This window comes from Vigna unguiculata, chromosome 5 (genome assembly GCF_037176805.1).
Source record: "Vigna unguiculata cultivar grain cowpea cultivar isolate G323 ecotype 2 chromosome 5, ASM3717680v1, whole genome shotgun sequence".
Taxonomy (NCBI): domain Eukaryota; kingdom Viridiplantae; phylum Streptophyta; class Magnoliopsida; order Fabales; family Fabaceae; genus Vigna; species Vigna unguiculata.
The window spans coordinates 47073453-47182144 of record NC_140796.1 but is presented as its reverse complement, the minus strand read 5'-3'; the positions used below and the strand labels follow the sequence as shown (position 1 = coordinate 47182144).

General features: G+C 30.9%; 5 protein-coding genes, 2 long non-coding RNA genes and 2 pseudogenes across 11 annotated transcripts; 6 read left to right on the top strand and 3 right to left on the bottom strand.

Moving 5' to 3' along the window:
- The first annotated feature begins 10782 nt into the window (after nucleotides 1-10782).
- Nucleotides 10783-82423, top strand: LOC114183652 (basic leucine zipper 34-like). Of its 2 annotated transcripts, XM_028070741.2 has the most exons (5): nucleotides 10783-10994; nucleotides 11088-11795; nucleotides 12391-12481; nucleotides 12796-12922; nucleotides 13724-14476. In XM_028070741.2, the coding sequence occupies exons 2-5, from the start codon at nucleotides 11179-11181 to the stop codon at nucleotides 13876-13878; spliced, it is 990 nt and encodes a 329-aa protein (XP_027926542.2). In that variant the 5' UTR covers nucleotides 10783-10994; nucleotides 11088-11178; the 3' UTR covers nucleotides 13879-14476. The 2 variants fall into 2 exon arrangements, with proteins under 2 accessions (XP_027926542.2, XP_085529058.1); XM_085672932.1 differs by lacking the exons at nucleotides 10783-10994; nucleotides 13724-14476 and adding an exon at nucleotides 82329-82423 and having other exon boundaries at nucleotides 11001-11795.
- Nucleotides 31253-32415, top strand: LOC146886495 (uncharacterized; annotated as a pseudogene).
- Nucleotides 36948-37999, top strand: LOC114185561 (PLASMODESMATA CALLOSE-BINDING PROTEIN 5-like). Its single transcript, XM_028073374.2, has 3 exons — nucleotides 36948-37431; nucleotides 37535-37562; nucleotides 37664-37999. Exons 1-3 carry the CDS (start codon nucleotides 37104-37106, stop codon nucleotides 37827-37829), a joined length of 522 nt encoding a protein of 173 aa, XP_027929175.1. The 5' UTR covers nucleotides 36948-37103; the 3' UTR covers nucleotides 37830-37999.
- LOC114185808 (RING-H2 finger protein ATL40-like) lies at nucleotides 41495-42538 on the bottom strand. Its single transcript, XM_028073730.2, has one exon. The coding sequence runs from the start codon at nucleotides 42380-42382 to the stop codon at nucleotides 41699-41701; it is 684 nt and encodes a 227-aa protein (XP_027929531.1). The 5' UTR covers nucleotides 42383-42538; the 3' UTR covers nucleotides 41495-41698.
- Nucleotides 58571-61430, bottom strand: LOC114185560 (transcription factor TCP4 pseudogene; annotated as a pseudogene). Of its 3 annotated transcripts, XR_014995383.1 has the most exons (3): nucleotides 60966-61430; nucleotides 59171-60559; nucleotides 58571-58918 (listed from the first exon to the last, which is right to left on the bottom strand). The product of XR_014995383.1 is annotated as a transcription factor TCP4 pseudogene, transcript variant X3 (transcript). The 3 variants fall into 3 exon arrangements; XR_014995381.1 differs by having other exon boundaries at nucleotides 58571-60559; nucleotides 60966-61418; XR_014995382.1 differs by lacking the exon at nucleotides 60966-61430 and adding an exon at nucleotides 60679-60942 and having other exon boundaries at nucleotides 58571-60559.
- Nucleotides 65619-66981, top strand: LOC146886494 (uncharacterized). Its single transcript, XR_014994837.1, has 2 exons — nucleotides 65619-66741; nucleotides 66930-66981. It is a non-coding gene; the product is annotated as an uncharacterized LOC146886494 (long non-coding RNA).
- Nucleotides 82424-83718: 1295 nt separating the features above from the next.
- On the top strand, nucleotides 83719-85312 carry LOC114185954 (shikimate O-hydroxycinnamoyltransferase-like). The gene is made up of 2 exons (XM_028073944.2): nucleotides 83719-84138; nucleotides 84214-85312. The coding sequence occupies exons 1-2, from the start codon at nucleotides 83719-83721 to the stop codon at nucleotides 85096-85098; spliced, it is 1305 nt and encodes a 434-aa protein (XP_027929745.2). The 3' UTR covers nucleotides 85099-85312.
- Nucleotides 85313-96431: 11119 nt separating this feature from the next.
- LOC114183690 (large ribosomal subunit protein eL37x) lies at nucleotides 96432-97256 on the bottom strand. The gene is made up of 4 exons (XM_028070802.2): nucleotides 97122-97256; nucleotides 96908-97043; nucleotides 96737-96838; nucleotides 96432-96657 (listed from the first exon to the last, which is right to left on the bottom strand). Exons 1-4 carry the CDS (start codon nucleotides 97122-97124, stop codon nucleotides 96611-96613), a joined length of 288 nt encoding a protein of 95 aa, XP_027926603.1. The 5' UTR covers nucleotides 97125-97256; the 3' UTR covers nucleotides 96432-96610.
- Nucleotides 97257-106151: 8895 nt separating this feature from the next.
- On the top strand, nucleotides 106152-107242 carry LOC146886493 (uncharacterized). The gene is made up of 2 exons (XR_014994884.1): nucleotides 106152-106432; nucleotides 106623-107242. It is a non-coding gene; the product is annotated as an uncharacterized LOC146886493 (long non-coding RNA).
- Nucleotides 107243-108692: the final 1450 nt, after the last annotated feature.

The following is a 108692-nucleotide window of genomic DNA, read 5'->3' as shown; positions in this document are numbered from 1 at the left end:
TAAAAATAATGAGAGATTGAGGGTGAAAATTAAGATAGAAAGAAGAGGTAAGAAAGAGAAGTATGGAAAAGGAAAAAACCAAATAAAGGAAACAAAAAAATAAGAGAAGAGGAAGAAAACGTAGTTTTCAAATTCTAAAAGACTTTTCTAAATTAAATTAATATAAATAATAAAATAAATTAAAAATGTATTTTTAAAATATATATAAATAAAAAAATAAAAAATAAAACATGGGGAGCCGTGGCTCTCTTCGATCCTTTAAAAGGATCGCCCTTGATAAAAAGCCAAACAATCAAAAGAAAAGAAAAAAAAAAGTGTGTATTATATCTATCCATCTATCTATATATATATATATAAAATATTCAAATGACAACAAGAATTGACAATGGATAATGAGGTGGCGTAGTGAAATAAAATGCAGGGCAGTTTTGCAATTAAAGCGAACTTTATAACAACAATTTCTATTCTTTTGTTATATACCATAAATTGCCAAATAATGCAGACTGGTCTAAGCTTTGTCATTGAAAATGTGAAAATTGATGATGGTTTGATGTTAAACCGTCATTATAAAGTTTTTGACAATTAAATAACGATATTTACGGTAAAAACCTATCAAAAAATACATGCCAAGGCTAAAGAAGGATTCACTTTTCACTTGTCTGTGCATGAATAGTTTTGTCTTCTTCGCTCACCGTTGTCGGTGCAACTCTCCTAGCACAACCAATTTAATTTTGGATGTCGTTGTTCTTCATCGAACCATCATCAATTTTGTCTCATGCTGGCTGTTCATTTTCATCCTTGGTAGGCCTTTGATGCCGATGTTCGCCGCGCCACTACTACCATTTTTCTGGCGCACCACCGCTTTTCGTGGCTGCTCTTTGTCGTTGTTTTTGCTCCTTGCATCACCGCTTTTCCTTGTTGTTCTTGGTCGTTGTTTTTGCTTCCTACGCCACTTTTCGAGGCTGTTCTTGGTCGGTTTTAGACGTCACCTTTAGGCTTCATGTTTCATTCATTTACGCCCCTTCTTTCTGCCGCCGACGTCGCCTCTCCAAGCCCTCTTTGCTTGCCATTTCGTGATGCAAAAGAACACTCCATAGAGTCGTGAATCTCACTTTCTTCTCTATGGTATTCTCCTTCTAGGTTACTTTTTGATTTTTTAATTTTTATTTGATTTAATTTTTTTTATAAAATGTAGTAGTATTAAATTAGGTTAAATATGTTTTTAGTCCCTAAACATTGACCCAAAATTGAAATTTGACCATGTTCGAAACTTCAATACATTTTGGTCCCTAAACTTTAAAAATGAATTAATATATTCTTTTTAACCTAATTACACTAACTTTTTTTTGAGGTTTCAAGCCCATTTCCCAGCTGCTATTGAACTAAGAATGTGTCAAACGAAGTAAACAACTCCAATACTATTATGAAATGCGTTTAACATGTCAAAAAAATTAACGTAACTAGGTTAAAAGGACTATATTCATTCATTTTTAAAGTTTAGGACCAAAATGTAGTGAAGTTTCAGACAAAGATGAATTCCAATTTTGGATTAAAGCTTAGAGACTAAAAACATATTTAATCTTATTAAATTAGATAAAATAAGTTTATTGAGTTGTTTTTATAAATGCTTTATTTCTTAATCTTGTGGCATTTTGTATGAATACTTAGTTTATTTAATTTAATTAGTATTTATTATTTATCCATTTTATTTTGTAATTTGAATTGTTAAACGTGTTTGGATTGAGTCCGAAGGTGTCTGACTGTTGGTAAACATTGAGCGATTTGAGTTGTCTAGTACTCTTCAAATTTTAGACAATGTAAACTTTATTTAAACGTAATGGAGGTTGTATTGACAATAATTGTGTTGAGTCTTCAATGGGATATGACCATACCTTTTATGAGAAAAAGTGAGATTTTCATGCATGGATAGCAAACTAATTTCGATCACTATCTACAGAACATAGATGAATCAAAGTTGGATTAATTTATCGCGTTTAAGTCATGATTACGAGAGCGGGGTTGAAGAGTTTTTACAGTTCGCTCAAAGTAATACTGGTAGTGTACAAAACAAAGTAAGGATGAGGTGTTCCTGTGTGAATTGCTTGAATGATGAAGATTAGTTTCTGCCGAAATTAGAGAACATCTTTTGTGGGATGAATTTTTGAAGAATTATACAATATGGATGTGACATGGTGAATTCGTAAACATTCAAGTGTGACTGAAACACATGAATATGTTGATTGGACAATGAACGATACATTAGTGGACATGATTTGTGATGTTGGAGTACAAACCTTTGCTGAAGCTGTGTATGAAATTATGATTACCGATGTAAAGACCTCGTTATATCTTGGTTCAACTAATTTTACACGATTATCAATCGTGTTAAGGTTGAAAAAATTTGAAGACATTGAATGGGTGGACTAATAAAAGCTTCATAGAATTGCTTTAATTGTTGAAGGAAATGCTTCCTAAAAGTAATATACTATCTGATCAAATGTATGAAGCAAAGAAGATACTTTGTCCAATAGGTATGGAATATCAAATATTCATGTATGTCCTAACAAATGTATTTTATATAAAAAAGAGTTTGCAGACTTAAGAAGTTGTCTTAAGTGTGGTTTGTCACGTTGTAAGGTTAAAAATGGTGATAATAAGTTATGAGTGTGGCTATGAGTGTAGTGTAATAAACAAACAGGGAGTATGTGTGGCTATTACATAAACAATGGATGGAAACAATTGTGCAAGGCGGTTATCAAAGTGGTAAGCATGAGGTAATATGCTAACTTTCATATGTACTAATTTTAACTTCAAATAAATTTCGTATGTACTAATATTAACTTCAACTAACTTTTGTAGAATTAATAACCCGAGTCTAATGGATTCAAAAGTACTAGCTTATGTTCAACAAGCGTGGACAAAATATTTTTTTGTCTAGATGTCAATTATAGTTAGAGTTAGTTTATAATAACTTTAATATATTAGTTAGTTATTTATAACAATTTGGGATCATTTAATATTTTGAATTGTATTTGCATGTTCTATGTGCAAATTGATGACAGGTTTTGGGTTAATTCGAACACACATGAGTTCAATTAATACAAATTTATTTGTTATCTCTTTAGTTAATATTTAGGAAGATATTTATTTGTCATCCCTAACACTAACTTATTTATTTTAATTATCATTTGATACATCAACACTAATTTAAATAAATATAAATATTAAAAATAAATAAAATTAGCGTTTATTAAATCAATATTAATCTTATTTAATTTTAATATTTATTTGAGTTAGTAGATGTTAAACTCATGGTAACACAAATGTTTATTTAATACAAAAATTTAAAAATGATTTTACATTTTCTTGACTTTTTATTGTAAAAAGTTAACGTAATAACTTAACGGATTTTAATATAACGTTACACTTTAGTTGACACTAATATTTGAAATTTATATTTTATTGTAATGATTAAAGTGGAGTATGGAAGGAATATAACTATCGCAGTTAAATTTCATACAATACAATTGCAAGTGTTGATACATAGGGTAGATACATGAAAACATATGGTTTAATTTCAATGAAAGTCTACCTTAAAAAATTGTTTACGTATATGTAAAATATATTATTATATTCACAAACATTATATATGTACATTAACATTTTGGTGTAAAATAATGTAATGACATAATTTTACGTTAGTTGACCAAAATAATTCCATATAAAAATATACAGTAATAAAATCTTGAATAATTAAAACTTTTCTGGGTTGATGATTTGTAAAACACAAAATATGGAAACAGAATTCACCCAGATATCCAAACACAGTGTTAGGTTCTCTTGTACATAAATAGGTATTTTTATTTGCATGCTATCACCTAAATATTAAATTTTTATTAAATACTAAACTGACCAAATTAAAATCATAATTTAACAGAATTTGATCAGCTATAGAAGAAAAAATAGAGAAGTAATAATTTAACTAAATAGAGAATTAAACTTGTACTACTATTATTATTATTATTTTTAAATGCAAATTTTAACTTCTAATAAAACTTAAATTTTAACTCAATTTTGAACGATCTATTTTTATTTTTTAATCTTGCACTACTTAAAAAAATATATATTTCCTGTCAATTTTGTTTTAAGTTTTTTTTTTTTAAGAAATACTTATAAATTTTGTTATGAAAAAAATTTACAAAAAATTATTGCCAATTATTTTTTTTGCAAAATATTTTGTATAAAATACTTCTCACAAAAAATTTTGTAGGAAATATTTACAAATTTTATAATTTTATAGGAAATAATTATTTACGAAAAAATTACCTACTAATTAAGATTTTTAAAAAAAATAACAAAAAAAAATATTTTCTTGTAAATATTTTTAACAAATTTGCAAAAACAATCTCATGTAATACGAGAATTTTTAGTAGCCTTGCTTGCAATATTATTAATCCTTACAAATTTAATTGTTGCTTGCAATATTATTAATCCTTACAAATTTAATTGTTTTGATAAAATAAAGATGAACTAACTATATCAATACAGAGAAAGTTATTCGATGGAACAACGTTAGATGTTAGGATTACTTGTATCACTGTAGTTTTATCTAATATATAATCAAATTTTTAATATGAATATTATGTTAGAAATATTTTAATATAATTTAAAAATAAATAATTAAAATAAAAAATTTACTGTTACATATGTTTTTATAGACCTTTAATTTATGGGTTAATGTTTTTGATGGTTAACGACTATATTATTATTACAATTTACTTATTTGTCTCCCTTCTCTACCTATAAATACCACCTAGGTGTATGGGGAAAGACACAACAACAACCGAAACAATAAATACTAGAGTTTTTTCTTAAAAGTGTTATTCTTTTCTTCTCTATATTATCTTTAAGACAGTGGTGTCCATAAGGTTCGGAGATCCTTCGCTGCACTCGATCGATTGTGTATTTGTATTGCCCTACGTAGTATAGGGGCGTTTTCTCTCTAAGGATAGCGCTATGCGTGCCTCAACCCAGGATATTTCTACTTCTTTCCTCAACTATTTTTTATCTCTTATTGTTATTATAATTGTTGATCTCTGATTAATATTCATTGTTTTATATATATGTCTTAGTATTATTATTGATTTAATAATTATTATTAAATCATTTTATATTTTTATTATTACTAGTATTATTTGAGTAATCATTTTCTAACATTCTTAGAGAGAAAATTTTTTGTTAGTTCTATTTTTGATTACTCGTTTGTATTCATTTCTAAAATTAAAAATAATATAGATCTGAAGACTGAAAACACATTTTATTAACTAAAGTGTTTGTTATGGTTATAATTAAATCAATTTCAACTAAACCTAAAAATTTATGTGTACAATTGGGGTTACTTCTATTGGTAACAATAAATGAAATTATGGATAAATGAATTTCTTGCTTGTTGAATAATTTTTTGTGATGTCTAAAGCTAATGTTTTTGCTGTTATATTAATTTATGCTTTAATATTATCTACTCTTACCATTGATAAAGATGTTCCATATCATGAATATATTTTAACTGTTTTGTATGAAAACAATTATCAAATAATTTGTCATACTAAAACTATTGTATTATGGAAAACACTTGAACTAAACTTTGCATTTGCAAAGGAAAAAAAATTAGCTTGATATTTATATGAAAAAAAATGACTAATAAATTATCAGATTTATGAATAAAAAGGGGTTTTTCATGTTTCTGAATTTAGAAACTTCCTTGCTACTCAACAATGTTATGAAGTAGTTTTTTATTACAATAAATTATTAATTCAAGACATGTGTTTTGGTATGTAAATGATATACTTGTGATGGCTTGTTTGAGTTAAGTGCTTTTTTTTTCTTGTAATAAAATATTTAGTAACTTTTTCTTTGATTATTACAAATGTTGAAAGCTATGCTATATAAAATGCTATTATTATAATTGTTGAGAAATTCTGGTTAGAGATCATTCAAATTATAAAATTTTGAGGTACAAAATTAATTAAATAGAGAAGTGATGATACATGTCTTTATAAATGACTGTTCTGTGTGAAACTCATGGTATTATTCATTATGTAACATCTTCATATAGTGTATGGTGTTAATATGACAGTGCAGCGAAAGAAAGAAAGAAAAAAAAATGCTTTTGTTTGATATGGTAAATGTTATGCTTCAAGTTCTAGCTTACCTAACATTATATTAATGAAATTTTATATCCTACTTATCATATTTTGAACACAAAATATTGTGATAAAACTTGTTATGAGTTATGAAAGAAAAAAGAACCACATTTAAAATATTTCAAAATGTGGGGGTGTCTTGTAAAGGTTAATATACCTTTTAATGAGAAAAGAAAATCTTTGGTTATTTATATCGATAAGTATCTAGAGGTGTTTCTTTTAAATGATAAATTATCTAAATTTGTTTGTGATACCTCTAGTACTGTTTTGCCATCTAGTGATAATATTATTTGTGTTTTTCCGAGTTATGACAATATGTCAAATTTCTTGAGATGATTGAAGGATAATGTAAATTGGATATTGATTATGGTGACACAAAACCAACAACTGGTTACACTAGTGCAGTAAAGGCTTTTTGCCCCGGTTATTTTCCTCATTTTGCCTCGGGTCTGGAATCGAGGCATATTGGGATGAGGCCAAAAGGCACCCCTTTTGGCCTCAGTTGTTACCCGAAATCATAGAGTTCCTTTTATGCCTCGGTTCTAAATGAACCAGAGCCATAGTGTTCCATTTTTGCCTCGGGTCAAAATAGAACCGAAGCCATATGGTAAAACTGCACCACGAACTAGAGCGCCGGAAAACGCACCAGGAAGCCATTGCAGTAGTGTAACCATTGGATCTGGAACAGCCGCAGCTGCACCTCCATCAACTGTGCGACGCGCGCCTGCACCTGCAACGCATCCAACCAGCTTCACATTAACGCAGCAAAGCCATCGCACCTGCAACTAAAACGTACCAACGCCACCATCTTCCTCGCACACGAACGCAACTGCAGCGTCGTCACCCATCACCACCGTGAGTTTCAGCAGCGGAAACGCAAAGCTTCCTCGCCCACCAACTATCCTCGCCGGCGAAACGCAGCAGCCACAACCATCTTCTTCCATGCATATGCACCATGCTCGAGCAAGTGCCATGAGCGAACCAGATCTGCATATGTTCGTTGTTAGCCACCGCGCCACCTACAACGAACCATAACCATGGCCAACCTCCATGGAAGCCACCGCGTCACGCTCAACAGCACCACCGTGACCGCGAGTTCCGGCACCGCAACAACAACCTGCGTTCCGTAACAACAGCAACGCCGTTTGGACCTATAACCACCAAGGCAGCACCTGCAACATTCACCATCAACACAGATCCATTGCTTGCACGCGAGCCAGATTCGAACCATCATCAACGCTGCGCAGATCTGCAACTGCGACCAACACCTCCATTGCAACAGCGAGAGCAAGACGCGTTCTCCGCAACGCTCCAACACTTATCTGCACCATTAACGCTCACGCAAAGGTTCATTGCACCGCGACACACAACCTGTAACAACAACGTCAACGAGCCATGGAACCTGCACTAGCCACTACAACTCCACCATCTCCGTCGCACAGCCACATCACAGGAGAAGAAGAAGTACCGGCAGCAGCGCATCCAACCATCACCACTACGCCTGGAACAGCCATGCCGGAGGGAGAAGAGAAAAGGTATTATTGCAGAGAGGGGCGCAGGGAAGAAGAAGAGAAAGGGGGCTCAGGAATTTGGTGCCCTAATTAAACCATATGGCCTCGATTATTAATTGAACCGAGGCATATAGCCCTATTTGGCACCGTTCAGACCCACCCGAGGCCAAAGAGGTAACGGCTAGTGGGTTTTTGACTTCGGGTCTGTGTAACCGAAGCATATGAGCCTCCTTTGGCACCAGTTTTTGGCGAACCGAAACATATACCTCTCTTTTGCTTCGGGTTAAGCTGAACCGAGACATAAAAGTTGTCTGAAATTGCAAAAATGCCACCGTGCCATTATATGCTTCGGTTCCTGGGCAACCGAGGCATATAAGGCGAGGTAAAAATCAATTTCTGCACTAGTGTTATGGTTATGTTTTAACCTTGGATGAAGGTGTCCTATCATGGAAATATGTTAAAAAGTTGTTCTTTATGTCTCATTCCTATGACGAGGTATACTATAAATTGTGGCAATAATTAGGTTGAGGTATGTGCATTATTATGCTTATTTTATAAAATACCTCTTAATAAATCCAATGGTTGAGGTATGTGCATTATTTTATAAAATACCTCTTAATAAATCCAATGACAATTATTGTAGGGGTGTGAGTCACAAACCACCCTTTGAGGGTTTACCTAGTGAGTGTGATGGTGGGGCCGCCATTGTGAGACATGGGCAAGTCTCTAAGTGACACTCATGAAACAAGATATATGCACAAGGTTGTAACGTGCACCCACTGATTAGAATCTATAATGAACATTGATATTGTATGTGTTATTTACTAAAACCCGGTCACAGGGGATGTAGCTCAAGGCAATTAAGTCTTTGCATTTTATCGGGTGGAAGTTCATAAGCATTAGGTGTAAGGGTCAGACCCGGAAGGTTCCTTACGCTGAACTACAATATTTTGTTTTAAAAGATAATACATTTTTTGTTTTATTTTATTTTTTTAAATTATGTGGGGGATTGTTAGAAATATTTTAATATAATTTAAAAAATAAATAATAAAAATAAAAAACTTACTGTTACTCATGTTTTTATTGACCTTTAATTTATGGATTAATGTTTTTTATGTTTAACAGCTATATTCTTATTACAATTTACTTCTTTGTCTTCCTTTTCTACCTATAAATACCACCTAGGTGCATGGGGAAAGATACAATAACAACAAAACAACAGAAACAACAAACACTAGAGTTTTTCTTAAAAGTGTTATTCTTTCCTTCTCTATATTATCTTTAAGACAGTGGTGTTCATAAGGTTTGGAGATCCTTCGCTGCACTCGATCGATCTAACGGGTGTTGTATCTTGGGAGAGAGACGCATATGATTTAAAACACATATGATTGTGTATTGTGTATTTATTGCCCTGTACAATAGGGATGTTTCTCTCTAAGGATAACACTATACGTCCTGCCTCAACCCAGGATATTTCTACTCTTTTTCTCATCTATTTTTTATCTCTTATTGTTATTATAATTATTGATATCTGATTAATATTTATTGTTTTATATATATGTCTTAGTATTATTATTTATTTAATAATTATTATTAAATCATTTCATATTTTTATTATTAATAGTATTATTTAGTAATCATAATCTAACGTATTACATTAACAATGGATACATTTATAGTACATATCAATTTTTAATATATGCCAACAAAATCTTAGTAATATCTATATAATTGTGTCATACTATATATTATAGACTTTAATTTAATTAACAAAACATACTAACATAAGGTAATTTAATACCAAACCTGTTACGATGCAATAAATTTGTTAGTGTACATCTTTGTTATCTTTATCATTTAGCTTGAATTGCAATGCTATGAAGTGGTTAAGGGCATAAATGCATGTGTGAAGCCTATTATTATAAGTTGTAGGTATATAGTATTAATTTGTAGGGTGGGGTATGAACAAGAACAAAATAATAGTATAGGATTGGGATAATGATTAAAGTAGTAGGAGGGGAAGGCAAGGCCTAATAAAGAAGTGTATAGATTGTATTAATTATATAAAGTTCATCCATATTAAGATGGTCCTAATCATGTTTGAGCTTTGTGAAATACTTTGTAATTAATTAAAAACTAGATTAATTAATTCCGATGGGAGAAGGTACCTAGAAAGAAATAGACACCGAGAGATAAGAGGCATATACCCTACATGTGGGAATGGTTTGGGGACAAAGCAAAGAAAGCATATATAGTGCGTGCAAAGAATTCACATGGGAGCATAACATAACATGATCCTTCTCTCTCTCTCTCCAAACAATTTTTCTTATCTTAATTACTGTGCTATCTCTACCTTTTAACGAAATGATTAATGAGACACGTTGCACCCCATGCATAACCACTACACCATTATACAATAATCCCATGCACATGGCCTTTCTTTCTTCTTCTATCAGATAAAGATATCACAATGTCTTACCTTTTGTCTTAGACAATATCTTTTCAAATTTATCACCATTCAAACAATCAAATCCTATATCTCTTCTCATTTTCCATTTTAACCTGCACAAAACTCTAATTTCAGATAATTTTTTTTCTCTTTTCAAAATGCACCTAAATATGGTCAACTATGTTTTTGACCATTGTTGGACTCTTTCTTTTTCCATTCCTTAATATTTACGATGTTGCTAATTGCAGTGTCATCACGATGATGGAATGGTTAAAATTAGTGTGCTGGAATGTTCTAAAGCCCAAATTTGAAAGAAAGAAACTATATTATTATAAGAACATCATCCTCCACCATTGTATTTCTTAAACACATGCAATCAGAAGTTTGATATTGATGAAGTGAAAGAAATAAAAATTTGGTTGTGAAAGATAAAGAAAAATAAGGGCATCCACTAAAAAGACGGACACAAGGGCACGTGGTGGCTGATTCCCACTACTTATTAATCCAGTGGCGACTTTCCAGTAACACCGTTGAAACCCAACCCCTCTTCCCAGCTGTTCATAGCTGTCCAATCCCTTCCCATCCCCATGTGACCCCACTGCACAAACACATAGATACAGATACCCCAGAGATTTTTTTCCGATTTTTAAACCCCAGAACAAAATACAACTATTCAAAATTATACCTTTTTTTTTTCTTTTTCTTTTTTCTCAAAAGGAGAAGATATTAAGAAAGTTCATGATTGTGTTGTTTTTTGTTCGTGTGCCTTTCTCACCTCTAACAACATTCCCCTGTGCTTGCTGGGAACATGCATATATATTTATAAAAGGGGTGTGTTAAAGCTTCTCATTTCTTTCATCTCTTCTCTCTCTGCATGCCATATGCAATATTACAGATACAATAATGTGCGTATTTTTCACACAGGGACATGTACAACTGCAACAACATTAACATCCGAGGTTAATCTGCACTAACACTTTCTGATTCGGTGTCTCTGTGTGTGTGTGTGTTTCAAATGGCGCAATTACCTCCAAAGATCCCAAACCTCTCACCAAGTTGGCCGGACTTCTCTTCTCAGCACCAGAAGATGCCATTGCCACCTCTTAACAACGACACCACCACCGCCAACACAGGCCATTATCAGCATCATCAAAATCAAAACCCTTCTTGGGTGGACGAGTTCCTCGACTTCTCCTCCGCCCGGCGCGGCGCTCACAGGCGGTCGGTGAGCGACTCCATCACCTACTTGGACGCGCCAATGAGGTGTGGCGAGAACAACAACCACAACAATAATAACGGCAATGGGAATGAGTTTGACAGGTTCGATGATGAACAATTCATGTCCATGTTCACCGATGAAGTAGTGCTCTCTGGGGTCCCCTTGCCACCACCAACTACCTTGTCCTCTTCCAACCCTTCTAGCCCTTCCGATCAGAACTTCTTCCACGATGAGAAAGAGAGCTGCCGGAAGGAGAGGAAGGTGCAGAAGGAGGAAGAGGAGCACCGCCACCAATTCAAAAATGAAGCAGATGAGGTTGAAAGCCAGTGCATGCAGGAAATTGCGCAGCCTCCAAATGACACCAACACTTCTTCTTCCAATGAGAAAATTACTGACCCCAAGAGAGTCAAAAGGTACGTCTACTACTGATTTTAAGCATTCATATTTTTTTCTTGCTCCAGTTTCAAACCATTACATAGAATTTCAGTGTTTTTCTTAGAGAAATTTAGTGAACTTCATGTTACCAGAATCATTCTCAGAGTAATTAGTCCTTCACCACCCAGATAGGAATCAAAGAATCAAACTTGTTATCATCTCTCGTATTATTTTCCTCCTTTAGATGTATTGTACAACCAATCATATCAATTATTTATTTCTTTTTTATTATTTTCTTCTGGAGTATATATCTAAAGAGATGTCAACCAGTTTTTTCTTGAAAGAAGATGATGAATGTCTATTCTAATTTTGAGGTGGATGGGTGAAGGAAGAAGAAAAAAAAAATATATGATGAAAAAATAAAAGAAAGAGATAGGAGAAACGTAAAAGAAAAAGTGGATAAATGAGACTTACACTTGAGAATTGATTCTCAAAACTAAGCGGTGTTTTTTTTTTTTCTATTGGCTTCTGCAAATTGTTTCATTCTTTTTCGGAAACTGAAACTGAAAATGAACCATGAATAAGAATTTTTGTATTTTTTGAGTTCTGTCTCTAATTGTCGTCTTGCATCAGAATCTTGGCTAATAGACAATCTGCACAAAGATCGCGAGTGAGGAAGCTGCAATACATATCAGAGCTTGAGAGAAGTGCAACTTCATTACAGGTTTGGGTCGTAACGTGACGTGACTACAATAAATCTTTGCTTTGTGCTGATAAAAAAAAATCTTTGTTTTTTTCCTTAGTAGCCACAATAAATAATTATTTTTTCAAGTTAATTTTTATATGCCATAATAATATATAACATATTTTTTCTTCAATATTTAAAATTCACTTTTTTCTTAATTGTTTTCATAACCTACCACTTATTTTATTTCATATTTTTCTATTGTTATGAATAGTATTTCTGAATACATGTGGTTGAAATAGCATTCTTGAAGATAAAATATTGACCTTTTCCCAATCCGTTGACAAATGAAGGCTGAAGTTTCAGTGCTGTCTCCAAGGGTTGCATTTTTGGATCACCAACGTTTGCTTCTAAATGTGGACAATAGTGCTCTCAAGCAAAGAATCGCAGCCCTTGCTCAAGACAAGATCTTTAAAGATGGTAATTTTCTTTAATTAAAAGATCATTTAATTTTAAGTCTAATTTTTATTAATTTTGTAAAATGGATGACATAATTAATAACCCTGTTAAGATGAGGTTGATGGAGTCATTAATTAGCACTTTATGGCATTTAGAATCCATGCTATTTGTCTGATCCAATGTACCCTCCATTTACTTTTTCCATGTAAGTGAAATAAAAATTCCTCATACTTTGGAAAAGTGTATTTGTCCACAAAGAAGCTCATTTTGCCAACTGAACCTAACCTCATGTGCTCTTATTTTCTCTCTCTCTTTTCTCTGAAAAGTTTGGTAATCACTAAACTGTATTTAATACCAAGAGAGAGAAACAAAGAAAAATGTAAAACAGTGTGGTTTAAATAGAAAGATATAAAGAGAAACACTACCTCTATATATCATCATCACTAGTAAACTGCAGTTCTGGTTTCTGAAAATATATGTCATCAATTTGGTTCGAGAAAGATACACATAAATAGGGATATTTAGTTTCTAAAAGATGGAAATCAATATCAACTTATCGTATAACTTTGTGTTGGTTGATTTGTTATGTTCTAAAACCACAAATAGGAAAAAAAGAACATTTGTTTTCAGAATGTAACTGTGAGAGAGAAGTAATTATTTTAATGTAGTTGCCAGAAAAAGACCAATTATGAAAGTGCAGAGTTATATTGATTTTAGCGAAAACTTTTTGTGTGCACGCGTATTTAAGTCTGTGTGTGATCATGTGTGAGGTCTGGAAGTAGTTAAAATTGTTTATGATTGAAAGTAATGATACAAATGCAGCTCATCAAGAGGCACTCAAGAGGGAGATAGAGAGACTGAGGCAAGTTTATGAGCAACAGAGGCTGAAGAAGATGGAAAATGCAGCAGAGTCACCTCCATTGCCATTGCCATTGCCATTACCAACAGAAAAGGAAATACAAGTTCTGAACGTTTGAAGAAGATGGTAACTGTGTAGTTAATGAGATGAGAGTGGATGAGAGATGCATGGGAGAAAGGAAAGGTTAAAAAATTTTGTTGTTGTGGTTGTAACGTGCATTGAGTTGAATGGTGAGAATTTTTATTAGTGAGTTGATGAAGTGGAGTGAGTGGTGGTAGGGTTGTGGTGTGAAACAGCGCAGGCACGTGATGTGTTTACTTTAAAAGAAGGGGACCACTGAAAGCTTGCATGATTAGAATGCAGGGGAACCACATGTGCAGCAGTGGCATCAAAACAAAGGGTCCAAGAAACAGTTGTGTCTGTCTGCTTTAACTTGATAGATAGGAGTGTGGTATATCTTCACATTCTTTCACTTCTTTATTTCTTCTCTATCATTCTTTTCTATTTTGCTTCATGTTTTTCAATGCATGTTGGAAAACAAACACCACTGCCCATGGATGCATCAAATTAATGAAGGTGTATCTGTGAAAAAGTCAAGTCTTTCGATGGTTTTTTCTGGTTTGGCTCTGTACTTTCTATATTTTGTAATCATTTTTATTATTTCACATAATTAATTTCAGAAACCCAAAATGTAAATAAATAGTCATTTCACACAATTTGCCCTGTATATATAATAATAGTGTAGTTTTTTCTGTTTTCACTGTTTCACAACTTTGTGTTATGAAATTGAATGACGTTCAATTGCATTGGAGAAAGTGCATGTATGATATCTCAATCTCACAATGTTTTTTATCCGTTTCCTATTCTCTTGTTTCTTACCTCTTTTTCTATATTTGCAAAGATATACCTTTTCTCCTTTTTCTTTTGTACTTTCTTTGTTTTATTACTGTGATGTGTGGACTCTAACGAGAAAATAAAGGGAAAGTCTTAATTTGCAATGGGTGAGTGATTAACTCAAAATCTTAATATAAGAGATTTATCGGTATTCTTTATTTATATACTACTCAATGTACTTGTGTAAAACCCCTGTGCATATCAAATCCATGAATAGCTAAAGTGTACTTGATGTTATTTTGCTCAAATATTAAAAATCGTACCATACATTTTGATAGAGAAAGAATCCAAAGTTGCTCTTGCTAATATATCTTGCAAAGGATATTGAAAATAAATATTCTACGTCTCTCACCAACACATTTGATATCATTTACCGGTCTTGAATGATTGATTAAGAAGAATTTTTATATAAATATGATCTTAAATATGATCTAAGTTTAAATTATAAGAGATTGATATTATTTTTAATCTAAAAGTCTAAGATAATAAATTTACTCATAAAAAGTATTTTAATCCGTGAGTCTTTTTTATTTACCACATGTTTGAATTAGATCGGATAGAATAAATTTAATTTAAGTATTGATGAAATAAGACCAATTTACATAACTCTTAGTTAAACAAATTTAAATTGAATTGAATGTGAGTTAATCTACAACCTACCAACAACAATTCTTTACTATTTTTTTTACCATTATTTTACAAGTTCTTTTATTATAATCATTCACTACATTTAATTGTGTAAGTCGATAATTTGATCTTTTTAAATACTATAATAATAATGTTCAATATTATTTTAATAGTTTGAATATTTAATTTATTTATTGTCAAGTCATGTACGTTACTATAATTTTCAACAACTATATAATAATGTTTGATAAAATAGATGAATACTTCGATTATACTGCTATAAAATAATGGGTCAACTCAATATGTTTTTATTCGTTTGACTCATTAATCCACTAACCCGTGGTAAATCGAAAAGTGGATCTGATTGAACTAGTTCATTTTTAATTTAAACTAGTGTAAGTTATGTGTGAGTTGAATTGACTCATTTTGTCAAAAAGAGACCTAACTGAGTAAGAAATTGGAAGAAATTAGATTTGTAGAATAAATTTGTATGATGTCACATTAATGGAGGCTATTTTAAGCTAATCCAACAAGAGGAATCTAGTTGAAGCAGGATATTTTTTCCAGGAATAGGAAAGCAATAAGATGCATATAGGGGGGAGTTGATGCAGAGTCCAAATGCAAAATGTACAAAGTGTCTTCCCTAGAAGTAGATTGAATGCATATTTATAAGGAATTGACATGGACTATTTTCTTTTTGGCTTGTATGTTATGACATTTGTAATGGCATGAGTGTGACCTTTTGGCTGTCATGAAATTACAAATGGTCCACTCAGTGAATTCAAGTCCATGTGCCATAACTTTTAAAATTAAACCAATTAGGTGTCTGTGAACATGCTTAACCACTGTTGGTGTTTGATCTCTACATCTCATCATTTACTATTCTACCATCTACTTTACTGTTCTACCAAAGGATCCTACTCAAGTGCCACAACCACAAGACAAACCCATATGCATGCCTCAAACTTCATCAAACAACTACAACATCACCCTCTACTTCTAGTATTCATTATTACATCTACCATATCTATATTTTTCTTTTCTAATCTCTCTCTCTCTCTCTCTCTCTCTACCATTTCAGTGTTCAAATATAAATTTGTTTCCAGCAGTAGAAAGATTGAGTGATCAATTTCACTCGCTCAACCTCAACCCCCAACTGTTAGTCTTGTCCTGAAAGTTTTAAAACCATCCACACTTGCAGTTTTTATGAATAGTAGTAGTTTTACTAGTATATGGGGGTGGTGGCCAACTAAAGGGTGGTCCTTGTTTGTGAGTTTGACTGTTTTCTGATCAATTTATAGCGTGCTGAATCGAAAACATTTATATCCAATAAAAAGGATTGAAGCCATACCAGAAACTTAATGTCACTTCAAACTCAATACTTGAAATGAGTTTATAAATCTTATTCTTGATACTTGAAAATTTTGCAATGTGTTGAGACTCACACTTAATGAAGAAATTATGAAAAAAGTATGATCGAAAAATTCACATTAGATGGATATGAATGGGTGAGTAATATGTAAGGAAAAGAATCTATAAACTTATTGATTTAAAGTTGAGTTAGAATTAATGTCAAAGTCTTTGTAAGATGTGGAAACTCATATTTGAAGAGAATTTTGAAAAAAAATAAGTATATAGATTTTTCTTATAAATGGATTAGTTCATAGATCGAGATTCATTAGGTCCACAACTCCCAAATTATAGTATTCAAAACCATTTTACAATTCTGATTTTGTAATTGAGAAAAATGATTTAGAAATCGTTATCATACATTTTTAGAACACATTTACCATACCCTATTATTAAGTTTATAAAGTAAGTTTAAGGTTTAGTGTTTGAATTTTTTTCATGTATTATAATTTTTTTATTCTATTCAATACGAAACTTTTAAATATTTATATTATCCTAACAGAAAGAATCGATTATAGTGACCTGTGTCTTGTAGTGATTAAGTAACTGTTTTATATTCACCCGTGTCTTAAACTAGAGATGATTTTGAAAAGAATATTTGTGAGAAAGTTTTTTATCTTTGACTCAGTCATTTTGTCATACACTTAGTAATCAATATCAATGAGCAAGATCCATGTTGAATTGCTTAGAGAGTCTTAGGCACTGTACAGTTTTCGTCTGATACAGAAAATGGGCCTCAACTGTGTTCTTTTCTCGTTGAAGCTATCAGAAAAGCAAAATAGACTCTTTTTTTACATGTTCTGAAGTCCACGATTTTGAAGAATGGTGGTTGTATTCCCAGATAGCGAAATTCCGTGTTTCTTTAACTGTAGTAAGAAAATGACACAAATAATATGTTGTATTACATGCTTAAGATTTCATGGTGAAAAAGTTAGATATACAGCATTTGCTTTTTCTTTATGTAGCTACCATGCAGCTACAGCAAAAACATGAGCATGTGTTAATTTAACATGATCCCAAAATCATCCACTCGTTTGGCATAGTCTAATTCTATGTACATTGACGAAAACGCGATCCAAGTACTGTAATTTTATTTCTTTAATTGCTAAAATTATTCAAACAGTAGAAAATCTGTTATTTATACAATTTCTTTCCACATTTCCGTTGAACGCTATTTTCCATTCTATATCAAGAGAAGAAGAAGAAGAAACACACACGTTTCAACATAATACATTTTTAAATTATAAATTATTTGATGTTTTTCAACTTTTTTTTTTAATTCTAATGAAATTTAATAGAAGAAAATCATTGTGAACTTCAAGTTTAGTAACAAATTTTAAATAGATTGTTAAATAATATAATACTTCATAAATATTGCACTGGTATAAGTTTTTTTTCTCTCTCATGTAGAAGGAGTTATTTTTGTTGTAAATTTTTTAGTAATACTGAAGGTATAAATTCTCACTTTGGCTATATCACACTCTTTTAAAAGGTTTATATATCAAAACATTCTTTAAAATTTCAAAATTGATGACTAGAGATGGCAAATGAACCCGTACCCGTGGGTATTGTCCGAACGCGTCCCCGTTTTGACGAAAAATCTCCGTATTGACTGGGTATGGGTATGAGTATGGGGAATCTCCTACTTTTTAAATTGGGTATGGGGATGGTTATGAGTATGTACATATCCCCGCCATAATACTCGTCCCCGCCTATATATATATATATATATATATATATATATATATATATATATATATATATATATATATATATATATATATATATATATATATATATATATATATATATATTCAATTTTTTATTTCTTCTAATTATTTGGTTTGTCATGAAACTCATTCGCATCTCCAATATATTTTTCATCTTATCATAATATTTATGTAATTATGTTAAAATGATGTATGTCAATTAAATTTTATTTATGTCTCGTATTTGAATATTTCTATTATTTTTTAATATTTTTATTTATTGTATATTCTCCTTTCACATGAGTATGTTTAATACTCTCAATTTAAGTGTTAAGTGTTTAACAGAATAAATATTTCATTTACTAGGTAATATAAAAAAAAAAACTCTTTACTTATTTTTATTAATTTTTGTTTTATTCGAAGAACTCTTTTGTTTCGCTAAAACAATTATTTTTCAACCATTGAGTATATATGTTGATATTTGAAAAGTGTTCTTAGATGTCTAAGGTATTTTTCATCTTATCATACCCTTAATTATAAATTCTTTTTCCTTTGTGTAATTTCTTTCAATAGTTTCTCAAATTGTTTTTAAGACATACATTTGTTAATTTTTTAATATTTTTATTTGTTGTTTATTTTCATCATGTAGAATATTATTTCAGTATATTTTATCTAATTATTTTTTATTTTCTAACTCATTATATCAATCATACTGTAATTTTTCACTATAATTGTATAAATAACTTTTATTTACTACAATATCAAAATTTAATGTAATTGTCATGAATATTTTTTTATCACCATCCAACATATATTGGAGTTCAAAAGATACAATAATCATGTTAAATTTATTTTATTATGTTTATTATTTATTATTTGTGTTATTTTGATTAAGTGATGTATTATCATTTTTATTAGTGTATAAAAAAATAGATTCATTAGAATTTAAAAAAATTGAAGTAAACAAACATTTAAAATATATTTTAATTTCAATATTTGTTTTCCTTTAAATTTTTAATTTTTTTTTTTAAATTTTATCAACTAGGTTTCATTAATGTTTGCAGTTTGCAAATTTAATAAATGTTTTAGTTCTCATAAAATTTTATTTGGTATTCCAATCTAAAATATAAACAATTATAATTTATTTCAAAGTATTTGATATCGAAGAAACAATCATCCTCCTCCTAATATTGAATATTTGATAATATTATGTTTCTTTTACCGTAATTTTTTATTATTTTATAAAAATTAATTAAAATTTATATTGAAGTAGTAAGGAAACGGGTACGGGTACGATATCATACCCATTACCCGGTGGGAATGGGATGAGATAAAACTTTGATACCCGGGCCTCGTTGTCATCCTTATTGGAGACAAAGGAGATGAATTTCAACGGAGAAGAATGACATATGCAAATTTTGTAGAATTAAAATAAAATATTTTAGATTTTTTTTTCACCTATCTTTCCATTATTTTAATCTTGAATCTCTTTTATGGAGGAGCGGAAAAAGCAGTGGGCTCTCGAAATCGTTCTTTCATTTCTCACCAAATAAATGAAATGAAACAATCCAAATAAGCTCCAATCCGAATTTGGTACTTGAACAAACAAAACTTAATTTTGTGTTTGAGTAAAGAATGTTATCATTTTTAAAATATTAAATTTGAATTAATCTCATTCTAAACCATTTTTTATAAATATGTTAATTAAATAATATAATTTAAATTTATGAGTTTTATTTTTTTATTTAGATAAAATATTTTCATTAGATTTAAATACATTAATTATTTAAATATTAAATAACTTTTAATAATTCAATATATCAATATTGATGAAAATTATTTCTTAGTTTATCTTGATTAATGTTATTTTTCAATGAAGTTAGTAAAAAATTGTTAATTACCACTGACAAAGTTTTTTTTTTCGGTTAGTATCGATTGATATTGCTTTTAGTTGATGTCAATCATAATTAATTATGTAGATTATCAACTAGAGTTATTTTTATAACATGTTTAGGCTTTTTTTTTATTATTAATCTTTTGATCGATGTCTGTCGAAGGATTCCCCCACTAAAACTCAATCTTAGTGTTAACCGAAAATTTTCTCAAAAAGAATTCAAGAACTCGACTATGATAGACATTAATTAAGAAAAAGCCTAACAAACTATTAAAAAAATAACATTGATATAGTTGATAAAAAATGTTGAAGAAATTGACCAAAGAATTATGATAGACATTAATAATAAAAAAATCTAGTTGCATGTGTAACAGCCTCGAAACCATTACAATACTATTAATTACCACATGATAAATAAGCATGTATGTGAGCATACACACAAATATACACTTATGCACATACATACAAATACTTGTGTGTGTTTCACATTATCCTTTAAAGTCTTCATAAAGCAAATTACCACAAGATAAATAAAAATGCAGGTTCGAACACACACAAATATACACATGTGCACATACATACATAAATACAAACATATATTTGTATGTGTATTTCACATTGTCCTTTAAAATCTTCATAAAATAATTTTTCTTAGAGAAATTACAATTTATAAATAGCTCCAGAAAAAAATTAAATAAATACAAAAAAAAAATAATGTTTTTCCCTTTTGTTAGGTATTTCTACTAAGATTTTTCTCCTAAAATATCCTCTAGAAAAAAAAAAAAACATAGGTACCCAAATAGGATAACATGCATGCATATATCTAAGTCATATAAATATATTTTCACAATTCATTCCTATCTCATCCATACAATTTTATGAATATATAATCAATTCATTCATTCAAGATATATCAGAATCAAATGTTTGACTTTCATCCAATTAGTTACGTTACATCTCATATCATCAACATTGACATCAATATTATATGCATTGAAAAATATTGTCGGCAACTATGTTGAATTAGATGAGTATGCATCTGTCATACTACATTTTCTAAGTTTCACCGCAAAAAAGTTATATACATGATAAGAACACATCCACTCATGTGATAGGGTGAATCTATATGACCTATCAAACATAATTCTTTTTCACACCATAAACTAGGTCATAGAACCTCATTTTAACTAGGCTTGTCAAAATGAGTCAGCCTGGTCCATTTTGGCCCGACCCGTTATTTGCCCCTCAATTGGCAAGCTAGCAGATTGAACAGTTTCACCCGTCCCGCCAATGGGCAGGCTATTAGACTGGGGGATTGGCCCGCCACCTCCCTCTTTTTTTTTTCTTTCATGCGGTTCCAGTTCTAGCAAGGAATTCAATATATTTTCACAATTCATTCATATCTCATCCATACAATTTTATGAATATATAATCAATTCATTCATTCAAGATATATTAGAATCAAATGTTTGACTTTCATCCAACTAGTTACATCTCATATCATCAACATTGACATCAATATTATATGCATTGAAAAATATTGTCGACAACTATGTTGAATTAGATGAGTATGCATCTGTCATACTACATTTTCTAAGTTTCACCACAAAAAAGTTATATACATGATAAGAACACATCCACTCATGTGATAGGGTTGATGGGGAAAACAACAACAAATAATATACCAGAGAATGCAGCGGATATAATTTTCCCTAACTTGCAAGAATCTATGAGGAGCAATAATCAAAGAGCAACAATAATAAATCACCAAAAGCACAAATAAAGGCACCAAGATTTTTAACGTGGAAAACCCCTCAAATCAAGGGTAAAAACCACGAGTCGTCCAGACCAAAGAAATAGTTCCACTATGATCAACAAGAGTACAAAAGAGTCTCAATCAATAGCACAAATTAGTGCCAACACCCAACCAAATAACAAAGCAACAAAGCTTTCAAATAGAGAAGAACAAGAGGGGAAAACCTCTACAAATTACTGCTGCAGTGCGAAATTAATATCTCCCAACTCAGACCTCGTATCAAAGATCCGACCGGTCAGAATGAAGAGCAATGAGTTCCGAACCTACTGTAAAAATTTCAGCCCGATCCAACGGTGAACGAATCCGCAGCGCCAAATTTACTGCGACAGCTCTATGAAAAACGTGAACAGAATTTTCCCTCTCCCTCTCCCTCTATGTGTTAGGGCTTTCAGTGTGTTCTGACTCTATTGTTCTGCCTCTCTCTTTTTTATAGTCTCCTCTCCACTAGGTTAAGTGAGACATGGGCTTCTCAAATTTTGGGCATTTTCTCCACATAGGAAGGGAGCCCAATACCCAACAAATCTCCCCCTCACAACTATGTGGAGATAACCGCCAAACCAGCGATCTCACAACAAACTTCAAACTTTCCTCTTGGCAATGCTTTAGTCATCATATCAGCACCATTATCATCTGTATGAACCTTTTCTAACTCCAACAACTTAGCATCCAAAGCATCACGTATCCAATGATACCTCACATCAATATGTTTGGATCTAGAATGAAAAGTTGGATTCTTACCAAGATGGATAGCACTTTGGCTATCAACGAACAATGAATAGTTATCTTGCCTAAAACCAAGCTCCTGCAAGAATTTCTTCAACCATAATAACTCCTTGCATGCTTCAGTAATAGCAATGAACTTTGCCTCTGTAGTAGACAACGCTACACACCTCTGTAGTCTTGATTGCCAAGCCACAGCTCCCCCTGCAAACTTTATCAAATAGCCCGAAGTGGACTTTCTGGAATCAATATCTCCAGCCATATCTGAGTCTGAGTAACCCATCAAAGTAGGTTTATCACCTCCAAAACAAAGCTTCATATCAACATTACCATGAAGATACCTCAAAATCCATTTCACAACATTCCAATGCTCTCTACCTAGGTTTGACAAAAATCGACTAACTGTACCAACAGCATGTGCAATATCTGGTCTTGTACACACCATCGCATACATCAAACTGCCCACTGCAGATGCATAAGGAACTCTACTCATATTGGTCTTCTCAACTTCATTTGAAGGACTCTGTTTAACACTCAATTTAAAATGAGTAGCAAGAGGAGTACTCACAACTGTAGCATTTTCCATCTGGAATCTCTACAACACCTTCCTAATGTATTGCTCTTGTGATAGATAAATCTTCTTTTCTCTCCTATCACGTGAGATATGTATGCCAAGAATCCTTTTAGCAGCTCCCAAGTCTTTCATGGCAAAAGACTCGCCAAGTGTCTTCTTTAACCTGTCAATTTTGGAAATATCTTTTCCAACAATAAGCATGTCATCAACATATAATAACAGGATAATAAAGTCATCATTAGAAAAACTTTTAACAAAGACACAATGATCAGAAGTAGTCTTCTTGTAACCCTGCTCACACATAAAAGACTCAAACTTCTTATACCACTGCCTTGGAGCCTGCTTCAAACCATATAGACTCTTCCTTAGCCTACACACATAATCTTCCTTGCCTTCAACAAGAAAACCATCAGGTTGCTTCATGTATATCTCTTCCTCCAAATTACCATGAAGGAAAGCTGTTTTCACATCCATCTGCTCAACCTCCAAATCAAGAGTAGCAGCTAAACTTAGCACAGTTCTGATGGATGACATTTTCACCACAGGTGAGAAAATCTCATTGAAATCAACACCCTTTTTCTGTCTGAAACCTTTCACCACTAATTTGGCCTTGTACCTTGGAAGCGTAGAATTTGAATCTTGTTTCACTCTGAAAATCCACCTAGTTTCCAATGTCCTTTTGCCCTTAGGCAATTTCACCAAGTCGTAAGTGTGATTATCATGCAAAGATTTCATCTCATCTTGCATTGCATCCAGCCACTGTTTCTTCTCTTCACTATCCAAAGCCTCTTCAAAACACTCAGGTTCTCCACTGTCAGTCAAGGTTATGTACTCATCACAGGAATACCTTGTAGAAGGTTGTTTCTGTCTATTTGACCTCCTGAGTTGAACTTGAGGTGATTCAGATATATCACCAAGATCGTCATCATCATCATGTTCCTCTTGAGCATCATCAATTGGAACCTCTACTCCACTTCCAAACTGTTGATCATCAACATCACCATGTTGCTCATTGTCTTGGGCTTCCGTTTCAACATTCTCCAAATTGTGAGCGGGCAACCTCATCGGATTACCATCAGTGAGATTACTATCTTTCTCGGGTGTGGTCTTCTCCACCTTATCAATGTCTTCAATGGTCTGGTCTTCCATGAATTGTACATCACGGCTTCTAACAAGCTTCTTCTCAACAGGATCATAAAACCTGTAGCCAAATTCATCCTCACCATAGCCAATAAAGATACATTGCCTTGTCTTTTTATCTAACTTGGATCTTTCATCCTTAGGAACATGAACAAATGCCCTGCAACCAAAGACACGCAAATGATCATAGTTAACATTCTTACCAAACCAAATTTTGTCTGGCACCTCAGTATTCAAAGCAACTGCGGGACTGAGATTAATAACATGCACAGCTGCATGCAATGCCTCTCCCCAAAAGTGCTTAGGCAACTTTGCTTCCGAAAGCATACATGTAACCCTTTCAACCAAGGTCTTGTTCATCCTCTCCGCTAGACCATTCAACTGAGGAGTTTTAGGAGGAGTCTTATCGTGTCTAATACCATGCTGCCTGCAATAAACATCAAAAGGTCCACGGTACTCACCACCATTATCACTACGGATGCATTTCAGCTTCTTGCCTGATTGCCTCTCAACCATAGCATGAAATTCCTTGAACTTTTCAAGTACTTGACCTTTCCGCTGAAGAGCATAGACCCATAGCTTCCTGGAACAATCATCAATAAAAGTAACAAAGTAAAGTGCACCACTAAATGACTTTACCTTTAATGGGCCACAAACGTCAGAATGCACCAATTCAAGCAATTCTGACTTCCTTGAGGGTGGATGCTTCTTAAAAGATACTCTGGTTTGTTTACCAGCCATGCAATGAGAACATTTCTCCAATTCTGCATTTCTCAATCCCATAAGCACATCCTTTTTAGCTAAGCAGTTAAGCCCTTTCTCACTTATATGACCAAGCCTCTGGTGCCACAAAGATGCCTCCATATACATAGCATTCACACTGTCTTTAGCAACCAAAGTTTTAGTCCAGTACAATTTAGATTGTTTCTCCCCTCTGGCCATAACCAAGTTACCTTTAGTGAGCTTCCATTTACTAGAACCAAAGTGATTGTCATAACCACAATCATCAAGCAACTGCACAGAGATTAAATTAAAACGGACATTCGGAGCATGTTTGACTCCTTTAAGCAACAACTGCACTCCCATGTTGGTTTGCAGGCAAACATCACCAACACCAATCACTTTAGACTCACCATCATTACCCATCTTCAACACTCCAAAATCACCAGAAGTGTAAGATGTGAAGAACTCCTTCCTAGGTGTAACATGCAGTGTAGCACCACTATCAATAATCTACATGCTCTCATCAGATACAAGATTAACGGACTCAAAGTCACGAAGAAGAACACGATCATCATCATCATGATCATTCTCTCTCTGTTTGCCCTTCTTGTCTTTGTTCTCCTTTTTCCACTTAAAACAGTATTTTTGAATGTGTCCAGTTTTATGACAAAAATGACACTCTAAATTCTTGTATCTTGACTTGGACTTGCTCCTACTCTTCTCTCTACCACCTTTATGTTCCTTTTTTCTGACTTCTCTCCCTAGCTTCTGTAACAAGCATCTCAGACTGAGATGAAGAACCATGTGCCTTCCTTCTCATCTCTTCATTAAGAGCACCGCTCTTTGCCATCTGAAAAGAAACAACACCATTCGAGGCAGAGTTCGTAATTGAAACCCGAAATACCTCCAAAGACTCTGATAGAGTATTAAGCAACCATAATCCCATAACTTCGTCATCAAACTTTATGCTCATTCCTGACAATTGATCTAGGAGCCCTTGAAACTCATTTAAGTGATCAGAAATAGAAGAATTCTCCTTGTACCTCAAATTCATCAAGCAATTTAACAAATACAATTTATTATTGCCCGACTTAGAAGCATACAAAGACTCAATCTTCTCCCACAAAGCTCTAGCATGTGTCTCATTAGCAATATGATTATAAACATTATCTTCAACATATTGCCGAATAAAACCACATACCTGTTGGTGCTCAAAGTCCCATTCTTCTTCAGACATAGAATCTGGCTTCTGTGTAGTAAAGACCGGAAGATGCAATTTCTTGACAAATAATAAATCTTTCATCTTGCCCTTCCACAAATGATAATTTGTACCATTCAAAGCAACCATCTTTGCATTTGCCTCCATCATTCAAGCAAGTAAATATAGTCCAATCAAGAGCTCTGATGCCACTCTGATGGGGAAAACAACAACAAACAATATACCAGAGAATGCAGCGGATATAATTTCCCCTAACTTGCAAGAATCTATGAGGAGCAATAATCAAAGAGCAACAATAATAAATCACCAAAAGCACAAATAAAGGCACCAAGATTTTTAACGTGGAAAACCCCTCAAATCAAGGGTAAAAACCACGAGTCGTCCAGACCAAAGAAATAGTTCCACTATGATCAATAAGAGTACAAAAGATTCTCAATCAATAGCACAAATTAGTGCCAACACCCAACCAAATAACAAAGCAACAAAGCTTTCAAATAGAGAAGAACAAGAGGGGAAAACCTCTACAAATCACTGCTGCAGTGCGAAACTAATATCTCACAACTCAGACCTCGTATCAAAGATCCGACCGGTCAGAATGAAGATCAATGAGTTCCGAACCTGCTGTAAAAATTTCAGCCCGATCCAACGGTGAACGAATCCGCAGCGCCGAATTTACTGTGACAGCTCTATGAAAAACGTGAACAGAATTTTCCCTCTACCTCTCCCTCTATGTGTTAGGGCTTTCAGTGTGTTCTGACTCTATTGTTCTGCCTCTCTCTTTTTTATAGCCTCCTCTCCACTAGGTTAAGTGAGATATGGGCTTCTCAAATTTTGGGCCTTTTCTCCACATGATAAGAACACATCCACTCATGTGATAGGGTGAATCTATATGACCTATCAAACATAATTCTTTTTCACATCATAAACTAGGTCATAGAACCTCATTTTAACTAGGCTTGTCAAAATGAGTCAGCCTGGTCCATTTTGGCCCGACCCGTTATTTGCCCCTCAATTGGCAAGCTAGCAGATTGAACAGTTTCACCCGTCCCGCCAATGGGCAGGCTATTAGACTAGGGGATTGGCCCGCCACCTCCCTCTTTTTTTTTTCTTTCATGCGGTTCCAGTTCTAGCAAGGAATTCAATGAAAACAATCACAACCCACCCATCCACGAAAACATCACAACACATAATCCCCAATTCCCTAATTCAAAAAATCATCACAATATTGCAAGTAACCTCAATTGTCCCGTGGCAGAGGCCAAGTTGGTCAGGTCACAGTCGAATCATGGCACTTGGACTTGTGTTACACTCTTAAGTAAAAAGAGTTGTGCCCTGACTAATGGCTATAGCTTTTGGCCTAGTGGTATGCACTCGATCCTAACAATGGGATCAAAGCCAAGGTCATGGGTTTGATTGCTTGTGGGCAATTGTTTTTTTTAAGGGAAAAAAAAATTGTGTCATCATAAATGGAAAAAATAATTTTTTGGTTTTAACATTTCTTCTATGGACGCCACGTTGCTACAAAAAAAAAATTCATGTCATCATAAATGGAAAAAATATATTTGACAACTGTGGGATTTGAACCCACGCCCTTTCAGACCAAAGCCTAAATCTGGCGCCTTAGACCACTCAACCAAACTATCACATGTGATACCTTAAATCGAAAATAATGTTTTGTAGTGCATTCCAGTCACTAGTGAATGCAATCCGGTACAATTTTGTAGTATTTGTAATCATTTCAAATTTAATTTTAGTAAGTTCACATATACGTCTTTTAAAGTAAATGGTGCAATTTCAATCTTTTATTACTAAGTGTCGCAACCGAGATCGCGGCGGGACGGCGAAAATGATTTAAAAAGGTACAGAGGAGTCGCCACCATAGTTTGTTATGGAAAACTATAGAAGAACCTTAAAAAAGAATGGTCTTCGAAACCAAATTTGGATTCGGGTGTCAGTTATGTGTGGGGAAGGTATTAGCACCCCACAACGCCCGTCTTAAGACGGTTAGAATTCGATGTTTAAAATATTTTTTATTCCCAAAAAATCAAACAAAATAAAAACACCTACAAAAATATTAAATATTAAAACAAAATTATTTTTTTATATTTTTGGCCCGACGAGGATTGTACCTCGCTCCTACGTATTTCCATTTGGAAAATCAGGTATAACGTAGTTCTTTGTAAAAAAATTTGTTGTTAGATATTACTATTTTATTTTATTTTTATTTTCTAGATTTGTATGTATATGTATATTTTATTAATATCAAGAGAACCTGAGATTCTACGTGATAAAGATTTAGTTATCAAGCAAATCCGAGATTTAACATGATATTCAAAATGATTTTATAATTTTTATTTTTTATTATAACTAATTTTAAAAAAAAAGAATTAAAAGCCTACGCAAGGGTGTTTTGATTATCAAGCAAGTTCGAGACTTGACATGATATTCAATACTTATATAAAAGAAATAATATAATTTTTTATTTATTTATTTATTATTATTATTTTTAGAGAATTAAAGCCTACAAAAAAAAACATTTTTAATTACCAAGATAAAAATAGAGGGAAAAAGAAAGGCTGAGCACATCGATGACAAACCCAAAATCATCTAACATGAGAACCCCGAACACATTTGATCATACAACAATTCAAACGATCATATATTTGATGTTATAATGTTATAAGAGAATCATGAATAACAGACTAGGAGCAAGAGAAAATTTACCTTAAGGTGACCCCCTTGTGTGTGTGCTATGTAATAAAAAGTAGAGGGGGTTTTCGAATTTTTTCTCTGTCTTGCATTAGAGAAATTTTGTACTTATATAAGCCTTTGGGGTATCTTCTTGAGATCCTAGTATTTAATTATAATAAAATATATGGGGTATTGTCTGTAATTACTAGAATCATATTCTGTCACATAAAGATCGTGATCAAATCATAACATATTATTCATATAACCAAGAATATTTTCTTCTAAAGATTAAAATCGTACCATTCTCTAAAAGCATTATATCGGAAATATTTGTTTCTAATTAAAATAATATCTTCTCAGTCTGACAACGCAAAGAGACACATAAGTGTAAATGCACGATATTTATTCAACTTATTATAAAAAAGATATTGCTCTTAATATTATACGCTCCTCTGAAAATAGAAATTATGAAACGTCCTTTTTTGACATTTCATGTGAAGAATGTAAATAGCAAACAGTGGAGTAAAAATATGTAAAACATTTGGGCTCATGAAAAGACTGTGATAATTAACAATAAATTAGATTCTCCTTCTCTTGTTTTTTTTTCCTTTTTTATTCTTTTTTCCCATGGTAGAATTAAAGTTTAAAAACCTACCATCAATAAAAAAATATTTTTTATTTTATTTTATTATTTATTATTATTATTATATTATATATTATTTTTATTATTATTTTTTTTAACCAAAGAAATACATTTATTCGGACGAAATTGGGTGTTGACACTAAGATAGAAGAGTTTATAAAAAAATTACAAATTTGAGAAACCCATATCAAAGTTAGTATGTGAAAAAAAAAATTATCAGTTGAAGAAAAGATTACTTAATTAGAATGATGTTGTGATAATAGAACACAACTTTGTACCTTCTAATGATATAATTTCTTCTCAAAAATTTTAAAATCCTTAAAATTTACCGTGTGAAGTAACAATTGAGTGTAAACTTTGATAAGGATCCAATGATGATGTAATCTTCATCTTCAACTTGGAGGCTTGAGAAATTTCCTAATAAAAATGAAATGTATGAATAATCACTTAATAATAAATAGTCACTCAAATAAAGAAATAGTCACACATAAATAGTCATTTAAAGTAGTTTTTGTAATCATATAGAAAACATAAAACAGAGGGACACAACAAGAACTAACAAACCAACAAAAGAAATAGTCATTTAAAGTAGTTTATGTAATCACATAAAAAACATAAAATAGAGGGACACAACAAGAACTAACGAACCAACAAGAGAAATAGTCATTTAAAGTAGTTTCTATAATCACATAGAAAACATAAAAAAGGGACACAACAAGAACTAATGAAATAGCAGGAACCAAACTTTTTGATTACCATATTATCATGGGAACTAGCAAGAACCACCGTTCCAAGAACAAACAAATTTACTATTAGAAAATATCTCAAGAATCATCATCACATATTCAAAACTAAAAAAACTTTAAATATTCTCAAGCAAAACATATTCCTTGAACAAAACTTAACATTGTGGTCCAATCACATTCATAATACTCAAATCGTCTACTCTAAGGTGATATCAAAGTTATAAATATTTCCTAACTTGCTTAATAAAACTTAAGTTTCCAACTTCAATACTTTCACAAGAAGGCTAAATATGTATATAAACTACTTTGATCAACAATCCAAGTATATCACTACTAAGGATGGCAAAGTGGGTTAGGCCCGACAAGCTAACCCGCCAACCATTTCAACCTGCCAGCTTGGAATAGCCTGACCCACGAAACTCGTTAGCCCGTGTTAGGATATTTGTTTTTTGGTTTATGCACGTTTTTGTACATTAGTTTCTTTTAAATTATTTAATTTCATCTATCCTTAATTTTAGGAGTTGGTTATCATATGTAGAACATGGGTTTGTTATGATTTAGTGGCCTAGAGTTTAAGAAGTGATTTGTTCTGTATAAAGCTTATAAAAAGGCTTTTATCTTTCAATTATAAACAAGCAATAGCTTCTCTTTTACATATCTTTTGTTCCCCGCCATCTCATTTAATAATGATATCAAGAGCAAGTTATGATCTTGTGAGTGAGACATGTGAGCCTGTGACTGAGACACGTGAGGTTTGAGGTTTACTTCTTTCCCATAATCATGGCTACAAATTCCAACTTTGTGTAAGCAAAAATTCCACGATTTGATGGTCACTATGACCATTGGAGCATGCTAATGGAGAACTTTTTTCGGTCAAAGGAGCATTGGTCAATCATTGAATTTGGAATTAAAGAGCCATCAGAAGGCACAATTTTGACAGAACCTCAAAAAACAGACTTGCAGGCTAGAAGGCTGAAAGATCTTAAGGCAAAAAGTTATCTCTTTTAAGTTATCGATCGTTCCATCTTGGGAACCATTCTTTGCAAAGAAACTTCCAAGGATATTTAGGATTCTTTGAAGAAAAAGTATCAAGGGTCTACTAGAGTGAAGCGTGCACAACTTCAAGCCTTAAGAAGACATTTTGAGACATTAGTAATGAAGAATGGTGAATATGTTTCTAGCTATTTTGCGAGAACAATGGAGATAAGCAATAGGATGTGATTCCATGACGAGAAGATGAAAGTTGTCACCATTGTTGAAAAGATTTTGCGATCCCTAACACCAATGTTTGATTATGTTATGTGTACAATTGAAGAATCCAAAGATATTGATGCACTCTCCCTTAATGAATTGCAAAGTTATTTGTTAATACATGAGAAAAATGTGAACCGAAACTCTAATTCGGCAGCAAAAGAGCAAGTTTTGGGGGCTTCTACCAACACTCGTTCCACATGTAGAGGAAGGGGTAGAGGTAGAGGAAGGGTTCAAGGTCGTGGCAGAGGCAACTATAGAGAAAATCAGCAGCAACAGGAAAAAGAATGGGGAAGATGGAGCCATCACACAACATTGAATGTTATAAATGTCACCGGTATGGGCATTACAAGTCACAATGCAGGACCAAGCTGCCCAAGGACAATGGGGAAAAATCTAATTTTGCTGAAGAAGAAGAAGTGTGTCTTCTAACATCTTTTCCAGAAGAGCAGAATCAAGTAAAAGTTTGTGGTACTTAGACACTACTTGCAGCAATCATATGAGTGGGGAAGAGTCAATATTCATTAACTTGGATGTGACTTATCGTGATAAAGTAAAGCTTGGTGACGAATCCAGAATTTCAATTATGGGAAAATGAGAGGTAACAATCCTAAACAAAGATAACACTAATAAGACTGTTTCAATGTTTTCTTTATTCCAGATTTGAAAACAAATTTTCTAAGTGTGGGCCAACTACTAGAAAATGGATATGCGTTGTCTTTCAAAGATAGAGCATGCAAAATTCAAGATTCAAAGGCAATTCTAATTATTGAAGCCACAAGGACCCACAAGGACAGGAAATCGAATGTTTCCTCTTTTTTCTTCATGTCACTAACCACACATGTTTTTCAGCAAGATTGAAGGATATTGCTTGGTTATGGCATTATCATTATGGACATCTAATTTTTGGTTGATTGAGAACACTTCAACAAAAAATATCGTCACTGGTCTTCCAAAAATTACACATCCCTCTAAAATTTATGAAGAATCTGTTGTAGGCAAACAACGTCGCAATCAGTTTTCAAAAAGGAAATCATGGAGAGCAAAAGATGTTTTAGAGTTGGTGCATTCAGATTTATGTGGTCCGATAAAACTATCTTCCAATGGAGGTAAAAACTATTTAATTACCTTCACTGATGATTTTTCTAGGAAAACTTGGGTTTATTTTCTACAGAACAAATCAGAAGCTTTCTCATTTTTAAAAGCTTCAAGACTCGTGTAGAAAATGAAGCAAGAAAGACCATTCAGACCCTTCGAACTGATTATGGTGTTGAATATTGCTTAAAAAAATTTGAAGCATATTGTGAACATCATGGCATCTGAAGAGAACTTACAACAACATATACACCACAACAAAATTGTGTATCAGAGAGGAAAAACAAAACTATCCTTAACATGGAGAGAAGTTTGTTAACAAGAGGAAGAGTACCAAAAACCTTTTGGCTAGAAGCAGTTAATTGGAGCATTCATGTGCTTAAAAGAAGTCCAACTTTTTCTGTTAAAAACTAACACCGCAAGAGACTTGGAGTGGGAGATAACCATAAGTGGATCATTTCAAGATTTTTGCGTGCATCACCTATGCCATGTCTCGAATGAGAAAAGGAAGAAGCATGATGACAAAGCTAAGAATTATGTCTTTGTTGGTGTAAGCGAAACATGAAAAACATATAAGTTATTAAATCCACTAACAAAAAGATTGTGACCAACATATATGTTATTTTTTATAAAGACAACACATGGGAATGGAATGAGCAATAACCTAATTCAATTATTATTTACAATGAAGATGTCAAAGAACTACAATAGCGCATAAGCATTATACTAACAGCCTTAGCATCTCCAAATGCAGTTAGAGCAAGTCCTCTTGAGGCAGAGACCTCAACACCAACAAATGCTGGAATTACAAATTCTGCAGCTCAATCTAAACATCTTCGAAGAAGGTTAGCATGAATGTCAGATTATAAGGTAACTGGGATTGACCAAACTGAAGATCTTACTACTCACTTTGCTTTATTTTCAGATTCTGACCCTACAACATTTGAGAGTGTTGTCAAAGAAGAAAAGTGGCGAAAAGAAATGGATGATGAAATTGATGTCATTGAAAGAAATGACACTTGGGAGTTGATTAATCTTCCTAAAGAACAGAAAACCATTGGTGTAAAGTAGGTCTTCAAAACAAAAGCTTAAAGAAAACGGTGAAGTTGACAAGTATAAGGCATGCTTGGTGGCCAAGGGGTACAAGTAGGAATATGGGGTCGATTATACATAATTTTTTTCTCCAGTATCAAGACATGACACAATCAGATTGGTTGTTGCATTGGCAACTCAAAACTCTTGGCCTATTTTTCAACTAGACATCAAATTTGCATTTTTGCATGGATACTTGGAGGAATAAGTATTTATTGAACAACCCCTTAGCTATATTAAGATTGGACATGAACATAAGGTGTACAAATTGAAAAAGGCACTCTATGGGAGAAAACAAGCACCAAGAACTTGGTATAGTCGCATTGAGGCTTATTTTCTGAAAGTTGGTTTTTCAAATGTCCTTATGAGCACACATTGTTTGTTAAGTTTGAAAATGAAGGGGAAATGCTTATTGTATGTGTGTATATTGATGACCTTATATTTACTAGAAACTGTGAAATCATGTTTCTACGAGTTCAAGACATATATGATAGATGAGTTTGAAATGTCTGATCTTGGTGTTATGCATTACTTTCTTGGCATAGAGGTGGTGAATGGAGGTGATGGAATCTTTCTTTCTATGCAAAAACTCCTACTGAGTTTGACTTAAAGTTAAATAAATATCATGAAGGGAAGAAGGTGGACAACATTCTCTATAAATAGATTGTGGACAGTTTGATGTATCTAACTGCAATAAGGCCAAATATAATGTACTTTGTAAGTCTAATTAGTAGATATATGGAGAATCCTACTGAAATGCATATGCTAGCTGCCAAGAGAATCCTTCGTTATTTACAAGAAACAAGGGATTTTGGGATATTCTATAGGAAAGGTGGAAAGTCAATTATGCTTGGATTTACTGATAGTGATTATGCAAGATATCAAAATGATAGAAAGAGTACTTTAGGGTATGTCTTTATGCTTGGCATAAGAGTTGTTTCATGGTCATCTAAAAAGCAATCCATTGTCACTTGGTCAAGTACAAAAGCTGGATTTGTTGCTGCAACAACTTGTGCATGTCAAGCTATTTGGCTAAGGAGAATACTTGAGGAGCTGAAATTCAAACAGCCAAAAGCCATTACAGTTTTCTGTGACAATAGTTCAACAATTAAGCTTTCCAAGAACCCAGTACTACATGGAAGAAGCAAGCACATTGATGTGAGGTTTTCTAAGGGATCTTACTAATGATGGAGTAAGTTACTTGAATTTTTGCAGAAGTGATGAGCATTTGGCTGATACATTTACAAAATCTCTCAAGGTTTTTGTTTTTTCAAAACTTAAGGAGGTTAATTGGAGTATGTACTTTGGAGGATCCAATTTGAAGAATCCAATGCGTAAATAAATTGAATGAATCAGTTTAAGGGAGAGAATGTTAGGATATTTGTTTTATGGTTCATGAACGTTTCTGTACGTTAGTTTATTTTAAATTATTTAAGTTCATTTATCCTTAATTTTAGGAGTTGGTTATCATATGTAGAACATGGGTTTGTTATGATTTAGTGGCCTAGAGTTTAGAAGTGGATCTATTATGTATAAAGCAGGCTTTTATCTTTCATGAATAAACAAGCAGTAGCTTCTCTTATACATATCTTTTGTTCTCTGCCATCTCATTTAACAGCCCGTAAGGCCAGCCTGCAGATCAAGTCGGGCCAGCTCGCAGCTCGTTATTAGACCGAAAAAAAGGCATGTGTTGTTCATTTGACTACTCATGTGACTGGGTGGTAGGGTTTGTTAACTAAAATCAAAAGAAAAACCCTTGCACACACAACCACAACAAAGCACCATGCACGAGCCACCACCATTTAGAAACTGCGAGCAACAACCACCATCGCACAGAAACTGTGAGCAGTGACCACCACCACAAGCAACAACCATCAACGAGATCAGGAGAGGAGGTGCATAGTGCATAACGCTGACATCCACCATGAGCAGGATCATTTATATATGCTTAATTTTGCCTTGATTTGATTTCCCACACCCTGATTTTGTTATGTGATTGTCCTGATTGATTTGCGTTCCACTTATTAGGGTTTTGTGATTTTGTTTGTGTGATTTTGTTATGTGATTCCAGTGATTTTGTTCCTAGGTATTCTTCCTACCTTATCTTCTTAAATGCAAGCTTCATGTGATTTGACTAATAGTGTGACAAACAAAACAAAAATTAAAATTGGTGAGCCAGCTTGTCAACCCACTTTGTTGCGGGACATGTTCCACTTTCAACCCATTTTCAAGTTGTGACGCAACCTATTTTAGATGAGTCAATGACGAGTCGAGCTAAAACAAGTTGGACTGAACCATTTTGTCATCCCTCATCACTATCCTCTGAAACTAACAAAGATTCACCTTTGTTCTTGCCTCACATGCAAAGCCTTACCTCATGCATGTAACTTCTCCATAAAATGAACTCAAGAAAAAAAAAAAACATTAATAAAGAGAAAATTACTCAAAAATACCTATGGTCGGACAAAAAAAATTTACTCTTCATCAAGATATCTAAAGTAGTTTTTTCAAAATTCTAGAACGAAGACGAAAGAAAATATTATTTTACAAAGAATGATTCTTTATAAATAAGTTTGAATGATTAATTTTTTATATATATAAACTTTTTAATTTAAATAATAGAGTATTCATATTTTCATCTCATTTAAACCACTTCCACCAATTTCTTGACATTAGTAGAAAAAACTATTATTGGTTTTTTTGAAAGAAATAACAATGATTTATAATAACAAAAAATATTATCAATGTAAATAAAAAATAGCTCATGTGTATATCAATAAACAATAATCGACACCAACTAAAATGTAATCATCTAACATTGAGTGGAAAAACCTTAATTAATATTAATCAATAAACAACTCTATCTATCCTATGTTATGCAAAAATAACTCTAATTCATACAAAGAATCTTGACTAACATAAGTTGAAAATAATCTCAATTGACGAAATTAAATCCAGCAAAAGTCCAGAACTAGCAGATACTTTTTTTAAGCAAATGCAAGTTGCAACGATTGACGTTTGATCCTGTGACATCAAATCCGACAAGGTATCACACCCAGATTCACTTTAATTGAATTCACTGTTCATTACGACAATAATATGCCCAAGAGAGAACCTTTCTCTCCGTGTCACTTCTTTCTCCTTCTCCTTCTATGTGGCTTTGTCGGCGGCGACACGCCGTCGCGGGAGGTGTGGTGCGTGGCCAAGAACAACGCGGAGGACGCGGCGCTGCAGTCAGCGGTCGAGTGGGCCTGCGGCGCCGGCGGAGCCGATTGCGGAGCGATCCAGGGAGGAGGACCCTGCTTCGACCCTTCCAGCGTGCAGAATACGGCGTCGTACGCTTTCAATGATTATTTCCGAAAACACGCCATCGCCGAGGAGAATTGTAACTTCGGCAATAATGCCGCCATCACCTCCTTGAACCCCAGTCAGTTCTCACATCCACCCCTTTTTTTCCTTTTTCTCCATCACTACTTCAATTTCAAATCCCCTCCATAAATTTCTCATCTTTTTCTGTCTTAACTTTTCAGGTTTCGGCAATTGCAAGTTCCCTTCTAGGTAGGTAGCAGAAGCAGTGATCAATTGGGCTCGGTTTGATCTTTTCTGCTTTTTAAATTTTGGGTTCTGAAAGTTTAAGACTTGTTTTGAATGTGATGCAGTTCGATAGTGAACAACGGGAGCCTCTCGGGATCCGCGTCATCGATGGGATCGATGTCCGGCGAAGACACAAGTGGGTGCGGTGGAGTTGTTAGGAGGTGGTGGTTTTGGCCAATTGTTATCGCCGCTCATTTATTCTCCATAGTTTCATCTTCACCCATTGTTTGAAAATAGAGATCTATCTATTTTTGGATTCGTAGATTTACTAGCACAGTTCAAAATCATCATTTTGTGTTATATGGTTCTTCTGTTCTTGAAATGCAATATGCAGAGGTTAGTTTTACTCGTACTGATACAATCAATAGAAGTGAGTTATTGATAGCTATTTTAAGTGGTTATGCTGAATCTTCCATTTTTTTTCTCTCTGGGAATTAGTTTGTTTGTTTGTTGAAGATGTTACATGTTCTTCTAATAAGTGCTGTTTGGATAAATTTATCAGTAAGCAATAAGCATTAGCAGGAGAGAATGAAACCTGAAAATTCGTAACAGGGTTTTGTGGTATGAGTAAGTGAGTCACTAGAAATAGAACAAATGGAAATCTCAGTTGCACTTTAAAACAATCGAGTATTTCATGGATTCTCTTCCAATTTTTCTTTTATTTTTATATGGGAAAAAAGATGTTATTCAGGAAATTATATAATTATTTTAATATTGAGAGAATATAAAGAATTAACAAGCTGGTGATAGAATATAACATCTTTTTTTTTTCTTAAACAATCACGATTACATTTGTTTTTGGGTCTTGGCAATTGGCCGTGGCTTTCAAAATTTATTATAGATTTTTTTTATATGTTTAAATAAGTTCCTGATTTCAAATATCACCGATTTCTTTTTTTTTTTTTAAATTCGATAAATTTTCTTAAAATTAAGGTATTTAATGAAATTAAAAATTTTAACTTAAATTTTTTATATTAATTTAACTTAAGTTCTTTATATTATTTATAGTTATTTTGACTGTTCATGTCTGTATAAAAGTTGAAGTACATCTGACGATTTGGGGGTGTTAAAAGTATTTGCTAAGTTCATTCTATTGTGTACTCAAATAATATTTAATAAAATAAATAAATAAATTGTTATGATTAACAAAATAAATTTACGAATTAAAAGGAAATTTTAAAATAATTTAAATAATAATAAATATTTTTACCTCATACTTAAATAATAATTTAATAATCTATTAGGTAATATTGTGCACTAAAAAATAATAGGAGACATGGATCTTATTAAGGTTATTTTTTATCTACCATAATGACTTATAGTTGTGATTTTCTTTTAATTTTCGAATCTAGTATATTGCGCTCAATACTTTGGCACTTGTTCTAAGCAATTTAAATTTCAATAATTATATTTTAATTTTAATAGTTTGATTCATAAATATGTGATGATGCGAAGGTTTTAAGGTTAAGGGATGAGGTGAGGAAAATGACAAAGAGGTTTCTTTTAGTATGAGAAAATAAGTATCTTCTACAAAAGATAACTATTTTTAAAATTAATATAATTGCTTGTTTAGGATTAGAATTTTAATTTTCAAAACATATTATGGTTTTTACTTTCTTTATTTTATAAATTTTAATGTCATGAGTTTGTTTATTAAACATCTTAATGATTAACAAAACAAAAGATAAATTATACGTTATGCCCTGCTGCCCGCTTTAAAACTTGAGTTCAGTGAATATATATATATATATATATATATATATATATATATATATATATATATATATATATATATATATATATATATATATATATATATATATATATATGTATATTCACAAATTTTCTTAAGGTAATTGTTATGAAAATTGATAAACTTATAGTGGTTTTTTGATCATATGACAATCTTTTATGGGTGTCAAACCAGGTCAGTCTGGTCCGTTCTACCTTTGGCCTGTTAAAAATAGGTCGGGTCGGACTGACCTGCTACAACAAAACGGATTGAATATTGTAACTCGTTGTGAGGTGGACTGGCGGACAACTTTTTTTTTTAATTTTTTTTAATTTCCTTTAACTTTTTTTAAATTTTTTTTAAATTTTTTTTAATATATGTAAATTTTTTTATAATATAAAAAATTTATTTATTTTAATTATTTTTAATTTAAAAATATAAAAAAAAAGTAAAAAAAAAATGGGTGACCCAAGGCGGGCTGACCCACTGGTCCGCTTTGACATCTCTACAATCTTCATGCATAGTTTTCTTCTCTTAAAACTTTATCCAACTTGTTTATTTCATATATTACAATTTTAGATTTGATAATATAGTTTCAAACTAATAAATTTATTTGTTGACATTAAGTATAATGGTATATTACAAGAAAATCTTCAATTAAAAATTAATTTTAGAAATAAAAAATAGTTAGTCACTATAGTGACCGATTTAAATACCTATTTATAAAATTAAAAATTATTAGTTACTAAAATAGTTACTATTATAAATAAAAAATTATAATTGATCACTAGATTGGTCACTAATTAGATAGAGACTAATTTAAAATTAAGTCATTTTAATAATCAAAATATAGATAACTAATTTTTAGTGATTAATTTCTTTTGGTAACTAACTTTAAAGACTAATTTAATGACTAATTATAATTTTTTATTCATAATAATAATTATTTTAATAATTAAGAGTTTTTAGTTTTATAAAATAATATCCAAATTTGTTTATTATAGTTACTAATAATTATTAATTATTAATTATTAAAGTTTGTCGCTATTTAAATATTTTTGTGTAGTGATTTCCGAAAGGTTTCGTCGTATTAAATTAACATCCGTTGAATTTAATAGACAAAAATCGATATATAGAATAGAAGTATTAACATTGTCCAACAACTAAAAGTTATGATGTGCACTTTTGAAATAATTATTATAAAAGTTAAGAAATAAATTGAGATCGTCAACCTTCTTACATAAAGGATCTTTTACTGTTTAAAGATATAGCCAACAAGTTTTTGAAGAGTTGTTGGGTTTATAAGTGATACCCTACTTACTGCAGATCTTGAAATCAGGAATGGAACACAGATAAATGGCTAAGGGCCAAAAAACACACACGCATATATATATATATATATATATATATATATATATATATATATATATATATATATATATATATATATATATAATTATTTTCGCCACACACACATTTTCACATTAACTATTTTCCTTTTCATTTTTCTTTTTTGCAAAGTATTCGATGAACATTTTTATTCTTGAAATCTTAAATTTTTTTATCATAAAATTATAAAATCAAAAGAATTATTAATCTTTGTTTCATATATGTTTTTAATTAAAATGATGGGATTCTGATAATCATAAGTATAAGCTTTCATATTCATACCAATAAACTAAATATTGAAATCGATTATGTTACTACAAATATATAAAATTTTGAAAAAAACTCATAATCTAAATTGAAAATCATATGAAAAAAATAACTTACAATCGTATTTCAGTTTTAATTAAAGATATTTAAAAAAAAAATACACATGTATGAATTGTTATTCCATTACGACAACAATGGAAGCCACATTGTCGACTAGGTTTGTCTCCTTACATTTATAGGAACAAGTCAACAAGAATCCCAAATATGAGGATCTCGATTTTTGACTTCCCACCGAAACATATGACTATGGTAGTAATAAGGCGCTAGTAGAAACAAAACAAACACAAAAAATCACTAATAAATTAATTAATCTTAATTTTATAATTAGCTCACATGGACTACACCTAATCTACCAATATTATATCTCCCACGCTAATTCGGCTTACCAAACACCAAATCCTTTTTACAAAGTTTAATTATGAATTTAATATATATAATAAGAACAATAAACAACCAAATCACTCGTATTTGATTCTCATCTGCAAAATTATTCAATAAAAAAATCACTCATATTTCAAAACCTTGGCAAATTTTTGCAAGCTGTATTATGATGAGAAAATGAAAGGAAAAAAAAAAACAGTATCAAAAAAGAAAAAATAAACAGATACATACATATATGTACGTACATGATAGTACCTCAATAATGAATCTGTCACTGTCTCTCTAAGTCTTGTTCAACATCATCATGCGTAGAAGGTTGGATTCTCCTCAACGATCTCTCTCTACTGAGAATTCTTCGAAACGAACTCAACCGGGAATTGGAGCCGTTGATTTTAGGTGACCCATTACCACCGTCGGATGTTCCTTCCACGTTTTCAAACAATACCGGGGCGGTGGGAAGAGCCAACCGGGTGGGGTCCTCGCGCTGGACCGGTTCAAGTCGGAGAGGTTCGGCTTTGGTCCGACAAAGGGGACACGTGGAGTGCGAGGCGAGCCACGCGTCGATGCAGCCAACGTGGAAGCTATGCTTGCAATTAGGAAGAAGTCTGACGTGTTCTCCGTCTTCGAGAACGCTCAAGCAGACGGCGCACTCAACGGCGTCGTTCTGGTGTTTGAAGGGGAAGGTGGGGAGAGCGGTGATGAGGGCAGGGTCGAGGCCGGTGTTTGGTGGTTGGGCTTGCGCGTGAGCCACGTTGAGACTGAGTTGGTATATGGCGCTCCGGCGCCGAGTTTGACGCCTCAGAAAAAACCTTGCGTAGATGTGAAGAACAAACACTAAAACCAGAACCACTGATAGGGAAACTATGGCGGTGATTAGTATCCTCCGGTTGAAGTCATTGTGGTTCTGGAATGTTGGGAACGGAGAGTGGTCGTGATCGTTGTCGAAGTAACTCATGGCTGTGTGAGAAAGAGAGAGAGAGGGTGTTGGTGATGAACATTGAAGAGAAGAATGTGTTTTGGGTTGGGTATTTATGTATGGGGTTTATGACAACATTGTAAGAACAACGAGTTGGTGCTGTTGTGTTGCGGTTGGAAAAAAAATGGTGTTTTTCTATTGGATATTTTAGTTTCTTCTTCTGTTGTGTGCCTACAAAGTCCAAGGTTTTAACTAACAAGAAACTCCCGTTTTGTCAAGGCTTTTGACTGTTGAACGTTGACATTTTGCTAATCTTATAGGTTAAAAGTAAAATAATGTGATAACGGGAGTGTAGAGAACGTTAGGTGAATATAACTGTAACTGTAAGTACAAGAAAAACTACTGTGTATTAAATTTATTAACATTTATTTATTGATTTATAAATATAAATATATACTGTTTCAATAGAAAAGAATGAGGGAAAATGGGAGGGGTTTGGTTTCTTGTGAAAGTTGACTGCCGCAAATTTAGAAAAAGAAAAAAAAAAGATAAAAGATAAAGCTAGCATAAAATCGTGTACACGCTAAACATGATTCACACTCTGTTAATAATACGTGTGAATACATAAAAAAGAAAAAAAAAACTTTTTCAATTTTTCAATGAAAGAATCCAAATGAGAAATGATACTTTAATAAAGTTTTGTTTAACAAATTTTGACAAATAATTATTTTTAGTAAAAAAACCCTAAAACTTTAATACTTTATCTTTGTAATTTCCATAAAAAAATACAAAATTATCTTATTTAATAACTTTGCCAATTTTATAAAAAATTTATTTGTCAAAAAATATTTTTGAATCCAAATTTGTTTTCAAAAAGTTATAATGCTGAGAAAATTTTACAATTTCAACAAATTTTAAAACGATTGAATTTGAGAATTTTAAATTATTTAATTCTTATTAAATGTAAAGTACGTAATAATTTTTATAATTGTATATCCCAAACCTACCCAATTAAGATTTTTAATTTTATTTTTCTGATTTAATTACGCTACGGTGGTGGGTACGGTACCAAAAGATTCTGTGTGTGGAAATATGGCTACGTAGACATTATTCCACGTGTTAGAACATTTGTGATTTTCTTAGAAATGAGTACTACAATTTAAGAATATTTGAATATTAATAATACTATCGACTTAAAGTCAAACCCAGGACACATAACATAAACTACCTTTGCACTGAGTCATCTTTTATGAATATTTAGTCTTTGAAAGTGAGACAAAAGCAAACATTTTTTTTTATAAAATACTTTTAGTTCTGCAAATTTAACTTTAATTTTCTTCTTACCTTTTGATTTATTAGTTATTATTTTTTTCACCTTCATTCAAAAATTCAATTTTAGTCTTTAAAAGAGGTCAAAATTATTACAAAAGTAACTTTAAGAATGAACAAGAAGTAAAATATTTTAAAATTTAAAGACAAAGTAATCATTTTGAAATTTGAAAAAAAAAACTTAAAATCAAATTTTCTTTGTACAAGTTAATGCAATTTATTGGGCCATTGATTATTTTTGGATAAATTTTAAGTTGCTGAATGCAATGTGTTTCATCCTAATTCATAGTATAATTAAACAAAAAATAGACTTTTAAAATGCATATTGCAATAGAAGATCATGCATGGAAATACAATGGGAACTTCCAAGCTTTACGTTGTCACTCAAACAACTTAAACAATGGAAAATGTTAACCTACATTAAAGGAGTCATTTAATTAAAATTAATTTGTTTCTTCATCAGAATATAATAAAAATTTCTTTAATTAGTTATAACCTACAACTTTCTTTTCATGTTATCCGTTATATTTAATATTTTATTATTATATCAATTTAATTTCTTTATATGTTTCAATCATTTTAGAAATATTTTGATATAGGTTTTAAAAAAATATGTTAAGTAACATTTCTTAACAATTGATATAATTTAATAAAGAACGTCACTGCCACACTTTTTCTTAGCAATATTATATAATGAATTTTAAATTAAAGCATGATATAAAATGTTTATTTCAATATACCGAATAATCTTAATCTTTTTATTACTTATATTTTAATTATTAATATTCTTGCGCTTTACCTGCACATTTTATATGCATTCTAGTTTCTTATGTTTCATTGATTTTCTTTTTCTCACAATGGTCTCTATTAAAATAAAAAAATATAACTAATTATTTTATAATTTGAACTAATTTAATTTAATTATATATCGCCTGGAAGTTATGATTGTTTGGAATAGAAAAAATGACAAGTCTAAGCACTAAAATATTTTCTTGCTTGTAAGTTTTATCCTATGTAGGAAGTTGACAAAGAATACTGTTTAAGCCAACCATGTGCTCTAGTTATATTAAAGTTCCAAATTTCAACTTTAACCCAAATTAAACTTTCCAATGGTTTAGTTCTGTTTTGCAAAATCATCTTAACTTTTTGTTCTACAATACAATATTTTTTTCTGTTTCAGGTTGGCATGGAAAGTATAGATTCATCATAGTTTGTGGAAAAAATAAATCATTAAATATAGGAAATGTATAGTATTTTTATGTATACATAGATAAAGATATAATATTTAAATATATACACATAAATAAGATATGCATTAAAAAATTAGTTGATAAGCTAACTGATATAAATTCTTAATTTATCTTCTGATATGATAATTAAACTAACTGTTAGATTAGAAACATTAGAAGCATTTGATATGCAATTACATGAAAAATAATTATATAAGTTTCACTATGTATATAAAATTTGAATTTATAAATATATATATATATATATATATATATATATATATATTTAAATATTCAATTAAATATTCAACTTTTTTTTTGTTAAAATTCTTTGTATTTCTACCTTGTTTTTTTGAAAGTTATATATATATATATATATATATATATATATATATATATATATATATATATAATTCATTTATAATTTATAATTTAAATAATTCAAATGATTCAAAATCACATTCTTTTACGCTACATTCATCAACTATATAAAGATTCTATAATTATCATATGACATTCACTTCTAATCGGTCACATATTAAAAATTAAGTATTATTTATATGATAGAATAAATTCCTACAACATGTAGATATGATTTTTTTCACAACACACTCTAGATCTAAAAACTTTTATTAACTTTCGTCACCTAAATATTTTTTTTTATTAAGTCCACAACATACTTTACAGCACACTCTAGATCTAGACACCTCTATTAACTCTCATTATCTAAATATTTTTCTTTATTAAGTCGGATATTTATAGGATGGGAATAATATCTTTACTAAATCTTCGTTCCATACACATCCTAAAATCACTAGTATTTTGCCTTTGAAAATAATTATATTCACATCACATACATAAATTAAAATTTCATCGTAATTATGACTCATGTCTTGGCTCACAAGTACAAAAATAGGATTTTATATTAACTAATATGCTTCAGTTCTATGAAAAAAAAAATCTATAATAACACGGTGACATTTTGAAAATATTTATAAAATTATAGACAACAATTCAAAAATAGTCGAAGCTTAACTACATGAGCACTACAAAAAAAAACTAAAATTATTGATAGAATTTTACTGACGGATATATTTTAATGGGTAAATTTAAATTATCGATGGATTTTACCGATGAATTTTCATATTTGAATTCCCGACGAAAAAATATGTTGGTAACAGATTTCATTTATTGATAGAAAAATTCATAGGTAAAATCTGTCGATAATTCAATTTTTTTTACCGACAAATTTACTGACGAATTTATATGTTGGTAAAAGGAACGAGAAATGTCCCGCCCAATTTGTATTGTCGACGAATTATTTCGTCGGTAAAATTCGTCAGTACTAACATAACTTAAAATTCATCGATAAAATTCGTCGATAATTTAAAAACTTTTTTATCGGTAATTTATTTATCGGTAAAGGGAGCAAGAAATTTCCTACCCAAAGCTCACCTTAAAAAAAGAACGAATTTATCCGTCGATGAAAGGAGGAGGAGGAGGATGAAGACGACGACAATGGGGACGACGACAGCGATGGGGGCAACGACGATAGAGATGACAATGAAGAAGAAGAAGACAAAAAAAATGAAAGAGGGAGGAAGAAGAAGATGAACAGTGCACGTTATTTACCGACAATTTTTTTTGTCGATAATTACCGACAAATTTTTTCATCAATAATTATTGGGGAAACAAGATTTTCATCGATAAAATTTTACCGACAAGAATTTTACTGACAGATTTTCGACCATCAATAATTCTGTTTTAGCGACAAAGTTTAATCATTACCGACAGATTCTAACCGTCAGTAATATCAGTTTTTCTTGTAATGGAGTATAAACTTTGATTTTTTAAATAATTGAAGTCTATTCTAATTCAATAACATTTATGAAAATATTTGTACAACTATAGATAATGATCTTTTTAAAAACACAAGTAATTGTACAAATATGTTTTAAAATATCATTGTGTTTATAAATAATCTTATAGTTTATAAACGTTTCCAAATGAAATACTTTATTTGCATATATGGTTTTCACACGAAAAATTGTCATGAAAAAGACTCAGAAAAACTAAGATAAATGGGGAGATGTCCGAGCCGTATAATTTCAATTGCAACAAAAGTTAACGCTTTAAGACCACTACACTTTTTATTTGATTTTAATTTAATATGAAGTTTAAGTAAAAGAAAACCAAATTTGTGTAATTCAGTTTGGATTGATTACTGTTGTTATTACTATATAGTTGTTAAATAATAAGAATATGTAAAGCAAAATGTAAAATCTTTTTAAGTGGATTGGAAGAGTTTAACGTTCAAATCAAGTGAATTAAGTTAAAATAATAATAATAATAATAATAATAATAATAATAATAATAATAATAATAATTATTATTATTATTATTATTATTATTATTGCGAAATTTAAATATTTTCTATCTGGACCTGACTCGCACGTTGGTAGAACTCATTTTGATGGAAATTTGACAATCAATCACAAATTTTGTGTATTGATTAAATATACAACCTACAACCTATTCCATCAATTATAGTTGCAAAGCATATTTGTTTTATCTAATATTATTTAACTCAACAATAAATAATTTATTTTCTACTTTTTTTTCATTCTCTAATAATTATATAGTATTATTTAATATATAACACTAACTATTTCCCAATTTCTCCCCGTACTTCAACATAATAATTAAATCGAAATGAAGACTTCCCATTTTTCTTCAATACTTGAATGGGATCGACAGCTTATACCAAACGGAAAAGAAAAAATGAGAACTCCATTTTAAGTATAATGAATAAAATTCAGAAATAACAAGTTGCGTATTCTTTTATTTTTCAAGACACTGTTCATATATTAAAAAAAGTAAGAAGGTTATTATTATTGTTAAACTTTTGAAAACTTTTTTCCTTTTTTCAATTAAGTATTAACCGAATACTTTAATTAATAATATATTTTCAAAAAGCTGAAAACGTGTTGAATTCCTCTTTTTAATAGGAAAAGAGTGATCAAAATGGAGTATTGTATAATTATATGATATATATGATATTTGAAAATTGACTACTAATTCAACAAATAGAGTTGTTGAAATATACTAGGTTACATTGATTAATTAATGTCTCATCAAAACATATTACCAACTCCGTGCAGAAAACGTTTGCATATAGTACTTCGTATTTTTGGATCAAAATATAAGATTGTCAACTAAAACAGATTTCATTCGTTGACTTAATATGTATTATAATAATAAATTTTATTTGATATTATAATACATATTAATCAAATTTTAATAATTGACATAATTTGTTTGATTAACATTAAAGTAATAATGTGTCAAATAAAATAAAATATCTCAAATGTTAATATATTTTGAAAGGTTAAATAAACATAAAAAAATTTAATAAAAAAATTAAATTTATATATTTTTAAAAATTGAAGATTAAATTAGATAAAATTTTAAGAATTAACTAATTATAATTTTAACTGAAACTTAAAAAATAAAAACGTATTTAAGTCTTTACATGGTTGGACTTGGTCCTTGTACGAAAATTCATGGGCGGAAAGTGAAAAGTTTAGATATATGTGTGCAGTGGAAGAAAAATCTGACAACACCATTTTGAATGAACGAAGTCAAAAGTGGGTTTCAAACGAGGAAGAAGGGGAGAAAGTTACAGAAAGTAGAAAAATTGAACTACAAAGAGAACTTTGTATTCTTTTACCTTAGCAAAGAACTATGTTGAATTATTATGTCAGTTCAAATCATAACCCATATGGTAAATTTATCACTTATAAAATTCTTAGTGTATAAATAATGATGAATAACATAAAAATAATCACCATTCTCCATTTTTGTTTCTTAACAAATAAGTCAAACTTAGTTCACTATTTTAAAGTACTTCCATTTTCATCAACTTAAAATTTAAAAGAATAAATACATCTTAAACATAATGTAGTCACCATCAGGTGAAAAGAAAATGATAGAAATTATTACATTTTTGTCATTAAATTTAGTTATTATATAATAAAAGGTTAAATATATTTTTGGTTTCTTAACTTTCGGTGAATTTTGAAATTAGTTTATTTTCAAACGTTGGATCAATTTAGTCTTTCATTTTTCAAAATAGTGGATTTAATACTTTAAATCAAATTTTGTTATGTCTATTTGACATTTCAAGACGTTTGATAATTGTATTTGATTTGACATTAAATAAAAAATGTGTCGGTCAACCAGTATAATCGCCTCAAATACAATCCTAAAATGTTCTTGAAATGTCAAATAAATTTAACAAAATTTGATTAAAATGACTAAATCCACATATTTCGAAATATGAATAACTAAATTAGTCTAAACTTTCGAAATGAACTAATTCCAAAATTTACTAAAAATTAAGGGACAAAATCATATTTAACCCTATAATAGAAACTATAATTAATCAAATGAGATAATGTTAATTTAATGTAATTTGTTGAATAATAATAATAATAATAATGACAATATTAATAAAAAAAATTAAAGAGATTGAACATATCTATACCTATATATAAGAAAGATTCCTTTTGTTCCCTTACATTTTATTTTTAATTTTACCATTTAAGTAATTGCTATTTTAAATTAAAATAATTAAATTTTCAATTGTACACTTTAAATGACCGTTGTCTAAATTTAATTATTTTATACATTATAATAAGTATTTTCTCATTTTATCTTTTTAATAACTAATTTTTTTAATTCATATAATTATTTAAATAAAAAACTATTTAATTATAAAAAAATCTGCAAATTATTTATTTTTATAATTTATATTTATATATAGAGGACATCCATTTTTTTCTACATTTTGTTTTTAAATATTATCTTTGAAAAAGTTTTTTAAATTAAAATAATAATTTTATGCATAACAATTTTTTAAAATTTATCTATTTTTTTATCTTAACAAAATTTGTATTATTATAAAAAAATAAACACACATGCGCTGTTATATAAGTGTTATAAATAAACATCGGTATTAATTCTAATTTTCATTATAAATGAAAAAATCAAAACATATTTAACCAATAATAAAACAATGTTATATCCAAAGATTGTGTATCTATACGTCGAATTTCTTTGATGTTTTTTTATTAGAATTATGAGATTATTTACTTTTTATTTCTTAAAATCACATTAAATTAATATCAGTATTTTGATTAATAACTATACTATGCAAAATTATGTAAATTAAAATAAATACATATGTTAAATTACAATAGTAAACTACATTATTAAATTTTTACTTTTTCAAATAAGTATTTCTAAATAAAAAAATTAATTATTTAGTAGTAAAGAAAATGTACTGAAATGTTATTTAGTCCACAGTTTCACTCTAAAACATTTTTAGTCATTTATTTAAAAAAAATCACAAAAGAAATTTAAAAAAGTAAAAATAAAAACTAAAAACGTGTTACCATGCTCAGTTTTAAAACATAAATATTAAATATATAGATATTGATATTATGCTTTTAGACACTCTTTCTAACATAATAATAAAAATGTTTTTCTGAATACGATTTCAATATTCAAAATTTGTCTTCTCCCAAATTTATCTTTACGGAAGTATAATTTCCTTATTTTTAAAATTGTTGTAAGGCCATAAAAATTCACTTTATTATTTTTGCCCTAAACTAAAGGGTTGTCCTTGTAAGTGGGCCTAAAAGGGCTGGCCCAGTAGATAAAGTCCTTTCCAGTTGTCCTAAGTCTCATTTTCACTCCATTTCAGAGAACTTGAGCTGCAGCCGTCACCCCTCCGCTAGGGTTTTGTTCCGTTGTCACGTAAGCTATAGGAACTTCTACTCCATGTAAGTGTCTCTCCCAGTCGTACTAGTTCCCTTTTTGCTACCTTGTTTTGTATTTTCGATTAAAAGCCTCCGTTAACTCGATTTCTCTGGTTCTGTCTCGCTGTCCTGCCAGTTCTGCGAGCCATCCTTGAGTTGTTGCGTCCCGAGGTCCCGTGTCGAAGCTCTGTTAGCCCCTTCCAGGTACGGGAAGTTAGGGTTTCTAGTTTCGAGTCATTCTTTTGAACTGTGTATGAGTTGGTTGTTGATTTTATGGTTTGATCTTTCGTTTTGATGCGTGAGAGTATCTTGCATGAGTTGTTTGGTTGGAAAACATGGTTGCTGCAGGTGAAACAGTGGCGAGACCTGTTAATCTCGCTCAGGCGAGCCATTCTCGCCTAGGCGAGACAAACAGGGGCTCGCCTAGACTAGTTTACGCGAGTGGTCGCCCAGGCGACCCGCTCCTTATTTTGAGCGAGCGAGATCCCGCGTTGCTCCCTGATGCCCTTTTTGAGCCCTCGTCTAGGCGAAGGGGACTCGCCTGAGCGAGAATGTCTCGCCTGAGCGAGACCTTTCAGCCTGAGCGAGAAATTTGGGCGAGACTGCCCTATGTTTGGTTGTGTGTTACACTCTTATGATTGGAAATGTATGGGTATGACTGCGCGATGAGGTACATGTATATATGTATGGATATATGCCTAAATGATTGCTATGTATGCGTGATCTGATTCATAAATGATGAATGAATGAGTGTTTTGGAACCAAAGAAGCATGGTATCGATATGAGATGAGGCCTTAGACTCATGGGGTGGTGATGATCAGATGTATGGATTCAAAATGGGATACGTATGAGGAATTAATCTCAGGGATTAGTGTGGAATTGTAAATATGATTTTGATGTTCTCTTACTGCTGTTTTATGAATGTTGGTCCGTGTCAGCGTGTAATTCCTTGGGGTCTCTAGGTGAGACCTACGGGGTTGCGCTTCAGTGGTCGGGACGTAATTCCATAGCCCCTGTTAGTGGGTGTCCATGGTGGTGCCCCATCGGTATAACTAGGTAAGGATTCAAGGTAAGGATTACATCCTAACACTCTAAGGGGTCAGTTGGTCTCACTTAGAGCGGACTAACCTCTGTGGTGAGAGTAGCAGGAGGCCTGAAATTCATTAAGGGCTAACCTAGTGGTGAGGGAAATTTGATTCATTGTAACACTTGTAACACATAGCTCGGGGGTGAGCAGAGGTATCCACCACAAGTGCAAGCATCCGCTGAATCCGACCAAGTTATACGTATCCGAATGAGTCGAGTCGAGTCGTAGTGTATTGATTGAAGAGTCATAACATGCTTGGTTGTTGCATGGACATTGGATGGTGAAATCATGTTTAACTGTATGATGAAAATGTTGTTGGCTCTAGCTTACCTTGTTTATTGTATGGTTGTCTTGTATGTGGCTCTTCTTTCTTGCGATGATCATCAATGTAATTGATGGGAACAGATGGGCGAGATTCTCGTGGTCAGCAAGGAAATGTGGATTCTGCTGCCTAGTCCGCGTGGATTGGTCTATAGCTTCCTTTGGACTTTTCTTTAGGGCTATGGCCCCTGTATTTCATTGTTATTAGATTGTAAACTTTTAGTTAAACCGTTATCCTGCTTTTATTGGCATCGTGGTATGCCGAGTTTTGGTAGGGGAAGTGTTGAGAACCTCAGGACTGCGTTGTTATACTATCTTATGTGTGACGTTTCCTTTAATTCCGTTTATAAATTAAATGGGACGTTACAATTGTACTTTCAAGCATTAAATGCATAAAATTTTTAAAATTGGTCCATTCGTATAACGATACAAAATTACATCAATTTCGTAAAAGAAATTTACTATTTATATAATGCGTGGGTTATAACTAAATTGTGTATATTCCTTTTGCATAATATTTTTATTCTGTTTATTGAGCACTAAATATAAATTCCAAAAGCAGTTTCTAAACCACGGCGTAAACATAGAAATAAACACATACAGGGCATACATCATTAAAAAATTTAGGTTTAATTAGTCGGATGGTACTCACTTTCGTTCAAATGTGTCAGTTTGATACCCACTTTTAAAAATGTGTCAATCTAATTTTAATTTCTGAAAAAAGTGTCTTGATCAAAACCCTTTCAAATAAAAAAATACTAAAACCGTTAACTTAATTCATAATTTTTATCTGTAAATTTCAATATAAATATCAACACTTAATTTTGTAAGTTATATCATTGTAAATATAATACCGTTAACGGTGTTAATGTTAACGGTGTTAATAATATTTTGAGAACTAATACCAAAGTGACTCGTACAAATAAAAGTGGTACCATCCCATTTATTAAACCAAAAGTTTAATGGAAATTTCTTCCTTACTCTCATGATTTCCGGCTGCACCCAAATGGGTTGTGAAAAGATCTTTTTACCCTCAATGAAAATAAATAAAACTCTACTTTTTTTTTTCTGTTCCACACATTCTTCTTCAATGCAGCCACACCCACTGGCCTCCGGTCTTGGATTTTTAATTGGAGAGTCACTATTGAACCCAGATGCTTCTACCCGCACCTCCCTGTTTTTTTTCTGCACATCCCTATTGTGAAATTTTTAATTTTTAATTTATTTTTTAAATTTAAAAAAAAAACTGTTTCATAATTTGTCACGTGTCGGTTTATATTTTTTTAATTTAAAAAAATACAAAAATGTTAAAAATTTAAAATTTTATGAATTGCATGTGATATAATCATGATCATGTTACTGTTTATAACTTAAAATAAATAAATAAATATTTTATAAAATAGAACGTGACATGACATTAAGTTCAATCTAAGAAAAATAATTACATTAAACTTTTTTAAAAAAATTAAAAGATCAAATGAAACCAAAAAGTAATCAAAAAATTAAAATAAACTAAATCAATAAATGAGAGGATTGAATCACTAATTAAGTGTATTTATAATTAAAAATAAAGTTAAGATTAGAAATTAATTTTTAACGGGAAGGAGAGATTTTTGCGAGGTTACATGTATTAGTTGTCTCTTTACAAAGATTTAAAGTAAGTTGTAAAATGAAGACTTGTAATAATGTATTGTATTAGAAGAAGGTGCAAACCCAAACCGACATCAATTTGGCTGACATATGTTTAACTTTAATCGAAGTTCCTGGACATATGAGAACAAAAGCAGTGTCGAAAAAACCAATTAATCGACATGACACAACTTTAACAGAAGCCAATCACCATGAAAACAATTTTCAGCAATCAATGACATGGCATTAGGATATTAGTAGGTCTGCAATTTTCAGCTTTGTGGATAAACTGCAGAGAGATATCAACTTAGCATTTAAGTCCTGCTTGATTCAGAGGGAAAATTTGTGCTAATTTGCAAACAAACTATGCGACACATTCAGAAGATAGATTTCTTTTCCTGTGAGATTTGTATTAATTCATCTATATAAAGAAAAATTTTGAGAAGCCAAAATTATATTATTTTCCATATTTTATATATTAATATTTAATTCCTTATTTTCGAAATTTTTCTTCCTAATATTTTCACCTTTGACAATCCGTCCGTACAAACAAACATTATGTAAATATTTCATATCCCTATAAAACGGGAACACAAATTACGTTTCCTAAATGCACTTGTGTCTAACATATGTGAATATAAAACGTCTGACAACGAATATATTCTTATATGAGATAATATATGTAAAGACTTAAAAGTAAATGATATTTTAGAATTTGTATTGTATTTAAAATAATGAAAATTAATTATTTTAATAATAAAAGGTATAAAGTATAAATAGAAATTTTATAATCTTTAAATTACAAAGATCTTATGTGTGATCCTTATAATGAGATTTTCAAGTTTAAACAATTAATTTATCTGTTTGAATAAGTTGATTTTCAACTTTTTTTTTGGTTGATTTTTATTTTTTGTATGCATCTCTAATTGGGATTGTATGTGTCATTTCAGTCTTTTTTTTAGTTCTTTGTTGATCAATGAATATGAGGGTATGATCTGATCATCTTTGTGGTATTTTTATATAGAGAGAGTACCTTGTAGTTTCGGAGAGGTTTTAGTATTGTTAGAGTCGGTTGAAATTCATCACGTAAGAGAAGCTGCTGGTTTTTTGTGTGCATGATGATGAATCTTGTTGGTATGGATGATTTTAGTATTTTGGATAGTTTGATTAATTATTGCATATTGTTGTTTGATCTTGTGGTATTCGGGAGAAAAATGGAATCTGAATTATTGATCAAATTGGTATCAACTACTATGTTTTAAAAGTTATTTTGTACCAATAGCTAAAAGAGGAGTACCAATTTGAGCTATGAAACAAGTTCAGATTACTCAAAAATCACAAAGTGCATTTCTTGTCATCTGATGTGGCTTTGAGCGACAGGTTTCACCGCTGAGTGCCACATTCTGTGAATTAATCAACGTTGAGCGGCATCTTGGTGGCGTTGAGCGGCAATGTTCACTACAAGTCTAGGAGTGGTTTGACTTCATGGTGTTGAGCGTCAGACTTTAGCGCTAGGCGCTAGTTTTTGCGAGGCAAATGGTGGTGAGCGACATATGCCTGTTTTGCTTGGTTCTACTGTTTGATTGTTTTTTCTTTCTTTGAATGTTGTGTAATTATGAAGTAAGGAATATGATTGGTTTATATTATGAAACAAAGGTACGTTTTGAGCTGTTGTAAGGTATTTCCTGAGGAGGAAATCCCATTGATGATGTGTGTTCACTAGGGTTTACCGTGAGGTTAGAGCTGTTTCATTTTGTGAGGCTATCCTAAATTTTACTGGCTAATTATACTCATGTAGAGGAGAATGGTTAGGTGGTGAGAGTAACAAAAGGTCCTATCATAAGGGTGGTTCCATTATTCTTATGACTGTAATATGGATTAACCTTGTGTGTGGTAGCTCGGTAAAGTAGTTTATACCACAAGTGCTTGGCTTCACAAGTCTAACTCAAGTACAGTTATCCAGATAATATCGCGTCTAGAAGAGTTTGGTTGATCATACGATTATATTAAGTGATAGTGTTTTATATTAGGCATGAAACTTGTACACATATGAAATATTTGAAATTTATTTGAATCATTTGTTCAATTAGTTTATCCTATCTGTTTTCTTGGTTGTCTTGTGTTGTGTTTCTTTTCTTTTGTTATGATTACTAATGTGATAATGATGCAACATTAATGCATCAATGGACATTGAGGAACATTCAACTTGATGTTTGGGATAGTTTATTAGGACCTATGTATACGTTAATAGAAACCCTAGTGGTTCAAACCTTGAGTACTTTCTTATGTTTGTATAGCTATAATCCTTTTGGATAACCATATTCTATCCGTATGTGAATTTTATTTATTTTGTTTTATTAATTGTGTACTTCTTTATTTAATAGTTTTATTATTAAATGAGACGTTACAATATATATTTTATATAAAAATAATATAATATGATAATCTCATTTTGAAAATAAGATCGGACACATATTTAAAAATGTATAAATATTATTACAACATAATAATATATAACTGCAATGACTCATGTGAGAAATTTAATTGAGGTCTATGAAGTTTACGTTCAATGTAAATGAATGAATAAATAAAATATACAAATATAAATTTATAGTGATTAAAAGTCATATTAAGTCTCTCTATAACCCACGTCTCCATGTGTTAGACTAATAAATAACTTGAGGTTAGTACAAAATTGTGACAAAAACGTGGCACCAAGTTGTTTGTCTTCTGCCGTCCTATGCTCCTATAAAGTAACAAATTCATGCTTCTTTAGGTGCAGTTATCATAATTAAGATTATAGCAAAGAGGTTTTGAGATTTTTTTCTTCCTGTTTTATAAGGTTGAACTAGATATAAAATTTAATTCTTTAACATATAATTAGAATAATGAATTAAAGTATATTATAGTAAAGTTTGTTATTTATTATTTTATTTATTATCAATTTTTTATAAAATCACCAATTAATTAATGTTTAGTCTTGTAATATAAATATATAAATGAGTGAGAAAGGTGAATTGAAAATCCTTATCTTATAAATTAATTTCTTAAAATTGAATTAAATTTAAAATTTATTTATTATCAAGAGAATGACGTCGCCAAATCCAAATCGTAACTATTTAAAGTCTCCAACCCCTACTTTCAAATTTATTTCACTTTCTTACTCTTTTAACAGTTCTCTAATTAAATTTCAAATAGTTTACCTAGAAAACTCTAAGAAATATATAAATAATTTATATGACTGCATGATAAAAGTAATTGCAGTGTTCCATAAATAAATAATTAGTGTATAAATATTTAGTTTAGTAAAATAAGTATCGATATATTTTGTTTTTAGTACAATAAAAAAAATACAATATTAATATAAAAACATTAATTCTACTAATTTTGATTGAAATCCAATATAATTGGGTAATTAAACACAGTTAATTGTCACATGTATTAAACTTGGAGAAGTTCTTTCATTTTTTTTTAATTTAAAATCTTTAATATTTTCTTCAGATTAATTACATATATATTTATGTTAATTTTTCCTCTAATAAATACATAGAACTAAATTAGATGATAAAGTCATCCTTAACTATAAGTTATTCATCAATAAAATATTAATATAATTAAAATAATTACTAAAAAGTAAACGCATCATTAACTGTATTAATCGTTAACAAAATATTAATATAACTAAAGTTGTTAACATAAGACGATAATTTTTTTTTGCTCTTATTTATACTTAAAAATGAAACCCAAACTACATTCATTATTGATCCATAGTTAGTTCATGCCATCCATGCCTACGAAGCCAAGAAAGAAAGTATGCAGAGGAATTTCGCGCATTAACGTGGCATTACTTTCATCTGTGAAGTCAAAGTTGTGTACGCAATTATTTTATTTGACTTTGAAAAATCTCACTGCGTTGCTCTCTTTCTCATCCTCTAATCTATCAAAAATCCATTTAATAGAGCCTAATTAGCATATTAAGTGCTTATGTAGCCTATTAAATGCCTCTTAAGCATCCACACGGCAAAGCTACCTATGCAACGAAACACATTACCAGAAAGACTTCAAAAGCATCCACTTTTGAAGGACTTAGCTAATGCCAGCAAGTAGTTTTAGGATTGAAGCCATGTAAAGTTAATATTTTTTATGGTACAAAAGTAAAAACATGTGGGTTCTGGCTCGAATGTTTATGGGCAAAGGTGATTTTCATGGTGGACACGGTCGTGAATGTGATGTCTATAGCGTTAGTTTTTGGATCTTCTGCAATTGATTCAGCTATTTTAGGGACAGAGATTTTGGTAGAGGTTGCTAGGGTGATATGTTGTGAGGTAGGTGATTTTTGGCTTCTCTGTTTTATGTGATGTGTAGGGAGGTATGAGTTTTGTGGTTGATTGCTACAGTACTATGTTGGCTCTAAAGTTGAAGAAGACGTTGTCTTTGTGTTTGGTTTTAACAGGTAGGATCTTAAATGCTTTTGGGGATAAAAGGCTTGTTGTTTTTGTCATAGGGTTCTTTATAGTAGGATTTGGATTGGAGATTTGTTTATTTTGTTATGTTTTTGGAATCTAAGTTCAATTTTGTTTGTGCATACAAGAGTTAATAAACACAAATTACTTGAAGTTTTGCCTATTGTATCAGAAATTACAAACCATATGTAGTTCCCTCTTGATGGTGTTAATTGAAATCGAAGCAGATGCAGAAATATAAAGCTAGCTACATGGTTCAAGAAAGTGCTTTTGGCTGCTAAAGAGTTCCTTTAAATGTAGTTGGTGAAAAAAGGAAAGTAAATTATCTTTCTTAGACAGAGGAGAATAACTACATCAAAACCATACTCGATTTAAGTTTTTTCTTGAAGTGGGGTTCACCAAAAATCGACATAAACCTCTTCTGTTCACTTTTTATCAGATGAACTATGCTATTCTCGACATTAACGAGGCCATATCAGTTACAAACCACGAAATCCAACTTAAAGTGACATAAATTAAGCAAAGTGTCACGTAGAAATAAGGCATAATACATAAATATCTTTTTCGTTGGCTCCAATAAGGAGGGGAAAGGAAGCCATAAAAAAGCTGAACCCAACCAGACAAATTGTGTAGATCATCAAAACGTTTCCATCTTAATCTTCCCACGTTTTCTCACGTCTGGTATACAATGCTCCTGCATAGCAAGATCCATGAGAAGAATTTAAAAAGGAATAATAGTCAGTGAGGGCAATAACTTTGTTACTCAATTTGCAGCTTTGCATGGGAAATGACTTTGATCAGTTTTCATTCTTTCTTCCATTAAAAACAAAAAGATGACATGTTAGCACAAATCACATAAAGTGGTCCCTTTCCCCTTTCCTTTTTCCTTCTCTGAGTGTTTACCATAACTGTCCAAGAAAAGAGAAATGGATAATCAGCAAAGTACTTGATAAATAAGGAACGGTGCAGCATTGTGCATTGTGCAGTTCACGTTTGTGGTCGATGATGAGAATTAGGAGAAGAAGATGATGTCTTGTCGGGACCAACACCATGGCTCCCATCCTCGCCTTGAATTCTAGCTGGAATGCAGAACCCTGGCAATGCATCAGACAGAAACCTGCTGCCAAAGATGGAAGCCTGTTGAATAGGTTGTGACTTGTGATGTTCTGAGGAAGAAGCCATGGGAATGTCACTCCAAGGACGAAGTGATGGTGAGAAACTGGACTGAAGGGTCCCCCTTTGGGAATATGCAGCAGAACCACCTTGGCCTAGAAGCGCTGGTGAGTTGACCATGTACCCAGTTCTGTTCATATCCGTGCCTGCATCATTGTTCCAAGTCAGAATCCTGGGGTAATTGACTTCAAACCCCACTTGGGTTGAGCCAGAAAAGAGGGTTTGGTGATTGGAAGGTGTTTGTGTTTGGTTCGCATTTGCTTGGGACTGGCCATGAATCAGGCCAGGGTCTTGGAAGGAGTGGAGAGAAAGGCCAAGATCCTCAGTGGAGTTGTTGGTTCTTGAGATTATGTCAGGAGGGTAGGTTTGAAAATTGATGGAGGAGGTGGCAGTGGTTGTGGGGAAGAAGGCTATTGCATCAGTGTCAATAGGTGCAGGAATGAAAGGTGAATGGTGGTTATCATGGTCCTCACCTAATTGGCGTTGCAGCTGAAAATTGTAACCAGAAGACTCTGATTGTTCTGCAATGGCCATGTCACTAGACCCTGCATTGGTATGGTTGTTCTCTGCATCTGCAGCGTTGGCAGTAGGGTGCCATGGAGGAAGCTCAGCGAGCTTGTCAATGGCATTCTTGGCCTTCTTTATGAGCCAGTCCACGGCCTTGCTGGGTCTGTCATACCCTAAACGGTCCTGAACATCGTAGAACTGAATTGCAGTGTGCGCTGAGAGCCTAACCCTTCGATCACGAGGACCCTTTGCAGTGTAAACCTTACTGTGCCTATCTTTTCTACCTGTGGACCGAACAATGTGCCCTCCTTGGACTTGAACAATCTCTCCCCCAGTGCTCTTCATCCCCATTCCTCAGCTTCTCTACTCTGCCTTCTGCATAGTTACTCCCCTTTTTGATGATCACTACTTTATACGCTCTTTTTGATTCTCGTGTCTATAGCTCCGAGATTCAGATTCCTTTCCTTTTACACTTCTAATGGGTTTCTTGTAGGTTTTGCTTCGGTTGGTACTTGGTATGGTATGGTATGGTATTTGTTTAGTTCCTGACACTCCTAAGACTGGTTACTTGTTGAGCCTTCATCTGCAGCTACGGAGAGTGTTGTGCTGCTACTGCTACTGCTACTGCTGCTGCTGATCCCGAAAATACCAAAACCTGCAATTTCAACCTTATTAGATTCCCTGTCCAATAACACTAGCAAAACGGATTGAACTTGCACAATACAAAAAACAAAAAGGGTTAATCGCTTAATGCTTTCTCCGTGACTCACTCACGTGTCTGGTTTCTATCCAGTAAAAGGACGGAGTAAATTAGAGGATTGTTGGAGTCTGTTTACGTGTGTGTTGGAATTCCAAAATTTTGTGAAGGGTATGCAGATTTATTTAAACTTTCAATGACTTGAAGTGGTTGTACTGGGAGGGTAAAAACACAAACTACAATAGGACATTGAACTCTGTGACTGATCCAGGTTTTGATTTGAGCTAAGGAGATGTCACATGGGGTTGCAAGAGAGAATAGAATAGGTGGATGCACAGTGAGGGAGAGAAAAAAAAAATGGTACCTGTGTGGCCTATGAGAGCTTGGTGATGCTTCTGCAAAGCGAGGCAGAGTGTGGTCAGAGAAGAGATTAAAGTTGTTTTGGTCGTTTTTTAACCCCACAAACACAAACAAATGTGTGTCACGAAGCCCAACTCAAGTTCAACCAACCCCTCAACTTTCTCCTCACTGATATATACTGAGAAGCTCTTCCAAGTTGTTTAATGAGTCTAGAGATGGATGCTATGCTATGCTACGCTACGCTACGCTATGGTAGTGGTGAGATATAATTAAGGTCATGGATGATAGAGAGGTAACTCTCAATTGCCATCTCTTCTACCCACACCTTTTTAAACCTTTGATAATGACATCTAACAGCTTTTTTGCCTTCTTTCCTATCTGTAGTTTGCAGCTTCACTATTAAGAAAATGTGTGATTTCACTAAAAGGAACAACAACATGCTCATTGCACTTTTCTTCCAAATTAAATAACCAATGCTTCTTCACACATTCACAACACAACAAATTTTCCTCAACAACACCAACAGAGGATACAACATGCACCAACCACCTTGTTCCTTATCAACTACTCGCAACTTTTGCCAACTTCTTCTACCAATTAATTACCCATAAATTTAATGCTCAAAAACTTTAACATGCTTACATGCTCATGCGCGCTACTTTCATATCGTCTTAAACCAATTGCAGAATCCCTCTTCCTCCCACTGTGTTTGGGGTAAACGAGAAGTTTTGGCATTAATTAAGTTATCTTCCAGGTCCTAACATTATAATAACATTTAATTACTTTTTATCAGTTAAAGTACACGTGAAGATTTTTTTATTTTTTTATTTATTTAAATAAAAAACTGTGGATAATCCATTGATTAAGGTGTGAATCCCTAATCCCTTATTATCCCCACTGTAAGACCATATGGGTTAGAATTATAAAAAAATATAAATTCATGGTTATTAGAGCTAATTCTGTTAATTGGAAATGTTTATTGAAGATGTGACAAGAATCTTGTATCTTGTACTTAAAGTGAAACAAGGCTCATAAAAACGAAAAAAAAGAAAAGTTGTGTAAGGCATCTGCTAAAGAACATGAAAGCAACACAATGCAAACTTCATCTTTTGCAAGCAATTGGAAGGCAAAGATGATATCAACACTTTACTTCCTTTTCGCTTTAAATATTCTTTTTCTCTTTATTTTCTGGTCCGATCTGAACTTTTACCCCCCGTAATCTTTAAAGATTTAAATTTAGGTTGATGAGATTCTACTGGTTAAAATATTTTTTTTTTCTTATAAACAGAGGTCAAATATTAATCTGGTTCTTAAGTGTGTGAGATTCTACCAATTTAGTTCTGGAGGGAATAACAAAATTAATTTATTTGTTGATCCGTATACACTACAGTAGTGTTTGTAATTTTGCAGTATTTTGGAGTTCTACTACATTAAAGATTTAGCCTCACTTGCACGTTACTCAAATCCATTGACCCAAACTCAAATAGTAGCTACTATGTAAAAATATCTTCTTCGTACTTTAGACAGGGTCCTAAATTCGTACCAAATTAATGTAATGTAAGAACACAAACCCAATTTCTACGAACTCTATAAATGCCACATTCATTTGGAAACCTTCAATTTGGGCTACTCTGTTAATTCTTAATTGCAGTTGCTTTTTTAATGCTAAATGTAGAGCTGTCAAAGCAAAATTAACATCTATTCCTCTTGGTTGAATAATAAAAAAGAATTTTCTTAATTAATTTGAATTCAATGTAGAAAATAATATCAACCGTTTATTAATTTCAAGTTTCAGAACTTCATTAACGGTGAAATATAACTCAATAACTTTTAATAGAAAATTAATCAACTACTAGTTCGATTAGATAGCTCTCGAGGACTTTTTGTATTAGAAATCTTATGTCTTGGCTAAAATCTTGGTGATACTTTATATTAATTAACAAAAGCAAATCACTATCAACAATTTCAAATGAATAATGTTCACTAATGTGGACAGAAAGCCATTTGCACATTTTGGAATGTGACTACCAAACCAAGATTGTTTAGATTTACGACCACTGACGATCTAAGATTTTAAATTAATGAAGACAATTAAAAATTATTTAAATTTTAATCTAATCATCTTTTAAAATAAAAATAAATAATTAAAAAGACTAAAATTAGGAAAACAAATATAAGATTAAAAAATAAAATATTTTTTTCATATATTTAATAATAACTAATAAAATAAGGAAAATGACTATTTATACTCAATTATATGTCACCGTTTTCCAATAATGGACAACTAAAATATTAAACTCTATAATAATAATAAATTAGTTGCATTACTGAGACGGAGTAGATTTAAATTTGATAAATTATGTATCAAACGTATATACGCATCTCCAACTCGAAACATTTGTATTTATAATTCTTTAAATTCTATAACAAAATTTTAATAATAATAAAATTTCAATAATTTTTTTTTCTTCTCTGTCCATATAAGCCCAGTCACACTCACGCATGCAACACGCAAGTTTACAATCAATTTCGCAACTTGCCATGCTGGTGACGCCACTTTTCAAACATTTACGCACTTTTTTTTAATCACCAACTAGCTCAGTTTTTTTTTTTTCTAGACACTAATCTATTCAAGACATACCAGTTATTAAAATATATCATATATCATTGTTATAAAAGTTTTACCTTTTTCTATAATTGTCAATTTTTTTAATAATTTTTTTTATATTCTTTTTCAATTTTTGAAATAATATAATTTCTTTCTAGTTATAGTTTTATTTTTATTTTTATTATACACGAACATTGCTTAAACATATTGGAAAAAGAAAACTCGAAAATATACAATAGGTAATTTAATAAAAAAAATTATATATTTTTCGTGGTTTTCATAAAAAAAACTTAAACTACTGTTATATAATAAGAAAAAGTATAAAAAAGTTATACTTCACTGCAAGAGATTAATTGATAACCAATTTTAGTGACTAAAAGTTATTGGTCACTATAATAACTAATTTAGATATCAATTTAAAAATTAAAAAATTATTAGTTACTAAAATAATCACTATTATGAATAAAAGATTATAATTGGTCGCTAAATTAATCTTTAAAATTAGTTATCATAGTTTTGGCTACCAAAAAAAATTGGTCACTAAAAATTAGTTACCTATATTTTGGTAACGAAAATGATTTAGTTTTTAAATTGGTCTCTAATTAATTAATGACCAATTTAGTGACAATTATAATTTTTTATTTATAATAATGACTATTTTAATAACCAATAATTTTTTATTTTTTAAATTAATATCTAAATTGATCACTATAATGACTAACATATTACTAATCAAGAATTTTCTCGTAGTGTTAAACAACCATACTTGTATTCTAAATATTTTTTTAATTCATATATCTTAATCGATGTTAACACATTATTTTATAATAAGCATGGTTACAAGTTTTATTTACTCAAACAAAACTGATTTTTGTAAAAGATAGCTATACATACAAATAAAAGTCATGAATATAATATTATATAAAAACTTAAAGAGAAAAAAATGAATTGATTAAAAAATATAAAAGTAAGTGAGAAGTGGAAGTGCATGCAATTTGTTTTGATGGGGTTGTGAAAGGTATTTCACATAAGACATTGGATGGTGTGAGGTGATGGTGCATGCATGGTGGTAGAGACAAAAGTACAGAACAATGTGCAGTCCTAGAAAAGGACAATGGCAGTGATAGATACATAGATTATAGATAGAGAGGGTGAGCCTGAGCTTCAACCTCTCCACACATATTCTGAGTCTAACTAAATATGAATAATCTCTCTCTGCTCTCTCAAAAACAATCAAATCCACCAACACAGGCTCGTGATCCAAGATACCTTCATTTATTATCATTCATTCATTCATTCATTCATTCCACCACTTCATATCAACCATACACCACTGCTTCAATGCAATTCATGATAACGCCATGCTTCACAACACGGGCCAACTCTTTCTTCTCTACAAACTTTCCATCACATCTTCATCTTATTTATTGCTCCACTGACATGTATCTATCAGCCATCAAATGCACTCACATAAACAAATTAAATAATACAATATCCTCTCATTTCTTCACATCACAAGATGCTGTCACAGGCTCCAATCAAACCTCTTCTCTTATTTTTACATTTATATACTAAACTAGGGTTTTGAGGTTCGGTTAATGAAAATGAAGCACGAAGGAAAGGAAAAAATCCAACAAGAGCAGAACCAAAATTCAATCAGAAAATCCTTGGTCTTTGCAATACTCACTGATGCAAGAACATCTGCACATGTGCTATAACAATCTACATCCCAATGCAACGTGTTGGTGTACCCTAATGGATTCATTGCGCATGGCTCAGAGGACAATCAAAGGGTGTGTCCCACTTGTAAATGTGACCACGGCCCCCCAAAACTCTTCACATGTAAAACTTTTTCCTTTTCTTACAAATCCACAAAATCTAAAATTTGTACCGTTATAATTTTATATAATTGTAAAAATTATATCAAGGAGTAAAAGAAAAAGAGAATTGAAATAAATTTATGTAAAGATATTGTGTGGTAGAAACATGTAGCATCGACACAAATATATATTGTATCTGTAAAATCTTTCGTAATATTAAAATGGATGCCATATTTTGGAGTAGGAAGCAAGATTGCAACTAGACGTTCAGTTCAGGCCAACATTCACCAATAAATTCCATCACTCGCCATTTTCTACATACTATATATGGCTGCACTTCGAAAGCAATTTCTATTCTTTGAAAACTAACCTAAATTAAATATGAATCGTACGACATGGTCCACCGTTTCCTTTAACATCAAGATAAAACCGCTCTTGTCTTTTCATGGGAAAAAGAACAGCAGCAGTTCAGAAAGGAAGCTAGCAGATCTGACAACGTTAAATATAACCGAGACAAGGATAGTAACATTGCTTTACGAAGGAAAGGGGCAGAAAGCTCTGTTCTGTAAATTACACTGTATATGTATTTTTTTTTCTCTTCATATTTCATTTTAGTTTTTTACCATATCTCCTTCTTACAGAACCTCTACATGAAGTGATAGGAATTTTACACGGTTAGTCTCAAATAATTTTTATGCTACATGAAATTATAAACATCAGTCAAAACATAAACCCTAATAAAGAATTGAGATTTGTTTCAAATGGGATGTACGATATACGGGTAGCATTAGGGCAGAGGAAAAGAATGACGAGAGAAAGGAAAAAGGGAAAAAGTTAAACCACTGAGAACGAGGAGATAAAATTACAGTGAATTATGGTTGTAATTCTGAAACCCTAGATGGTTATCGTTTTGTTCAAGTTCAACAGCAGAACTTTGGTTCGTTAGTGCGAGGCTTTTTTCTATCTTTTCCTGAACCTCCCAATCATTCCAAAGGTGGGTCCAGTAACATCTTTTCTTTAAACTCGTGATTATGACTTTGGCAAGTTGAGCAAAGGAGGGTGTCACTGTCAAGAATCTCAACCATGAAATTGGTTTAGTACTTTATCTGTTTGGGAGGAACTATACTTTTCCAACATTCTTTTTCATCAGTTCCTTTTCAAAAAAAATAAAAAAAATAAAGGTATAAACTACAGACCCTTTTGACACCTTTATTTAATTTTTTTCAGGGTAGCAAAGCTTTCGGAAAAAGGCACCAATTACATGTTAAACTAATGCCTATAGCTAGTCATGGAGGGAAAGAATCAGCAGCTTATGATTATGTGTGAACTGGAATTTGCCTCAACCTTTTCTGGTACAAAATTTGCCTCAACTTTTGTTTTGTTATATTGTTCTTTCTATTATTTCTTAGATGTTTTCTAGATTTCTACACAATTGGTCTTCCAGGTACATATATTTGGTTTATTATTTTGTCCCATTTTTGTGTGTGAGGTCACTGCTTAGACCATCAAGGCATCCACTTACTCTGATTTTTATTTTCAGTGATTGTGAGAGTGTATGTGATAAATGAAAATGGATCCCCACTCATCTTCCATCTCTATCTGTCAACATCCATGGAGCTGTATTTATAATTAATAACAACCACATGAGACAAACAATCTCACTCAATAGAACACATATTAATCCAAATTTACTTTATTCATTCATATAAAATTTACTATGAACAATTGTACAGCAAAGTTCAACATGTATATACAGTTCTATATAGTTCTGCTTTTCTGAACTCCCATGTTGAAAACTAATAACACAGATTGATCAATTCAAAACAAATTTACATATAAAAACTATGAATCTGATAGTAAAATCAATGTGTCGCACTGCACCTAGTTGGCATGATAGTAGATGATGGAATAATGCATATTTTGGGTGTGTGTGTGTGAGAGAGAGAGAAAAGGACAGTGTAGTAAGTGGAGTTGTAATTGGTTATGGTTTACCCTAAAGGAAATTATACATACAAGTTGGCAATAGTTGGAAAAGGGAGTTATACTTTAAGGACCACGAAAAAGTTTTGGCAACTGTAGAAGCAAGTATAAAGTTAAGATGCCTCTCTCTTTCTTCCTTTCATGTATCCGTGTTCTTGTTTTTCCACAACTTTCTTTGCCTGAGAAATTAATTTGGTATAGTCTATTACTCAGAAATTGTTTAGCCATAATTAAATTGATTCAAAGTTATTTCAACTAATAACTTAGTCTTTTCGTTCAAGATAAAAGTAAAGTTAACAAAAGCATAATTATTAGTAATTCAATTACATATTGAAACATGATGAACTGTTTCAGTAAACTTTACTTTAGGACAACACTGATTTGGATAGATTACTTTTTATAAACTACATTTTTAACATACATACAAATGAGTTGTTGGTTCGAATTTCGCAACCACAATGTGAAAAAGTAAGATTAATAGTTTGGTCATTTAATTTTATATTTTCACTAAATGACTTAACTGAAACTAAACGGAGAGATACATAATTAACATGGAACAAAAGAAAAGTTAAAACAAATTAACGTAAAGTTTAAAAAACACGATCACAAATGTACCATGAAGAAAATCCTCTTTCTTTCCTATTTCCACCATCACAAAAAAATCTTTATCAATAATGCAATTTCTTCTTGTACCCTGGTCTTTTCCTGCACTCCCATATTTTTTAAAAATTCAATTATATCCTTACTGAAATTATAGTTATGGATCGTGTAATTCATAAATATTCCAAATTATAAAATCTGGAATGCAAATTTACATTTCAAATTATATAATGAGTAATACAAATTTTTGAAACCAAGCTGGAATGTAAATTTATATTTTGCATTCTATATCCATAATGCAAATTTGGAAGATAATCCGGAATGCAAAATATATTTTAGATTATACAATCCGAAATAAAAAAATACATTTCGGATTATATAATTTGTAAAACAAATTTACATTTAGAGTTGTACAATCTATAATGTAAATTTGCATTTTGGATTGTACAATTTGTAATAAAAGTTTGAAAAACAATTCGAAATGTAAAAATACATTTTGAATTGTATAATTCATAATACAAATTTACATTTTGAATTGTATAATCGATAGTACAAATTTCAAAAACAATTGAGAATGAGAAATACATTCTGCATTGTACAATCCATAATCCAAATTTACATTATGGATAATACAATCTATAATTAATGCAAATTTATATTCTGAATAACATAATCCATAATACAAGTTTACGTTCTGGATTATATAATGTGTAATACAAATTTGTAAGATAACATGGGATATACAATTTTAAAGAAAGAGTACTTAAGTTATTTCACTAAGATTATAGGGTGAAGGAAAAAAAACATGGGGTGTAGGAAGAAATTCCTTAACTTGCATACCTCGATAAGCTAGGATCCTTTAAGACCTAACTGGACTCTTGTTGATGGGCTACGTTAGCTGTCTGGATCAATAACTTTAACAAGCAATTATATTGGGTGTTGAGGCCCAACATGTGCATAATTAATCTATAGAAAATAATATAAGATTAACATCATAGCTGTAAAAATGGGTAACCCAGTCCGACCTGGCTCAACCCACCATGGGTTGATGATTTAGTGAGTCAACTCAACTCGGCTCACTTTTTAATGAGCCAAAAAAATTTGAATCTGACCCGGCTCACCACGGGTTGACGGGTTAAACGGGTTGGCTCACGGATTCACTTAATTAAAAAAAAATATCATTTTTTATTTTTTTTCAGTCAAAACTAAATTGTAATTCTAATTAAAATCTAAATAAACTTTAATACAATCCAAATACAAACCAAAATAAAAAAATACAAATTATTTATGTGTTGGATAAAAAAACAATCTAACATGACCCAAATATAAAGCCCAACTTAATAAAAAATAAATAAAAAATACTTGTGTGACCTTTTATCTACGGGTTGGTGAGCCAACCCGGTTCACCACGGATTCAACCCAGATGAGACGAGTCGGGTCTAAAATCAACCCGCATTATAAACTATTTTAATTATCATTAATTTTTAGTTTATAAATTGATACCTAAATTGATTGCTATAGTGACTAATTGTTTTTTATCTCTAAAATTAGTTACTGATATTTCTATATCATAATTTGTATTAGCTAAAATTCATGAAAAAAATGTTAAATTATGGACTTATAGTTCTTATTCAACATTATTTGTTGTCCATGTGACTTTTGTTCAATAATAAATAACTACTTAATACATATGTTATTCCATTCTTTTTAGTCCATGTGAAATATTTTTATCAATCATTATTTTCTGAAAATTATTTTATCGAAAAGTTATTTTAGAAATCAAAAGAAAACAATTTATATAGGATTCTTCTTTTTAGAGTATAGATGATTTTATCATTTAATCTTATCTTTTGAGTAACCATATTTTTAAACTAAAATAACTATTTAAAATTAAAAAAATATTTATGATATAAATAAAATTATTTATAATAAAATTAAATATTTATTTATATTTATAAGTATTTCTATAAAAAAATGATGTAGTAAAAAATTTATTTTGATTATTATTATAATAATAATTTTATTATTTTTTATTATCATAAAATAAATTAAAAACTGTATTTTATATGAAATACAAATATTACAAATATTTTTTATTTTAAAAGTCATTTCATACCTTGTTCACTCAAAGAAAACCTGAGTTGGACCAATTTTTACTGCTGCATATTTACATGGCCCAACAACGTTGTGATTCAAAACTAACCCATAATTGCGCTGGAGGTCAGCTTCATGGACTTAATTGATTACTCGACCATCTTAACCATAAGCAGGGAATTTCTTCCTGCACCCCTTGTTTCCTTACGGCATCCCATACGGAATTTAAAAAATAAAATTTGTCCTCCTCTTCTTCCCTCCTCCTCCCTCACGTTACTTCCATATTTTTCTCCACCTCTATCTCATTTTTTTCTTCCACCTCCACCTCCATCTCATCTTCTTCTTCCACCTCCACCCTATCTTATTCTTCCACCTCCAACATCATCACATCTTCTCCCACCTCCATCTCCACCTTCACCTCCACCCCATCTTTTTCTTCTTCCACCTCCACCTCATCTTCTTCCACTTCCATCCTTAAAAACATTCACAAATCTTCATTAAAATCAATGGAAATGATCTGATTCCAAGTCTGATGATAGAATCATTGTCAATCACCATACATATGAGGTATTGTCCACTTTGGAGCTTGTTCGTCATAATTTTGTCCTTAAAAGGTGTCTCGAGAGGTGGAAGGAGGAAAAAGTATTTAAACTGCCTTAGACTTCCTCGACTTCTAAATGATGTGAGACTATTGAGTATGTGGTAGGAACATAAGTCCTCCAATCGAGGTGTAAGGGGAATGAGCAAATAATCTCCAATAAAGAGGTTTAAGAGATCGAAGATTCCATTATCATTCCTAAGGAACCGATGGTTTCGTTATTGACCCCACGATGGGATAAGTGTAAGGAAGAACTTACAATGAAAAACTTAGAATGTAAGCTCTGAATTTGATAATCAGTGTGTATTATGGAATGTACAATCCAAAATGTAAATTTGACATTCTAAATTGTACAATCTAAAATATCTATGGATTACACAATCCAAAACTATAATTATAGTACGCAGGAGTATAATTGAAATTTTAGAAATTATAGAGTTGCAAGAAGAAAATATGGAAATGCAAGAAGAAATTCCCTACTTTTAAAATAAATATATAATTAATTTTTTTATAACATCAAACTAACTTATGCTTAAATTTTAAATAATCATATAAAATACAATACTTAACCTCTTAAACATTACTCCTTTTACAAATAAGCGCCATAATTTGATTTCAATTCATCTTCAGAGTGTATCCTTTTTAGAAATGAGCAACTTAAATTTTAATTTTATTCTAATCAATTTTTCAAAATTACTGTTTTATAAATAGACTTCAGAATTTTACTTTCATTCTAATGAATCTTTAGAGCTTTTATCCTTATAAATAATTTATTCTAACGTGTTTCAGTTAAATATTTTATATGAAAGATTAATAGTTTATTGATATTTTATTTTTTATTACAAATAATTTTTTATACATTAAAATGTGTTAAAAACATCCAAAAATATAAAGTTCTAATCTAGTAGCTTTTTATCGTGACATCCCTATTTAATAGAATAGTTCTAATAAAGCTTCACATAATTATAAATAAATAGAGCATGAGACGCAACAAAACATATGAGGATTCACTGTTGAAATCATCCAAAAATACACTGGAAATGAAATCTAAGACACACAACAATGCCGAAAACAGAATTACAAAGAGCAACAATTTTGCAAAAGATTACTCACAAAACAGTGAATTACAGAATGACATTTTAAAAACATATGCTCAAAGAGCATACTCCTACGTGCTTAGCTAGACAGCAACATCTCCATTAACATGGTGATCATTAGGGGCTTCCAAATCTGCTCACACAAAATATTTTGGTGATCATCGCAAGAAGAAAAGGTTAAATAGAAAACACAACACACAGAGAAAGTGTGAGCTAGAGAAAATAACTTTTTATAGGGTATTGAGTAAGCAAATATTAAAACAGTTTATAAACAGGCAACACAAGGAACACACACAAGGCATGTGATAGCAAATAAATGCAAGACCAAATGACTCAATTATCCAATTATCCGGATAAATATAAAGATATCAGATTCATTGGATGCTTGCACTTCTGGTGGCTTCTACTGCTCTGTAGTGTCATTGCCAATGGGTTTCACCCTACCACACATAAGATTATGTAACTGGTGCACACACACACACACACACACCATATACACACAACACTGGTTATGTAACCGGTGCACTCACACACCACACACACATTCACTCACCACCTTATTTCACATCTTCACACACACACACACATAGTGATCTTCACACATACACCGGTGCACACATCTTCATTACAGTGGTGCAACACAGTTTGGGTCAGGAATCTTGGCAGCAAAGCAACTAAAAGTAGTAGCTGAAACCAGAAGAAGGAACACTTGAATGCAAAATACCAATCATGTGCAAGAGTTATAATAGTAAGATGGAAAAATGACCCTCAAATCTTCTCTTGGTAGGGAGGATGAAATAATCTTTATATCCCGCAAATTTGCGCTCCCATTCGTGGCATATATCAGGTGAAGAGAACAAGTGCATGTATTGCAATCCATATTCACAAATCAGTAATAACAATAACATCGCTCAAAACGAACACTGCCTTACAGTGGTGTTCGTATGATGATTCTTAAAATCAGTGGATTTGTAAAGATGATTGATAAAAAAAATTGTGTTTCTTTTAAATGATTTGCACATATGTCCAAAGATGGATTTGCGAATGACCATCTAAATCTCATCTCTCCGTAAAAAGGCACATATTTGGAAGGATTAATGACAATTTGACATTTATAACCTTACGAAACATTGCTTTATAGATAGATTATTATGGCAATGCACACTACAACGCGGATTGTTTTGCTCTCATTTTGTTAATAAAAATTTCAAATTTTAGAAAAATAAGTTCAAAAACTTTTTCAATTATTTTTAAAGGAAAAATAAAAATTGCATGCAACAATAAATAATAAAAATAATATATATAATAATAATATTATATATTAACTAATAATTTTAAATAATTATTATTATTATAAAAATATTTATAATAATATAATATAATTTATTTTTGTATTAATTTTTATTAAAGTTTATTAAATAATAGTATTTAATACGTAACATTTTTAACTAATCTAAAAATGATTTAATATATTTTTATATCAAGGGTATTTTAGTAATTTTAAAATTTTATCTATTATAATTTTTTATTTTATTTATCACATCACTCAAATCATCATTAACTTTCATTAAATTTATCTACAAATTCACTCATTTTACCTTCTAAATCCACACAAAAAAATACACATATTCATCCACATAAATCTACACAAATTTATCTTCACACTCTCTCCCAAATCTATCTTGTTAGAAAATGATTACTCAAATAATACTATTAATAATAAAAATATGAAATAATATAATAATAATTATTAAATCAATAATAATACTAAGACAATATATAAAACAATGAATATTAATCAGAGATCAACAATTATAATAACAATAATAAATAAAAGATAAAAGGTAAGGAGTAGAAAATATTCTGGGTTGAGGCACGCATAGCACTATCTTTAGAGAGAAAACGCTCGTACTGCACAGGGCTACAAAAATACACAATCATACACAATTATGTGTTTCAAATCATAGCGTTTCTCTCCCAAGATACAACAACCCGTCATATCGATCGAGTGTTATGAACACCACTATCTTAAAATATAGAGAATAAAGAATAACACTTTTAAGAAAAACTCTAGTGTTTGTTGTCTCTGTTGTTGTTTTGTTGTGTACTGTTGTGTCTTTCCCTAGGCACCTCATTGGTATTTATAGGTAGCAAAAGAAGACAAAGAAGTAAATAGTAATAAGAATATAACCGTTAGCCATAAAAAACATTAACCCATAAATTAAAGGTCTATAAAAACATGAGTAACAGTAGAATTTTTATTTTTATTATTTATTTTTTAAATTATATTAAAATATTTCTAACAATCCCCCACATAATTTAAAAAATAAAATAAAACAAAAAAAAAATATATTATCTTTTTAAACAAAATATTGTAGTTCAGTGTAAGGAACCTTCCGGGTCTGACCCTTACACCTAGTGCTTATAAACTTCCACCCGAGAAAATGCAGAGACTTGATTGTCTTGAACTACATCCCCTGTGACTAGGTTTTAGTAAATAACACATACAATATGGGTGTTCATTATAGGTTCTAATCAGTGGGTGCATGTTATGACCTTGTGCATGTATCTTGTTTCATGAGTGTCACTTAGAGACTTGTCCATGTCTCACAATGGTGGACCCACCATCACACTCACTAGGTAAACCTTCAAAGGGTGGTTTGTGACTCACACCCCTACAATAATTGTCATTGGGTTTATTAAGAGGTATTTTATAAAATAAGCATAATAATGCACATACCTTAACCATTAGGTTTATTAAGAGGTATTTTATAAAATACGCATAATAATGCACATACCTCAACCTTATTATTGCAACAATTTATAGTACACCTCGCCATAGGAATGAGATATAAAATTTAATCAATTTTTTTGGTGTACTTTAGTCAACAACAATTTCGTTGTTACCCATTGAACTCCATTCCATGGGATCGCCATTCATATGGAGATAGGTGTCCATTGTTGCAACTAATTTATGGGCTATAGTCTCATTCCCCTCGACGACTCAAATACTTGTTGTTGATGCATCAACCCTTTGATAAGCAGATCTGCAACATTTCTTTCTAACCTAACAAAGTCAAGAGAGATAATATCATGAGTAATTAAGTTTCTAATATATTTGTCTTTCATTCTCATATGTCAATTTTTCAATTTCATTGACATTTTTACTAAAAACTTTAAATATAATAATTTGATTGTCAGGATGCATTGGAAAAAAGAATAATTTATGCTTGCACAGTAGATCATGACATAACAATAATTTTTTAACATATTTCCATGATAGGACACCTTCATCCAAGGTTAAAACATAACCATAACCAATAGTTGATATAGTGCCACCAGAATCAATATCCAATTTACATTAATATATATCATTCAATAATCTCAAGAAATTTATCAGAATAAATAACCAAAGATTTTTTTCTCATTAAAAGGTATATTCCTTTACAAGACACCTCCACACTTTGAAATATTTTTAATGTGGTTCTTTTTTCTTTCATAACTCATAAAAAGTTTTATCACAATCTTTTGTGTTCAAAATATGGTAAGCAGGATATAAAATTTCACCCTATATAATTTTATAGGCAAAGACAAGCTAGAACATGAAGCATAACATTTATTATATCAAAGCATTTTTTTTCCTTTCTTTCGTTGTACCATTATATTAACACCATACACTATATGAAGATGTTACTTAATGAGTAATACCATGAGTTTCACACAAAAACTCATTTATAAAGACATGTATCATCACTTCTTTAATTAATTAATTTTGCGCATCAAAATTTTATAATTTGAATGGCCTCTAACCAAAATTTATCAACATCTCAACAGTTGTAACAATAACATGTCATAAATCACAACTTAACATTTTGTAATAATCAAAGAAAACTTATCAATATTTTATTACAAGATAAAAACACTTAACTCAAACAAGTTATCACAAATATATCATTTATCTGTTAGGAACAAGGCAATAAAGGAAAGAATAAAGGAGAGAAAAATAGACACAGAATTTAACGTGGTTCGGCGTACAATGTGTATGCCTACGTCCACGACTACACTAGGAAGTATTTGTATTTCTGGTGTATCTTAAAGCTTTACATAGAGTCTCTTATATAGTAAAATAGAGAACCACATCTCACTATTCTAAGCGATGTGGGACTAAATCAAGCACCATAATACTAACAATTCTCCCACTTGGGGTTTGATTTACATTACCACCTAGTGTAGTGCCTTCATCATCAATTTTCTCGAAGGCCAGTTGAGGCAATGCAAAGCCTCAACTTAGTTGTTGTGACAGTTTTGGTCAACATATCAGCTGGATTCTCTGCACCTGGAATCTTCAACAAAATCAAATCTCCATCATTTATCAAGTTTATGATAAAATGATACTTCAATTCAATGTGTTTGCATCTGGAGTGAAGAATTGGATTTTTAGCAAGACAAATGGTACTTTGACTGTCACTGAACAATGAAGGTTCATCTTGCCCTTTTCCTAATTCTTTTAGAAGATTTTTCAACTTCTTTTGCTGCTTCTGAGATAGTTATATATTCAGCTTCAGTGGTTGAAAGGGGGACTTTTCCTTGAAGTTTGGACTTCCAACTGATAGTTGTGCCATCCAACGTAAAAATATAACCTGTTGTGCTCTTTCTACCATTCAAATCACCTCCCAAATCTGTATCAGAAAACCCCTGTAAAGTGAGATTACTTCTTTTAAAGGACAAATGCATCTTTGAAGTGTCCTTCAAATATCTTAATATCCACTTCACGCCTTCCCAATGCTCCTTTCGGGGATTGGATAGAAACCTGCTCACAACTCCCACTGCATGTGCTATATCAGGTCTGGTGCAAACCATAGCATACATCAAGCTCCCTACTGCATATGCATATGACACTTTAGACATGTGATTTTCTTCTTCCTTTGTCTGAGAAGATTGCCTTTTTGAGAACTTTAAGTGAGTTCCCAAAGGTGTATTCCTGGTTTTAGCATCTCCAACATTGAACCTGCTAAGCAATTTTTCTATATATTTTTCCTGAGATAAATTTAGAATACCTTTAGATCTATCCCTGAAAATTCTCATACCAAGAATTTGCTTGGCTAGACCAAGATCCTTCATTTCAAAATTTTCTGACAATTGTTTCTTCAACCTGTCAATTTCTGCCATATTAGCACCAGCAATCAACATGTCATCAACATACAAGGCAAGAATGATATAACTATCAACATATTTCTTCATGTAACAACAATGATCTTCTTCACATCTGTGAAATCATGAGTTTCTCATAAACTCATTAAACTTCTTATACCATTGTCGCGGTGCTTGTTTCAACCCATACAAACTTTTATGAAGCTTGCATACAAGATTCTCTTTGTCTTGTACTTCAAAACCTTTTGGTTGTCCCATAAAGATTTCTTCATCAAGATCTCCATGTAGGAATGCAGTTGTCACATTTAACTGCTCTAGATGAAGATTTTTTGCAGCTATTATACTCAAGATAACTCTGATGGTAGTCATCTTGACAACAGGAGAGAAAATTTCTATGAAGTCAATTCCTTGTCTCTATTGGAACCCTTTCACTACGAGTCGGTTTTGGGTTGAGAGTGGTGTCAGTATCTTATGTGGTTGGGCTCAGGTCTCATTGGTGTTGTATCTCCCCAGTGAAACTCCCCTCCTTATGAACCTAACAAGTGGTATCAGAGCCGATGGTTAAAACTGGCTCAGACGAGTGCAGTATGGTCCTAGTATCGAAAGTCTTCCTGACAGTGTGGGTCAGGTAAAGCGTGTCCCGTTAAGAAAGAACGGCGGTACAGAAAAGGGCAGAAAAGAAGTACTCGTGGTTGGGAATGCTTCCGCTGGAGGGGGAGTGTACCAATGTGGTTGAAGGGACTCACCCTTGAGGGGGAGATTGTTAGGAATACAAGTGTGAGTCTAAGTCCCACATTGACCAGAAATGAGAAAGTAGAACACTATATAAGAATATAGACCCATAAACTCATCGCCTTAAGGTTTTGGGTTGAGAGTGGTGTCAATGTCTTATGTGGTTAGGCTCAGGTCTCATTGGTGTTTGTTCTCCCCAGTGATACCCTTCTTAAAAAACCTAACATTATCAACCAAAGAACAATGTTTAGAAATAGTAATCATATTGCACTCAAGAATCACCTGATAATTATCTTGAGCAAGTTTCTAAATTCAGAAACATGAAAAACATTTAAAAAGAAAAATCTAGAAGAACAATTTTTAGAGAACTCTAGTGTTTGTTATCTATGTTGTTTTGTTGTGTACGGTTGTGTCTTTCCCCAGGCACCTCAGTGGTATTTATAGGTAGTAAGAGGAGACAAAGAAGTAAATAGTAATAAGAATATAACCGTTAGCCATAAAAAACATTAACCCATAAATTAAAGGTCTATAAAAACATGAGTAACAATAGAATTTTTATTTTAATTATTTATTTTTTAAATTATATTAAAATATTTCTAACATATCTATCCATGAACACAGCCTTAAAAAAATACACATTTTACTCTCAAATCTACTTAAATCTATCTATTCAAGTGAACAAACCCAAAAGTTAAAAAACCTTATAAGTAAATTAATTAAGGTTGTAACTCAATATTAATTGTTGCTCCGTGTACACTCAGTAGTGTTTGTAATTTTGCAGTATTTTGGCCATCTACTACATTAAAGATTTAGCCTCACTTGCACGTTATTCAAATCCATTTATCCAAACTCAAATAGTAGCTACTATGTAAAAATATCTTCTTCGTACTTTAGACAGGGTCCTAAATTCGTACCAAATTAATGTAATGTAAGAACACAAACCCAATTTCTACGAACTCTATAAATGCCACATTCATTTGGAAACCTTCAATTTGGACTACTCTGCTAATTCTTAATTACAGTTACTGTTCTAATGGTAAATATGTAGACTGCCAAAGCAAAATTAACATCTATTCATGGAGTTCGGCTTCTCTCTTGTATAAAACGTACTGAGCCTCTGTTGAGAAATAAATACGATATCATTTCCTCTTTTAAATTTTAAGTCTAATTATTCGGATAATACCTACTTTGATCGAGGTGTATCAATCTCGTATCCGCTTTTAAAAAAACGTCAATTGTATCTAGGGATGTCAAAAATATCCGTACCCGCGGGTATCCGTGGATAAAACCCGCAATGGGTAGGAAACGATATTAAAAATGGATAACCGCTACCCGCGGGTACGGGTATTTTTGATACCCGCATGTTAACGGGGCGGGTACGGGTATCATAGTATCCGTACCCGTGGATACCCGTACCCGCTAAATTTTAATTCACAAAAATACCCTTATATATATATATATATATATATATATATATATATATATATATATATATATATATATATATTAGTAAACAACTTTTATGGCCTAATTTTTTCTTAGCTGCACATCTTGTCTTGTCTTTTGTCTTCATTTTTCTAACTTTAAGTATTGGTACGTTGTATTCTTCCAAGTACACCTCCTTAACATTCTTCTTTTTTCCTTATTTGAAATTGAGCATATACATCAAACTCTATATAGACAGTGACGTTTATGGTATGTTTGTTGTCAAACGATAATCAAAATAAGAATACTTGGCACGTAGCAGTTGAAGTTTATTATTTGATTATTTTTCAGGAATCTGAATCAATCGTAGAAAGTGGGTTTGTTGATCAAAACACTAATTAAAGAATTTTCATTGTGTTGAACGTCATTTTATATTTATTTTTATAATTATTTGGACTTGTATAGACTTGAGTTTGTTTAAACTTTATTTAAAATTTATGACATTGATGTATTTTATTTTATTTAAATTTATGATTAAATATTTACTTTTTAAATAATTTTGTAAATACCCGCGGGTACCCGTGGATACCCGCGGATATGAAAAAAATAGACAGGTACCCGCATAACGGATACCCGACGGATATGGGTACAGGTACGGGGCAGATATTTATCCAACGGGTAGGGTACGGGGGAGCTACTACCCGTACCCTACCCGCCCCGTTGACATCCCTAATTGTATCCAACTTTTGAAGAAATACTTCAATTAGGTTCTTTTCAGACATAAATTATTAACTCTGTTAACGATAACGATATGCCACGTGCCAGTATGTGATTTTTTTTATTTTTTTATTTATTTTTAAAAAACAATTTTTTTAATTTTTAATTTTTTTTACAAAAATAAAAATAAAAATGTCACTTGTCATGTCCCTAGTGTAACTCGTGACATTGTGAGTGTTAGGTGGCAATGTAATGCCACATGTTAGTGTTACTATCAAATGTCATTGTGTTGATTTTAATTTAGTCCCCATATATATCTTTTTGATTCAATTTAGTCCATACTTATGTGTAGCTGATTCAATTTTGTCTCAGACTCTTTTAATAAACATGAAAAACAACCGAGAATTGAGTAAAAAACAAAACTTTAATAAGAAAACAAAAAAAAAAATGAAAAAATTCACACAATTGTGATGGTTGAATAGAAAAAATGAAATCTTATTTAAGTTTTGTACTTGAGAGACTTGTCTCTTATTCTTCAAGAGTTCTTAAATCTTTAATCTATCTACCATTTCATTCATCTAAATAAAACCAAAATTAAAAAAAAAATTAATATGTTCGAACTTTACCCAGATAAATGCAAAAAAAAAATGAATGTTTTTGTTGAGTAAAAATAAAAACTTTCATCAGAAAAAAATCATAGAAAAATACATATATCTTGTAGAAAAAAAAAAGTTTCAAAAGAAAAACCTCCCAGAAAAAAAAAAAACATTGATGGAGAAGAAACTTTGGAGTGAAGAATAGATTATGACGAGCAAAAAGAATGTTGTGTGAAAGTGATGCGCGAAAGGAAGGATGAGAGGAAGAGAGCGAAAAGAAATGAAAATAATTTTTTAGAGAGTTTACATTTCATTTTATTTCAGGTTTCAAAATTTGATTTTTTATTTATTTTTTGTTGAAAAATCTGTTTGATTGATACTTCTTCATTGCTAGTGAAAAAATAAATTAAATTCAAATTTTAAAGATATATTATTTTAATAAAAAATTACAGTTTGTTAGATTTAAAATTGTATATAATATAAATAATGATATTTTGAACTACTTTTAATCATCTTATTAAAATAAATTAAAATAAATAATTAAAAAGTGATTAAAGTATTGAATTAAAAAAAAAAAAACCAAAATACCATTATCATGTTATATCGATGTTATCTCTTTCGTCTAAAAAGTTTGATAATCACTAAACTGTAATTAATACTAAGAGAGAGAAACAAAGAGAAAGATAAAAAGAAAAAATAGTAAATATGGTGTATGGTATCTAACCACTACCTCTGTATCTTATCATCACAAGCAAACTACAGTTCTGGTTTCTGAAAATATATTTTGTTATCAATTTGATTCGAGAAAGATGCATATTTATACATATAACTTTAAAAAAACAATAACTTAAATATAATAATTGATTTAACAATATTATTTTAAAACTAAACGATCAATTTATATATTTTATCTTATGTAATAACTTTAATCAAAATATGAATAATTTTCATTATTTATACTATATAATTCTATTTAAGTTGAATAGGATAGTATATATTAGGTTAAAGTATATTGGACTTTATTCACGTTTAATGTTATATCTTAAATTCATATTTAATATAAAACTACATCAAACTCACCTATTACCAAACAAATCAAAATCCAATTCACGAGGCTCTCTATTTACTTCCGACACCCTTTTCTCCTATTTACAGTGGCTTTTGCAAAAAAATTCAACGATCAGGTAATTAAATTTGGAGTCAACAATCGAGAGTTAAACTATCATTTTTCATACTTAAAAGATGGAAATCAATATCAACTCATTGTTTCACTTTGTGTTGGTTGATTTGTTATGTTTTAAAATCAGATGGAACAAAAAAAAAAACATTTGTTTTCAGAATGTAACGGAGGAGAGAGTAGTAATTATTTTATACTTTATAGATGTAATTTTATTTTATTTAAAGTATAAAAATATTTATGAATTTCCATAACTGTGTTTAATATTTTATTTAATATTTACCAATAAAAGTTAAAAATAATTAAATAATAAAATAAGTTGTTAAAAATTAAAATATAATTAAACATAAAAAATTTAAATTAAAAAAATCAATGAAAAATAGTGTTTAAGTATGTAAAAAGTAAAAATAAATAATTAAAGTGCTTATTTGTATAAGAAATTTATTATTTAAAAATTTTAAAGAATATTTTTGTTTTTATAAAATTTGTTATATATATTTACATTTTTTTAATTAATGAATTTAATTATTTTATTTTTTGTGTAAAAATATAAAATTAATTTGTATTGATTATTCCTTAATCAGTGTATTCCAGATTCTCCTTATTTTACCAGCATAGTTGCGAGGAAAAGACCATTTATGAAAGTGCAGAGTTATATTGATTTCAGCGAAAGCTTTTTCTGTACACTCGTATTTAAGTCTGTGTGAGATCATGTGTGAGGTGTGGAAGTAGTTAAAATAGTTTATGATTGAAAGTAATGATACAAATGCAGCTCATCAAGAGGCACTGAAGAGGGAGGTAGAGAGACTGAGGCAAGTTTATGAGTAACAGAGGCTGAAGAAAATGGAAAATGCAGCAGAGTCACCTCCACTGGGGCAGGGGCAGTAGCATCAAAAGAAAGGGTCCAACAAACATGTCTGAATGTTTGTCTGATTTTATTTTTATTTTTATTTTTTTACTTATTTTAATATATGTCATTGATTAATATTTTATTTTATTTTAAATTAATAATTTATATTAAGCTATGTCAATAAATAAAAAGAATAAAATATTAGAGTTAAAGTATAATTTTTTCAAATAAATAAAAGTATGATATATCTTTACATTCTTTCACTTCTTTATTGTTTTATTGTCATTATTTTTAAATTTGGATTTTCAATTAGATTTATTGGTTTCTCTATTATGTTTTCGTTATATACTCATTATTATTAATTTTGATATTTTAAAATATATTAAAAAAATATTTAAAATATTAATATAGTATATTTTTAATTTTTACCAGTAAATAATAAAAAAAACAATAAAAAATGTGGACTCTATTGTTTTCTATTTTGCTTCATGTTTTTCAATGCATGTTGGAAACTGCCCATGGATGCATCAATTCAATGAAGGTGTATATGGGAAAGTCAAGTCTTTCCATGGTTTTTTTGTTTGGCTCGTACTTTCTATATTTTGTAATCATTTTTATTATTTTCATGATTAATTTTAGAAACCCAAAATGTAAATAAATAGTCATTTCACACAATTTGCACTTTATTGTAAATGTGGACAATAGTACTCTCAAGCAAAGAATCGCAGCCCTTGCTCAAGACAAGATCTTTAAAGATGGTAATTTTCTTTAATTAATTAAAAGATCATTTAATTTTAAGTCTAATTTTTATTAATTTTGTTTAATGGATGGCATAACTAATAACCCTGTTAAGATGAGGTTGATGGAGTCATTAATTAGCACTTTATGGCATTTAGAATCCATGCTATTTGTCTGATCCAATGTACCCTCCATTTACTTTTTCCATGTAAGTGAAATAAAAATTCCTCATACTTTGGAAAAGTGTATTTGTCCACAAGAAGCTCATTTTGCCAACTGAACCTAACCTCGTGGCTTTGCTTGTCTTGATGTTATTTTCTCTGAAAAGTTTGGTAAACTGTATTTAATACCAACAGAGAGAAACAAAGAAAAATGTAAAACAGTGTGGTTTAAATAGAAAGATAAAGAGAAACACTACCTCTATCATTTTCCAAAACAAATTACAAAACCTTCTGGCATTAAAGAGATCATAAATAAGTGGTTGAAAGTTGAAGTTGGTGAGAGCATTGATTGAATTATGGTAATTTTAGACAGGGATATATATAATATACTGGTTTTTCATGATAATGGTAGCATGCATTGTAAGCAGAAATTGATGACGATTAGCGTGAAGGAGTCCATAATGGTGCAACCCGCGGAGGCGACACCGCGGAAGGTGTTGTGGAACTCAGACATAGATTTACTGGTGAGGAATTACCACACTCCCACCGTCTATTTCTACAAACCAAACGGGGCTTCCAATTTCTTCAACGCCAACATTCTGAAACAAGCTCTGAGTAAGACCCTCGTCCTTTTTTACCCAATGGCCGCCCGTCTCCGTCACGGTGAAGACCACCGTGTGGAGATTTATTGTGACGGTCAGGGTGTACTTTTCGTCGAGGCTCATGCCACCGTTGCCATGGACAACTTCATTCACACCTTTCACCATCGCAACCTTATTCTCGCGGTGGATTATTGTGCCGGCATCGAAACATATCCGATAGTGGTATTACAGGTGCGTGCCTTTTCTTTCTCTTATTCAAGGATAACATAAAACTCATATTTACCGCACTGCACTGCATGGATTCAGGTAACATATTTCAAATGTGGAGGGGTGTCGTTAGGAGTCGGTATACAGCACCATGTAGCAGATGGAGCATCGAGTCTTCACTTCATCAATGCATGGTCCGATGTGGCTCGTGGCATTGACATTTCTGTTCCTCCATTTATTGACAGGACCTTACTTCGTGCCAGGGAGCCACCTCAACCTGCTTTTCCTCACCACGAATACCAGCTCTCACGACCCCGCATTAACACCACCACCACCACCAACACAGATGTGGTTGCTTCTATTCTAAAAGTGAGTGGTGAGCAAGTCAACATACTGAAGGGAAAATACAAAGAAGATGGCAACACAATGAAGTATAGCAGTTATGAGATGTTGGCAGCACATATATGGAAATGTGTGTGCAAAGCAAGAGGGCTTTCTGATGAGGAAGAAACGAGACTGTATATTCCAATTGATGGAAGGTCAAGGCTGGAACCTGCTCTTCCTCCTGGTTACCTTGGCAATGTCATCTTCTCCACCATTCCCACAGCACTGGTAGGAGATCTGTTGTCGAAACCTACATGCTATGCTGCAAACAAAATCCATAATGCAATTATGAGAATGGACAACCAATATCTGAGTTCGGCTCTTGACTATCTACAGCTACAGCCTGATCTAAGTGCTCTTGTTCGTGGACCTCATACTTTTTGGACTCCAAATGTTGGTATCAATAGCTGGGCTAAGTTTCCAATCTATGATGCTGACTTTGGTTGGGGGAGACCAATCTTCATGAGACCTGGCTGGATTGCACACGAGGGTCTAACAATCATAACTCCAAGCTCAGCAAATGATGGCACTTTGTATTTGGCAATCGCCCTACCACAACATCATATGAAGTTGTTTCAAGAATTCTTTTATGACATATGAGGGGTTCGATATCAGCTTCGTACCCTTCTCCAATTCTCGCTTCCTATCTCTGTCGACGCACGCCTTCCTTTGTTGATTTCTTTTCGTTTTTAATCGGTAACTATTTATATAATTATCTTGTATAAGTAAGCATCTTATTCCTGTTACCAAAACAGAAAAAAAGTCACTTCTGTGATTCTTTCTTATTGCTTTGTGGTTTTTTTCTTATAGCTTAGGTTGGTTTTTTAAGTGGATATTTATCAAAGTTTCTCGTCGATTAATGCGAAAAAGATAGTAACAAAAAAATATTATAAAAATAAAGAATTGTTTTTGGAGTTTTCATCACAGTTTGTAAAAAAAAAAAAAAATCAAGTGTTGGTTGACTGATAATACTTTCAAGTGTTGGTTGAGTGATAATACTTGTATTGAATACGTTAATTTGTGAATGTATGTCCTGATATGTAGAAGCACCACGTTAGGCCTGTGTTTCCCAACAGCTTTGAGGAAACTTTGAGGAATATCTGCATGTGAGATATGCTTCTAGTTTTGAAAGTTGGAGACATAGTAAAATTGTAAAACATGAATTTTTCTCTGCCGATCTGATCTTACTTTCATGATGATATAATTTGCTTGGATCGACAACTAAATTTTGAAATTTTTTTTTATAATATAAAATGTTATTTTTTAAATGGTTTTGAAATATTAAGAATAAAAAAATGAAAAAAATGAAAAATTTCAAGTAAGAGAAAGTTGTTAAAAATTTAGTAATAAAAAATTATTTTTCAATTTGCTTGAGGAGACAATAAATCGTTGGGTATCTGATATATGTCATAACTACACGCAACAAAAATAGAGATAAGAAAAATAACATCAACAATAAACAAAAATAAAAATTTTATACTAATTGCAACACCTCTCTTTCACTACAAGAATTTCTCAAAATTCTGAGAAATTAAGAAAGGAGAGACAGAAAATGATAGATGGGATGATGTTGGAATGTTTTAACGAGGGGGCATGTGGTTTCTTTTATTCCCACCCAGCCGTGGTTCCAAGGATGTTCCACCTATGTGGGATATCTTTCTTCACATAAATCTTGATTGACAAACAAATTTAAAAGTTAAACAAGCTCTGCAAGAAACATCAATGTTAGAAAAAGACTTAATCCTAATTTCAATTTAAAGCTTAAAATAATGACTTATATTTATTTTTTATGATATGCTATTTAATTTTTTTATATTTACTTAGTATGAAACTCAACCCACACTTATATCCTATATCTATATCCGGGATTTCAGCAACACCCCTTTACATGTGATTCCCAAGTTGGAAGAGTGATGTTGATGCAGTAATGTCCAAAATTGCTTCAAAGTTTTCTTCATCAGAAAATTTGAGCCTTCTTCCTCATAGAGATGTGCAGACTAGCATTCCCCAAAGCCTTGCAATTTCTGCAGGAATTAATGAGAATACATCGTTTTTGTATGCATATTGCTTTTAAACTTTAAGGCGGATATAATAATTTTAACACCTCGTGCGATAATTGAATTTAAGAAACTTGAAGTCACAACAACCAAGCTTCTTAATTTAATTTTTCCATGCATGTTAGTTATCAAGTTTTACGAATCAAGTAATTTCAATCATTTAGATTTAGATAATAAGCTAGTCTCTAGAAGTTTTTAGTCAATTAAGGATAACTTATATTCTTTATAATTTGGTATAATTATTGATTTGGTCTCCAATTTTTTTAAGTTTGTTTAATTTGATTCCGAGTTCTGTGAAGGTTCAATTTGGTACGCATATTATTTAAAGGAGATCAGTTTAATACCTCACATTATATTTTAGTTAACATTATTTGTATAGTAGTCAATTATCATTGTGCAACAAAATTAACAAGTAATCATAATACCATACTGAATACACTATCAAAGAAACATCATCAGAGAGACTAAATGATGTTAACTACATCTAACAAACAAACAAACAAACCCAATTAAGAACTTCACATATGTTTTTATAGCATAGTGACAACTCACCACTATACAAATGACATTGATTGGAATATGACGGGAGGTATTAAATTGAACCACTTTAAAAAATAAGATACCAAATTGAACCTTCAAAAAACTCGAAAACCAAATTGAACTTTCCAAAAACTCGAGTACCAAATTGAACCAACTCAAAAAATTGGGGACCAAATCAATAATTATACCTTAAAATTTATATTAGCTATGAATTCCTTTCTGGCGTTAAGTATCTATAGTTTTAAATTAAGTAATTGTAGTTCATCTATCTTTCTTTTCTTTGGGATCTTTCTACCTACAATTAATTATATTTATTGGATCTCTCTACCTATAATCAACTATCGTTATAAATTAAATATATCTTTTTCGTTTTACCACTTTTAGTTAACTAAGCTTTTACAATTTTATGAATTAAAAAATTAACTTCACATCCAATTCTTTACAAGAAAACTAACCAAAAGCTGAGGAAAAATTGATGCCAAAGTGAAAGCTAAAACAATAGTGTTAATTGTTGTTGGTTGACGTTATTAGCATGGACTAAGTGATGCAAATAACATGGACTAAGTGTATGTTAAATATAGTAATTTAAAAAAAATATAATATCAATGAAAAAAAGATAAAATAGTGAGTGAGATGATTTGAGAATGTAGATGAATAAAATGAGTGAGAAAAATATAAAAAAATATAATAGATGAAGGAGATGAATGTGAACGATGAAAATGAATATAGACGAAGATGAGTACAAATGATGGAAATGGGAAGAAGAATGTGGATGAATGATATGTTTGTGGATAAAAAGATAAATGTATAGATGAGTGGGATGAATGTCAATGAAGAAGTTGAGTATACGCAAAAGATATGAGTATGAGGAAATTTATGAATGTGAGAGAAAAAAATTGTGGATGAGGAGATTTCTCATCTTTAGATCTTGGCTTTTAGATTAAGAATAATCTACCATTCATATTGATCGTGAAGAATGCACACAAATAATACTAAATTAAATAAATATAAATATAAAAATAAATAAGGTTAGCATATGTAACAAGTAAAAGTGGAGTCTTCTCCATGCACCTCCAAATGTCTCCATGAAAAATGTGAGTGAAGTAGAGGTAAGTGCACCAAGTAAAAGTCATTTTAATTAGGGGTCTTTTCCCTGCACCTCCAATATCTTCTTCGGTATTCAAAAAAATTTCAAATTTCCAAAATTATCCCTCAGTAAAAATAAAAAACTTATTTCTCTCTCATATTTCTCTCTCCTATTTAATGCCCTATATTTGCACGCATCCCCAAATTTAGCCTAACTGCCTCCTTAAAATCCATAGCTCTTCTTCCTTCCTCTCCTCATTTCCCAAATCTACTTTTCCACGTTCGCAAGTGTGAAGTTGGAACTTCTCCTCCCAAATCTGTAACTTCCTTCGTGCAGGTAAATTCTTACATTTTTTTTTAATTATTTGTATAGTACCCACTTTGGTAGATGTGTGTTAATTTGGTATCCCTTTTTTAAAAAAGTGTCAATTGCATCACAACTTTTGAAAAAGTGCTTCAATTAAGTCTCTTTCAGACGGAGATGACTAACGTCATTAACCGCGTGTCACGTGTCAATATGGTTTTTTTATTTTCTTTTTTATTTTCTTTTCATTTTTTTCATTTTTTTTTGAAAATAATATAAATGCCAAGTGTCAAGTTCCTAGTGTGACACGTGGCATTGTTAATGTCACGTGGCAATGCAATGACATGTGTTAGTATCACTATCAGATGTCACTGTGTTGATTTCAATTTAGTCCTCATATATGTCTTTTTTATTCAATTTAGTCTATATCTGATTCAATCTTGTCCCAATTTTTTTTAATAACTAAAATATTTGTTAATCCATTTTTTATAAGATTAAAACTAATTAAGTGTGAATATTTTTACAAAATTAAGTATTAATATTTATATTGTTTCTCTCCAATTTTAGACCAAATTTATTATTTGTATAAATGTTATGTTTTGTTAATTTATTAATTACATTTTATTACATACTCATGTTTTGTTTTTTTTTTTTTAAATACAACAATATTGTCTCTTACTAATTTTAAACCAAAATTTTTATTTGTATGAATGTTATACTAATATTGTTATTAAAAATGACTTAATAAAATGACTTATACCACTAAATTATAATATAAATATCAAATACTTAATTTCTATAAAAAATTTATACTTAATTAGTTTTAATTTTATAAAAAAATTGATTTTAATTATTAAAAAAATTGGATCAAAATAGAATCAGAGATACATAAGTATGGACTAAATTGAATCATTGAGACATATGTGAGAACTAAATTGAAATCAATAGGATGACATATGATGGTGACACTGGCACGTGGCATTGCATTGCCACGTGGCACTGGCAAGGCCACCTATCACACCAAGGACCTCACACGTGGCATTTTTAATTTTTTTTTCAAAAATAAAAATAAAAATTAAAAAATATAATTTTTTTTTAAATCAAAAAAATCACAGACTGACACGTGTCACGCCGTTAACGGCGTTAGTCATCTCCGTCCGAAAGGGATTTAATTGAAACACTTTTCCAGAAGTTAGGATGCAATTGACACTTTTTTAAAAGTGGGTATGAGATTGACACACATCTACCAAAGTGGGTACCATTCGAGTAATTAAACCTTTTATTTTTACGTATTTTAATTTTGTTTTACCTATTATATAGATGATAAAAACTTGGTTAGACTTATTGGTACCTATTATTTACATATATTGTGTTTGGTTCATCTTATGTGCTCTATAAGTGAAGCTGGTATTTTTTCAAAGACGCCTAAAACCCGATGTTAACATCCGGTTTGGTAATTAGAATTACGGATGTCATCTGTAATTTGTTTTTTAAATTTCTAGCATTTTACGAATGTCGACATCTAGTTTATTAAGTTGGCTTACGGAAGTTAACATTCGTAGCTGAATATTTTGAGATTTTTGGATTATACCGAATGTTGACATCTGGTACAAATTGTTGGTTTACGGATGTACATTCGTAGTTTTTTTTTTTTGATAAAAAAATATTTTACATATTACAGATGTAGACATCTGGTATAATATAATGCATTGAATTACGAATATCAACATCCTTAAGTTTATTTTTTTAAAAGTTTAGGTATTGCAAATGTCAACATCCGATATATTGTAGTGAATTACAAATGTCAACATCCGAGGGTTTTTTTTTTTACTTTTTTGTATTATGAATGTCAACATCTGATTTGATGTAATTTGTTACAGATGTCGACATCCAATATGTTTGATTTTTTAATTTTTTAAATTTAATTGTTTAGATTTTTATAGATATGTCTAGGACAGGAGGTGACACCACACATCGTGGTCGATCTTCTAGTCATTCCTCTAGACAAGATGATAGTACATGGCTCGAAAGTTCTGAACAGGGTGATACTAGACGAAGACCCACAACATCTGCTCGTAGAGGGGATCTTAATGTTGCTCCTTTAGAGACCGCATTAGATTTAAATGGACACCCATCCCCTTTAGATATGGGTTTGCCTCTTAATTTAAATGGACACTCATATTTTCTTGTGCCAGATAAACTAGGTTCCGCATCAGATTTGTATATATTTTCCACCCCTTTCAGATCCTAATAATACATACATCTTTCTTCTGAATTGTCCATTATAGTAATTAGATCTTAGAATAATGACAACAAAACCAAGATCAAAGGTATCCCCTCGAACCCATTTAATTAAATCTTCACCTATGAAGATATTCTCATCGGTTATAAACTTATATGTATAATCTTCTTCGCATATATCATTCATAAAAGAAGAAAAGTCTGACACCAAACTCAAATTTACTTGAGAGTTAAAAAAACTCTAATGAAAATCTTCCATAATTATAATCACCTACATTAATAAAATAATATGACATAACATAATCATTTAAAACTTAAAATAATTAACTATCAAAAAGAAAAAAAAACTAAATTCATAATTATAAAAAAATTCTTAATATGTTAAAATATATTAATAAATAATCAACAAATCAATATTTTTAATACTTAAAAAAATATAACAAATGTTAAAAAATGAATAAAATTAAAAAGCAAACTATAAACTTAGTTAATAAACAAAAACATTTAATAACAAAAAAAATATAGGTAACGTAAAATAAATACACATCATCACCAATAAATTAAATAACAATATTAAAAAAATATATATTAAACTCTTTACCGGATGTCTGCAAGGGAGGGCCCTGCCCCCCAAAATTTTCATTTTTTTTTCAGTTTTATATATATAATATAAAAATATAATTTTTTTAAAATCGTAGGTAATACATATTAGAAATTAATAAAAATTAAAATTTTTATTTCTTTTATTTAAACATAACATTTAATATAAATACATAATAAAACATAAAATTAAATATAATAAAAAATAAAAATATTCAGGTTTAATTTTTCTTTTGGTTTCTGTTTTTATTTAAAAATTGATATTAGGATTAGGTTAATTACACCAACAGAGTAAATTATTCATATTAAGAATCTCAATTTTAATGAAAAGATTATTAATTTGTTTCAAGAAATTTAACGAAATTTATCGTAAAAGATCGAATTACATCAATTTTTCAAAAATCGAAACCAAATTGAGATTAAGAAAACATTAGAGGACCAACTTAACATTTTTAAAGGAAAGCATGAATCAAAAGAGTAATTAAACCAAATATTTATTGACATAATTTTTATTTTCCTTTTCATTGTCTTTTTAGTTTTTCACAAATTGTAATAATCTCTCACTCTCATATGTCTTTTTTTTTTTGTTTTTAAAGATAAAAAATTAGACATAAACTCATTATATTTCTCATTTATCTTCTTCCTTTCTCGTCCCTTGTTTTAATTAATAATGAAAACATTATTTTTTTTTATCTCATAAGCTTTTTGTATATTCATTTTTTATGAATATAGAAAAAAATAATAATGTATTATGTATTAATAATAATGAATATATTTTTGTTTTAATAATTACATGTCTTAATTTTTTATTAGATTATGATCAATTATTTTTTAGTATTGTTTACAAAAAAAGTATATTGATAAAGAATGGAAGAATAAATGAATCGTTTAAGAGTGATGAAAATGAAATTATTGACTAAAACAAGATAGATTCTACCTCTTCACATATGTTGAAGTATTATACTAATCATAAAAAATGTTCAGTTAGAGAAGTCATTTTTTGAAGCATTATACTAATTATCGAATCTAATGATTTCAAAATTATATTACTTTGGCCCCTCCAACACTTTTCGTCAAGATCCGCCACTAGCAACTAGTAACCTAGTTAATCGAAAGTCAACACATGTGACATGCTGAAGGTGACATTCGTTTCCGTAATTCATCGAATGTCGACATCCGTGACCATCACTTACCAGATGTCGACATCTATTTCAGTGAATTTGACATTTGTTTCTACATTCTACCAGAAGTCGACATTCGGTTATCTTCTGTATTGAATGTCTACCTCCAATATATGTATAACTTTTTTTTTAAATGATTACCAGATATCGAAAATGGGTATTCAAAATCACCATATATCCACATCCGGTTTAAAAATTCTCCCAACGTCTTGTGTATGTCCACATTTGATTAATTAATAAGTATATTGGATGTCGATATCTGATTTACTTCAACACCTTTTTTTTTATGGTTTATCAATTAAAACTCAGTTAAATAAATAACAAGCACAATAACAAACAACATGTAAAGAGCAGAAAAACTCATCAAGTCCAAAAAAAATGACATTTCCAAAATAAATAAGCCAACGACTAACCTGCATGGGCACAACAACGTTAATTAGAAACACAAGTTTACTGGTTAGTGGAAAAGGGGATCACGACTGAGCTTTTTCGTTGTGATGGCAAGAACCACAATGTCAGGGACCACAATGCTAAAGAATAACAAAACTTATCAGAAAATAACAGCGTTTATTTGTTCGGACGAAGTTGGAGAAGAGAGCTTGAGTGTTTTCAAAATGTGAGAAATTTTGGAACTACACTAAGTTGTGTTCGTAAAAAATTCATAATAATTCATAAAATTTTCTTAATCTTTTCTTAATATTTATGTAAAAGGTCTATTCAGTAATTTTCTTAATTACCTTACCTATAATAGGTAAGGATTTAATTGTCATAAATCTTCAACTTTGAGGTGAGGTTAATGGAGAAGCCCTTTTATTATTGGCACCACTATATAATTGGACCGAAGGAAAACCGAAAAAATACCAGTGTCAAATAAAATGTACACACACACACATATATATATATATATATATATATATATATATATATATATATATATATATGGAACTTTCTTCATTTATCTCATTTTTTTTCCTTCTGCACCCATAATAAAAAGACATCCACTTTTCCCTCTTCGATTTTTTAATTTGAAAGTGAAAAATAACTTATGAAAATGGGTTCCAGAGTATACAACATGCAAATAGTTTTTTTTCTCAAAAAAAATGGCTTTCGAATCTGTGAATCTCAAATAAAAAATAACTTTTGAATTGAAGCAATTCAAAAGCCAAAAATGATTAAGAAAAATATTAACTTACGAATTACTCATTTCAGAAGTTATTTTTTTTTCTTCTGAATTGGACAACTTTCGGCTTTTAGATTGTACACTTCAGAAATTTCTTTAAGCAAAAAAGAAAATAGCATCTGGATTTTTATACTTCCGGGTTCTTCAAATCGAAAAAGACAAAATTAGAAGATACAAAATGGGAATTTTGTTTGTATAATGGGAGTATATATACGGAGGTGTTGGGCACTAGGGTTTGAAGGGGATAAATTCAAATTTCATAATTATTTATTTGTGACATGAGAGATGCTGGTCTGCACAAGATTCTCGTTTCGGCTATTACAGCACAGTCAAAATGAATTTGAAAAATGAGACCAAAGAGAGAAAAATTAAAATTTGAAAACGAAATTGAAAACATCATCCTTACACTAGAATAAAAACCTATTTGGCGTCCCCTTTGGCTATGGTAGTGAAATCCCTTATACGTAAACCTAGTTTGGCTTATTATTGTCAGTTGTTTAAGAAGAAAAACAGAAAATACAGAGTAATTACACCTTTAAAATTCTATCAAGTAGTTCACAAAAATTGTGTATAACTAGTACAATTTTATAGGGAGGAGAGACTGGTAAACAATGAATACAAAATAGATGACAGTACAAAATATTTCAAAAATATGCAAGAGACGAATATAAAAATACAATGACGATAGTTGTGAAATTGCTTAGACAAGAAAGGGTTAAATATGATTTTGGTCCCTCAAGTTTCAGTAAATTTTGGAATTAGTCCCTCTTCGAAACTTGATACAAATTTAGTCCTTCATCTTTAGAAATGTATGGATTTAGTCCTTCTTACCAAATTTTGTTAAGTTTATCTAACGTTGCTAGTATTTGAATTGTTTACACCATTTGACACACTTTCGCTTCAATGTTAACTTAAGTATTATCATAAAATGCATTTAAAATGTCAAATAAACTTAACAAAATTTGATAAGAAGAACTAAATTCACACATTTCTAAAGATGAAGGACTAAATTGGTATCAAGTTTCGAAGAGAGACTAATTTCAAAATTCACTAAAACTTAAGGAACCAAAAACATATTTAACCCGACAAGAAATGCCAAATTTAGACAAGTAACCCAAAATTAATTGATAATAACGCAATTTCCTAACATGGGATTCAACGGTAAACTTTTCAATATTTGTAGAAATTTACTTGACAAAAACAAAAGGTATCCAATATTTGACCATCACTTACCATTTCTTATATCCCCTCTCGTATATAGTGAGATGTCTTATTTTTCTTCCTAGTTGAAATTATTCCGAATGGAGTGTGGAAATAGAAAAGATGGCTCTTCATCCAGTTAAAAGCTCTTTATTTCAATTTTCTTCCAAGTATTGTGTTCAGTACCATTAACGTGGCTGGGTAGAATATTATTTTGGCAACCATTAACAAAGACTTTGATAAAAAATAAACATCATAACAGCTGAATTAGTCATTACTAACCCGTAAAATTAGCTTCTTAAAATCATAAAATTTATAATGCTTTAGAATCATATTATGCGACTGTAATTGCATGTCAATATAAATTTGATGTGGGGGTTACAGAAGCATTGAAGACATTTGATATGATAAACGAAATTTGAAATTTAATACGTAACAGAACGATAATAGGATATTCGAACAATTCAGATAATATATTCACCTATAACATGACTGTTAAAATAGAGTTTCCACATGACTGTTTAAATATATTCACCTATCACAATTTTAGGAAGCCTAAACAGACAGATTCCACACGAATCCCTTGCTTAACACTGTTATATTGTATACTTTCTCTAATTAAAATAAAATGTCGATGAATCTTCTTCCAACTTTTATCATCGAAAAATAAGAATAAGAATAATAATAATAATAATAATAACCAATATATTTCCATTTAAATAGGAAACGAAAAACGAAAACATCAACACAGTATTAGAGCAAAACGGCTTATTTAACATCAATTTTGACAATGGTAGTAAAATCCCTAATAAACCAAGTTTGGGAAGGAAATACAAAAAAGACATGAAGTAATCCCATCTTTACACGTACATAATCTTATCTCAGGAAATTATGTATAGCAACTACAATTTTATTGGAAGGAAAATGAAAAACAACGAAAATATTAAAAAAAGCTGAGAGTACAAATATTTAAGAAAAGGCGAAAGACGAATTTAATGGTTGTAGTGGATATGTCCTGATGCCATAATTATTAAGTCTTTCAACCCGCAAAATTTGGTAATAATGCATTTTCTTAAACTGTGTCGAACGACTAGGGGATTATCAAGAACTTTATCAGAGTGAAAATCGATTAGAAAAAAAACAAAAAATAACAATAACTAAGGCCAATCTCTCATTACATTAAATAAATCGCAATCTTGCATATTCTCATTCTTCTTCTATCAAGGAAACATAACCAAGAGAGACAAAGTTGCGAAGAATTTTGAACAGTCATGGTTTTGTCATCTCTCACCCGCACCACTTCTTCCTTATTGAAACTATTCTAGCTAGCTTCGATGGCAAGCCAATTTAAATTACCTAACCCCAAACCAACAAACTTTTGATAAATCATCAATTAAAGGGATATTCTAATCTCAAATTCTGCCGTAGTATGCAAAATTTTAGACAAGGCCGTAATGCAAACTATCTTATCAGCATAATTAACATTAAATAATTCATTCCCAATAACAAATCCAAAAATTAAGTCTGAATTGAAAATTAAAGTATAGACGTAAAAAAAACTATCAATTCAAAACTCCTTACCATACTCAAGTTGAAATACAAATCCATTTATACGAAATAAGGTCAAAAAGACAGAAAGAAAAATTGTTTAACAGGGTTTCGCACAACACAGAAGCCTAAACTCCTAATTCATGGATCCAGAAAAATTGCTACCTTCGACAGCTTAGGCAGTGGTAGCCGCTCCTCTCTTCCTGGGTGCAGCTTCGGTACCTGATTCAAAACTACCACGTTAGCAAAAACCATAAACCAAAACCCAAAAGTAAACACTAAAACAGTTAACCGATTATACCCTCTCTGAAGCCGCTCTTGAATCTGCGAGGCACGTGACGCAGATACCTCATTCTTCCCGTTCCAGTGGTCTTTCTCCTAATGGCCTTGACGCTCCAATTATCTGAAACCATCGACCAATCAAGACCAAATCTATAACACAAACCCTAAATTTAATAAGTAAAAGAGTTACATTTTCTAGTGCGCGCTGCTGGGAAAGCACACGCAGCACAGCGACTTTTCTGGAGGTGGAAACTGCGACGGCCACATCTGACACAGAGGGTGTGGGTCTTGTTCCTCCTCTTACCGAAACTCCCTGTTCCCTTCCCCTGCACTCATGCAAAATCCAAACACCATCAGAATCAGATTCATATCATGTCTACACAGTAAACGTAAAAAGACGATACCATTGATTGTAGCCGCAGAGCACAAACCCAGTTGCCTGAGAGAATTTATATGAAACCTAATTGCTTCGAAAGGATTGAATATATGTATGTCCCGGCACTCTGTTAGGTTATTTTTGTATTTGGGCCTTCGGCCCAATTATATAGCGGTGCCAAACAAAATAATAAAAAAAAAGTTGAGTTAATACAAATAGAAAATATATAGAATTTAAGCTATATGCTATCATTAAATTCAATGAGATAAAATTCTCCAAAATTCTGTTAAATATTCATCCAATCATATAAAAAAATATTAAAAATACTTTTAATTTTAAAAGTCATTCTTTTTAACAATTGAAGTTGTTAATTTTCTACTCCTGGCCAATTCAGACCCCTGTTCACCAAAATAAATATTAATTGGAGCAATTTTTACTGAAAATTTACATGGGCCGACAGAATTGTGATCCAAAATTGTGCTGCAACCCAGTTTCATGGATTTAACTGGTTACTCGGATGATTACTCACTCATCAACAGCCCTCCTAACTATAAACGCTTTTAAAAGAAATATGTAATTAATTTTTTTATAAAATAAAGAAAACTTATACTTAAATTTAAAATAAAAAACTTTCAGAAAATTTCAAAGACTTGGGCATAAATTAATTTCAGCTGAAGAAAGTAATTTTAATTTCCCTTTCTTATTTATTTCTCTTGTGTTTACAGAAAAAAATCATTCATATAAAGCCATTATACATTGTTAGAAAAATTAATGTAATTCGTAAATTAATTACTTTTTGTGTTCCATTGTATTTTTTTTTTCTCTTGGAAAAATAATACTTGACCTCTTAAATATTACACTTTATACAAATAAGCACCTTAATTTTATTTCAATTGATCCTCAGATTTCTTTTTTTTTTTCTTTTTTACAAATGAGCAACTTAAATTTTAATTTTATTCTAATCAATTTTTCAAATTTACAGTTTTATAAATAGACTTCAGAATTTTACTTTTGTTGTAATGAATCTTAAAAAACAATTGCTCTAACATATTCGAGTTAAATATTTTAAATTAAAGAATAATAGTTTATTGATATTTTAATTTTTATTACAAATATAATTTTTTTAAATTAAAATGTATTAAAAATATCCAAAAATATAATTTTTTAATGTAGTAGATTTTTGTTTGTCGACACCACCAAATATAAAATAATAATTTATAAAGAGAGATAAAACCGACTTAATATTCCAGTGTACACATGTTTTTTGAACAATTTTAGTGTAACATCCATAAATTACAAAAATGTAATATCAGTGAAAAAACTTCCTACATAAGGACACTTTGACTGAATTAAACATTCAAGTTTGCATTCATTTAAATTTGTATCTCATCTAAATCTGTATTTGAAAAAAAAAAATATAGGATAAATAAATTTATGAATTTATTTCTAAAAATAATCCTGTAAATTCATTTGATTTTATATTTTGTTACATCAAATAAAATAACAAATTATTCCTTTTGTAATATATCTCTTATATCTCATATATCTCATATTTTCATAATTTTTTAATTTTTTCAACATTCATAATATTTCACACTATAATTATGTTATATGACTCTTAATATTTCATATTGTAATATGACTATTAAAATATCATAAGTTCGCATCCCAATAAAGTCCACATTAAACTTTCAAGATCAAAAAACGGACTTAAGTGAATATTTACTATATTAAGTATTGTCTATTTTTAGACCTGGTAAATATGTCTATTTTAAAAAAGAATATATGTATATAAAGATAAAAAATTGGAATTATATGTTTTGGAATTATGGGAAAATATTATCGTAATTTCTGAAATAAGTTGTAACACGTAAAATGCATTTTGAAATGGGTTTTTTTGAAGCATAATTTTGAGAATAAAATTTTCAAAACATATGAAAAACGTTCGAAACGATTTTATCGGAACAAAATCTTTAGAATAAATTTTGTAAAACATGAAATATGTTTTGAAGAATTTTTTCCACCACATGTTCTCTCTTTTTTTCTTCTTTATCTGCATCATCGAACATGACAGCGTAGATGATATATGATATAGTGAAGGAGAGTAATCTTTTTGGGTTAAATGTGTTATTTTTGTGGTCTATAAACTATTAAGTAATTTTGATTTTAGTTTCGTTTTCAAAGTTTGGTGTTTGGTGTTTGTTTGTGTCTGTGTGTGGGGGGGAAGGGGGGTTGTTTGGTGTTTGTGTGTGTATGGGTGGGTGGGTGTGTATATTTTGGATTTAAAGTTTATGCCTATTTTTGAGCCAAAATATATTTGTCCCTTTGTCGTGGATGAGTGCACAAAGATAACAATTCAATATAAAGATAATTAAGTGATTTATTGGATTGATAATCCCAGCTCGATCCATTAACGATGTCTAGTGTAGTTCCCAAGATGATGCATTGATCCAAATGTCACGTGCCTCTATCTTGCTTGACTCAATTACTCAACCCAAGACCTAGACCCAATTGAAGGGATCGATCTTTGAGGACATCCTCAACCAAAAGTAGACCTCTAATATGAATTGTCATGTCATTCTTTCTTTCTTTTTTTGACTTTTGCTATGCCTTTATCTCCCTATACCAGGGTCAAATTCTCGACAATTTGGAATTGAAGGTCGGTCACCCCTAGACAGAACAATACCAAATTTAAAAACTAACAAGACATAAAAACAAAGCAAGTGGACAAGTTTTGGCAAGTAAATATTCAATATTGGGTTTAGTGAACTTTTTCAACCTTTGCGCCTCATACACTTCCACTCAAGGCTAGGGTTGTGTACCATCTCGGTCGTTAAAGGTCCTACCCAATACTCGAAGATGTTGGAGAAGTCTAAAAGTTGACCTAAAGTTTATGTGCCTAGAAATAGGGCCTAAGTTTGTTGTATATTTAGTTTACATTTTATCAACATGTTATTGTATAGGGAAGATTTTATATTTTGGTGGTTAATTTTGTAATTTGTTATTCTATTATTATTTTTATAACTATTTTACTTATAAATAAGATGTTAACTCCCAAGGTCAATGGATAAAATTAATTTGGCTGGAGTGTTATTAATTTCACATTAGGTCAAAAGGGTTCTTTAAATTTTGTCTTTAGTAAAAGATACACAATTTTTTATTGAAACAATTGGTACCCACCATGAGGCCCAGTAAAACTTGATCCCAACCTCACTTATCATGAAAACCCTACAATAATAAGAATACAAGGAACACCTTCGCCACCATTACCAAAGGCATAACCGCTAATAAAGTATTACGCACGTGGACCTGAAGTGCAAAACCATGGTCAACTCAGATGCCATCCTCCTTGTTCCCTCCGACAAAGAAGATCCTACCGATGCCATCTACAAGTTGTTGCCAAATATGTGAAACCCCATCATTCCATGACCACAAGCAGTTATCGCAACAAAGAGTGCAATTAGTGGGCAATGGCGGAACCCGTCACCAACACCCAACTCCTTTTCTAAAACCCCAGGCTTAACCAACAATCATGATTCTATTTTGGAACCCAATCAAATGCTTCCACAAGACGCTCAACTCAATCAAAAGAATGACGACATCGTTTCAACAAGGAAACAAATAAGGGAAGACAACGATGACGAGAAGTGTTCGCTTCACTCCCTGTGGAAGACCAACCACTACTCTATATAAGAGCCACAACAACTCATGTGACACGTGCACGACGATGAAGAACTCTGTATTCTCCCTAATAACAAGTGAGATATGATCTTCGATCGCGTTAAGAAGAAATTGAAGGTAGAAACGGGCGAATAAAGCATTGTCTTGGAAGATGTGATGATGACGAAGGTCGTTGTTGATAACAATGAATGTGAGTCCAGTCACACACTTAACAAATGCTTGGTGCATTTGTCGCGTTTCCAAAAGTTAAAGGAATTTTCTCAACAAACACGGTATATCTTTTAAGCATCCTAAGACAACAAAGGTTGTTAATGTCATTCCATGGTCATTTCAAAAGAAAAGTAACTCTAGTGTTCCTTCCCATCAAAAATTGGATGAGGGTGTTGATCCTTCAAGTGGATTCTCAAGCCGAAGGAAATAGGTGGCCTTCCGTGTAAATTAAAAGGGATCATTGTAACACACAAGGAAATATTCATTTTAAAATAAAAAAGTTGAAACAAAAGTATTTCAAAACAAGGATAACATGGAGTAATTGATACATAACATCATAACTTATAAATGTTCAAAAGACTAAACTACTTTTTCACTTCATCATCCTTAATAAAACGCCCAGCGTTGTTCTTCCCTGTATCCTACATTCTCTTATACTCTTGTGGAAACAAGAGTCATGGCAAAAGAACAATACCAAACACAAACAAAAACAAGGTAAGCTAGACATAATTTAAAACTTATAAGTTTTAAATAAAAGAGGAAATTCCTATCCATTGATTTGTAATAATATAGTCTAGATTACAAAGTATTATTCATTCCAACAAGCTTTATTCGAAATAATCATACATGATAACTCAATAGACTTGTCTTTCGAAGGACTAGTGTATTGGTTAGTGCTACAACATTTTGCACTTGTTTGTGCTTGATTTCTCTTGCCTGTCTAAAGTTGTAGTTATATTGTGTATGGGTATCTTTTCCCAATCCATTGAACAAGAAAGGAAAAATTAAGTACCTCTGTTAAATGTGATTAACATCACCATTTTATGTACAAACATTCCTTGACTCTGATCGCTAGACATTTTTGTCCATTTGACTTAAATCATTAGCAGAGTCAGAATAATCCCACCTCTATGTTCATCATCAATACACCTACAAATAACAATATAGGATAGTATTCTCCTTTTGTTACACTACCTTAAGCATCACAATCTCATGTAATAAGTATTTTAACATATAAAAAAACTTAAAACAACCATGAAAATACCATAAAGACACAAGAATTACATAACAACACATGATAGAGAAGTGACGTACAACGGTATGGAAAGGGTGTCCTGCGCTAGCCAAACATGGTTTCACACTTTAGTAGATCAAACACTTCTTTATATATTTCATTTTATTATCTTATTTTTTAAATGAATGTAAATATTTTCTTAATTCATTATTATAATCATCTTTAAATATTTTTTTAACGTACACTATTATATATCTATTATACTTATTTCATTTTATTATTTTATTTTTTAAAGTTTTTATAAATATTTTTTTAACACAATTAACTATTAAAATTATCTGATAAATTTCTTTTATTTTATAAAAAATTTAAATATGTATGTGCATATATTTTCATTAATATATATATATATATATATATATATATATATATATATATATATATATATTCTACTTTAATATATCTTTGTTTTTTTTTCCGACAAAATATGTTAGGAAATTTAATAACTAAACTTGTCTGAAAAATTAAAATAATAAAAGGTAAATAAAGCGAGAGATATCTTTTAAAAAATAGATTAAAGAAAAATCATATCATTTATATATGATCTCCATAGAAGCATAAATTCTTAACTTTATTTTCTATTTTACAGCAGATTCAAGATCCAAAATATTTGGCGCAAAGCCGAACCAGTTTTTGTTCTTTTCGTTCCGCGAAAAATTTAAAATTTCACGAACTTCTCATTTTAATCGAACAAAATTGCTAACAGCGCGCGAAATTTTCGGTTGCAACGTGACACTGTTTGAAGTTTGACTTGAAAATATAGAAATGAAAACAATAATAGTGTGAAGTGAATCTACTTTTCGTGTTGTGTTGTTTCGAGGTTTAGCGCCATAATGAAAAATCATAAAACACGAAAAATCAAAAAATTTGAAGATTTGAAAACGAAATTGAAAAAACGAAGAACAATAAAATTGTGAATTCCTTTTTTTGCATCCCCTCCTTCTCTTTCATTCTCCCTCCATTTTCAAGCAAATAACAATGTTTAAATCTCTTCTTTCACTGCCACTTTCTCTTCACCATCCAACTCACTCTCTTCCATTCTCCTCAGAACCTCAACCTGTTAACAATGGAGGCCTCTGGCTCACACGATGACAGCAACAAAGAGAATGTTCCTCCAATCAACACCGTCTCCTCCGAAAAGAAGAAAAATCCAATTCCTCCCATGGCCCCTTCATTCAAGAGGAACACTAAGAGGAAGATGAAGAGAGTCCCGCTATCTGATATAACCCATCTCTTCAATAACTCCGCTCAGGATCAAACCCAGCAAATTGGGGTTGCTGCCTCTGATTCTGCTTCTCCTCCCTCTGATTCAACTTTTCTTCCACCCACTTCTCGAAGGAGAACAGTGTTTCTGCTTCGTGGCTCTAAAACGCTTAGATTAGGGTTCAGATAATGTTATAGTTTTCCCCCTTTTGTTACATATTTTATATTGCTGCAATTGGATTCACAAACTGCAGATTTCTGTTCTTGTTCTTCTTGATAATAGTTTACACAACTGTACCCAAACATTTTTTTTTTTTTTAATTAAAGAGATTAGAAAGGCAACCAGTAAAGCTATGTTGCCTTGTTTGCTTCATTATGCTGTTTCCTTATACTAACCGTTACTTTTAGCATTTATGATTCTAACATGTTTGTTTGTTCTTGTTGGAATGAGTGTTTGAATGTTTCTACTGATAACTGTGATCGAGGACGAAGAGTCTTGTTATTTAGCATCGATGCCTTCAAATTGGAGTAGTGAGTTTCAATTTTCACCGGTTTGGTTGTGTTGACTCGGCTTCCACCGGCTACACAAATTTGTGAGAATTGCGGAGTGAAGCGAGTTCAACCTTTGGCAGTGACGACAAGGGTAGTTGCGTTGGCGGCTACACACATAGCTGGTGCTCTGGTGGTGTAGATCTGGTAAAGAATGAGATGTGGTGTTGAGGAATGAGCAAAGAAGATGAAGATACAAGGGTGTGGGTGGAAACTCAATTCGGAAGAAGGAAGGGAATCCGAAAGTATATTGGAATTGTATAATTTAAAAGTTTTTTTTAATATATTTCAAGATATATTATGGGACCAAAAAATATTTTTTTATTTTACATTTCAAAATATATTAATCTAATTTGTAAGGTGTTTTTGAATTGGAAATATATTTTTTATTTACATCTTGAAAGTAATTTTATGGTTTAATTGGTTATTTAATTTTTCTTTTTATTTAAAAGTGTAAATTTAGTTCACCATTTTGTTTTGTTTTAATTTGATTTGAATTTATGAAAATTGATGTAATTTGATTTAGATTTGTGAAAAACTCATGTAAGTTGGTTTTTCATCGAAATTCAAGATGTTAATAAAGATTATTTTTTTCATTATTTAATTAACATAATTTTAATATTAATTTTAATGAAAAATTCTTGATATGTTTTAAGAAAATTAACAAAAAAAATAAAATGTATCAATTTTTAAAATATCATTGTCAAATTATATCAATTTTCACAAATTAGGATCAATTAAGATTAAAAATAACTTGGATGATTAATTTTACATTTTTAAACAAAATCAAGAACTAAGAACTAATAAGTAATTAAACCTAATTTTATTTTAAAATGTATTTTTCATATGCGATCTAAAACATATTTTTAGATACCAAATTATATTTCGGAATACACATTAATATTTTTAGATACCAAATTATATTTCGGAATATATATTATGTAAATTTTGAATATATTTCAGAATACATATTTTTAAAAGTATTTTTCAAATTCTACGATTCAAAATTTATTAAAATGAAAGAAGTGTAGGGATAACTTTTAGATTTTTATTATAATTTTATTAGGCTTAAATACTTTTTTGGTCTAATTTTTGTGAGTTTTGTTTCAGTCTTCATTTTTTCGAAATATTTAAAATGATCCTAATTTTTGTAATGTGTGGTCAATTTGATCCTTTTTGCAGACGTTATTTAAATCGTTAACGAGAGTAAATAATAACTGTCACATATCACTCCGTGATTTTTTTAATTTTTTTAATTTTATTTTTAAAATCGATCTCACAAAAGTGTATTCAGCCCAACCCAAAACATAGTCAAGGTTATTTGGGGGTGTTCTTCCTGCACCACCAAATTTTCTTCTTGCATTCCTAATTATTTTTCACATCTGATCATTGACGTTGCACTTTCTGTCCTTGTAATTACCCGCCCACTAGCACTAAACCTCAAATTTTCTTTGTACCAGATTTCGAATTTTGTTAACATTTTTATAGGATTTTGAAATTCGGTTGAGAGGACTATACCGAATTTCGAAATCCGATTAAGGTTTTTATTGAATTTCGAAATTTAGTTTGGTTATGTATTTTTATTTATGTTTATATTAATTTTGTTTTTAATATTATTTTTTGTGTTTTGGGTAATTTTTTTATTTAATTTTACTTATATAGTGTGTGATGAATTTTTTTAATACCTTTTTTTGAAAATTTATTTGTTACAAAAATGATAACATGCAATGCTTCTATCTACTTAGTTGAGAGCTATGCATTTAAAGAGCTGTGTGCATTAGGATGTGTGCAAAAAAAAGGTCACCCAGATCATATTTGTCTACCTATCTACTCCAATGGATGTATTTATCACATTCTAACATCATCATCAGCTACTGTAATTCAATTCTCAAACATCAATATGATTTTTGTAAGTATATCTCGTATTATATACTTGATTGTTGTCACATTATACTTTTTATTTTTTTTAGCAAGGAGAATGTTTGCAGATTTCACTTGATTCTTAGTCATATCAACAAGTAACAAATGTTAAGTGAATTTTAACTTCCCAGCAAAAGGGTTGAGATGTATTTTAAATTTAACTTTTATTGTTACAAAAGCCTTTTTAATAATTTTTAAAATGTATTTATCAATTTAAAAACTAATATTGTCTTCAAATATTATATATATATATATAAGTCATATTTTAAAAGATAATTATTTATTAAAAATTATGTTACTGGATTGGCCTGAGCATATTATGCGAGTCCATCCGAATTCGTTCAACCTGAGAAAAAAATTGTTACTGGATTGGTTTTAGACGGGTCGGGTTGTAATGAATAAGAGTATTCGGATATAAACGGATTGATGCGGTCAGATATAAATATTAATTTTATATGTAGGTGATCCGACTCGAATCACCTACATATAAAAGTTCAACTTTTATTTTAACATAATCCTATTTTACTGCAACCCTCACTCCTTCCTTCTCCTCCTTCATTTTTCTTTCGTGCCCTTCATCACTCTGAAGGATGTTCTTGTTGTCGAATCTTTTTATTATTGGTGGTGTCGTCACTGTGGATGTTGTGGGAGGCGGTGGTGGCAGTATTGTTGTCGATGCCGTCGTGGTGGAGGGCATTAAGGTTTTACCCACTTGGTGGCCACCGTTTTTTTTATTTATTTTGTGGTCACTGCTGTTGTTGCTTTGGTTCCTCTTTTGACCGATTTTTTCTTTAATTTGTGGCCACATGTTGTTGCTTTGGATCCTATTTTGTCCATTTATTTTTTTAATTTGTGGCTACCTGTTGTTGCTTTGGTTCCTCTTTTGTTTAGGAAAATCGAAAATTATAGATTAAAGAAAGAAACTTAGAAGATCTGAGAAGGAGTGCAGTAGAGATGCAGCCAACCATGGCCTCCACCCTCCACGAGCTATTTTTTGTGTTATTGAATTTTTTTTATATTGATGTTCAAAATCTGTTACCGTTCCTTGTCTTCCTTAAAGTTTTTTTTTTTCTTTTATCCAGATAACCCAATATCCATCCGGATGTAACTATACCCAAATGACCCGAATTCAACCCAAACCGACCCTTGGTCAACCCTAATACAAGTGAATCATTTATTCTCACAACCCATATGGACGATCTGTCAAGGACTGATCCAATCTCGTACAATGGGTCCTCTTGCACGACGTCAACGTGCCAATGGAAGAAGTAGGGTTGCCAACCGTCGTGAGGAAGGCCAAACTTGCATTTGGGTCGTACAAAAAGATATGATCAAGCATAGGCTTCAACTAGACAATTTTTTCAATTATGGTTATTTATTTAGGATAATACTTGTAATATTGCTTGGTTACTTGGTGGTTACTGAGTCTTGGTTGCTTGTATTACTGAAATATCTCCCTGATTTTTAAGGGGTAAAAGATGATTAGTGAACATTTTTTCGTTATAAATAAAGGATGAACTCTGGTCAAGAGATGAAACAATTTTGGTGCTAATGTGACCTAGCTTTGAGTCAAGAAAGTTCCTTTGGTTTTTACTTTTAGTTCAGGGTTTACAGTTTTTTGCCAAAACACCAACCATTTTCTTCGCCATGCAATCCCAGACTCGCTTCAAACTCATTCATATGCAAACTTCTCTTTTTTTTTTCTCTTTGCTTCTTCATAGTTGAAGTTCAAATCTCTAGGATATGCTTGTTTTTGTTATACATTTATAAAGCTTGCAAACAACATTTTTATAGCCTACACGTTATATAAGGTGTGCATATTTTGAGTTCTTGTAAAAAGGTTGCGTATGTATATATGGTTAGATACCATCTCATGAATTTATTGTTGACAATGAGTTATACTATTTGTTAATCTTAGCTATTAAAAGTAAGGATGAAAACGGATTGGGTCGGATACGAATAGTGTCTACCTACAATTCTACTTGCAAAAATAAATATTCATCCGCTACCCGCCCATTTACCCGTTTGGTACTCATTTAAAAAATACCCACAAATTTTTTTAAAACCCACATTCATGTGGATACCCAAATTTTTTAAAAAAATTTTAATTTCATGTGCTCCAAATTTAAAACAAATTTAATTTTTTTATAAATGTAATAATGATACTTTTATTACAAGTGATATTTCTATTACATATTTTCAATAATATTTAATTTATTTAAATTTATATTTTACATTAAACTTTATTTAAATTTTATTTTAAAATTATAAATATATAGATTAATAAATTTATATTCGAAATATTTGTATAATATTCAATATCAACAATATTTTAGAGTTGGCTTAAAAATAACAATTTTATAAATTCAAATGTAAAATTTTAAAATAATTTTATAACAAATTAAAATAAATATATTTAAAATTTTAATATTAAATACAATTAATATTATTAAAATATTTAATAAAAATATCAATTTTAATAAAAATAATCATAACATTATATAAAAGTAAAATTTGGAGTACCTGAAATTGAAAATTTAAAAAAAAATTGGGACTCAAATCAAATCAAATTAACAAATATGAGGACCAAATTGATATTCATACAATAATGTGACACGTGTCACCATATTAGATTGACACGTGGCACACTACATACGTGACACGTGGCATAAATATATATATATATATATATATATATATATATATATATATATATATATATATATATTTAAAAAAATTTAAAAAAATTCAAAAAAACGAGGAGTTGACACGTGGCACCTATTTAACAGTGTTAGTACTCACGGAAAGAACCTAATTGATATTAATTTACAAAAATAAGGACCTAATTGAGACTAATAAAAATACGATGACCAAATTGAGATTTTGCGACAAAAACAAGGACCAACGGAATATTTTAACCTAAAAAATATATAATATAAATTAAATTAAATTAAATATAAA

Coding starts and splice junctions, on each gene's coding strand:
- LOC114183652 (XM_028070741.2), top strand. CDS start 11,179: ATGGCGCAATTACCTCCAAAGATCCCAAACCTCTCACCAAGTTGGCCG. Junction 11,796..12,390: donor GACCCCAAGAGAGTCAAAAG/GTACGTCTACTA, acceptor GTCTTGCATCAG/AATCTTGGCTAATAGACAAT. Junction 12,482..12,795: donor GAAGTGCAACTTCATTACAG/GTTTGGGTCGTA, acceptor TGACAAATGAAG/GCTGAAGTTTCAGTGCTGTC.
- LOC114185561 (XM_028073374.2), top strand. CDS start 37,104: ATGCCCAAGAGAGAACCTTTCTCTCCGTGTCACTTCTTTCTCCTTCTC. Junction 37,432..37,534: donor CATCACCTCCTTGAACCCCA/GTCAGTTCTCAC, acceptor TTAACTTTTCAG/GTTTCGGCAATTGCAAGTTC. Junction 37,563..37,663: donor AATTGCAAGTTCCCTTCTAG/GTAGGTAGCAGA, acceptor AATGTGATGCAG/TTCGATAGTGAACAACGGGA.
- LOC114185808 (XM_028073730.2), bottom strand. CDS start 42,382: ATGAGTTACTTCGACAACGATCACGACCACTCTCCGTTCCCAACATTC.
- LOC114185954 (XM_028073944.2), top strand. CDS start 83,719: ATGCATTGTAAGCAGAAATTGATGACGATTAGCGTGAAGGAGTCCATA. Junction 84,139..84,213: donor ATCCGATAGTGGTATTACAG/GTGCGTGCCTTT, acceptor GCATGGATTCAG/GTAACATATTTCAAATGTGG.
- LOC114183690 (XM_028070802.2), bottom strand. Junction 96,839..96,907: donor AGCAGCGCGCACTAGAAAAT/GTAACTCTTTTA, acceptor CGATGGTTTCAG/ATAATTGGAGCGTCAAGGCC. Junction 96,658..96,736: donor CAAGAGCGGCTTCAGAGAGG/GTATAATCGGTT, acceptor GTTTTGAATCAG/GTACCGAAGCTGCACCCAGG.